General features: G+C 39.4%; 5 protein-coding genes across 8 annotated transcripts in view; 3 read left to right on the forward strand and 2 right to left on the reverse strand.

The window, feature by feature from the left end:
• Positions 1–17194: 17194 nt before the first annotated feature.
• terb2 (telomere repeat binding bouquet formation protein 2) lies at positions 17195–19221 on the forward strand. The gene is made up of 7 exons (XM_068589634.1): positions 17195–17378; positions 17692–17773; positions 17922–18061; positions 18390–18451; positions 18530–18591; positions 18688–18767; positions 18912–19221. Exons 1-7 carry the CDS (start codon positions 17315–17317, stop codon positions 19046–19048), a joined length of 627 nt encoding a protein of 208 aa, XP_068445735.1. The 5' UTR covers positions 17195–17314; the 3' UTR covers positions 19049–19221.
• Positions 19222–20000: 779 nt separating this feature from the next.
• On the forward strand, positions 20001–24680 carry sord (sorbitol dehydrogenase). Its single transcript, XM_068588447.1, has 9 exons — positions 20001–20624; positions 20742–20775; positions 21340–21504; positions 21785–21944; positions 22104–22222; positions 22720–22785; positions 22895–23073; positions 23692–23813; positions 24208–24680. The coding sequence occupies exons 1-9, from the start codon at positions 20571–20573 to the stop codon at positions 24371–24373; spliced, it is 1065 nt and encodes a 354-aa protein (XP_068444548.1). The 5' UTR covers positions 20001–20570; the 3' UTR covers positions 24374–24680.
• A 413-nt stretch (positions 24681–25093) lies between these two features.
• On the reverse strand, positions 25094–85344 carry apba2b (amyloid beta (A4) precursor protein-binding, family A, member 2b). The gene is made up of 14 exons (XM_068587197.1): positions 85178–85344; positions 67370–67420; positions 48946–49440; positions 45796–46979; positions 43382–43462; positions 41744–41783; positions 41072–41217; positions 34923–35009; positions 32678–32863; positions 30754–30933; positions 29096–29308; positions 28862–28981; positions 28241–28381; positions 25094–27360 (listed from the first exon to the last, which is right to left on the reverse strand). Exons 3-14 carry the CDS (start codon positions 49418–49420, stop codon positions 27289–27291), a joined length of 2925 nt encoding a protein of 974 aa, XP_068443298.1. The 5' UTR covers positions 49421–49440; positions 67370–67420; positions 85178–85344; the 3' UTR covers positions 25094–27288.
• A 1695-nt stretch (positions 85345–87039) lies between these two features.
• On the reverse strand, positions 87040–88403 carry saa (serum amyloid A). The gene is made up of 3 exons (XM_068575093.1): positions 88316–88403; positions 88072–88210; positions 87040–87178 (listed from the first exon to the last, which is right to left on the reverse strand). Exons 1-3 carry the CDS (start codon positions 88401–88403, stop codon positions 87040–87042), a joined length of 366 nt encoding a protein of 121 aa, XP_068431194.1.
• Positions 88404–93969: 5566 nt separating this feature from the next.
• The window catches only part of syt7b (synaptotagmin VIIb), an 85462-nt gene continuing 35252 nt past the window's right edge, over positions 93970–144179 (forward strand). The window contains exons 1-4 of one of the 4 annotated variants that reach the window (XM_068595369.1): positions 93970–94319; positions 135328–135431; positions 141280–141359; positions 142491–142631. In XM_068595369.1, the coding sequence (XP_068451470.1) occupies positions 94271–94319; positions 135328–135431; positions 141280–141359; positions 142491–142631 (374 nt within the window). In that variant the 5' untranslated portion in view covers positions 93970–94270. The remainder of the gene's footprint in view (positions 94320–135327; positions 135432–141279; positions 141360–142490; positions 142632–144179) is intronic. The other 3 variants (XM_068594044.1, XM_068593314.1, XM_068594867.1) reach the window with 3 other exon arrangements.

Below are 144179 nucleotides of genomic sequence, written 5' to 3' on the forward strand. Positions count from 1 at the left end.
GGGTTGGATTTGTGGAGGTAAGTGATGAACAAAGGCACAAAGAGCCCGAGGGTGGGAGCGGCTCTCTCTCCAGTTAAAAAGCTCTGTTAACAGGAAACACAGAGCAGCAACATAGACTGTTTACCACGCAGCAATACTAAGTGCCTAAGAGTCAGATAGTCTGCTCTGTTGCTGACATCTCTAACTATGACGATAAAACATGGCGGCCTTTTAGTCTACAGTTCAAATATTAGACTTGTTTTTCAAGAAATTTTCGGACATGAATGCACACATTGTGGCTACACGTACATTTGCTAAGTATGAAAGTATAAGCTTAACACTTCTTTATTCTTTTGCATGAATACATATTATTACACATATACTGTATTATGTAAACACACTTGATGTGACAACTATTCGTTGCATGGTGTCACCAAATCCACCAGAAATTTCCACTTTAAAGGCACAATAAGTAGGATTTGTTGGTTGCAGTTTGTAAGTTGGCCCCTCCTTCCCGGTTTTACCAGGTTGTGATGCTCGTCAGCAGGTTAAAGTCAACCCTCAGATTCACTCTTGTTGTTATTAAGCTTTGTTTGCTTGGTGTTTTGTCTCGCTTTGTTTGTGTTTGGACACTGTAGCTGCCATTTTTGGATCTCCTTTTTGGATGCGTGCTTACAATCCAACACCTGGTCCCTTAATTGTTGAAGATTGACACCCTGAAACGTCCCCAACAGAGCAGTCAGAGCGCAGAGTCTCTGCAGATACAGACACCGCACACCTTCTTCTAATGGGCAAGAAGCGATGATGAGAAGGGATTCTTTTTTAATCTCTAATTTTTTGCACAGATAATAAAAACGAGATGTAACATGTTCATTAGTGAGCTTTGAGTGTGTCGGTTTCTTCCCATTTCCAGTCTCATGCAAAGCTAAAGTGATGAACAATTGGCTGTAGCTTCAGTGAAGAATATTACTAACCTTCTCGACCTCACACATTGCATGGAATATCAAATATCTTTAAGGTTTGTACACCCTGCTGTACATTATGCCCAAAAAATATTTTCAAGAGCACAAGAAGCGGTTTAAATTCTACATAGCGATAGTGTCCCGCAGAGGAAACATGAGGCTTGTTGAAGCTTAACAAAAGAGAACTAGCTGCACAGTAAGTTCAGCTACTGCCATTCAACAATTTATGTTAGGCTTTTAAACATAATGCACATTAAAAGTCACATCATGAAGTCATGAGAGCTCCTTTTAAAAAAAATGAATATGCTGCTCTTGGGATGAACAGAAGATCCCGACAGCATGAGAAATAGACAAGTAATATGGAATAAGTAATAGACACGTTATAGGATAAGCTCCCCGGTGTTTAGTCAAAACCCCTTGGATTAACCTTCAAGTCACACTCCTGGGGAATTAAACATCTTCTATATGACTTGGCAAAAATCAATGCAGCGCAATCCATGGGTTTATGTTACTTACTGAAGGTTGACAGAGCATACTTGCTGTTTTAAAGCGATGCCCTTCTTGACATTCCCACAGTTATATACACCAGGGAGCCGCTAAGTACAACCAGTCTAAAGACAGTGTAGTTAAATAATAATAAAAAATAAATGATGAAGACAATATGAGAGAAACTGTTTTCATTCCATTATCATTGTTTGATGAACTTGGTCTCTTTTTTCGTGCAGTTATAATTGAATGGATTTTAAATCCTCAACATGATACGTGACATTTCTCTCTCTGCTAATCTTTCATCCAGACTGTGTTTGTATACAGCACAGAGCTGCAGGTGATGCCATGCAGCCTTACATGTGTGGGCTATGTGTGCTGTCGCTGTGCATCTTGTCACAACAATTGCAGCAAAAAGTGAAAATAGAATATTACACCATCTGTGCATGCCTACATTTGTGTAAGCAAGACGTATTAAGTGCTAATATGCTGCAGTAAATGTGCTGTATCATGCTGTTTGTTGTATTTCAGTATATTATCATGTTGATTTTCAATAAAATATATGATTTATCAAGATACCTGCTCACCAAATTGTAAAAAAATGGTGAATAAACTATAACGTTTAACAAATATTAAAAAAGCCTAATCATTATTAATTGGCTCAGATTTGTGCAGTAATCATTCATTAAGAGAAGACCAGATACTTTAAAGGCTTAAAAATGGTCTGTGACTAAAACCTTACTTTGGATGTGAAAAATACAAAATTAAGATGGGAAAAAAGATAGAAGATAACGTCCCAATACTTTTAGGTTGCTCGTCAAATACATTCCTGTAAGTGAAAGTACAAATATGATCATGTCCTAAACACAATGAGTAGGAAAAGACTAGTATTTTAAAGAAATGTGGCTTATCTTACTAACTAACTTACTAACACTGATATTATGAGTGCCTATGTCCCTAAAGCTAGAAAACAACACAGTTTTACTGTAAAATCACTGTGCGTCTGTGCCACAGGACGCTTTCTACTGTCAAAACATTCAAATCTGAGTTTGTATGCACACTAATTACTATCTATTAAAGATTGCTCATAGTCAAAGCCAACTGCATTATTCATACCACAAAGCAACTATAAAGTGGAGGTATTAGCCCCAGAGGGATGTTGGCTTTGAAATGGAGTTATGGCATAAATAATAATGTGACATTTCGAACTCTGCAGGCCTCTGCTACTGTTTCTCTCTTCTGGTTAATAATTAGCTCTATCATATACAAAATAAACAATACAAATGGTTAACTACCCTGTACTCTCTTATATCAACCACTGCTGTAACAGTTCCTTAATACTGACGCGTAGAGCAAAAATAACTGGAAATGCAGATTAAAAACCCAGCAGTAAGCATTTGTTTTTTTCTTCAGTATAAAAACAAGGTCGGCACAACATATCCTCAAGTAATACTAGTCTGTGGTTCGGCAGCCAATTAACCGTGACCCGGCAAGCCAAACCACAGGGAGGCCAGTCAGTTTGCATGTCACCAATGAAACGAGAGAGGGGAGAGATCAGACAGTCCTTTGAAAGTCCACTTGACAGGAGTGTGCAAGCCTGTGTGTCTTCACTGTATGTGCGTGCATCATGGAGTCCTTTGCCTGTTATTGCTATGGCTGAACTGTGCGATGCATTTCTTATGTAACAACACATACACTTTAAAACCCCACTCCTCAACACGCGCAGCTGAAGGAGCAGTCTTTTTTAGCCATGATATGCAACAAGGCAACACATATGTTGTATATGTGTTGCCTTGTTCACTAGTGTGAACAAGTGTTACACTGACATCCTGGCACTGGGATGTCTGAAGGTGAATAATGAGAGATATGAGAGAGTATTTGTTTGTCAAGTGTCATCTCTCTGGCCTTTTGTAGCTGTTGCCCACAGTTAATTTGTCTTTGAGACTCAATGTGAGACACATTGAGCTATGCCCACCTACGTCTATGACACTTTGCCTGTTCAAACTGATTTGTTTTTGGCTCAAAGGCACACCAAATCACACATATATGATTAAATCCTGAGATCGTCATTAGGCCAGTCTGTAATCAATAAGGATCAATGGATGTGTGCACTTTAGTGTGCACAACTGGACATTAAAGTCCAACCATCTCTGTGTTTAAGGTCTGTAAAAAGTTATACTTTCTACTTTAGAATTGAGGTTGATATTAAGGTATCAATAGTTCGCTATTTGTATCAGTTTCTTATAATTTCTCTTCACTATTCACGCTTGCATTTTTCGATAAATACTGAATTTGATTCCAACATGTTGAAACAAATTTTTCATTTTCCAATTTTCAGTTTGGCTGTGTGTTAACAATGCATCGCTTTGAGTTCTGCTCTTAAATTAACAGTAGCATACACACATGTGCAGGAGGTTAAAAGATAGATAGAGAGTGACAGAGAAAGAGAGAGAGAGCAAGAAAGAGAGAGAGAGAGAGAGATAGAGATAGAGAGAAAATGATGGAGAGAAAATGATGGAGATTCTGCTGAACTGAGCAGATCTGCAGGGCCAAGGTCAAGGTCACAGCAGGCTTACTTCCTGCCGGAGGCAGAGGTAACCTGAACCAACAACTGCAACATAAGAGAGCCCTCACAATTTACAGCCTGGGTGTGAAATAAAAAAAGTGCTTGTCCTTGTGTGTATGTGAATGGAGATCTGTGAAAACATATGCACGTTTGATTCAGACAAGATATATTTGAAGTTGTCTTCAACGTGGTCACAGATTGTATGTTACTGTAGGTAGATATTATGCTTTTTCCAGGTGAAGATGACTCTCCTGTAGATTTTCAATCTTTCCACATTGCGATATGATCAGTAGTTGACACTGTGCCTAGTGATCTGTGTTGATTGATTGATTATTTATTTATTCACCAGCTGTAGTTGTGCTAAGCCGGCTTCAGAGACTTGCTTCCTGCTTTTGGGTTGAAAACAACTTTCTAAGTATTTTAGAAAGGGGCTATACGAACAGGAAATGCAACACTGGGGCACCCTGTAGCTCACCAGGTAGAGCAAGGCCTATGTAGTGAGTCTGGGTGCTCACCGCAGTGGCCCGGGTTGGGGTCCTACTCGCGACCCTTTGCAGCATGTCTGCTTTGTTCCTGTCTGTCGTTTTACTAAAATAATGGTCTTTAAAAAAGAATTCTGAAACATATTTAAGAAGTATAAATATCAGTCAGCTTTCATTTGGTGAATAGGAGGTCAAAAGACATCAAAACCTGGCTAGATGTGGTTGTAAAGTCAGAGTGTATCAGATGTCTATACATAAAACCATTGTTTCAACAGTATTCTGATACGTTAAAATATATTCCTTTCATAACCCTGCTTCTGTAGGCGCTTTTAAACGATTTTATTGACATGCAATACTATCTGATTATTAATCTAACCAACGTTCATGTTGAAACCAGACGACCATGGTATGATTAAACATACCTGAATTTATAATATAACACTACAGTACATTATATTAATCTTTTCCCAGATCCTGAACGGATTCTGGCTGACATGAAGCAAGTAATGTTGGTTCGGCTTTCATGCTCATGTGTGTTATTACGTCAGACATATCAGGGCTTTCAGAAAAGTGTATCCTCATCGTAATTATGTCGTGGATATTGCCAAAAAGAGAAAACTAAAGTATTTAAATGGCAGAAGGAAGAAAGACTGTGAATAACTAAGGCGTCTGCCACAACAGGTGGCAGCTATCTCTGTGATGGACTTCCTGAAAAGCTCAAATAGTACATACCGGCCTGTCGCAACTCTTTCTCACTTATGCATAAGCCCCTTAGATACTTGAAAGTCTCTTCTCAGGAATAGCTGTTGGATAAAAAGACTAGTCAAATTCCCAATGCCTCAGACTTAGAGGTGCCATTTCTCCTCCAGACAGCGTCACACTCAGCTGCATATTGGAGATTACATTAAAACCAGAACATCATCATCCACAAATAGAAGAGATGTCACTTGGCTCCAGACGTCAATTGAGCCCCCTTGTCAAGACGCCCCTGCCTATCTTAGATGTGTTTGACTTCATGCTAAGTAAGCAAACCTGGCTGTCATTCTTTGGGATATGGCACGACTTGAATATAAAAACAGCTAACACATTTTTGAACACATCACTGATCCACTCTCCCAACACCAGCAAAGAAGACAACATTAGATTTAAATACTACCCGACCTGAAGTCGTACTGAGATGATTAGTTGATTAATAATTAGTCAATATATAGAAAAGTAATTGCCAACGATCATGATTATTGATGAATTATGAGGGTAATTTATCACACAAAACATTCACGGGTTCAAGTTTCACAAGGAGAATGATTTGGTTTTGTTCTCTGTTGTAGCACATGAAATGTAATATTCTGGGGTTTCACACTGTTGATTGAACCAAAAAAACTAAATAATTTGAGACATCACCTTCTCGAAGAAATTGTGATCAACATGTTTCACCGTATTAAATACCAAAGAATACATTGATTTAAAGAATGGTGAGACATTTTTGGATATATGATCATTAGCTTTCTTGCACAGAGTAAGATGAAAAGATCAATACCACTCTCATGTCTGTCTGGTGAATACGTAGCTATAGCAGCTATTTAAACTAACATTGCTAGAGATTGGTAAGGGACATCTTTAAGTTCAAATGAAAAACAAACCTCGGTGAATATGTAGGAACACTGTTTACCCTCCAGTAAAGAGCTTTTGCAATAAGGTACTTTGAAGATTATCTTCTCTTCACCAATGTTGAAATATACAAAATATACAGTCAAAGCCTATCATTCTCACTGCATGATTGCATTAGCTTTTATGTTAGTTAAATGGGTTATTATGATGAATTGGAAATTACATAAACCAAATTGCTTATGTATTGACAATTGGTTGAAAGACTTCATGAATGCATTGTCAATGTAACAGGCAGCATCGGCCCTGAATATGGCCATGGAGACAACAAGCCCTGGACATTTATGAGATCATATCTTGGAAATAGGCTATAAGATTTAATTGCATTTTAATGAATCTGCACCCACATCCATAAGCGAGGTGGGGGATTTTTACAGTTGACCTGGAGAGACATACAGAGTGAGAACATACAATTCTTTAGAAAGCGTCAATGCAAATATGTACTGTTAATTGGACCCCGGGAACATAGACATGCTTTAAGTTAGCATAAGATGGTTAGCTTCATATTCATCATGAGAGTAGTATTGATTTCAGCACCTAACTCTTGCCAAAAAAGAGAATAATCCATAATCCAATACATAACTCAACCTGTACCTCAGTTATTGTTAAAACGGTGAAATGCCAACAAAGAGTTGCTTCTTACTCATCGGTGAGGTCATCAGCATAAGGTTTTGGAGTGCCAGGTTTCTGCTGAAATCATAATCAGGCCTTTTCAGTCATGGGTTTGGACTGCGAAGTGACTCACGTTGTATGTTCCTGCCCTACGGAGGCACGCACAGCATCAGTCAGAAACGCTTTAACCAAATGGCGCACTTCTGCGTAAAACTCCAGTCAGCTTGTCCCCTAGTCTCGTTGCCTCTAAACCGAGATCTACAACAGTAACACAAGCTGGCAGATTAGTCTCAACAGTTTAGAATTTGCCACAATAATGATAGCCTCAGCCTTTATGCTATTTGGCCTTGGCAAGCGAGAGGATATTCATAAAACAAGCAACCAGAGACAAACCAAAGCATGTTGTCTAACTATTCATATTAACTATATTTAAATGTAAACTTTGGGCATTCCCAATTCATACCAATACCAGCAGTTAAATGTTGCGACTGTATTTTATTATTGCCTGCTAAATGATTGCCATAGTTTCCCTCTAACGGTCCGAGGAGGACAACTTCAAAAGGACATGATGGAAGCTATCACTGAAGACATACAGTTTAGATCTGTCCCATTGTAGGTCTTTTGCTATTTAGCATGTATATCAACGACCTACCTGAGAGTTGTCCAGGGGTTGGCTGCCAAATGTATGCCGATGATACAGTTATTTATACATCAGCCAAAACATCTAGCAAGGCCGCTGATCAGCTAACTGACACCTTACACTCTGTATCGCAATGGCTTAAGTCCTCTCACTTAACACTGAATTTAAAAAAAAAATGTCTCAATTTGCTTTTCAATACAGAACCGAAATTAAAATGCTAGATTTATGGTCAAAATAAAGAATGAGGTTATCAGTGAGGTTGAAAATATTAAGTACTTAGGAATTATCTTAGACTAACATCTAAGATTTGATAAATAATATCAGTGCGTAATATCAGTAAAAAAGTTCAATCGAACCTCAACTGCTTCAGATTCATTCGACAGTATCTGCCTTTCAATACAGCCCAGCTTCATATGCATGCCATGATATTCTCACACCTATTGCACTGCATCATTACCTAGTCAGAAGCTTCTCAAACAACCATACAACCCATCATATCGCTGTTTAATCAGACGCTACAAGTAATGGACAAAAAACCAATGAGGTAGCACCACTGTCCAATCTTGAAAAAACACAACATGTTTAGCTTTGAAAGCTTCATAAGCTACTCAAGACTACAACTTATTTTCAAATGCCTACATAGTAATGCTCCTTCCCTCCTGAATGATTGTATTAAAAGACACCCGCACACCACTACAGCTAACACACAAGTCTCAGTGAACGAGACTTGCCGGGCTGCAATGCAAAGAACCAGTCAGCCTTTTCTGTTTGAGGAGCAGAGCAATGTAATTGTTTCCCAACAGAACCGACAGTACAACACGATTTTAAGGTTTTTCCTAAAGGTCTTAAATTATGTTAAGAGAAAAACAACATTGTTCACACATATAACACCCTCACATTTTGTGTATGTATCTATGTCTGTATATGTGGATGTATTCTCTTTTTATTTTTTTTATTTTTTAAAAAGCCTTCTGTGGACAGGTGTTGGAAATTAGCATTCGCCATATACACTCAACACAGTGCATCTGGTTTTCTACTGTGCGTAGATATGTCCTCGGAATTGTAATGCCATTGTGACGTCCACATCAAATACATGAAGCCAAGTCAAGTCAAGTTGTTCCTCACAGCAGGTTACAGAAAACAGAGATTTAAGATTTAGAGATACTGTCAAAACACAAGTTGTGTGTGTGAGTTGCATAAGAAGAGGACGAGGCCTGTGTTTAGAGAGGGACATCCTGTGCTGGTAATACAAGATGGAACAGGTCTGCAGATCACAGCGCCTCTGAAATTAGGAAATAAACCAGGCGTCCAATAATATTCGTTAAGTTGTTTTCTATGTTTACATTGTTTCATGTTATATGGAAAAAACTGACACTCCAGTTACTTTGGGTTTCAGTGATGTTGTTTGTAATTTTGTTAACATAAGAACCCTTTTCAAACATGTAAGTGGATATTAATCATTAGCACTGTAAGGTCTGAGGCTAATATCCCAACAGCTAAAATAATGGGTTATGTAAAAGTCCATCAGAGAAACCAGTGTGACTGATTATCAAATTTGGATGTAAAAGATTGCTGATTTGGACACGGCCACACTTCTCTGTTTCTTTGGGCAAAGGTAGAAAATAATTAATTACTTTATTGATTTATTGAATCAAATATTGTACCTTTTATTTTTTAATTATTTTTTACTGTCGTTTTAAATCAAACAACCGCAGTATATAATAAAATAGTCACCAAATGGAACCAGCAACATTAAAGGTTTACATATTATATGTCGGTATAAGATATTTTTGGTTAATTTTCAGTAATGACCAGAAAAGTCTAATAATTGTTTAGACAGCTTTGATCTCCGTACACTGCAAGAAGACTTTCATTTTTAGTGAAAGCAATAACATAAAAGGGATAACATAAAGCAAGCTGATCATTATTACAAAATGAAGCACCATCTGCAATGTAAAACTGCCAAGGGCCATTGAACTACCCTTTATAGGGCACTTAATCAAATAGTTTGTGAGTAAATCTGGTTACTTGCACGATAAAGGGCTACACTGACATTTGACTGATAATGCTTTTTGAAGCAGCACGGCAGATATATCTGTCCCAATGGGTCAAGATCCAAACACTGTGTGATACGCCTAATGAGGTGAATAAAGATCTGTTGGTGTAACATCGGAGGTTTAAGTGTTTGGATTCGACTTTTAATGAAGTATCTTTTAATTGTGGTCTCTCTACTTTTACTTAAAAGGCACCCTGTGGAGATAGTGGCACTTTGAAACAGATATGTGTGGGTCACTGTTTGTCATGTACGTGCACACAGGCGACCAATGGTTTCACACTATTACATTGACCTACACTGGTATAATTAAGATATGCAATGTACAGCAACAAAAGCAAGGATTCAGAAGACTTGTAGCTGGTAAACATGTATACATACAAATAATGCAGGTTTTAAAAATGTATGGAGGGTAACAGGACAAATACTCGCTATGCACTTTACTGAAAAACACTAACTGTAAAACATAACTATTGTTTGTTGACAAGAAAACTCCACAAGGCACCTTTAAGTAAAGGATATACATGTTGTTGTTTTTTTTTTACTGTTGTCCACTGGGGAAAACCATAGAAAGCTATATGAAATGTAGTTTCATGAATTTAACTGGCAAAGTTAGGGAAGATGATGGAAGGAAAGGGAAAAAATAAAAAGGAAGTCAGATCATTAATCTTGATGTCTGGTGCTCAGTAGGGTGTTAACCCCAGGGAGTGACTATTTCTTAGTGTTGCCGTCTTCCAAACTTCAAAAGATGACTCATTGTGGACCTGAGCAACCAAGAGGGCAAATAACATTCACACATGGTCTGGCATAGCAGCACGACAGTCCTTGGCGAGACATAAACTTATCTACAGTCAGTCAAAACTTTGATTCTGTTGGCAGTTTCTGTCTCGCAGGTGTCCTCTGTTCAAATACATCCTTCAGTCTGTGTGTTGCCTAACCAATACCTCTGTGCAGCCGTGCGAATTTATAAACAAGTGCATGCACGTGCACGTGAATGTGATGCATGTATGAGTCTGGAGTATGTGCTTGTCTAAGAGTGAGTCTGTTCCCTAAAGGTTAGCCTGTGGAGCCTGCGACTTTTCCTCTCACTCTACTGTTAGGCGCTGCTCAGCTGTTTTCCTACATAGCTTCTTAACGGTCTGGGGAACAATGTACCCTCCTGTCCTTCCTCAGCACACCAACACACCCCAGTGACCCAACCAGGGTTAAAGGTCAGTGAAGAGCCTACAGCTAGTACCAGAGCGGTCACTCTGAAAAACTTTGCTTGTCTCCTCTGCTTCACTTTCACTGAGCTACAAGCTTGAATTTACAAAGCTGTGAGAGAATATCTGCTTGTAATATTGTTTTACATATTTTAGATTTTCTGATTTAACAAGGTTTTGGCTCTTTATGTCATTAAATAGGATGGATGGATAGTTTTGCCAAAATATCATGTCGAAATTATTTTATGGCGATCTCTCCAATGAGATGCATCAGTGCATGGAGGATAACATACACTGTGTTAGGTCACTGTGTATTATTTAAATACCACAGTGTGCAAGGTGACTCTTAAACTGAAATTATTTTAATGCAACATTTTTGGGCTTAAAGTGATAAAGCCCAAAAATACTATACTATGAGTTGGAGTGCTTCTTTTTTAACGGTGTTCTGTAAAGTTAAACTTTGTTTGAATTTATAAGCAGCTTCAAATACTAGTGTATTCACCTTGAATATATTGTTTGACAGATAATTAATTAATTGTCCCATTATTATTATTATCATAATCATCATCATCGTTATTAATATAACCGGCTAATTTGGCCAGCTCAAACCTGGCTGTAAACCACAAAAGAAAAAAGAGAAAAAAAAAGAAAAAAGATGACTGTCATCAGTAAAATACTGAAGTTATCTATAATGGGAAACAGATATCATGGGTAGCATGAAAGTAAAACACATGAATGTATGTTACAGGTCCCAACTATGGATGGGGACATATGGATGAACTCATGTAACTGTATTAGTGATTTTATATTCATCTAGTTTCTGTAAACGCTTATCCTATCTGGCTGACATTGGACCAAGGCAAAGTTGACCTTGGACAAGTCGCCAGTGTCACAGTCACAGAGCTGACACATGGAGACAGACAGCCATGCACGCTCACATACACACCGATTTACAGTCCTCAATAAACCAAAGCTTTACAGGTGGCCTTACAGACGAACTAAAGTTATTACCAAAGTCAGAGAAATTAATCATCTGAGCACCATGAATGTTCCTATAGAATTTGATGGACACAGTTATTGAGATATTTATTTATGGACCAACCAACCTAATTCAATACAACAACTAGCTAAAAATCAATATTAGCCACAATGACCCAATTCACCCAGAGACGTGAAAGGAATAATTACCACAGTCGGGGCCATAAATATTTGATATGTAATACAATGTTATCTTATTTTCTTCTTTACACAACTTCACACAGATCTGAAATGACGCAGTCAATATGTGGTTGAAGTGTAGACTTTCAGCTTTAATTCAATGGATGTAACAAAACTATCGCATGAACGATTTAGGAATGACAACCATTTTCACAATGCAAGTGAAGGAGGCCATCAAAAGGCTGACAAACTACAAAGACCTACGAGGCAGATAGCAGAAACATTAGGATTGACCAAATCAACAGTTTGGTACATTCCTGAAAATAAGAAATGTACTGACAAGCTCACCAACATCAAAAGACCCGGAAGACCCTGAAATGCTTTCCATGGTGAAGAAAAACCTTCATAACATGAACACTGAGGACAGGAATACTCTGGAAAGGTCAGCGTGTCAATGTCAAAGTCTACAGTCAAAAGACACCTTCATGAAACTCAATACAGAAGGTTTCCAACAAGGTGAAAACCACTGGGAACACTGGAGAACAGGAAGGCCCAATTACACTTTGCCAGAAAACATATGAATAGGCCTGATCCGTTTTAGAGGAAACCATTATTAACTTGCACCAGAATGGTTGTAAGAGAAAAGTGTGAGAAGGAAACAAACAGCCCTGATCCAAAGCAAAGAACATCACCTGGTTAACATGGTGGAGGCAGTGCTATGGCATGGGCTGGTAAGGCTGCCAAGGAAACTGGGTCACTGGTGTTCATTGAGGATGTCACAGCTGATAGAAGAAGCAGGAATTGTTTAGGGCTATATTATCTGCTCAGATTCAGCCAAATGCGGCAAAACTGATTGAACGGCGCTTCTCAGTATTGATGGATAAAGACCGAAAACATACTGTGAAAACAGCCCAAGTCACCTGATCTCAACCCAAGTGAGCGTGCTTTTCATTTACTTCAGATGAAACTGAATACAGAATGACCCACAAGCGAGCAGCAACTGAAGGAGGCTGCAGTATAGGCCTGGCAAAGCATCTCAAGGGAGGAAACTCAGCGTTTCAGACACACACACATATATATATATATATATATATATATATATATATATATATATATATATATAAATATATAGGTGGAAGACTTGAGGCAATCATTGACTGCAAAGGATTTTTTTCCACCAAGTATTAAAAGATTATCATTATGTTCACTATTTTGTGTTTTTATTTTTTTATAGCCATTAAAATAAAACTGAAAGTCTACACTTCAACCACATATTGACAGCGTCATTTCAAGTCTGTGTGAAGTCGAGTTAAGAGGAAAATAAGAAAAATTGTGTCACAGTCCAAATACTTATGGCCCTGACTGTAAGTAACTGTATGGCAAAACTATCTTGCAATAGCCATAGATAGTGCCCCCCAGTCCCAACCTCCTACAGTAAGATGATATCTTCATTTATGCAACTTCTGGCAATAAGAATAATAATATTCCAATTCCTGAGTGCAGTCTCTTACTTTTTGACGCTGTGTGAGAATAAAGACACTCCATATTTTCAGTTTAGCAATAAACACTCCAGTCTACCAATCCATGTTACCGGTTAGAGACACAAGTGAGTGAAAGAGACACTACATCAAAGATGAGGCTGAGAATAAAACCCCATCCTGCGGTGGCCTTAATCCTTCAACACCTGTGATTTGAAGCCCACTCCTTTGATGTTGTTGGTTCAGCTGGAGAGAAAGAGACTTGATGGTGTGATAGAAAGAGAAAAAGAGAGATAATAGATTGCCCATTTAACACTGAACTAAAGGTAATGCAAGTTAAAGTGGCAGTTTGGTGCGGATAGCAAATCAGCTCTGCTACAACACTTTAATAATATAACTCCAGGAAGGTTTACTACTCCACCTCACTGACAAAAGTACTGTATGAGAATGCTGACTGGCTATCTGAAGTCTGGAAGCAGTAAATACATTATAACATGTGAAGCCAGCTGCAATTCATGAAGACACAAGTTGTCATTGAGCTTGTCAGAGCGTGCTGGACATTATTTAATACACATTCCTCTATGATGCAGATCTCCATGATCATCCCCTACATCACATAAACTTCTCCACAGTCCTCACATAGCTGAGAAATGATTAAAATGGCGTTTCTGCTTTTGTTTCTGTGTAATGTTTTATCATGCTGCTCATTATTTAGGCTTTCTGGTGAACGGGTTCCATTAAAGATTAGATATGTGAAGATGATTCAGCTTGAATTCCCCTGTGAATGTAGCCATTGCTTCATGAAAACCATCCAATTAAAACATATGGAGCCCAGTTCCTCTTACTACATCACTCCCTCTGAAACACAGCCACAGCATGGGGGCAGAAAAAACTGAAGGAGCCCAAGACAAACCAAAACCAGGCCAAACTGAGCCTCCAGGAAGACCCGAACAGCTTTGTACTGACATTCTGGTTGTCATATTGTAAAGTATAACAACAGCAACATACCAGACCTGAAAGAATTTGTTGATTATTCAATTATTAGAATGAATAAAAATGTACCTGAAACTAACCTGCAATTTTATTGTTTTTTTGGTTTCACCTCTCAAAAGTGAATATGTTTTTGTTTTCATAGACTGTGGTACTAAATTGAATACATTTGGTTTATTGTTGTTTGGAAAAACTAATGATATGAACTAATGATCCCGGGCCACTTTGTGCCCGGGGAAAATGTGACGGGTTTGCTGTTTTATGAAATTACAATGATAGACAAACCCTTAAATTTGGTAATCAAAATAAGAATCATCAAATGAATTAACAAAAACAAATTGCCGCACTAACACGTAGCCACTGATAGTAATATGATAACAACAACAGCAATACAACAATCTAGGCTACCACACAATGGAACAATATCATAAGGGACAGAGGGGAGATGGATCAGCCCCGGGCAGCCGGCTCTGCCACCGCGGGCCATTTACATTGTCCAGCAGAAGGGAAGCTGAAAGGACAAAATCAGCACAACAGAAAACAAAGAGGAAGAGGAGAACAGATCCTGTCATTTTAACATAACTCATATAATGTGAATTATTTCTGGACATCAGAGGACACCCAAAACCCACAACAGGCCTGAGTCGGGAAAAAAGAGCGAGAGGCATGTAAAATGTAACAGTTGGAACATAAATGCACTTTTGTACGTCCCCAGTTGCAACATGAATAAGGGTTGCAGATGAAAGGCTTGTTCTTTTCTAAAACTGATAAATAATTGTTTCGCTTAAAAATGTGGAGAAAAAAGTAACAAAGTTTCACAGATCCAAAAGGTGACAACCAACAATCAAACTAATTATTCATAACTTTTTTATAAGACAAGGACGTCATTGTTTTTTTTAATGAATTGATCAGTTTGCTGTTTTAACGCTCAACTTAGTTAGGACGGCAGCAGACTTTTTTAAAAATTATACATAAATATGAAAAAAAATGTAATTTTTGGGAAAAGATACATTTGGATGTTTTGATAAATAGAATGATTTCGACGGACAGTAACATTTAATATCTCGTGATATTGTAGTTTTTTTTTGTACAATAAAAACAAAAGGTAACCAATAACTAGTGTCATATTATATTATACAGGTGTTTTGAATGCTTCGGTTAATCCACAACAGAACGATGATGCACATTTTCTCCTACCGCTCATGTTAACCCTCAGTGCATGTACCACCAACCAGCCGCTCTCTCTCCAGCGCTTTGTTCTGAGCTGAGCATGTTGGGGGGTTGGGTATAAGAAACAGGGTGTGGCCTCGCTGTTGTCATGGCAACAGAGTGAACCCCCCTCAACCAGTCGGTATGGAGTGCAGGAACTCAGTCTCTATCCAATGACAGTATGTGCCGGCGAGCTGACCAAAATATTACACACATGCGAGCAGTAACCTACATGGCATCTGTGCCTTTGTGCATGCATTTCACAGGCAGTCGGTAAGCTCAGTGGTTTTCAAAACAATGCCTGAGACCTGTCGTAGCCTGAGATGCATCCTATACCGCTCCCTTTGGTGACAGAGTAACAGGCTCTCTGGTTTCACAGCGTTCAAATAAGCATAGCACGGCAGTTATATATGCAATCTTGCTGGACAGCAATATCTTCCTTTATAGGCTGCCACTGTTATAAAACACAAGGTTACATGACATTATTGGGTGTCCGTGTGATAGCAATGAGTATCTGACCTGCAGACAACCCCATTGAGGACGTCATAGATATTCTTAAAGCAGAGGTGCTGTCAAAAACTGCTGTCCAATATGTGAGTGAATTGACAAGACAGTACACAAAGAGCTAAGATCTATCTGTGAACAAATGAAATTTGACAACACAACAGCTGAAATTAAGTGTTTTTTTCAAGTATTTTATCTGTTAGAGACTTAATGGAGCTCCAAAAAGCATGTCTGCAACATCACCAGATTGGAATATTGCTTATTACTAACATTGAAAAACAATTCAGTTCTCCTCACCAGGTGTGGCTAAATAAAAAACTGGGGCACATCACCAACCTTGTTACTACCAACTGAAAGCTGCACCATTATTCAGTACCCGGCTCAATATCATAATTACATTTAAAAGATAAGGTATACACTTCCTATAGCAACTCAAAGTTATTAAATGGCAGCTGCATTATTGAAATGAAAAAAAAGATCAATAAAGAATTTTACTGTGAATATATAATGAGACCGGACTGTTACAAGCCACATAAAATGGACCATGACTTGATGATCAACTTTATATGTTACAAAGTATTACCATCTGGTGGTGAAACGTAGTCCTGCATCCCACTGCTGCTGTGAAAAAAAAATCATCAACAGATATTTCCATTTCCATTTCAGCACTAGGGCTGCTCACGATCCTCTGCTGTTAGCTCAGGTGGATCCACCGTCAGGTGGATCCTCCATCCATTGCCATATTTAAGAAACCTGAAAGACATTAAAGAAACCCTTAATACTTTTCACTTTTGTGAGGTGATAATGTAATAAGATAGTTAAGCAGGATGCATACTCACTTTGACTTTAAACAACATCCAAATGCATCGCCCTGCCTCCCTCAAACGTTAACTTAGATAACTTTGGCTAACTAACAACTAGCGTTATGGCTAGCTTTAAATACACAGACCATTAGCGAAACAAATGCAGGACATTTTTACTCTGGCTGTGGTTTTAAGTTACTTTACTTTATGAGTTTGGTATTTAAAAAATATGACAAACTAAACATTATACAGTACAAACACAGTCCAGCTACTACACTTCATTTCATCAAATATCACAGATAACGAGGCCTTGTTGTTAAGTTAGTCAGACGTCTGTTCCTCTGAATACCAACATTTCCGATTGTTATCGAAACACTTGAATGCAGCAGAGCCGTTGCGCGCCAAACTACCACTCAGCACTTCTTATTTTCAGTCTTCAGCCCTTCATCCAAAAAACTAGAGAGCCAAGCAAGCTGGAGAGGTAAAAGTGTCAATGAAAACTTTTAGAAGCAGAAGGCTGTTGCTATGTTTAAGAATAAGTCTGCCTGGTTTTCGAGCAGTGTGCCACAGCCATGTCAAACCTTTTGGAGTAAGTAACGCAAATCTATTTCTACTAGTATCAGGTCAATGCTAAAAGCTATACTGTAGCTATATTTATACACTTACCTAGTTGTTAGCTAGCTCGTGAGTAACATGCTGCCACTTCATGATTTTTATATTTTAACAAAACATGACATGTATTATCTTTTAAAGGAGAATAAGGCAAATAATTTTACTCTCACAAATCTAGTGTAGGGATCTGTAACTTGTAACCTCACCTTATATTGGCACTTAAAAACACAACCATGGTTTTGGTAGTTTGATCATGGTTTTTGGTCATAACATAAGGTTATGTCTTGTAGTGTCAGAGGGTGGGACCGCTGCTGATTGCAGAACAGCAGCTTTCCTTTTCAGTGATGATGCTACATGTGCTGATACCCTAAGGTGAGTGTGAGGAACTAGAAAGCTGCACATTTATCATCGAGCAGATAATTTGGAAGTCATTACCAAGTCAAATGTTTTGTCTGCGTACATACTCGACAATGAACTGCTTCTGATTCTTCTGAAGCAATGCTTTGACATCTGTTTTCAGGATATTTGAAAGCAAAGATTATCTTAGGAACAAGGTTGCAGTTTTTCACAGCTTGTTTCTGTCCGCCTGTGAGAAGCGCCAGAGTGTGAGGTCGGTGTGCATTGGTCATTTTGTGCTGCCTCCGGCCTCAGTACAGGAGGGTGAGAACTAACATGTTTATTGATTTCTCACAATCAGTGGTTCCCAATGTTGGGGTCAAGACCAGAAATGAGGTCTGAAGAATAGTCTGAGGGGTAGTCAAATGAATAACAAAATTGTTTTTTAATGAAAAAAAATATTTTAGGCACACAAACTATGTTTATATTTTTGGTGATTTTACTTAACTGTTTTAACGTTGAATACTGGATCTTTTTTAACTAGGCAGGTGTCTAAAAACTATTCATAGGGACTAGTCAATCTTGGTTTGAACTTCTCAATTTATTCATTTCAATCTTGTAACAATAACTATGTTCGGTATCATAATTCTAGAGGTGAGACACGTAGTTGGGAGGTTGATTTGGGAGTATGAAGATAAGCCGTCGGTGGAAAAGGTAAATGCACACGGCAAAATGACACCAGTCAGATCATGTACGGCTAATAACGTAATCACTGAGTTGGACTTCTTACAGGGTTTCCATAAGAGTTTGAGTTGCCAGTCAGAAGATGAATACAGTGAAGTGAGCAGAAACAAGTATGTTGTGTTTCCACTATAAATATTTAATATTGGTTCTAAATCAATGGCGAACTGTTCAGTCAATGAATTAAGTCCCAATTACTCTTTTGGCAGTTATGAACCATCTGACACAGATTTATCTGAAAGTGAAGCCCCTCTCCATGCTCAGTCTCAAGGTGTTAACACGCTCTCAGGTGAAACATGTATTATCATTTACTGTATTGTAGAAAAAATAATAGATAGTTCACCTGTAATGAAGGTCTGGTGCAATCAATGTTTAGTTTAATGTTGAGTATGTTAACATAAGACCCCTTGTTCTGTTCACCTTGTCTGTTCAGGATATGTCAACATTGACAACCTGCAGAAATATTCAGGTGATGTGAGTGATATCCACCCCGGATGTTTCAGATGCTCCAACTGTAAAGCATGCTGCTGCCCACTGCGCGCAGAAGCAAAGCAGAGAAAAACGCGTTAAAGAAGAACAAGTAGCGGCTGTGCCATCCACACTTTCTACAGTTTTAAGATGTGGATAATGTACTGTCAGTTGAGTTATTTTGTTTGTTTATTATGTTTGCATTGCATACTTGTACTTGTATTTACAGTGTAGATGTATACACTGACATAAAATAAATCCTTGTCTCGGTCTAAGATCTCTATTTTTTCCTTTCAGTGTCTGGTATGAAAACAGCTGGATGCTTGACTTGCCCCCGTTTTGTCATAGCTTGAGTAGGAAAAGTGGAGTCCTACTGACCAGCAATGACTGCATTGCAGTGTTCCTTATTATTGGCCATTAGAGGCTTATGTAGTTTTTAATTAACCAGTTGTCCGTCTCAAAATGCTGGAAAACATCAAACTACTAAATAAGCACTAAGGCTATTGTTTATTTTTTTAGTTATCTATTAAATACAACAAAACATGGATTCTGTACAAACAAATATCACATAATGGGAATGCTTTACAGATATTTACTATGTCTTTATAGAAATACTTTCTTAATCCGTTTGTCACCAAGATGTAAGACATTTGAAGTTTTCTCTGCAATGTCGATGTCATTAAAAGAGGGAAACTGAGGATTACAGAAATATATTGTTGCCATATTTTAAGATTAAAAAAAATTGAACCTCATTACTACTCATTGCATTCATGTCATACAATAGTATAGACAGTAAAACCAGCCAATTGTGTTTGACTGAGACGATGTGGAGGGTGTCATGCTAATTACATCACGGCATATGGACAATGAGGGCTCAATGGCAACCTCTAATCAATAGCAACGTTGTGTACAAACATATCAAAGAGTCACGAGTAATTTAATGAGGGCATTTAAATTCCTCTGCGCGGCCACCCCTACAAAGTGGACTCTTCCACTGGGCTTTGGCCAATCACATGCTTTTTTTGGTATCAGCCCTTTATTAGGAAGATGGAAGGCTGCGTGTAGTTTTTTTGCACTATGGCACATCTATCAGCACGGACTATCGCTAACTGCGTGAGGGTTAAGGGCTGTCGCACTGTCACATCGTCAAGTGTAGCATTAGATGCCGACTTTGCCTAAGGGAATTACCCACAGTTCATAGCAATGTGACTTTAAACACGCAGTTACCAATAGAAGTATGGAGACGTAAAAAGAAAAAGGTAAACAAAGAGGCACATGTGTGTTCAGCCCAGTGAATTACGTTTACTTTCCATTGCATTTCCATTTTTTACGTTGCAAGGAATTGTGGGTAATTCCCTCGGGCAAAGTCCGCTTCTGAAGCTGACTCACGGGAAGGATTCATAAGACATTTCAGCCAGAGAGCCCTCAAACAGTCGATGACAGTGGGACGGCCCTCAGCCCTCACGCAGTCAGCGGGAGCGCGCCTCAAAGTCCGGGAGTCCGTGAAGTAGAGATCGGGACTGCGCCTCTGACAAGAAGAGAGATCTCTCTCTCTCTCTGGACTCGGGCCACCTCTCTGCTCCTTCTTCACCCTGTTGTGTTTTAAAGACGTGTTGCATCTGTCATGGCGCAGGAGAATCTGTCCGTGGTGTTGCACGCAAAGGAAGACCTCCGGGTGGTAGGCGACCGATCTTCAGCTTTCATCGTTTGCAGTAACGTTGCTACAAGTCTGTGTGACTTGAACTGATCGCAAACCTTTTTTTCTTTTTTCTTTTTCTTTTTTTTTTTTTTTCAGGAAAAGCGCCCCATTCCGGAGCCGGCACCTAATGGTATGACATATGAAATTGTGGTTGAGCTACCATTTACACTTTATAGATCACCCACAAGCATATCGAAATATGTGAATATGATGCACATGCTTTGCAAGACTATAATAAGTTAAATTGATTACATGTAATGCAATTCAACTTAACTAGGTACAGTACTTTCTTTAAGCTTGATTTATTTTCTTGTAGGAAAACAACTTATCATAGTTTTCATGGCTTTGGCATATATTTTAGAGTCAGAAGTAGTGTAGTAGTTTTTTAAATATTCATTCTTAAAATATTCGTGACTTGCAAGTCAACAATGCACTTGTGTCAAAAATAGATATTTCTACAATATTTATTTTTCAAAAGTCTTATCTTTAGCCAAAAGCAGGCCAAACAAAAAGGCAAAAATTGGCATTTTGCTTCACTACATTCAGTCATAGCATTGAAATGCTTAACAAATCAAGCTGATGTAGGACATGACAGCGAGGCCTGGATCCATGCTGGTCTGTAGGGTCTCTCTGTGACAAGGTGACAACATCTGCATACTGATACTGTGTCTTGTGTGTCATGTTTTGCACCCAGAGGTTTTGCTCCAGATGCACTCTGTAGGAATCTGTGGATCAGATGTTCACTATTGGCAGCACGGACGGATTGGGGACTTTGTGGTCACAAAACCGATGGTGTTGGGACACGAGGCATCGGGGCGGGTGGTGAAGGTCGGATCAGCAGTCAGGCACCTCGAAGTGGGTAAGTGGGTGAGCCCTGCAGAAACATGTCATTCTGTTAAAATGGCAGTCTTGCTTCCACGAATCAAAAGATCTTCATAGATCACAAAAATGATTGCATCTGCCAATACGGGTCCCTTTTGTCAAACTGTACCTGCAGTGCCGCGAATGCATTAAAGCATGCATTTGTGGCATTGTGACGTCATCTCACTAAGTCCTTACATTTGTATGATATTTAAATCAAGTTCACTCTCAGCAACAAAGTTATCTGGATAAGGCCAACTTCAGTGTATTTCCTGTAGGTGACAGAGTGGCCATTGAGCCGGGCGCACCTCGCGAGATGGATGAGTTCTTCAAAAATGGACGCTATAACTTGTCTCCTACAATCTTCTTCTGTGCCACTCCCCCCGACGATGGCAATCTGTGCCAATACTACACACACAGTGCCAACTTCTGTTACAAGTAATCGATTATTCAACATCGTAAAGGCTTTGCACCAGAGATTACCTCACAACTTTTCGATCTCTTGACCGGCAACAGTCTCTTTTGCCTAACTTTGCATGTTTCTCTTGCTCTTCTTGTCCTTCTTGTTCTTCTTCTGTGTCTTTTTCAACTGTCCAGGTTGCCTGATAATGTGACATTTGAGGAAGGAGCTCTAATCGAACCTCTGTCTGTGGGGATCCACGCCTGTCGCAGAGCCGGTGTAACACTCGGCAGCACCGTGCTCATCTGTGGCGCAGGTACAAATGAGCACAAAGTATGACAACACAATTAAACAAGTAGGACAATTCCATCAGCAAGATACTGCCGGCTGCCTCTCAGGACATGCTGCCAACTAATATAAAAAGAGGGTGATTGTGTTGTGTTTGTCGAACATGCCTTTGCAAACAGCACCATATAGTTGGACAGACATCGATGGGTGTAGGCACTAAACTGAGAATCATTGTGGCACAACTTGAGTGTGTGGGGGAAAAAACTACTGAAGTTTCACACTCCTTGTGAAACACTTAATATTTTACAAATTCCATATGCTGCAAAAACAAGCTCATGCACATTTGAGACGCCTGCATAACCAGGGAAAATTGTGTCTTATTGCTAAAAAAACATCACAACGTTGACTCTTTTTAATTGTATTTGAACAGTGACATTTTGAACTCGATAAATTTGAATAAATCTGAATAAATTTACACTTAACACCTTATATTTAGCATCCTGCATCTTTCTTTTCTTCCTACAGGACCTATTGGGTTGGTCTGCTTGCTTGTTGCTAAAGCAATGGGGGCCTCACGGGTCGTCATCACCGGTAACACACATGCACACACACCTCAACCAACGCGACATAACACGCAGATTCTGGGCGCATCTTATTTTCAGGGTTTTTTGTGTGTCTCTAATCCACCTCTGCTGTTCAGATATGTTACCTGAGCGCCTGACGATGGCCAAAGAGTTGGGTGCAGACTTCCAGCTGAAGGTGAAGCGAGGAGACGAACCTCAGCATCTGGCCAAGAGCGTCGAGGAGCAGCTGGGCGCTCAGCCTCACGTTGCTATCGAATGCTCTGGTGTGGAGAGCAGCGTTCAAACTGCCATCTACGTATGTGACTATTCAGTGAAGACCATTTAATGTTGTATTAGAGATATGAAGCAGCTCTGCACATAGTATAGATATTATTACATTTACTCGGGTACTGTACTACTGACAATTTCATTTTAAAATACTTGTAATTTAGTTGACTGTTTCCATTTTATGCAACATTATACTTAAACTCACTTGTTTGACTTTATTTGCTATAGCGACTTGGTACTTTATAAATCTTGCACCAAATAAAAAATGTGTGCGTAGCTGTACTAAGTTAATTTAGCCATTAATCCTTCCATACATTTTGGATGCCGCTCCTGAACTTTTAATGGAGTATTTTTACATTGTGGCTTTGCTGTTTTTACTTAAGTAAAGAGTCTGAATACTTTCTAATTATAGTACAATGTACTTGGTCTATAGCGAAGCATGTAGAGTTTCAGTATTTGAATACCTATGGTATAATCTAAGTTATTTAGCATATCTATCTCTCTATCTATCTCTCTATCTATATCTCTCTCTATCTCTCTCTCTCTATCTCTATATCTCTATCTATCTCTCTCTATCTCTATATCTATATCTCTATCTATCTCTCTCTATCTCTATCTCTATATCTCTATCCTTTTTTCCTGCCAGGCAACACGTTCAGGAGGCGTGGTGGCGTTGGTCGGTATCAGTCCTCCGATGGTCACTGTTCCTCTGACCCATGCTGCCTTAAGAGAAGTGGACATCAGAGGAGTTTTCCGCTACTGCAACACGTAAGAAAAAAAATCCCTTTTTGTTCGATAAGCAGACGTTTAAAAGAAAAGCTGAAAGCAGTTCTACTGTAGAGTAAAATGAAATGTCAAAATGAATTGCTCTAATCATTTGTTTGTGTTTTATTCATATCACAATACAATTCTATATAATATACAAAAATGGAGACTGAACAGGTATAACTAGAAGCCAAAAAATGCTTACATTCCCATCCTTAATTATTATCAATTAAATCAGAAGATTAATTTGAAATAAAGAAAGAAATAATACATGCATGCATGTATGCTGCACACTTGTAACCCTCAAATATTGTTTGAGGGTTTGGGCGAAGCTCAACTCGACCAATTATTAGGTGATTGAACTCTTGCGTAAAATGTTTGTCAATCTGTGTTGCAGCTGGCCGATGGCCATCGCCATGTTGGCGTCAGGGAAGGTGAACGTGAAGCCCCTTGTGACCCACCGCTTTCCCCTGGAGCAGGCAGCCCAGGCCTTTGAGACAGCGCGGCAAGGTCTCGGGATCAAGGTCATGTTAAAGTGTGACAAGAAGGACCAGAAGCCTTGATCCGACCCGAGTGACTCAGCAGGACTAGTAGACATAATCACAAACAAACATTAACCCGAAGGAAGATAACAGAGCGGTTCAGAGAGAACCGATAGCAGCACTATGTTCTGACTGCAGGTCAGAGATCTAACACGCATCACATGGTACGAGTGATTCTGTCATCATGCTCAACTTTGTTTTTAATTTAAGGGTTATATAATTTGTTTGTTTTATAAAATGTATATTGGTTTGTTATATGGCTACTCCAGTCAAAGGAAAATCATTAAAATAAAACAATGTTGAGTGACTCTTTTCTTTTCACACAACCAGCACTACCTCACAGCGGACATTAGGGGGAACTGGAGGCTCAAAGAGGAAATAGAAATATCTTTGACCCAATTCTCTGCTCTATATTAATAGTACACATTATTCATATATTTATTAGTCTTTTGTCAGGATACAAGAAACATCATTTACCATGATAAACCAACACAAGTATCACATCGAACTTTAAAAATATGCGAGGTTGGCTTTAAAAGGCCTCTGAGGTCTTCTAAGACAGTCCTTACCTACACGCTCAAATCAAGTGAAGTGACATAACTGAGCATACTTAGCTTAAGTATGCTCAGATATGTCACTTCACTTGATTTACTCTTCCAGTGGGAACACAACACATTCAAAACATGCTCAGGATTATGTGTTACGAAATCAACGCTTAGAAAAAAAAAATCCGCATACAATATGTACTATACACGAGTCACGGGGTACCAGACATCAAACTACAACTTTGGAAACAAAAGAAAGAGACTTAATACTTTTAGGTTTTAAAGATTTTAAAGAAGTCATCTTACTGTCTGCATTGTAACTTTATACACACGTCTGTGGATTGCTTCTCCAATTCCAAATATTCCAAATAAATGCTTATGTCATAATTAGTATGTAGTGTGACATTGAGACATCAAGTAGGTTCTATAATGATAATCACACTTCATCATTTTTCTGAAAGTAAAACTAAAATTGCGAAAAATATACTCATGAGTTTTTATTTTTTTCTCATGTGAAACTTTTTTTTAAATGTATTTATTTTTATTATTCTACTGGTAGCAATGGGCTACCATACAAAACAGGCTCATCGTGAAAATGCATTTTCCGAGTTGGTACCCAGACTCCACTTTAAGACAGCAAATTCCACCTTTTTTTTAGAACAAGTTTGTTTGGGGCTGCACGGTGGCGTAGTGGCTAACACTGACGCCTCACAGCAAGAGAGGCCGCGATCGGATACCGGTCTGCAGCTCCTTCTGTGTGGAGTTTGTGTGGGTTCTCTCCGGGTTCTCCGGCTTCCTCCCACAGTCCAAACACATGCAGCTTAGGTTCATTAGACTCAAATTTGCCCGTAGGTGTGAATGTGAGCGTTAATGGTTGTCTGTCTCTATGTCTGCTCTGCGATGGACTGACGACTTGTCCAGGGTGAACCCTGCCTTTGCCCCTTAACAGCTGGGATCGGCTCCAGCGCCCCGCGACCCTACACAGGATAAGGGGTTCGGATAATGGAAGGATGGATAGAAGTTTGATCCAGTTCAACAAAAACAGCCGGGTTTAGCTCAGATTTTATTTTCTTGCCACAATGACATGAAACTACTTTACGAGGCATGCACACAGATAATGCTCATGTGTTTCAAATGTACTACAATGCATTGTAAAACCTTTACCCAGCGGTTAGGCTCGTTTCTGTCACAGTGTGTGTGATTCACAGTTCTCTCTTTCCCTCTCCAGACTAAAGCCAACATACAGGTGGGACATGTTTGCAGAGACGAAACCTATGTTTCTTGTTGTTTTTTTTTAACATGAGCACAATACGAGACATTTCTTTATGTACAGACATTCTAATACTGCTTATGGCAATGGGACAGCTCACACAACACAGTTACATTCACAATCCACTCATAGTATGCATGAGTTTCAGTCAGGAACACTAAAGATGAACACACAGTAAAGTAGCACACAAAATAAACTTCATTTTCATACATGTGACTTTGATATCAAAAGCATAGTTGATGCATGTTAATAGTTTTACTCAGTTGCTTGTTATTTAAATGTGTGTGAGTGTTTGTACATGATTTATAAAAGACTTAAGAGATTGAACTCCTGTATTGCCGTAAAATGAAGAAAATGAAAAGGATATGGCGTTTCTCCCATAAGCCCCTGTTGCGAGCATTGGTTTGATTCACATGTACATCATATCAACTTAGCATATTTAAACCCAACATTTCAGACACTTAACTCATTCACTTGTTTTACTGGCAACTATGATATCAGGCATTTAATTGTGTCTTTGCCATCATCACAAACCATTTCAATTCAATAAATATTTACAATGCAGCTGTGGCTCCTCCCCACCCCTCCACCGCCTTCACTTGCAATATTAGCAACACATGTATTTACATGAGAAATAAATAAACAGAAAAGAAAATGAAACTATATCAGAAGTATAGCAGAAGTATTGCATTACATGAGTATAAAAAATAAATTGTGACGCATTCGCTTGATAAGTCCGTCCACACGATCTCACGGAAGTAACACGGAAAAGCACTGACAGGACAAATAAATACACACACACACACACACACACACACACACACACACACACACACACACACACACACACACACACACACACACACAAACAGAGTCTCTTCAGCTGTTCAGATGGAAAAAAGCATCTCATGTCAATAAAATGGCTGTTGCATGTCAAGCACAGACAAGGGAGAGATGATGAAGAGTTGAAGTGATCATCTCAAACACAAAGAAACCAAAGAGAAATTAATTGACAGGGAAAATCAATTCTCCCCCAAGTCACTGGCCAGCTTGGTTTGCCCCGTAAGATAAGCGACCAATCAGAGGACAGCCTGCCCTGCGGCTCGGTCCCTAGATATCGTTTATATGTACATAGGTGTCTCCTGTCCTGTAAGAAGTCTGAACATGGCTGCCGGCATGGTCTTCATGTGGATCTGTCAACAACAACAACAAAAAAATCTCAATTAAAAATGACCAAACATACAGCGTATATTTTCATATTTAAGCTGTAGACGATGATGTTTGTATTTTTTATATGTAAGGTGACTTTATAATAAAGGTTGACCAATGGTGAATTTTTAAAGGTCAATATAACAAAGATAGTTTGGAGGAAAAATAAAAATACATTTGCTCAAATACCATACTTAACTGGTTTCTAAAGAGCAGAGTTAAGTTATTCCGCTATGCAACATAATTCCTTTCATAACATTTTAAAGATATACTGACCAACATGTAGTGGGCCGAGAGCTGTGACAGCTGGGTGAGAGGAACAACCTCAGTGGGGATTTAGATTGTGCCATTTTATAACCTACTATACAGTCCCTCACAACTGACAGTGAGAGGTGAAATTACTTTAAAAAAAACAGCCTCAGACTCTCTCGTTCCCACTTTAAACTTAACACATCCTTTCCATTTAGAAGCTTCAACTGGCTGAAGGCTGCAAAGATGAACACAACTTTTGTCTATATTTATTTATATCCTGTCTTTTTGTGTCCCATCACGCTGGACCCCACAATTCACACAATTCAACACAACATTTTCAACTTTTGTTAGACTTCCCCTGCCTGGTAAATGTCGTGATTTTTCAAACTCAGTTTTTGTTCAAACTCTATTTGTGAAGCTCAGTCTGTGATGACACATTATTTTCCTGCTTGACTTGAGGAAGTTTATTCTTTTTTTTTAAAATCACACTACAGATTTAACAACTGTTAGTACATAGTTCAAGTAAAAAGTAATAGATGTGTGCTTCATTTTTGCAAATGTGTATATTCGTATGCTATTGTGTGTATGAATATTTGTGTGCATCAGTTTCACCTCGCCAACAGAATTTGACAGCGCCTGGACAATCTTCTCATGTGCTGTGGCCACAACACTCTGCCCATTGATCTCTATGATCCTGTGACCCACACGGACCCCACCTCGCTCAGCAATGCCTCCTCGCATCAGACTGCATATCTGACAAAACAGGCAAAAGGAAACATTACTCCGAATTCAAAAATGCAAAAACAAACATGCTTATAGTACAAGTCTATGCAAAGTGTATGCCACAAGAAGGACAAAATGGCTGCAATTATACAGTAATGACATCGGAAACTGAGTTTATATTTGAAAAACTACACATTAAATCTGACTTGAAATAATGGAATTATTTATTTTTTTATTTTTAGCAGCTAATGTATTTGATGTAAAAAAATATTGTTCAAGGCACAACTTGAAATGGCACATTGTTCATTCAGTTTGTCTAATAAAGTAAAAATAAAACAATGAGCAGATTAATGTAAACAGACAAAGGCAAAATATACCATGCTCAACATCAAATGTAACGATACATCGATGTGAGAAACAAAATCACTCCGTATATTTCAATTTTGTCTGGAAAAATGACATTTAGTTGTTATTACAAAAATAAACCTCCAAGCCTAGAATCATACTCACAATGCCGTTCTGGACACTGAAGCCCAGCTGATACTTCAGATCTGGTCTCTTGATGAGGACGGTGGTAACCGGAGGACAACTGACGATGTTCATTTTCACCTGAACCTGGTTCTTCAAGCCCTTCAACACAGAGAAACACTCAAACTCAATAAAGCTTGTTCATTTTCACGGAAGCAATGTGGTTTAGATCGATGTTTGAATATTATCTCAGTTACAGCTTCAGTGTCTCTGTACCTTAATGATTCCCTGACAGGTGGCGAGTGGCAGCCCCACTAGGCTGGTGTTGTTGATGGACATGATCTGGTCTCCGATGCTCAGCTTGCCAGAGCGAGCTGCTGGCCCGCCGTTCATCATGTTGGCTAAGATGACTGTGGGGAGAATGGAGCCCCAGCCAGACTCCACAATCACCACACCCAGGATCTCCCCTTTACTCTTCTCCAGCTGCAGCTGTGGAGACGAGACAGATCGTTGGTCACTTTCATGATTCATCATGTGCAGAAACTGACCATAATTTAAACGATACCGACTGATTTGAGCCTATCTAACAGTCTAACAGTGCTACAAGACGAACATTTTTATCAGTTTTGTTTCTTTTTTATTCTGAAAGAAACGCAGGTGTCAAAAATGTTTGTTTGCATCAGCATGCCTGAAACTTTCTTCCCCTCAACAATTTGCTACAGTGTAGCGGATCAGACAAGCACCGGATTCAGCTACATTCAACTCACTTTCACTTAAAACAAAATGATTTCTTTGTGATACCTGTCAGACAATTCACATTTTTCTCGCTTCCTTTCATGAATCAGAGCAGACGTCTGTGGTATAACAGCTACCCTGGAGCCCAGAGTATACAGCTGGGGGTATCACAATATCTACGTTAATACGAGACCATAGAAAGCTGAATTATTCATTTTCTGGTACTTCATGTCATTTCCTCTTTCAATCCAAATCATCAAAGCTGAATGTCACAATTCCCCTGAGTTGATTGGAGAGTTGGAGCGCCAACTATATCAGACATTAATGTCTCAGTGAACAGTTTTCAACATGGAAATAGAATAAGAGTAGAGCGGACATTTAAGTGTTTAACGTGGTTATTTGACTCGAACAAAAGAAAATGGCGACCGTTAAGGCCAATCCATACATCTTTCTGTTGTAATGGCAACAATACACATAACTATCTCAACATCCTGCTTTGTTGCTTTAAATGGTATTTACGATGATTTAAATCTGCACCTTAACCGTCCACCAGTATCTCAGTGTGACAGTGATATTTCTGCATCACAACCAAGTTCCATTTAGGTTGAATATATTTTGTATATTCGGCATACACACTAAAAGATTAACCAGGGATGTATTTATTACCTCAGAATTATAATTCTTTTGTGTCCAACGTCACACAGACTTAGTGTAAAAAACAAATAAACATTTCCCTGCTCGAATTCAACACAATTGGTCAGGATGCTTCAAGAAAGCCAAGTTTCCACATCACTACAAATGACTCAAGTGCCTCCAAAACAGCAACTGCGTGGTCACGCCCATGCTGCCTCTCTGCTCACGCAGCAGAAACAGTTTCATGGCTTACAATTCTTTAAAGCCTCCAGTAATGCTTTAAGGGCATAATGTTAGCAAAAGAGGCAACGCTGAAGCAAAAAAAGAGGAAACAGCTTGCGTTGACATGCTCTGAGTAGATATCACGGTACCACCTCTTAATCTTTCTATTTAGTGAACAGCTACTGTATTCTTGTGTGTTTCTCTAATGGTCACACAGCACACATGTAAAGTCTTACAGTGTTTATGTTCTTGGTTTTTTCCTGCACCGACACAAACCAGCAAACTTCTACAGAAGAAGTTGTAAGAAAACACACACGTTTCATGCACGTTGAATATAGACCAACCTCTTTGCAGTTTTCAGAGTTGGAGAAGTGAATGAGATCGTCATTGTACATCTCCTGGGTGTTGATGATATCGCTGTACTCCTTCTGACTCAGGTCCTCGGGGTTGATGCCATTGGCTCTCAGGAACTCCTGGTAAGCTACGCTGAATGCCTGACCGATGGACTGAGCGATAAGCTGGGCCTGCAAACAGAAACAGCAGGAATCATGACAGAAACATTTGTTAAAGATCCTGTTTTCTCAGAACCACTGACGCTTATCTTCACTGAGTTGTATATAAATAACAATACAGTGGGGAGCATCCCGGGGCATCAAATAAAGTGTCAATGAGGGTGCCAAGAATATGTTAAGACATTTATTTTTGCTGTCTTAAGCTATTTCCCATTGAGAGAGGAGAGCAGACAAAAAAACGTAAGTACACTTTTCTGCTCCAGGACAATTGCAGAAAAACTAAATAGAGTTTATTGTTTGTCAACCACAAGTATTCCACACAGTCGCTGGCACTTCTGCAATTGGTAGGAAGTAGAAATTGTTTAAAAATAAATTGGAAATTGGTAAATAGAAGAATCTGCGTGTGTGTTTAAGGGAAAAATAAACCCACAAATAAGGTTAAAAGTCAGTTTCAGGTTGATGTTTCGTATATCTGTTGTCCCAATAACCAATAAAGTAGCAGCTCCAGCAGGCTGCCCACACAGGACACACCTCACAACATCACGGGTCAGCTGTGACATCTTAACACCATATGCTGTGATTGTGCAAAAACTAGTCAATAAGAATTAAATCGCCAAAAGTAATAGATAAATGGTTGAAAACCTGATCAAATAAAAGAGAGAGAGATCTTAATATTAACACTTCCATGATCAATGTGTCATAAATGAAAACAACAACATGACAGGTGGTATTGATGACGAGGATTTGATCCATTAGGGCTGTGGGGGCCGAGTAGAAAAATAATAGGAAACCGCTGCTTTAAAGCCCATTCCGTTCAAAAACACTAATATTTTGTACCAAGATAAGAAGTTGTAAAAAAAAAAGCCCTGTAACCTCATCTTGGCTGTGATAGATAAGAAAGATCATGAGAACAAAGGATCATCTTTTTGCAAACTCTCCCTATTTGTTGTTGTTGAATTGAATCCTACAATTCCATATATATCTTTTGCAGAATTTGCAGATGTTTATGGCCCAAACTTTCAAAATCAATAAACAGTAAATTAGTTTTGCAGAACACTAAAAGTAAAAAAATAAATAAAGAAAAGAGGCAAACGCTGCTTTCAGTCAGCAGAGCTACAATAACAGAAACAGTTTATAAGTTGATGGATGAGCGGCTGAATGGTTCTATTATAACTCTGGCCGCCCTTTAAAACCTGGCAGCAGAAATTAGACGAAGAGAGGACAGATTGGAGTCCAGCCTTTATACTGACTGGCACAGACACTCAGTTGTTGGCTCCTCTGTGCGACATTGTTAACGTTGCCAAGTCTTACTGAATCTGGTTCAACAAGACAAGCAGCAGCTCTGTGTTTGAACAAAATTAAAAAAATTAAAAATGCCCAGCCAATTTACATCATCTCATTGCTCTATTTGGTTATTAAAAGTTGCAAAAAAAAATATTTTTGTGGCAACATTTATGACAATGTGGCGCAAACTTGAAAATATCAACATTCAGGATAACAAACAAAAGGATTGAAAAACATTCATATTGATGATAAGAAGCTGAAATATCTTTTTTTAATGAAATAACACTTACAAAGCAGTAAGTGGCCTTGCTTTTCTCATCTTTAGACGTTGGAGGACTCATCTACTGTGCGATTGCATATTGAAAGAACAATAACAGTATGACCTTAAGTCACTGACATTGTGACCTCTCACAGACATAAACACACTAACACACAGCAGGTTTGTGATCTGGAAAACACACAAAGGACTTACATCTTCTGACTCAAAGACATGGCATATCATCTTGTACTGCTTCTTTGCCTCGGGTGCCCCGGGCGTAGTTTCAATACAGTCCTGCGAGGCCGTGCGTGGCATCCGGCGTCTCGCCATCAGGACCACAATGTTCCCAATGTCAGCAATGTAGGATATAGTGCGGAGAGCGTTGTCCATCATCGTTTCCTGTTGACATAGCAACCAAAGTCACGTTTACGTTAAATGCATCCTTTTAAACGTCAACCCTGTTGTGTTTTCTAAACCCTACAGCCACGTACAGTTTTCAACTCTCATAGTTGTGTGGCAGCACCTCCTGGATGCAAATTTGCATATGATGTAATTTAATCATTTTAGATAATGATATTTTGGATTCACAGCTGTGAGCCCTGAAATCAAATTAAAAAAAAAAAAATACAATCTAATACATGCAAGACACAATGTGATGAATAATATATTGCGCAAAACCAATTTAGTGTCTCCAAACTAACTCCAAAAAGTTGGATTCACCCATTTCCAGTTAATTGAGACAGTTAATTATTTTCACACTCCATCAAACAACTAAAGCAAACCACTAAACTACAAAATGTAATCTATGAGTGGACCGTAATATACATAGGGTAGTGAAACAATATTTGCTGCAAATATGTCAAAGAAAGTCAAAAGCTGGAGACAATAAATAGACAAATACAATTTCCCATTTCAACTGAGAGAATGATGTGAGGTTTATGTTCCTGTTTTTTAAGACCACCAAACTGTAGCTTTAAGAAATATGTTGTAATTGTAATTGGTAATCATCCTTTTTCTGGCAACAGTTAGTTTCCCTTGATCAGTAATATTAGATAATTAAAGCACTAGTGGCAGCAGATTTGTTTCTTTTCTTTGTCAAAGCTGCACGATCCTTTTTCGGGAGTGGGATGAAAGCAAACATGCAGGCCATCTTTTGATTGAATTCAAATCTACTGTATGATCTAAATATAGCCGAATGACGCCACAATGAATTAGATCTCCAGTATATTCATCTGAAAATAATGAACGAGTGCACAAAAAAACTCAAACGGGTTTTGGATATCAGAGTGTTTGTGTTGATAAAACAAAGTGATTTGAATCATGCAATCACGTTTGTTCACTCAGTTAAAATCTACGTCATGACACACAACAATTATTTGTCTATGGAACAGCAGTTTTAAGACGATATGGAATTTTAAGGTGAATCGATATGTTTACAGAGATAAACTCATATTTGTTCATGTTTTAAGACAATATATTAACTTAAATGTCCTATTTAGTTAACTTCACTTCAATAATTATGGTTTTACTACAGTAGCCTAATCTGTGGTGAAGCTCTCGCCCACCTTTGGAGTTAATTTTATTTCTATACTTGGACTTAATATGAAGAAATGTCAGAAACCCCATGCAAGCAGCATGGAGACTTTTAATTGTAGAATGTTGTTTTACTCAAAATTGCTCTCAAGAGTGTCAGGATCCAGATGGAAAAAGGAGGAAGTTATTAACTGCATTGCAGCACGCTGTTTGCCAGGCGGCTGACAAGACACACACACACACACACACACACACACACACACACACACACACACACACACACACACACACACACACACACACACACACACACATTCTGAAACTTAGACGCCAGACAGCCGCTCAGACATACTGCAAATGAGTCCTCTATTACAAATAGATTTAACTGCTACTGCAAGCACAAAGCTCTTTTTTGGATCCCAAGAACTGCAAAGCTCTCAGAAGTGTTTTTTACTTCTATCAAAGACTCTACTTCGTGTGAAGACGTGTACTGCTGCTTCACACAGCTGCTTGTTGTGAAGCTAGAAGTCAAGAGATTTTTTAAATAACTTAATTTAAAAAGAAATCTGTTGAATGAATGTCCTTTTTCATGCATAACAACATTTATAAAGTCAAACTACAATCCGATTTTTGACTTTTTGACTGTCTAAAGCACAGTTGAAAAATGCCTTTTAAAAAATGTTTTCGCTTTGGCAGAGTCTATTCTTATGATGAGATTAAACAAATAACAATCAGTTATGGGGTTTCATAAGCAGCAGTTTGTGTCACTGGTTAAGCTGCTGTTATGACAGCTATGACACAGCAGCTCTCCCCTGATGTGTGGCTCTGTAAAGCTCAGTGTGTGGCAGAGGTGAAGTCAGGGTAAACAGCTTCTACTCTCACGGGTGAGAAAAATACTCAGAAACGTGTGCTTGCTGGTACTCACCTGTGAGTCTGCGTTGAGGACTTTAATCCTCTGGGTGGAGATGAACAGATCAACCTCAGTGAGTGTTTGAGCATCTCCCTCTGCACCCTGTGGCAAGATACAAGAAAAACAAACAAGCAGAAGAGTGAGTCACATCATCTTCTTTGGCTGAGAATGTGTAAGATCTTTGTACCAAACTTTATTGTTCATGGTAATGTAGAACCACCTGAATGATGTCTGCGTTAAATGCTATTTTCCTCTAATTACTGTCTACTGCAGACTAATAAAATTGTATTTGACTCTTCTGTTTACTTCTCATTATTTCTTTATTACCTTAAATAAATTGTTTGTTTTTGTTTGCTCTCGTCTTTATGTTCGTGTTCTGTTGCGTCTGTGTTGTTATCTAATGGGTAAAGCGTCTTTGTGTACTATTCAAAGTGCTATATAAGTTGAAACTGTTATTATTATTATTATTATTATTATTATTATTATTATTATTATTATTATTATTATTATTATTATTATTATTATTATTATTATTATCATTATTATTATTATTATTATCTGTCCTAACTGGTGAATACTGTGTTAATCACACAAAAAATAGTCATGCACTGAATTTTCATCTCCCAAATACATAATTTAACTTACTTTTGGCTAACAGCAATTTAAGTACAAAATATGAAAAAAAGTACTTGCAGACTAACTAGAGTTGTAGTTTCTTTTGCTCTTCTCTTACCTAAAATAAGTTGCATGTCCTTGACTCTGAGGTAAAAGGTTATTGTATTTAGTAAGTTGCGTTTTTCTTTTGTAGGGTAAAACTTAAACTGTGTCCAGTACACATGAATTTGGTATATTTGAGACATCTGGTTGTTAGATTTTTACTGTCTCAAAATCCACCCTCATTAACTCTCCAAATCCTCCAAAGCCCCAGATTTATAAGTTTAAGATAACATTAATTTGACTGTTATTAATAGCACATTATTACTTGAATTACTGAAGAATTTTTCTTGCACTCAGAATGAAAAAAGCAGGAATCGGTCATACACCAGACACAACTAGAGCATGGGGAAGAGGTTCATTTAGTACAATATCTCAATAAAAAAATGGTGTGCTTATAATATGTCATTACACTCTTAAACATGCATGACTTCCTGAAACAATAACACTGTGTTCTTGTGTACTTAAGACTCTTACCTAAAGATATGCACAGCATAATACTCAGTTATAATGACATCGTATGAAGGGAAACACACGCTATAATACAGAGCTTCTCCCACAGTATTCAACCCGGCTGACATGTCTTCTGTTACCTTGCGGTCACAATGTTTGAATATAAATTCATGTTTTAAATTTGGATCCAGCAGTTCTTGTGCCTTACAACACACCTTCGGGCTTATAAAAGACTCACTGCCAAAATGTACGGCTGTTCACATAATAGAAAACACGTTTGTCTGAGTTTTGGAAAACCTGACGAAGACGTGTTTAACCAAATTAATGAAGACGACAAATGTAAAAAAGACGCAGATGGGGGACGGTACACAGAAACAGACAGGCACGAATAAAATGAGAAAGAAAAGCGGAGAGTGGAGGGAAAGTGGCCAAAGGGTCTTCATTTTGCTCTGTTTATACCGAACGGCTCTTTTCTTGATTTTGGCAGCCTTCTGTACTCTCTGGCAGGCAGGTGATGGGACAGGACAAGGTCAGCGGATACAGGAGCACAAAAACAGGAGGAAGAAGAGGAAATAAAGAAGGTAAATGAAAGACGCTAAGACAGTAAAGCCTCAAACCCAACAGCAGGTGCGCTATAGCTGCACTCAGAAACAGAGAGAGAGAGACACAGGGATGATGATGATGTGTGTGTGTGTGTGTGTGTGTGCGCGCGTGCGTGTGTGTAGCTTTCACACAGCTGTCTTGGTTATCTGATACAAATCAAAACAGCAATTACAGAGGGTTTTAATGACCTTTTCTCTTTTGAAACTGAGAAAATCCAAAGCGTGCAAATTTAAATTGACATTGAAATCTTGGCATCGATATAAAGCTTTTCTCAGAGGCTCTTGAGGGTTTTGGTTGATGTTTAGTTTTCAGTTGTAACGTTGCAAGTTTCGATTTTGTGGTCAGAACATTTACCAAAAGGAAGGTGGATGGTTAGGCCCCCATTTCTAACAGCTAAGAAAGACAACAAAGTCTGTAATTCAGGTTATGTTCTCGTCACAGTCTAAACACTATTACCGCGAAAGACAATTAGCACTCACAAAGGCAGGGGAGGGGATAAAGCCTTAAACTAAGCACTTGGGGTTTGTTCTTTGGGCTGTAGTAAAAAAAACAAGGCTGAGTCACTATGTTTGGAATCACAGAGCTTAGATCAACATGGAGGCTCATGTGTTTGATTAGTCCATCAGTATTTTTGGTCTTGGCATGGGCCCGAATTTACACAGATCATCATTTTCTCATCGTTACTCTTAGCACTTTGTACTCTTTCAAAAATCAACCCCTCTGTAGTACAAGGTTCAAGCTGAGCAAAAGTCTCTCTCCATCTGCCATCGACCAGAGGAAATTATCTTGACCCCCATTACATTTCAGAGAGTGAGACTGGATGTTTGCCCAAGCTACTGTGCAGAGCTGTAAGCATCTAAGACAGTATTAGTTAAAAAAAACAACAACAAAAAAAACAGGAAAAGAGCAGAGAAAACGACCCGAAGGGATTAGTCTTTTTGGGGTTTTCGTTTAGTCAAAAGTTTCCTCCTCAGCGATCAGCTATAATGCAAGACATATATCTGCGGCTTTCAGCAGCATCTTCTGCTCTGCTGAGGAAGAGCTGAGCAGGCAGGGAGAGACATCAGGAACGGGAGAGTGAGGGGGGGCTGCATGAATATTACATCAAACAGAGTGAACATCATGTTAAAAAGAAAAGCAGAAAAAAAACGGTGAATTTATTTTTCGCTCAGTTCAGCAAGTGCATGTATGCGCTTGTTTGAGTTCATACGGAGAGGATGTACAAACATGATGGTACCCCGACGACATGTGAGGACTGATGTGTGCGGATGGCTGTGTCAAAGAATAAATGTTGTTTGCTGGACAGCTTTTTATTCGTTAACGAGGGACAAATCATGGAGATAATGGACGACCTCTTGTTCAATGGATGCTTTCCAAGCAGTAAAATGTGATGGCTTACTGTTGCCATGGTTTTATCCTGGCAATACTTTTCGCGGGGAAGGCAATTGTGCACGGTGGTGAGTGGGTGAATCTAATCTGAAACACAGGTTTGGTTGGTGTGGACTGATGCCAGATGACATCATTATTGTAGTGAAGAGAGCTCTTTTTGAAAACAGCCCAAATACTTTCCTCTTCCCCCATCATATTTCTTTGGTGGCGCAGAATAATCTTTATTTGTGCTGTGACCCTTCACAGAGAAGTTGTTAGAGATTTGGGTTTAAAACTTTGACGACAAAACTTTCATTGCTTGTCATTCGTGTCACATTCAAGGTCATCATGTGGACATTGTGCCTAATAATTATGGCTCAATATCAAAACTGAAGCCATTTTTTAAAAATGGATTGAAAGGTGTCTATACTTCCAGGAAACAGTATCTATTTATATCTCTCTTCAGCTACAATTTGATACATATTCAAACTAATTTTGTGCCTCCACAAGGAGCCCTCACACTAAGTAGAGGTGGAACAATTTACACTACACTGAAGCATGTAACATTAAAGGACAGGGCTGAGTGGTAGGACTTTTGAAGAATCAGAACAGAGCCTTAATCTTCCAAGTCTGTCCCTAGATTAAACGGACCAAACTAAGTTACCAACTCTCACAAAATATAAGGAACCTGATCATTTTACAAAAATAGAGACAGCATGACCAATTTTAAAGAAGAAAACCGATATCTTCCCTGGCATCGGGAAAGCCCCCAAAACCTGGCTCCAAGCCGGAATCGGTTCTGTCCATTCGTAACTATCACAGACTGGAGTTCATGGTGATGGGCTGCTATTTGCTCTTTCATGCCCTTCTGATGTCTGCTTATGTAATTTACCTGGAACCTGATCAGGAAACCTGACCTAATATTTCAAACGTAAGACACATAAATAGAGGAACTTCTCTTCACGTATTCCCTCTGGGAAAACTCTCATTATGTCGTGTAACTTTCTTACAGTAGACTACTACACGGGAGATCATTTAATATTTAGAAATACCGTCAAGCTTGTGTTCCCACGAGAGGGACATAAAAGAGATTGCTGTCTGGGGAGCAACCGTGCATCAAAACATCAATATTGCAGAATGTCATCCCGTCATGAAGTGATGTCCTTTGATCACACAAGTCACGACCAAGAAATATGAGGAATTCTGAAAGTCTCACATTTTGAGTAGCGGCTTCCATTAAGTCAGACAGCAGCACTTTGGGCAGAGTAACAGTGGTGAACGCAGCAATTAACCTCATCAAAATAATAGGAGTCAAGCTCCTCTATGCTGCACTGGAACCATCCACAGTATTTCTCTCAAAGTGCACTGGAATATCATCATCACAACAACATTAGTGAACAGCAGGGAGCAAGTGTTAACGAGGGAAATATTAAGTTCACATGCCAGCAGTCCCATTATCCAGCCAGCTGCATGAAGCAACGAGCCCTGCAGCCAAATCTGCCCAAGTTCTTCAGCTACCCTAAAAGACCACTCCAGCTGTATTTATAACTACAATGTTTTGCTCCAATCTGAAACTGCAATGTACATTTTAAACAAAATGATGAAATAACAGAGGTTTACTTGTTTGTTTGAGTTCATGGATCGATTTTTCCTTCCCGATAGGTAAAGTAATTAATTCAGAAACTGTATTAATTATAATCAAACATGCATCATTTGCTATGTAAAGCCACTGGATATAGATTTCCTGCAGTGTGTTTGTAAATTTCGAGTGTTACCAATCCAGCCTGAACTAGACTGAACAGCAAGATGACTGTAACATTATACTGGACCCTCTGGGGAGGAGACGGCGAACTGCTGTCAATGCTCTTTCAGATCGGGGCCGCAAACCAACAGCATTGTTCAGATGCTGTGTTCTAGTGTGCAAACAAGCACGTCTTAACAGGTTCTCAAATAGGCGTTTTCCACTGCATGAAGTTTTTTAGGATACAGGGAACAATCTAAATGTCCTTTCTGGTACCTAAAAAAGCCACAACTCTCTAACATCAATGTTTATTGTTGTGAAACTGAAAATTACAAATCTGCACAAAGTAACTAACAGCACCAAATAGTTGGACCAGCGGAAAAACAATCATCAACTAAAAGTCCCTTTTGCACATTCCTGTTTGCATTTTCCATCTCTTCTGAAGAATCGCAGGGAGGCAATTTAGACCAAATGACAAATTAAAAAACTATAAACTATGTCGCGTGTTAGAAAGGGAATTTTCACATATAAGGATAAAACAACACCGTCATTCTGTTGTGCTTTGATATTTGAATATGGTGAAGTAAATTGATAAAGAAGGATGCTGGAAGCTGAGTGTTTTATGGTTATTTTGTTCTGCTGACGAAGAGGACCGCCATGAAACCATTTGCAAAGATTGTTTTTTCTATGCTCTTGTTCAGTCATCAGCACTCCCTCTCTGTCATTCACACTCTCTCTCTCTGGGTTGCTTGCTGCTTTCTTTGCTAAACTAGTGGGAACATATGGGTCTTTTAATATTAACAAACAACAAGCACCGCCCATCCTACTTTTAATACCAGTGGTGCCCAATTCTTGCTTAGTTTATGAATACAGCTGTACACAGGTTGAAGCTGCTACAGTGCCTGTGTTTAGACATTTAGCCCTGTGACCCCCCCCCCCCCCTCTTCCTCCTCCCCCTTAACAGTTCAAATACCATCTGAAAGTACTTTCTGTAACTATTGTACAGGAACTGAATTAAGTCCCTGGTTCATGCAGGTAAAATTCTTCAGTTCCTAAAAAGTGAAAGAAAGAAAAGTTCCTGTGGTAAAAACTACCTATTAGTTATCTGGGGTTAGTTTTTGGGACTTTTGAATCGAAAAGAGCGAATTATCCTTATTTAACTATGGGCAACTCCTCCAGAAGGGACGTCCGATTTAAAAAAAATGAGGCCTGCTGATTGGGCAGAAGTACAGGTATGGATAACTTCGGTGTGTTTGCATTTTTGAGTCAGTGTGTTTTGGAGTACCTTGACCCTGCTGACAGCTTCCTGGGCCTGCATCATGCGTATGTTCTTGGACGGGTTCCTCTCAGACAGCAGCTGTGTGGAGCCCAGGTAGTTAGCTGCAAAGATAATTCCATCAATCAGGTCTTCTGGTTCGCAGGGTCCTGGTACTGGGTCAGAGAGAAGCAGTGGTTAACAGGGAGACACGGGGAAGGACAGAGTGCAGTTAGACTGAAAGGATCGGGTGTGTGGCGAGGAGTGAATCGTAATCATTGCAGTCAACGTGCTGTGGAGAGAAATTGAGCCAAACGCTGCTGCTCTGGGGATGGAGATATGGCGATAACAGGCTGGATGGAAATCAGCAGAGAGATGGCTTCTGGCTGTGAGCTGATGGAGGTGCGGTGCTGGTGGGAGGCTGGGCTGAGATTAATCTGTGTCTCTGATATGTAGATGTGGACTCTCAGACACCCACTCAGGGACACAATGTGCTGTCATGATCTTAAGGTGCAGACAGGCAACTAAGCCCCTCATACATTATTAGGCCTAGATTATGCCCAGACACAGAGAAAGGACTAGAAGAGTTATAGCAGGCCTGCAAAATGACAGACTGAAGACAAAGTCAAGCTTGGAATGGTTTCATGCAATTAAAATATTTAGATTTCATCATAAAACAGGTGTTCAGACAGATTAACTTACCATCTACAAAGCTGGGGAACGATGTAACCTTCTTTGTTGGCTAGAAGAAATAAAAACAGGATATTACAGATAAAAACTTGTGAACATGTTTACAGTAACGTAAGATAGAAACAAACCAGTCAAGTTTCATTCCGTTTCCGAATAGTGTTAGGTGTTGCATTTGGCTAACGTCTCCTTTTATTAATGCATGATACTTTATTCAAACAACATGTGTTACTGCATGAAATCAAGGCCTTTATGTTTAATTCTATAGAGCACCAGCTAAAACATTTGGCATGACGAGCAGGGAAGCGTGCTGATATTCTTCAAGTTAATAATTAGAAAACACAAATGAAAAGAGAAACTACAAGGGGCATCCCATTCTGTAAAATCATGTGTTTGTTTATGAGAACTGCTTTTTACTTCTGTGATTGCGATTCAACTCTTATCGTCCTTGATGTCCTTTTTGACAAATGTTAAGACAACAGATACTGTGAGTGAGTGAGAGAGAGATGAAATGCTCAATGCAAACCTGCTTACTACACATTCAGAAAGTGTACTTTATGTAGGGACGTGTGTTGTGGGTGGAGCCTGTACAGGAAGCAGTGAGTGCAGACATCCCAGTGAAAAATGGCGCTCATAATAACGCAAACAGACACGGCGGCGCCTGTCGCCCGTGACAGAAAGTAACATGCAGGCTGGAAGCAAAACTAATTTTACCGTAATTCCGCGAATATTTGCTCAATAGTTCCAACGTAATGCCAACGGATTCTGAAAGCTAAAAAGCGTAGCTTTCCAATGCCGTGCAGCACTTTGCGGTCCGTTACGGTAAAGGTAATGAAAAAACAGCGCTGAGCTTGTCTGTGGGGGAGGGATGCAGAGCAGACGCTGCAGCGAGCAGGGGAGAGACTTGACTGGCTTTCACTGCATTTCAGTGGCGTTTTGAGCAGTGTTTTCTTGAGAAATAATATGTCGGGGTTGTAAATAATAGTTTTAGTTTAGTTTCTGAGAGTTCAGCCACTTGCTGGACCACCTAAACCCCCACTAAAGGCCACTTCCCTGTCCCCACAAACACAAAGGACAGTGGGAAAAGAACAGACAGAAGGCCATTCTGAGGAGGAAACAGAAGTTGCATGTAAAGACCTCTGTAGATGAGTGAGTACTGCAATAATGTGTTCTCTCTTTAGCTGGACAGGAACTGGTTCAGAGAGATAAACAAATCTATAAAATGCCTGGACATGGACACATATAAAAGCCTTTAACGTATACACTGAATGGTTTATGCAAACAAAACTGTTTGAGAAGATGTAATATAGTTTAAATGATGTCTGTAATCTCAAAAGCTTTGCTCAGGTTCATATTCAATTGTTAAGAAGATAAATATGATGACAATTCCAATATGTTTCTTTACTTTTCAGTTTTAAAACTTTTACATTTATTAATGAAAAATACTTGCCAGATACAAGGTGGACTGTCATCATTACAGTACTAAAAGGGTTAATTACCAGGATGCCATCGCACCGTAAGCGAAACTGAGGTTGTAAGTACTCAATTCCACATTTACTTAGACAATCGTACACACATGTACACACACACACGTACAAAGTGTAAAGGACCTTGCAGGTGTTGATGAAGGAGCACTGCAACAGAACATTTTACCTCCAGTACATTGTTGTTCTCCACGGGAACGTTGAGGTCGGAGCGCTGCTGTTTTCTGGGTTGCTCTGCACCGTTGCTCACCTGGCAGGTAAACGTAGAAGAACAGGTGCGAGCGGATACAAATTAGAAGAGGGATTTCTTCACAGGCTAAGTCAACACAATGGAAAACATTTCTTTTCTGTTTGTGTTGCTGGTTAGAGTGGGAGGCAGAGACAGAGGTGGGAGGAAATGTAATGAGACTTGTGTAGGTGGGCCTGCTGATAGTAACTCTCTGGACCTTTAATAACAAAGTGTTAACATTCAAATACAATTAAACAAAATCATCTACATGCTGAGGCAGTCGTTTGTCTTTGTTTAAACTTGCACATCTTCAAGTTCTGTCTTTCACTTGTCCTCTAGCAAGTCTCTTCTCTCCTCATATATATGGACATATTCACAACGTCCATATAATCCCACAGAGGGAGGATTGCATATATTCCCCTGGATATCCATCTTGCAGTCCACAATTGCTCATTAAGATTCAATCGTATTACTTGCTGAAATATAATCGTCCTGCCAATAAAACCTCGTCCTCCTTGGTGTGACAGTGAAAAAGAGAAATTTAGTCCACGCTGCCATGCGCTGGGAATAGAAATGCATTACCACCAACATGACACTTGTGGTCTCCTTTGCAGAGAGAGAGCGAAACATAAAGTCCTGATCAGTATTCATCAAGCTGCCCAACACAGTTGTGCAAACAAGCATTAAATTAATTAGACCCATGTTGTTGTTGTTTGGTGGGATGGATTGCTCAACTGTGTTGCTGTACAAAGCTACATTCATGTCCCGACTCCAGTCAACCCGTGTACATGCCTTTATCTGTAACAGGAAATATTAGAGAGGCTACATGTTGAACTTTATCATCAATAAATAAGCACCACATCAATTTTAAACCATGAGCATAATTAGCATTCACGAAACCGGCACCAAGAGCACTGGCACCTTTTGCCAATGTGTATTGTGCATGTGAACGCAGATTTTCTCATTGAAAGACCAAACAAAATACAGATAGTAGGAAGAATATTGGAAGTATGCTGAGTCACAACCTTAAGGCTGCAAAAGCACTTGACCCATTGCCACATTGGTGATTATACCAACATGTCACAAATAATTCAACACTGACATACTGCTGTATACATTATTGAGCACCATCGGAAATAAGACCACAGTATTGTGTCATTTACTTTGTGCCCCTCTGCTTTGTAATTATTCGTATTCATAATTTCTTGTCCAACACTGTGCAGCGAAGCTTTTATTGAAGTCATTGCTGCCCTGGTTCATTCAAAGGTCATGCTGGAGTGCTAATCACAGAACATTTCACTTGATAACATAGGGCGACACAGACAAATCATCTGAGCGAGTCTGAAAGTCATCGCAATCTGCAGTGTGCCGTACGCTTTGCCAATTTAATTTAGTTACACCCAGTTCTGTGTTAAAAAGGAGCTACATAGTGAATGCAACATGTGCACGCTGTGTTACATGCTGATACACACCTGTGTGTAGACACAGGTGTGTATCAGCATGCTGCCCACAGGACACTATCCCTGTTGTCCTTTTACCATCTGACTTTAAAAGATGGGCGAGCTCTGCATGTGTTTGAATCTATTGATGTTACATTACAGGGTGTGTGTGCCCTCACCCAGAGCTGTGAGAGGGAGAGGGCAGGAGGGAGGTAGGGGGTAGGGGGGGGGGGGGGGCAGGAGGGAGGGGCAGCTCAAGGTAATAAAGGGGGATGGGAAAGGCTCCAGCTATTATAGGTGGCAATGAGCAGCATGTCATGTAACTCATCTCTAGCTTCTCACCACAAAGCTCCCATAGAGCAATGCATCATTACGTCGATGCTGTTTTGGTGTGTTTGGTATTTCATCTGAGTGTTTTTCTTTTTCAGTCATGATTTAATTTATTTAATTAAATCAACACCTTTTAAAAGGCTTTACTGAGAACATATCCCACGTTATTAACAATGCCTTGAGATCTAGAAAACATTTTATTTGTCAACTTTCAGTGCTGTCATTATCAGACGTTGGCCATTGGTTAATGTGCTTTTACACTGTATACTTGAGAAATAAGCACCACTTTGTATCATTTCGATGTTTGGAACAATAGAGCATGGATTGTGTCTTTTAGTTCAAAACGTGTGAGAGTGATGCAGATTTTCTAAAAAAAATCGAGCAGATGTCCTTTTTTTAGAAAGTGACAGACAGCCCCACGGAAAGTAAACACCTGTATGTTGTTGCTTCAGGATTATGTATCCATTACTCATGAATAAAGACTGAGTCGGGTTGCTTGGTTTTAAATTCATGTTCTGACAAAAACAAACTCATAGCGATGGTGATACTATAAGTGGAAAAATAACAATGGAAAAAAAAGCTCACCTGCTCTGGTGTCCATCGCTGCCTGTCGTCAGGTGATCGTGCATGTGCCTTGATGCCTCTCTGGAGCTCGGGGTTGTTGTGGTGCATGGAGGGAAGGTTCAAAGACTTGGGCCTGCTGTCATGGCGGTGGTGAGCTTGTGGGTAGGGGGCTGCGTCAGGCTTCGGGTGAGGGTAGTCACTTGGTGCAGGGTCCTGCAACAACTCCTCGGGGCTTTGGTCAGTGCCACTGCTTAGACTCCCCATACTCATACTCATCTTGATCTCCGCAACAATTTGATCAATGTCCTCCTCCGCCTCCTCCCCCGTCTCCCCTTCTACCACCACCACTTTGCGGCTACAGTACGGAGAGACTCGCACCGAGTTCCCATTGTCCTCTGGGACAAAGTAGTCTCCAGTGTAGGCCCTTCCATGTCTGTCCACCTCGTCACAGTCCTCATCTTCTTCCTCATTCGGGCAGTACTCCTCGCTCTCTGCCTCCCCCTCTTCCTCTCGGTTGTGCGGCGTGTCTTGCATGGAGGGTTGGTGGTGGAGATGCTGATGATGGTCGAGGATGGGTTCTGGTCTTCCATTGTATATCTGTTCATCTGGATCTTGCTCCACCACCTCACAGCGAACCTCGCCCTCGCCTTCTTCCCACTCCTCCATCCTGTGCCTCTCTCGTCCCTCCCACTGCTCCTGCCCAACCTGGTCCTCCTCTCTCCACTCCTCCCTCGCCTCCTCATCTCCTTCTTGCCACTCTTCCCTCACCTCTACCTCCTCTTCTCTCCACTCTTCCCTCACCTCTCCCTCCTCTTCTCTCCACTCTTCCCTCACCTCACCCTCCTCTTCTGTCCACTCTTCCCTCGCCTCCTCATCTCCTTCTCGCCACTCTTCCCTCACCTCTCCCTCTTCTTCTGTCCACTCTGCCCTCCCTGCCGCCTCTCCATCATCCTCCACCCATTCTTCATCTTTCGCCTCTCTCTTGCCTTCTCCCTCTCCCTCCTCGGCCAACCCTTCCACAGCCTCCAGACATTCATCAGTGAGGGCTCCGCCCGGCTGAACGCTGGTGACACAGTCCCCCTGGCTGTGGCTTTGGCTGTGTTTACATTCTCCCTGGTTGCTGCAATCCATACCTTCCAGGTAGCTGTCATCTTCTGGGCAGTAGCGGATGTAGTAAGTCACACCTTCATCCTCCTCTGCCAGCCCTGCAGAGTTTTATGATCACAAACACATGTTTTTTATTATCTTATTTTTTTAAATCCCAAAAGGCAATGAGGTACTAAACATTAAAATGTATATCTATTAGGAATGGGAACCAATAAACGGTTCCAAATGTAAAAAGAACCTTGTGATTCATTTACATCATATTTGTCACCATGAATGACTCTTAATATGAATCTTAACACTAAGCGCTGGCTGCCAGCCAAACAGCTGACTACTCATTTAAGTCCAGCCGGGAACTTTACTATATTCATTTTGTATTCTTAGAAAGTTTTGATTTACAATTCATTCTGCATGTAGATGGATTCAGATGTTTTGAGCTTCTGCCTCAAAACAATGTGAAGAGGATGATGTATCGTCTGCATCAGTCCCGCCCCCACATGCTCTATATGAATGTGTGTGTGTTGAAGAATAATGCCTGCCATTATATGGCTTGGCCCTGCCGTATGAGAGGTGGTGCTAACAAGGGTTCTGTAATTTACTGATACGATGGTCCATTGGCGAGCCGTGGATTTTCTACCTGCCGATTCAATGGATCAGCTGTTCGCCCGCCCTCCCCTGCGAGCTAACAGTGAGTGCTAGTTTGCTAGTTAGCTTGCGAGCTAATGCTTCTTTCCATTGTATTGTGGACAAGCAGGGTGAGATGCGCCGCGGGGCTGGTCCAAGTGTTACACATCTTCCACAGGGAAAGTCTGCTTCTTCTTCAGTTTAAATAGCGGATCGCAACCAACTTGACTAGGTGCATATTGTCAAGTGCTGTACTAGAGTGTGTGAGCAGATTCAGTGCGCTATCGCTGTCCCTCTGAAGAGTCACACCTACAGAGCCCCCGAGCTGCCCATCACCATGTGTTTAACCAGCGAAGAGAGAGAAGAGAGAGAAACCCAGAGAGAAACAGAGGTGAAATCTGGTTGGACAAGAAGCGTTAAGCAGAGTGCTTAAGCAGCTGCCTGCGAGCTGCCAGAAACAAACAGACAAGACAGTAGCTGAGCGATAAAAAAAATAAGATAATAGGGAAAAAGTAAATATAATACATGTAGTGTATTTGTGAAAAACAATTCAATTTTAAACTAGATATGACTTTGTGATTCTGTTTAGGCCTGCAGACAAGGCTTTGCAGGTCCTGGCGCCGCTGCTAAGTTCACATTCTGCAAAAGAAGTGCAACAATTTACCAACAAAAGCGAATCATCTGTGCGTGATGGAAAACACTGTTAAAATCATGTTAATTACACTGAGTACCAAATATCAGATAAACGGTCGCTAAAGTACGATGCCTGTATCATACATTTTCTATTTCAGTGAAACTGTAACATGTGAGTGTAGGCTGCACACAATTAAATGTTCAGATGAAGGCTGTGTTATGTTTAAATACTAAAACAATTATTTAAGCATAGCAAGTTTTGTCTTTTGGGTTTTATCTAGAGTAATAATAATGGTCCAAAATGCATACTTTTGAGTAAAAATGTTCAAAATGTCTGTCTGACTTATCCTTGTTAGAGTCACTGCCTCAGTTGCAAACAGCTACGTAACACTGGGACAAGGTTTCCAAGTTTATTTTCATGTGGAAATGTTCATCCTGCAAAATAAAAGATGTTTAAACTTGTGGGAATATTTTAACAAATCACACCCCAGCTTGAATTGACAAGAATAGCAACAGTAGCAATGCTGTGAAGTATGAATACCTGAATGAAAAATTATTACTTTTGATATGCTGCAGCCAATGCCGGTTACTTTTTTTAGTTTGGGTTATTCATCTTTTTCTTTTTTGTGTCTTCTTTCAAATATATATTTATTTATTATTATTTATTTATGGCTCAGAGATTTGTTTTGTTCCCCCTAATATTTAGTAGTACAGAAAAGTGTTGCTGAAAAATCAATAATGGAAGATTTAATAATGGAGGATTAACAATGATCAAACATTAATTTTCCACATGATCAACATCGTTCTCACCGTCATTATAGTCTTCCTCTTCGTCTGAGGTGTTGTTAATGTAGTCAGAGCTGGAGTCGTCATCCAGGCTGTCAGCTCCACCGTGAAAGTCTGCCCGGCCATGGTAATCTTTGCCATGTCCATGTTCTGGCGTGGAGGGTGTTGCTGGCCGCTGGGCCACGAGTTCTGCATCTGCTTGGTTGCTGTACCGCTTCACTTCAACATCTGCTTCTACATCCACTTCTGGATGCTTGCGACTCAGGTCTTGAGACTTGGGAGAAGAATATTGCGCCTTACAGGAACGGGGGAGAGGCTTCGATTCATGTGACACTTTTGGGTAGCGAACTGGGCGTTGCCGACTTGGGAGGGCTTTCAAATCACATGACTCTGTAGGATGAGGGGTGGAACAGGAGGCGGGGCCTGGAGCAGCCATACCGTTTCCTCCGCTGGTCCCCGGCCTCTTCCTATGAGCCATGACAGGCTGCTTACAGGCCATGCATCGTTATTGGTTTGATCCTAGGAGACAGATACAGACACAGTGTTAGCACAACTTCAAATCGAACTGTTAATCCACTTATTAAAGTGCGTGCACAAGAGTGGAATATACTACAATAGAAAGAGATCAAATATAATGTTTGAGGTGATAGGCGGTAAGCTTGGGAGATGTGAAGACGAGGGAAACTGTGTTTCAGCAGACCATGAGAGTGTATTCAACCCCACATCAAAATGGCAAATCTGTTCAGAGCTGATGCTCTTTAAAAACACACAACATAGTCCTCCATTTTTCTTTTTCTGCACTTTCCATACAGCTACAACACATTTTCAGTGGTCGAGAAACCAATTCATTCCTGTAATTGAACACGGCAGTCTTCGTTTCACATTCAGAGCAACTGTTTTGTGTTTATTTAGCGCTTAACAGCACTTCAGGGCTTCAAATGCAGTGGGCTGAATACATCACTCAGACCCAGCTTTAGAACAAAAGACACAAAGACCATTGTGTTGCGCATATACTGGCTTCACATAAACCTAACGGGACACTTTCAGAGAAGCAATCAATAGTTTAATCAAGGTCGCCTTCCCATCGATGCTGCACATGTGCCCCGATTACATTCGGCTTGGTGGCAGAAGTCAAGACTTTCTGGTCCTTTCGTAGCTTGCTGGCTGAGAATGGTCAACCATGGAGACAAAACCTGGTCAAGAAGTGCAGGGGAGAACACAAGCAAGTGGCCTGATATCTTGCATCGGCCAAAAGGTTGAATCTTTACACACGAGTGTGTGGTGTGGTTGCTGTGATAAAACAAATGCGTAATTCTAACTAAACTAACAAAATCATGACCAGCCTTTTAAAGGTTTCATGATCCGACGAGATAAACCAGAAGGTTTTCTGGCATTGTTGTATTAACATTCAGAGCTACAAATCAAAGGCAACTGCAACAGAGAACAGGTAGACAGGTAAAGTATTAAAGCCTTACCTTCCCCAAAACAAAAATGCAATGGATGTTATGAAAAAAGCGACCCGTAAATCATGACTAGAGAACACAAATTAAGCACACAAGCCAGCATCGACACATAAACCTACAGATTCCAGGTTGAGTGCCAGAAGTGCATTTTGCTATTAATTGCACTGCATTTCATCACCCAACCAAGTTATGAGTATTTTTCTTTGTGTCGAGCATGCCCTGCCATCCATTTGTTGCCATTCCCACTCGAGCGCGCCATCCAGTTGCCATGAACAACTGACCTCACGAGGGCTGTTGTTGCTTCTTTTCAAACTTTTTCCTTCCTCTTCACCATACTTACATTTTCTATCCCCAGAGATTATACCGATTAATTAGCTCCACACAACCAGACACAAACAACACTTGTCGAAAATACAACCGTGGAAATACAAAAAGGAGTACAAACACAGACACATATGCTCACTGCTGGTTATTCCACAGGTAGATTACATGTGCACAGAAAGCACTTGCTGCTGGCACATGCACGTTATAAATAAATATGAACACTTCCTTAGATGTTACTGATCACACAGTATTTGTAAATGCACACACATACTCATGGATTTACATGTTCTGATCAAACGCAGCAACGTGTACATCTAACATTTAAAACAGCACATTACTCGTTGTTCACGTAATGACTGAAAAGCGAGCTCATTGTCAACAGCTAGGAAACCGCTCTCTAACTATATCTCTTACCTGAGGTCCTGAGCTTGGATGTGGGATACAATAGCACAAGGATCTGCTGGAACAACGGCCCAACGCCCCAAACCTCCCTCTCTCCTTCCCATCTCTGCTTGCTCCTCCCTTCCCCCACCAGCTGCTCCACAGCATGCACCTCCCTGACTCCACCCTCCCTCCTCCGCTACTATATATCCCAGCATCCTCCTGCAAAGACCCAGCCCCACCTCGCCCAATTCTCCAGGGCTGGGAGTAATGATTGGTAACTATTGGTAACGGCATCCCTGAGGGACTGATACCCCCTGACCTCCTCTTTGTTTGCGTCCTAGATTCAAAAGCCTTGTTGGTTGGGCTAATATTGTTGCCGTATTTGTGTTTCATTATCATGTTTTTGATAAAAGTAATATTTTTCCAGCGTGCCATAACAACTGCTGTCTAAATATAGAAATCCTACAACACCCACGCCATGTGGCTTTTTTTCCCCCAAATCTGCTTTGGCTGGCATGTATTTCAGATGTGACTGTGTTCATTGAATTTGCATACATTTGTACATCATAAGACACACAGGGGATTAATCCCACCTGTTCAGTACCATAAGGACAGATTTAGAATCAACAGTACAAGAGTGCGTATACACACACAGTGTGTACATGTCATGAGGTTACTTTATACTGATACAATTATGATTCTCCGTTCTGTTTGTCCGTTTACCAACTGATCCATCACCCCCATTTTAACTGTAACACAATCACCGATCCCAAATAATGAATACATTTCTTTTTGCATTTTAGATCACAAAGATCCCAGGACAAATGTTGCATCTTGATGCATTCGTTATGACAATTATTAAACGGTGCCTGCTTCTCAACAAAATACCATTAATTGTACTTTGCAATTAGATTCGGAAAGGTTTGGTTTTAAAGTAGCTATTGAAGTTGCAGAAGCGGTTTACACACTACTAACTGACTGTTATGTCACTGTCTTGCTCATCAGCACGTTCTCGTTTCCTTTTTTGTTTTATTGCCAACAAAAGTGAAGGGACATGATGATATATAGTTTGTTTAATTCAATTCATTTCCGTGTAATGTTTTGACCCACTCATCAACTCAAACTCAATAAATTAAGTGTAAATGTCTTCTGGAGCTGATGCTCTAAGCAAACAGTTGGCAGTCAGGCTCTCTTAGGCCACAGGTGACCACACAGGTGGCTCTCGCTATGAACAGGAACTATTGATGCTGAGAAGTGCGATGGGGGGCAGTCGGTGAGGAGGATCTGCCTCACTGAGTCACTGATGTGACTCAGTGAGGCAGATCCTTATTGCAGTGCAGTTTCTCTGCATTTTTTTATCTCAGTATTTCCTATTCTTTGTTGAAAAACAAAATATCACACAGCAATTAAGGGAGTAAAAGCGAAAAGCTTTACAGTGCTATTTGCAATTATTTCTTTGGCCATGTCCTCCATTTTACTCAAAGCACAGATCAAACAAAAACCTGTTTGCGTCTATTCAGGTTTTTATTTCTTCTATTCTTCCCTCTTCACTGTCCACCCTGTGCTATTGGCAAACCAAATATATCTGTGTGGTTTTGTCCTACAAATCTTTGCTTTTCAAGATTTGAAAAGACATTTTTTTTTTTTTAACATGGTCAGATTTTTAAACCCGTCCAGCAGGAGGCCCCTTCTTTCACAACTCTAATTTGACAAAGAAGACCTTGGGAGGTGGGTATGTTCATATATTCTTATGGCCTCTCCCTCCAGAAATTTGAATTTGCTTAGGTGCATTTAAAACACTTTGTAAACCAGTTAGTCTCCTTAGGACAGGTTGCTTCTCTGCTCAAATATGGAGGAACATGTCCCAGCCCTATGGGACCCTGAATAGCAGCAGTGGCTAATGAACACACACAACATATCTGTCTCCGCACTGAAAACATGCACTGAAATATAGGCACTGATTCAAGCTGTTACCTTCATCACTAAACAAGGTTTGACCACACGCACGCACGCACACTTGCACGCACACACACACACACGCACACACCCCGACATTACTAACAGCAGCCTCCAGTAACCCAATTGTCTGTCGGTTACAGACAGCTTGGCACCACTTGTTTAAGGCATGTTGCAGATGCATGTCTGTTAGAAAAATTCACTCGACCCTTCGTAGTAAAATCATTAAAACAGGAACATTTAGAAGGAGCAGAGTCAGAAGTACAACGTGATAGACAAATTGCATATCCAAGACTGCTCAAAGATCTCTCAAAGAACCACCTCTTAAATATTCATCATGACCCAGTAACAGAAACCATCATGACATCTTGGCACCGTGAACCTTTCCCCTCGTCCCATAGAGGAAGGAAACGGAAAGTTTGAAGGAAAGGGTCATATGATAACAAAGGAACTGCACGTTCTTTCAGACAGAAACCTACAGATTCCCCAGTCTCACTGCTGTCAGGAGACATGCTGAGTTTGCGTGTAAGATTAAACAGAGACAGTAAGAGGAGAAGTCTGAATATAACAGTGAAACAGTAAATGATTAAGCATAAATATTTTTTTCTTCCAACAATGTCTTAATCATGTGTGTTTGCGTAAATGTGTGTAGTATAAAGAGGTAAAGAATGGTGAGAGAAGCATTCAGAAGGCAGCAGATGGCTGAGTCAGAGTGAGGGTTTTGGGAATACGACTGTCTCTCTGTCTTGAATTGTAAGATATGACATCTGTTCACACCAGAGAATGAAACAGTCGGGCTCCAACAGGAAAGAGCAAGACAGGTCAGAAGAGTGTGAAAGAACCATGAAGAGAGAAGATCATCAGCCAAACGATAACAGGATTGTCCAAGTTTCCTGTAAATTGAGTAGGACAGAAATAAGTATTTCTATCGATTCCATTAGTGTATGAATGAACAAATCCTCTTAGGGCGTGGGAAAGTAGGACCAAAACCACTGCTCAAGTTGAGATGAACTTAAAATGCCTTTTTTAATCTTTTGTTCAAATTGGATGTAGGAAGAGTTTAGTCAGATGCATTGCAGTTCTTTGCATGAACATCAAATTATGAATCAATTATTAGAGTGCATACATTGGCATGATGATCAATATCAGAACATCTACTTCATAGTTCAATTAAATTTAGCTCTATACCCAAGCGTCACCACTGCTTTACAAAACCTAAAATATATGTGTAAAAACAAGCTGTGATCGTTTTAGTCACTGGAAGAATTAATTTAAAGAGTAAGTAAGTTAAAAGAGTAACTTTCACTTTTTTTTTTTACACTTTTTTGCATCTTTTTTTCTGAGATAAAACAAGATTCAAGATTCCCAAATTTGACATCCTATTCTTGACATATATAATTGACAAAAGGTTGCCTAAAATACATCCAACGTGAGTTTAGTTTGGTTTAGCAGGTAAAAATTGTGTTCAAAATATAACAAGAGAATTTTAAATGATTATTTCACAAAGTCTTATCATTTTGCAGGAAAGATAAGAAACACTGTTCTTGAACCACCGACGCCTTGGTTTACATAGCTAACTGCAGTATTACGGTATGTTTTGTATCCGTTTCGACTGACTGAAGGTAAACTGCTTCTGCTTCTTTGACAGACTCGGCCAACACTCATGGCCAAACCATATTTCGCATGCTTGATCACAATGACAAATCTGGTTATCAGAAACAAGTAATGCATTTGCCAATGTAACCAGACATTTAAAACCAGCTAAGATTAGTTGGCTCTGCTCTAAAGGTCGTGAGCATTCAAGCCAGTTAGTGATATTAAAATGTTTTTCTTATTTTTTGTTTAAAACCTAATAAAATTGGTCTAAGAAGCATAAAAACAAGTGCCAAGTCAGTTTAAAATGATGGCTTGACAAGACAATGCTACTGTGATTGTAAACAAATCTGGTAACTGTTAACATGTGTGTGGGTGCCTGCGTGTGCCAATACTGTGAAAGGAAAAAGAAATGAGACCTGTCTGGTGAATTCAAAGTTAAAAGCAGACAAACAGGGATGGAATACGGATGAGTTCACCGAGTTTCCAGAGAGGAAGTGAGAATGGAGAGAAATAATCTTAAAATGGAGACCTGGCAACCTGCCGCTACTCAGCAAAGAGGAAATTGCTGTTTCAATTGAAGAGTGATTTCTGCTTGGTGCTCTCTCCCTCTTTTGCACAAATGGACAAAAACATTTGCAGAGAAAAATATGTAACATAATGTGCAGTTTAATGTCTTAAAAAGACTAATATCCCACACGAAATATAGATGGTCTAATTGGATGTATTGGAGGATAATTAAATCCAAACCACATTTAATTAGGGGAAAAATGATTGCTTTATTGTTGATAGAAATTCATAAGATACATCATATTAGCATTGAAAGGTGCAAACACTAAATAAGGTCTTCAAAGGCAAGTGTTACTGAAATCAGTATCGTTCTGCTGAGTGAAGCCAATGTGTCTTAAAACTTGCATCCTCTTTGTTCTTTCGGTGCATTGATCAATGTGATCAGTGCAATGATCGTCCCTTTTTGAGTAAAATAGACCATAAAGCGGAATATGCTTTCTTTGTGAGTTTACTGCGATCCGACAGTTGGCTGCTGCTATCAGAGACGTATACGGTGTCTGAAGATTGCCTCGGCAAAATCACTAAACTCAAGGCCTCAAAACACGAGTGGACGTAGAAGTGGTCTACAAACCAATGAGTGACACCGAGATGACTTATGTCCACTTCTTAGATACAGTTTAGCTTCCAACCCGAATGCTGAGTGCTGGGATAGGCTCCAAACATTTGCAACTATAACACAAAATATGAATTTGTCAGCATCCAAGTACCTCTTATTACTTAAAATGTAGTTTTCATGCCAAAAAGATGGAATACAGAGGTTGGTGGCTTGATGATTGAATTTATCTCCTACAGGGCATATTGTGTACAGTGGGGGGAAAAAGGACGTACTGACCACTGCAGCCACCTTCTCTTATGAAAGAGGCAGCATAACTGCAATACACCCACTTTCTAATGTATGATCTTGATACTATTTCTCCAAAGACCATCTGCTTTAAGTTTTGACAGACTGTCCAAAGGAGTATATTCAAGCATTATGGGGAGAACTTTCTGAGACACTAAGTAATCCATGAAATAATCTCTGCTGCCCTTCGTGAAGCAGGCATCTGTCGTCTTTATTGGGGTCAGCTAACTGAACAACATTTTACTGAACAACTTTTAACTCCCCTTACAGCATTTCCACGTTGTTAAACATATGTTGATGAATCGTGTAATACCCCGATCATGCTGAGCTCTGCTGCTTGTAAATAAAGAAAAAAGGCTCCATCAGAAAGAGACAGAGCGAGAAAACGAGTTTCCTCTCAGCTGTCTCATTGAGATTCAGCGTTTGTTCTCCTCACAGCCGCCCACTCGCTTCAGGACGACGACGAGAGAGCAAAGTGGGAAACAGGAAGAGAAGCAAAGCAAAGACTTTGTGAGCAGCGGGAACGGCAAAGGACCACAGTAGGCATCACTTGCTCCCGCGTCTTTCCGCCTGCCAATGTCCAACCCGCCACTTGGAGCACAACACCACAGACACACCCTCCTCCTTCACCCTTGACTGTTACCATAGCAACTCTTTGTTTTGCGGCGCAGTCTCTCAGAGGAGGACCGTCTCCACCAATCATCAAGTAATCCCTTCTACAGAACAAACACATGCACATTATTCAAGCCAATATAGCCTTTTGTACGGTCAGTTTTTTTTTATTTTCCCCCAATTGAGAAACAAAAGAGCACACACGAATACAGTGCATTTTTATTTTTGCGTGGCCCTGCGTCATTGGACCACGTTGTCTCGGTTCAAGAGGACATTCAACAAGCCTGGACACAGATCCACAGTGTTGTAAAACAGTATCAAAGACAAGACGACAGGAGAGACCATCCCCAGAACATAGGGAACATGTGTAACTGTCACTGCAGACAAAAAAGGGCACAATCTAATCTGCACACACTAAAAGACAATGTCAACATTAAGGGAGAGAAGAAAGTAAAGAATTGCTTTGCTGATGTTTGCTTGTTGTCAAGCGAGCGGCATTGTTCTAGGGATGGGCATGTAAGTCCATCCACTGGTTTGATTGAGAGGATTGTATTTTAGGGACATTTATGGTACCCAGAAGACGAATGAGAGCTGAATGAATTTGATGATCTACCATGAGATTGATTTGTGGTTGAGTGAAATATCTTGAGAACTAATGGATGGATTGGCATGAAAGACATTTAACGATCCCTTCACTTTTCCTCTTGCACCATCACAGATTTTTGTATTTGTCCAACACTCTGGTCTCTGGCTGTCGTCTTTGTTCAAGTGAAAACCAGATGCGAGGCAATGTTTTGGACAAGTTGGTCTTTGAGGAAAAAAAGTTATCAAACTTATCATTTAAATACATTTTAGTAATTCTCACAAAATGTACCACAGCAGGAGAAGGATCATTGTTGGCAACCACTTAATGCACCTGAGCAAACTAACAAGCAGGTTAACTCACAGTATGAACTCATCCTTCAGTTTGTGGGCTCTGAAGCTGGCCAGGTGGCACTTGGGGGCTAGGTTGGCCTACATTTTAAGCAGGAACATGAAACACTCTCTAAAGTTTGCCTGGCAACAAGCCCAGTTCGCAGAGAGCTAAATACAGCTAAATGGTCCCGGTGGGAGACAGATACTGGGGCAATTTCACAGGGTTTAATTGAAGCTGTCAACGGGGTTTGGTTACTGATGAGAGGTAAAGTAAGAGAGAACGAGACAGATGAAAAAACATTAAGTCATTTTAATATGTAAAAATTGTGAACTTGGTGGGGGAAAAAAGTACAAGCAGCCTTGATGTCTCCTATTGTCGTGAATGCCACCACTGCAAAACGCCAACAGCAGGGAAAACATTTTTGTTTTGTATCTCAGAAGAAATCCTCCCACACAACTCCCCAACCATGCAGAAATCTGACGACAGAATTAATGGTATTAATCGTATAGCCAAATAAAAAATTAGGGAGAAAATGAAGATTGAGATGCTGCTAATTAAAAAGTATGTCTATTTGTTCTTTCTACTCATACAACATGGAAGGAAAGCATGCAAGGCAGAAAAATATACGCTATTTACTTTTGTTTGATAGGGGATTAGTCGTGTTTTGTGTGGATCCTGACAGAAACCAGAGAGTGCATACATCTCAGGAAATGAGAAGTGAGATTAAAAATGTATCTGAAAACTAAGCAAAACAGGGCATTTTTGAAAAACTTTTTTTTTTCCCATTGCTCATTTAAATAATCTGATTAAATGAAGAAGTTATGATCCAAGTTTTAGGAAAAAATGCATTTGTTAAAGTCTTTAGTTTTTATACTTTGTACATTGTCGGTTGACTTTCCTCAAGCGTGAGGTTTTACTTACTGCACCTCCAAAAAGCCACAATGCAAGTCAACGGGCAAGTCACAGGGTGCGGGTCGGGTTTCAGCAGAGGACAGAATTGATGTTTTCTGCAATAACATGTTCAACCAAATCAATATAATCAACAAGCCAACTTTTTTTTACTACTTCAGCAAATAATGATAATGCAGAGTTTGACAAAATTTGACATTTAAGATCTCTGGCTTCTTTTGATGAAAAATGTTTCTTAGAAACCTAATTAGTGATACATATCAGTGTTGGTATGATGTGGCACCTGTAGACTGCTCAGTCCATTTCAACCCAGACCTTCTTGTTCTTTAGATCAGTCAAAAAAATACAAATCCAGTAAGGGATTGTTCCATCATATGAAAAATGCATGAACAAATTAACTTCATAATCACCCTGGGAGCTAACTATACGAATTGTGAAACGATGAAAATACTCCAGATTATTATCAGTACTGCTGTGATGTTGACTCTTCTGCACTATACTGTATTCAGGTTTTCGTAGTACAGTACTGAAAATACTTAGCATTAGCACCCGCCCTTGAATGAGTAGAACCACACAAAGAAAGATGTACACCTCTGCAAACAGCCGTGGAGCAGAAAGGACAATACCACGAAAGCATACTGGTCTGCTACACTGAGCCGTCATTCCTCCTGAATGGTCACTCAAGGTCTGGAAAGATGAAGCGGAGAATTGCTCCCTGAATGACACAATGGTCTATCTGGTCCCTTAGTTGGAGGTCTTTTACAGTTCTGCCGTTATCGATCTCTATCCACAAACAGCTCCCTCCTCACGCCTCTAAACCTCATTCTTTGTCAACTTTCAATCAGCAACAGTTATATCACTCTTTTTTTCACTCTTTTCCTCCATGAGGTTCTTTCAAACCAGAACAACGGTAACAGCTTGGAACTGCTACATCAGGGGACTTCTTGTTACTGATATACATAAATGGACGTTCGACAGATGCCTCATATTACATTCACAGACTGGACAATACACCGCAGGATCAACTCCATTCTCCAAGAGGCAGCTCGGATATTAGACCACGGCAAAAACAGTGTGTACTTCTACCACAAAGCTGTCTTTCACATTGACAGAATCCTGAGAAAAATGCTAATAATATTCATTGAATGTGGTGATGGTCATTGTATTCAGTGACAGCACAGAACAGCGCAAGCAATATTGGGTCGGGAAATATCCGCTTATCTCATTGAGAGACAGACGGGCTGAGCAGCAAACCGTTAATGCAGTTTGGTAGCACCATGCATATGAAATAACTTCTGGGTTCGGTCAATCACACAGCCCCTTAGGGAACACAGGAGAAGAATATTCATCAGCTATCACAACACCCACACACACATACACACGCACATGCACACACACACACACACACACACACACACACACACACACACACATACATACATACACACACACAGACACACACACAAATACACTTACACACACACACACACCCGTTGACCTTTCTGAAATCTGGGTTTTCGGAGTTATTTTCACAAGTCTTTTTTGGAGCCATCAAAGAGACACAGTGTTGCACTGAATGACCTGTTCCTCCATTTTTCATTTTCCCACCTCTGACCCGAGTTCTTCTCAAAGAAAAAGCAGGAGTAGTAGCCTCTCAGCGTTTGCGTAAATACATACACATTATACTGTATATAATATAAATACTGACCCTAATACTATACTGTTATATATACTAACCCTATACTGTTTCAGTATTATTGGGGTATTATAGACCACTATGGAATATTTCAATACAGTATTATTATTATAATAAATCATGACTGACAGAAGACTTTTACATGCTTAAATATATGATAATGCATATAATTAAATATATATTGTACAGCCCCAAATCACAAATTCAAAATAAAGCAGTGCAACAAAACAAGACCTTATTGATCTGATTTGATTGTATTAATTAATGTGCATTACTGACACTGAAATCAAATATTGACTTGTATTTGTATTATTGTTATTAATGTCAATAATTATATACTTAATAATAACACTTTATTGAAATGTTAAAATTAATAGCAACTATATCAATATAAATAATCATACAAAGTATTTATTTGTGTATGTATTTAATGTCACAAAAGTAGCGATTTATTAATGCCTATTTTTGGTTTTAAAAAAAGTACTCAAAGTTTAAAATGTATTCCCAAACTTATATACTACTTAGGACCAATCGTAAAAGTGTGAACAAACAGAACCGATCAGAACAACTGGCCTCATTAAAGGCCTGCAGTACTCTGTGTAAACTCTGGGGGCGCAGTCATACACAGTCACAGAGTTTTGTCTTGAAATGCTTTTTTCAAGGGGAATTCCTAGAAAAGTGCATGGGGCGTTCCTAGACACTGTTCTGCAGCTTGTGGAACATCATTTGTTCCCCACAGAGACACCAGTCCCCATGGATCAGTGTGCACTCATGTGAAAGTCCTTCAGACTTCTTTTTCCTCACCAACACATGTGTAAACTACATGAGATTAAAATGTTTTGGAAACACCACAACAAAGTGTTGATTGTAATCAACTGTTAATTGAAAATGGAGGTAGGGCCAACATTTTCCCATTTGTCAACGTTGGCCTCTTCTTTGCTTTGCAGTTGGTGCCTTCACATCCTGAAACGGACCATGCGAGAGTGCAAGCCGCGAGGCTTTGTATGTGTTTTTGTTTGGTTTCAGTATCACTGCTGGCCAGCTGAGGACTAATCACACGCAGCGCCTGCACGGACACACAGAGGAACAGCACCACTCCTGACAAGAACAAAAGACAGACACACACAACAAGGCTTGCTGTTGATTGTTCATCCAGTTCCCATGTTGTAAAGGACAGCCGTGTGTGCGTATTTAGACCTGTATGACAACGCGTGTGAACAGGTGACACAGTTCGCTCTAGTATGTTGCATCTGCCTTCCTGTGGTGTGTGCATGTGTGAAATTGTCAAGTTAATCCTCCTGAAGCAGTGGCAGGTCGAGCAGGGGGTGTCACACCTCCCAGCATCCTTTATGCTTTACTGAACCCAGGGGAAACACGGCGAGTCAGGCTGGCACCCATTGTACTCACACATAAACACATAACACATGCCCTCATTTACCAAAAGCAGCTCTGTAGGTTTCTGTATTCCCCAGAAACTGCTCTTTTATACATTCAAATGTCAAAACAATATCCATTCATGTGTGTATTGCATCATCTACAAAAGGCTATTTTCCTTTTTAAGTGCATTTACTTTTGAGAGACCGAAAAGTCATCTGGGAGTTTCTTGATGTCAACTAAAAAGCCATGCTAATGATGTTCGGGAATCTTTTCAGATGTGAAAGCTTAAAGAAAAAAAGAAGACAATCACCGCAGCAAGGGCTGTTTGACAGAGGAGGTAGGCCTGCTTTGTAATAATGTATGATTGAAAGCTATTTTAAGATTGCATATTTCTAAACCTAGATTTCTTTGGGGAAATCTTGCTCATATTGCTCAGTGGAAACTGTGCTAAGCAGAGCTACAGTCGGTGCCTCTGTTTGGTAAAGAAGCTGGCTCTGGCTCAGTGGTATACATCGACACGGAGGCATCACACTGCGTCTGTGCCGTTTGGCCTGGTTTACCTGGAACACTAACGTCGACTGATTGTGGTTACGTTATTTTCATTGGTTCTTTTATTTGAGTTGCGTGTGTCTTTGTGTAGCTTCATGCTGCTCACTGACGTTATTAACGTTGTTTTGCCTATGTTTTTCAACAGGCACGTGTTTGGGTGACTTTCACCCAGCATTAGTGATGGGTGAAACAATTTTGGATGGGTTTTAACATCATTGAAGGGAGTCTCAGAGCAGTACTGATCACAATCTTCTTGACCGAGATGCATCTCTGCTTGGTCTTGGTTTAAAAGGGCTCACAATTGTTTTTATTATTAATTAGTCTGTTGACTATAAATAAATCAGTCTATAAAATGAGTGAAAAATTGTCAAAGCTGATGTCCTCAAATGTATTTGTTTTCAGTTTATTTTACGTTAAACAAAAAAGTAGCAAATCCTTAAAAAAAAAAAAAAAAAGAGAAAATGGAACAAAAAATTGTCATTTATTTGGCTTGAAAATGACTTAGATGATTATTTGATTATCAAAATAGTGGCTGATTATTTTCTGTTGATCAATTTATTGAATATTAATTGTTGCAATTGTTGTTCTCTGTATACACGCGTAGGCAGGAATGCAGAGTATTATAGGAGAGAAGAAGAGACCAATGCTGCAGAGAGAGCTGCCGCCGAAAAGCAAGGCAGGAAAAACAGATTAATGTGGAGCAATGCCACCCAATTAAAAATAAATCACACATGTCACTGGTCTCCAGTAATAATTGTATTCCTGAAAGTTCTATTTATAGTTTTTGCAGTCATGAAAACATAAAATCCACAAAGGCATGCAAGAAAAGTGGAATATAATACATAGGAAAATAAATATAAGCAGGATGGTAAAAAAAAATATTAAATAACGTAAAAGTTGACTGCTGGACAGATTTCAAAGGCATAGATCCCAGAAAACTATGAAAATACAAAAAAACGTGATGAGGCTTCATCAGATGATGCTTGGTCTCACAGTTATTAAGCCAAAAACACTCAAACATTGCCCATTTGGCAGCAGATTTTGATGACTTCTTGGCTGTAGCAAAAAGACATTAATGCTTTCATGCTCCCAACTTTCTTAAATGGATTCAACAATATGCAGCAAAAAGGTCATGAGAAAATAAAGTGAAACCAACACTGTTGGCACTTTGCACAGCCAGAGAAACATTCCTTTATCTTCACATCCGTCATTAGAACAAAACATATTTGCTTTGCAGTTCAAACAACAGAGAACATTTACATTTAATGTACTTAACATTATAGCCCTATTTTTTCTGCTGTATTTCTACTACTGCTGGATCTGACAACTCTTTACAAACAACACCTTTTTTAGGATCCCTTCTTTGTCACTCTTCCTTGGGTTTCTACCATTTGTGTGTGCACAAAAGACCTTTCACTGAAGTTGACATGTCTGCAGTAAAGGCATATTATCTCAAAGGTCTCCAAAAAAATACCAGCTTTCAATTTAAATGGATGATAATGCTTTCACTGATGATGTTTATGTTCCATCAGTGTGGCTCATTGAGAGAACTGTCATGCTTGTATTTATTTTATGAAAGGTCAGATCAGAGGAGACATAAATCAATGTCAAAGATGGCAGCTCATAAATATATTGCCTCAGTCATTTTACTGTGATGTGCTGAGTACTAATTTCACTCTCCCTTGGGATGCAGCCAGAGAACATAAGAGATAGCAAGGACAGAGAAGGTTTGATGGGGCTCAACAGGACTGGCTGACCAAACACAGCAGCACTCATCCCATGACGACAGAAATCTGGATTAATGCAGCTCTCATTTGAATCCCCTTACATCACATCACTCTGTATCTGGTCTCTCCATTCTGCAATAAAAACATGGACCTTTCCCTCATTTAGTCCCTATGAAGGGGCAGTATATAGGCATTGTGGGTAAAAAAAAAAAAAAAGGTTGTCCTTCAGCTGTATGTTCACTTGCTAAAAAACACTGCACATGGCTCTGAATCACGACAGGTCCCAGAGGGCTGTAATGCCAACGGCATGCATGTGAACTGCAGATTAATTACACAGTCTTACCATCACAGTATGGAATAACGTTTTACTGCCAATTGTTATTGGCTGGTATTGTGTCAAAATAGTATTGCTTTTTAGTCACCGATTCCCAATAATGCTCCTCTGTGAATAACAAATTTGTGTCTAAATCAGGAGCAGGAGATCCGGTAACGATGGCCGCACCGCTAACAGCTGACATAAGGAAGTTCCATTCAGTGACCATACGATGCATTCAAGCTTTATTCAGTAAAAAAAATTGTATTGGGCAAAGTTAATTTATAACATTTTTCATGATATGTTCAAATGTAATCTAATAATATCACATTTTGGTTTTGTTGAGAAATAAGAATAGCCACTGTTGTCTGAAGATGCTTTTAGAGCAAAATACAATAGAAATTAGGGAGGCAAAATGTTTTGATTATGAATCATTTGAATTGTGCGTGTGTATGTAAATAACCACTATAGATGACCAGAACGAAATAAAAGGATACATTAATTGAAAAACAAACAAAAACAGTCTGAAGACTTATATATAAGTTGCTCTGACGAAATAAAACAACAGATCTGATGATCTGGAACCGGGTCTCAAAACCGTGATGTGAGTGTGATTCAGTGACATTCAATCTTTGTTGTTTGACATCCTCCATCAACAGGAGTTACACAACAACTTCGAGCCGGTTGTCTGTATTTGTCGGTTTCTGTATCTGGAGTTTCCGAGCCTGTGTTTTATGACCCCTTACTGCCCATTAGTGTCTAAACGGGGGTTAGCCAACTGTGAGTTGTATTTATTCAATCACACGTTACAGCAGTGGAAATGCAGTCGTAAAAAAATTACGATCGGAAACCATGCAGTTTATTGTTGTTGTTTTTTTGCATATTTGGGAATAATTTGTTTTCTGGTCACGTGTGATGTTTCAGGATATTGGAATTACAGAGAAGAGCTACTTCAAATGTATTCATTCAGAGTATATCAGTATACTGTAAATCACTGCATTTTAGCTGAGCTACACTGCTATCTGAGCAGGGGATGAGAGGCAACTTGCCTCGTGGAAAATGTTTTTTCACATCTTTCTCAGAAGACCTCATATCTTGATGGGCACCTCATATATGTTGTGCTGGAGGGCTGGCAAATTTGACTAAACGGCAATAAGCAGAAGAATTTCCATGCTATATAATGAAGCAGACACGTGCACACGTTCATACAGATCATCCACACAAACTACAATGGATTCTTTTATGTTCTCAGATAATTGCAACTCCTAGGAACAGAAGAAAGGAGAAGAGATGATTCCTCACAAAGACAACAGCATATGTGGTGACAGATGTGACCGACTTCATAGCATGGTATCAAATTTCACCATGATTTTAGGGTTAGTTATCAGTACATTCACAGAGTGGTATCACAGAACTAGTGAACACATTAATGGGTCCTCTGGCTTTTTTGAAAATGACGGGTCTGCCAGATTTTTTGTTCTTCTCTTCATCTTCAAAGGATTTAATCAGAATAAGTGAAGCATAGCAGCTGGCAGACTGAGCACACATCACTGCTCTGCACTGCACTGGCTGACTCCAATTCCAAATGCAGCCATCCAAAAACCTAGACTACCGCTAAAGTTCCCCATCTGAAACCAAACATCCTTGGATTTACCATATCAGTGACATGCAGATGGACGGAGACCTATTCCGAGGCTGTTTACGGACTTACTCAAGAGTGACTGTGGCTGCGAAGCTTATGCCAGAGAGCTGGTTCTGGAGCCACAGCTCCTTAAAGACCACATTGTGGTTCAAAGTCTGAAACCCAAAACAAACAGCCCAGCTCCGTCTTTCTTTAATCCCTTCATAGAAAAGGATGTTGTCAAAACCAACATCAAACATGACATAGGCAGACAACTGGAATGAATTTTGGTGGATGACGGACGACATCCAGGTGACGACACTAACAAAGGCTGTGATACACTGTTGAGTGTCAGGTTGATGCAGAGCTCTATTCATTTCTCTCTCTCGGAGGATGGCGCTGTACCAGGGTGGATGAATATTCTAGCAGAATATGAATAAATGATGATAAAGGCAGTGTTGAGAGGCTCACACTGTGGCTTGCTCAACTGTTGTTTTTGCATCCTGTTCCTCCACCCTTGTTCAGTACAGTATGTCCTCAGTCTGGTTCTCACATGATGCTCTCCCTCCTCCTCCATCAGCACACAAGATGCCCACTTTCTTAAATATTCTACTTTAAAATGAATGTTCTTAATTTTTTTTTTGTTTTCTTCTGCATTGTGTTTTGATGTTTTTATTGGTTTTATGTGAAGCACTTCAAAATTGCCTTGTTGTTGAAATGTGCTATGCAAATAAACTTGCCTTGCCTTACTCGAGCCGAGTGACGTGGACCCACATCCATAACGATATTCCAAAAATGTGACAGAAGTTTTTTTTCCTAATATATTCACAAATGAGATCACTTTAACTGCCATTAGTGATGTGGCATAACAACATAGAAGGTTCCTTCCACTCAGCTAGTTCAGCCACTGAATTCAATAACTCAGTGGGTGGTAAATGAACAAATACTGTAGTTGTGTTACGATGGTTTGTTTTCTTAAGCAGCCATTGTGACCCATCCTAATGTGCCAGTTAGAAAAGTGTGATATAAATGAATAACTTAACTCGTGGAAAGTGTGTGATTTACTTCGTCTAACACAGAGGATCTCTGTTTTTGCAATGCTCCACCATAGAAATGGATATAGTAAGTAAATAATTACTGACACAAGCTATATGGCGCCTTAAACACCAAGAAAAATAACCCTAAAAAAATCCCCACACTACAAAATACCTTGACCATTCCCTTTCCAATTTCTTACACTCTTTTAGACCTTATTCTGTCGGCTCATCTCCTCCCTTCTCTGTTTCTACGCTCCAACGGCATGAGTCAGTGGACAGCCAGGCGAGTTAAGGAGCTCCTTAGGGCCCAGAGGCGACCGTGTCTGTCTGTTCAGGGCCCAACGACAGGTCTGATTGTGCAAACACAAAGAAACACACAACATTGGACAGTGGTGATCCTGTCATTATTGTTATTATTATTGCTGTGTAGATTCAACAAGTCTAAACTCTCGCTAGGATTTTGGAGACCTTGACTCCCTTTCATGTGGCACTAAAACAATTCCTCCAACACTCTTCAGAATAGTGCAAAAACCTGCCAAGGCACATTAAAGCCAACTCACTGATATCTGTAGGTAGGCAGAGCAGCTCTACTGTTTGCTTCAGGCGATGACCTAAAACACAAAAGGAAAAAGAGCATCAAACTGAGCATCAAAATGACAACACACATGAAAGACACACAGTTCAGTTCGAAGATTGAGCTTTGATCTCTTACTAGTGCCTGGATGTGAGGGGCGTCGATGAGAATAGGATTGTCGGGTCACGAAACAGAGTGACGCTGTGCTCAGTTGCTATTCGACTGAAAAAAAGACCCAAATTCATAATAGATGTTTTTGCAATTGCATAATACTCGGGAGATCAAATCCTGTCCTCCTGTACAAAACTTTCCTTGTCCAGATCCACACCCACACCCTCCAATAAACAAAATAGTAAGGGGATATTATTTTTAATGAGTGAATAATAAAGGCTCAGAAAGAAAATATAAACTTTAAACCGATACTTACAATACACATATATAAACGGCATGGTAAATGGTAAACAGACCTGTACTTGGATAGCGCTTTTCTAGTCTTCCGACCTGTCAAAGCCCTTTAACACTGCATGTAATCATTCACCCATTCACACACTGATGGGAGGGGATGTCGTGCAAGGCGACACTTGACCATCTTGACTATCTAATCATTCATACACTGTAGGCACAGCTGCGGGAGCAATTTGGGCTTAAGTGTCTTGCCCAAGGACACATCAACAAGTACTAGTTGTTATGACTCAAGGAGTCAAAGGAACAAGCCTTACCATAATGTTGTTCACCTGCCTGCCTGAGCGGGGTGCTGTAATACGTTTTGCCTTGCCCTGTGCCTTTCTTTCGTGCAGGTAGTTTGACAACGATACTTAGGAGGGAGCCTGTGGGGGCCGGCTCCTTTCTCTCCAGCTTCCAACCGGGCCAAGACATATGGACTTTCTCTTGTTTCTTTTGTGGCCTAGGGAAGGTAGATGACTTGCACTGATGGTTTTGTTTGTTACTTTGGGCCAGGCTCACCCTTAATAATGTATGACAGAGTGAAAAATAAACTACCATTGTTTACTTTAAACTGCAGCATTTGACCTTAATTGGAAGGTAGGGAGGCCCGTCCATATGTTACGCTCAGGCTCCCCCAGGCCGGGCATAACATTAGTGGATCGTCGATCCTCTGATTGAAGGACAACCCTGCTTGCACTGTGGTGACTGTGGCTCAGTAAATGCTGTACTTGTGCAGACAACAGTGAATTTGAAATTAAATCTGCTCTAATCAGCATCTAGATCTAGTGTATTGCGCTTGAGCTCTGGCAGAATTGTGAAATGTGCTACAGATCTTACTTCAAACCAAAATCCAACACCATTCTTCTATTGTTTGAAATGGAGGTGTGGTTATATGAGCATGACTGGCCAATAACAAAATGAACTTCCAACATTAGCTATATTTTCATAAGCTTTGACAGCAGGACAGCAACATCTGCCACTAAGCCAAGGCCAAATGTCACATCTCATCCTCACGGCCTGAGTCCTCTAGTGACAGCCACAAGTTACTGTCCCCACTCAGCAGTTGGATTAGATTAACTAGAAAACACGCCAGTAACATGCACACTGTTGGTGTCAGCTTGATCGCGGTTTCACATCAACCAGTGGGGGTTATGTGAAGTGAAGGGAAAGGGCCAAGAACTAGGCAGGTGCAGGGCTTTCCCTGCCATTGTACTGTTTAGGCGCAGTGCCTAAGCGTTTTTGCGCCAAGCCTAAATCTAAGCCTAAACCGAAGTCCTATGAACAAAAAAACAATGTGGAGAACATTTGAACGTGCCGACAGATGGGACAGAGGAGAGGGGTAAAAATTAAAGTGCTGTCATTTAGCAATATAGTTTAAGTCCTGCAAAAGCAGTACAGTACATGATATTGTCGATGAATACGAATCTACCAGTCATTCCATTTTGAATGCAGGTCTCAACTTGTTGTCGCTAATAGGCAATGTAGGGCAATGATGAGCACTAATGAAATGATGTTCAGCACACTAATTGAGAGCCCAATAGCTATGTAGTTGGCCAAACGGTACAAGTAAACAATGTCACTTAAGTATCCTGTTAAATTACTATACTCTGTGAATCCATAACATGCGAGTGTTTTCGCGGTCGCCCTTCTTCTGTAAGTTGCCATTGGTTTATTGGTCACGAGCAGTGGAAAATATAAAAATCCATGACACATAAGGATGCTTATGATTAACCGTAAGAATTTCAACGCTTAAATGCTATCAGGTAAATGGTTACACAAGGCCCTCTCAAAGCAGATGCTCTACTTTCTGCCAACTGCTAATGCGTGACGTATATTTTGGCATCTGTGGACGCGTGGTCACATCCATCTGTTGTGATTGTACTAACTGCATGGCGATTACGCTGCAAGTGGTAGTGAAGAGATCTACTGCGCATGTATTGAATGCGTCCTCCAAGCGGACAGTATGAATTACTACGCCGTGGTGTCTACAGCTGTCTATGTACACATCTGTTTGAGAGTACAAACAAGGCTAAAACCCCTGAAGGTGTGAGATGTGATGAAGACAGTAGCAGCAATGTGCAAAATCACACAAACTCTTATCAAGAGATTTTCATCTGGCTTTGTGATCACGACAGATCAAAAATGGACTTCAAAAACAGCTGGGTTTAAAGAAGAACTCAAAAGAACTCATGACTTCTTCTCAGCAGAGACGTATAGTTTTATCTGGCAAAATGTCAAAAAGAGGGGATGACGATGGCAACACACACAATAGTTTATACTTTAAGGACATGGCACGATAACTTAGTGCTCTAATAGTGTTCCCCAACTCACTCCAACACGTATCTTTACCTTATTCTGAGCATAACCATAACTGAAAAAAATAAGTGTAAACCATTCGATTAACACAGTCATTCTTGCGTGGACAATATTTTAGGTGCATCCTGACAAAGTGATGCTGTTTAGTCACAGAATAGTTACAATAAGAGTGTCTCTCTCACCACTGCTCTAGTTCAGCATGGCTCCCTTCCTCCTACTTGCATACAGGCCTGAGGCTGGTATTGGTCCCACAGGTCCAACTCACTCTGCAGCACACTGCAGCTATACAGCTATGTTGTAAAAAAAAACACTCAGCAGATCACTTTTATGGCTATCTAAAAAAAAAGATTTTGAAAGAGGAGAGGAGATATTGAATCATGCAATCTAGGAATCTTGAGATATGATATAACCTAATTCCCAGCACCATATCATCTTAGATACTGTGAAGCAAACACAAGGAACCACATATATTTAACAGTTTCTGTATTTTATTCATACATGTCTTTAATTTTACCAATGACTGCTACCTTTGCATCTGTTTTACTGAAGTCCCTTTCCAATGTCATTCCTCATAGATCATTCCTGACGAGTCTCAGTATTCAAGAGTCGTTATGATGTGCTGTAAAGAATCACGCTTTTAACACATAAACCAGACAGCAAACTAAATCTATACGAGATCTAGCTCTAGGTGTTATCTGACAAGAACTGGGAAAAACAAGACTGGACTAAATAAAAGAACAAAAATAAAGGACACAGACCTTGTCTGTAGTGGATAACGATCATTCAAACTGCGTTGGATAAATTCTGAATACGTTGCGTTCTGTGCTGTTTTACAAATTTATAAGTATGCTGTAAAAACTGTAAGCCTCCAGGTCACAAACTCTGATAATGGTCTTTTCAGTGAAGTAGGAGAGTGAATGAATGAGTAAATAACGGAAAGATCATTTGTATTACGTTATAAAGTTTCAAATGAGCACATAGCCTCAGGGGGAAAATATATAGCGATATGATGACTCTCCTTGTTTAAAAATGGCATGTTAATGGAAATAGTCGGCAGACCTCAATGCTAAACATGCATTGAGCAAATAAACAAGCTCACAGATGAACACACTTGTATGCACACCTACGTCTCAACTCATCAGAGGCCATCTCCAGCAGGAAATCTATCTAAATTGATCTCCATCCGCCCACCCTCTTATATCATGGCAGGCACAAGCTTACAGTACCCTAATCACTCTGAAACCTTGCAGAAGCTGTTCGCTGGCATTTTACACCCCGTCGACATTTTACAAGGATGCTCACTGCCATGCTGCCTTGACCTCCTGTCCCACAGCAATAACTGAGCTCTCTTTCCTGAATTACAGACCTGAGGCACGTAAAAATGGAACCGAGGATGAAATGAGTGGACTCTCAAGCAAAGCAGATAAACAAACCGCTGGCTGCTCACAGTCCAGTTAGGGTGTTCTGACCTTCAGCTTTACTCTAAGTGCCATTGAGCAGTAGGTGTTAAGAGAAAACATGTTCAATGCAACATTATTCCTGTGATCCTCTTCAAATCAAGTGAATTGTGCACAATATTGTTTACATCATGGCAGGCAGCGGTGGAATGTAACAAAGTATTTTTACTTTACATACATTTTTACGTATCTGTACTTTACTTTAGTAAAAATAATATTGCATACTTTTACTCTGTTACATTTTGCAGCTATTATCTGTACTTTTACTCCACTACATTTCTACAATATGTGTCGTTATTCGTTACATTTTATGAACACAGTTTCGCCAAAATATTGCCGACACAAAAATATGGATTGCCTTCAGCACCGTAACGGAAACACATGAGCCCACACACATGAAAGCACACACACCACAGGAGGGGCGGGTCTCTCCCAGATTACACCGCGGCCCAATAATAACACCGGTCTGCGTATCAGGATCCAAGCTACGCTACAGTTAGCTAAGTTACCCATTTGCTGCGGGCTCGCCGGTCTGTGTGACCATCTGACCTTTTTCAACCCTGTCTCCTACAAATTACGTTCCCCCAGAACTAAAACGCATCTTCAATTACGTTGACTAGAAAAGTATTTTCTCCCTGATTACGTCGGTATTACAAATACGTTGATTATACGTCTGTGTTATACTGCAGTGAGTTCACTGCACTAGGAGTTTATCACTCACTTTGGGCTGCATTCCCAAACAAAACGACTTAAGACCGGACCCGGCGCAACGCAGGCTGTTACCAGCCTGGACCCGGCGTGACGCGGGCCATTACCAGCACCTCCGGCCAAGCTGCCTTCAGACCGGCCCCGTTACCGGCCTCACACCCCCCCTTTTCTTTCCTCTGCAGAGTTTAGAAATTTAAATATGCTTAAATTCAGCGAGAAAGCGAGAAAACAATAACACAAACACACAATTATTACCGTATTTGTAATAAACAATAAAACTAAACTAACTATGTGTATAAGCAACACATACGCGTATAATCAACATAGTTGTGATACGTCAATCACAGACGTAATCAGGGATTCGACATTTGACAGACACCATGGATCCAGAGTCAGCCTCATCTGAGTCCTCGGATTTGAGCCACCTTTGGCCCCAATTTAAAAAACATGTTCGATTTCAAAGGCTCCAAGAATGACTCATGGAAGTTTCAAAGCCTTTCATGTCTGTGTTAATGTCCCTGACTTTTTGAAAATTTATATATATATATATATATATATATATATATATATATATATATATATATATATATATATATATATATATATATATATATATTTAATTTGGTTGCTTATAATCATTACTAGTAGTGACTTCTGTAGAGGCATAAGTATTACGAGGACATACATCTGCATTCTTTATCAAAATGGTACAGCCCTGAACATTGAGACACAACCAATGAGTACTTTTACTTTTAATACTTTAAGTAAATTTAAAAGAAAGTACTTTTTACTTTTACTTAAGTAGGATTGTTGATGTAGTACTTTTACTTTCATTTTTCTGGGTACTTGTACTTTTACTTAAGTACTAAACTTCAGTACTTCCTCCACCACTGATGCCAGGTAAGTATTTAAGTAGAACCAAGAACACAAGAACTCATTCTTTTCATTTCAAACCCAACAGTATTATTTCTCTCATCAGTATTCCTTGATGAAATACCTGGGATTTGCTGACTTGAGGTTACGGCAGGAAACATTTGAGTTTGATTTGTTATTTGCTACTGAAGAGTTTACCTTAACTGTTGTGTTTATTTCTCTCCACTAAGGCTGTGCGGTATAGCCCAAAATTCATATCACGGCATTTTGTAAGGTTCTGATAGTTACACGGTTTCACACTTATCTGTCAGGGTACTAATTCCAGTCATGGTACAAACTTGAGTTGTGTATTTAACTTTATAGCAACGATTGATAACCCACAACTAACGCTCTTTAACAGGGTTAAACACCACAATGCAACACTTTGTGACACAAACAGTTTGTAACACTAATAACTGTACATTTATAAAATTACAAAGTCGAATTGTATGCTGGTTATAGCTTGCATACATAAAAACAGGAAGAGTAAATATTAATGTATTAGTAATGAGTAAACGGCCCGTGGCTTTAAAAGTTAAATTAAAATCTTAAGTTATAAATCTTAACATTTCCATCTGTCAAACTGATGTAAAGTTACTGTGAATAAATAATAAACTAATAAAGATTGCTCATTAGATTGTCATAACCTCTTTGAAGAAATCGGAGCCAGCGAATCATTTAAAAAAATCCTGCCGAGTTCAAGTCTCTTTTAGCGGGCTGCAGAGTGCGGTAACGTGCCCGAGCTCATCGGTCCCGCGAGCAGGACTTCAAACTGTCGGTAACTCTTTAAGTTGGCTCAGTCTTGAAAAACCGACCACAGATTTGAAACAACAACTAACTTCTCGCCAGAAAACATCCTAAAATTACATTTTGTGACTTAACAACAGTAGTATTCAGAGACTGTCGACTTTCAGTTTTGATTTCTCATCTGCCATTTTTAGCCGTTTGCCGGTGCCAAAATGCATTGTGGGTTATTGAGAAATGCGGAAGACACGCTACACAAACAACTGTCCGCCGCCCGGCAACTTGCGGCAACTTGTCTTTTCCAGCATGCAACTTGGCTGTGTAATTTTGCACCATGACGGAACTTAGAACCCTGACAATTCAGTAGAAAACATTAAAAAAACAAATTATTACATATCCTTACTAGCACAGAGCAACAACAGATGTTGGGCCTATGCACCTGTATGACAGTGTGTGTGAAATTCATACTGTGTACAGAATACTGATATCGGTTTAACGCCAAATACAATCATCTATGCTAATTTAGAAATATTACAACCGAAGCTGCCCTGGAAATATCCTGATGTATTGTTACATCATCCATGTTTGACCTCATATCCATACGGTAGACAAGAAAACAGCAGAATAGAATGCATGTCCTGAGTATCGGACATTTAAAGGTGTTATAGGATTATTCCTGCTGCAGTACTGTAACCCAAACGGTGAGTAATAGAAAAAGAAAGCCGGCCTATATAACAACACTGCAGAACAAAGAAGAAGGCTTCGGCTAGCAATAAAAAAGGCACCTGCTGAGTCTGGTCTTTGATGTGCTACTGAGCTTCTGGGATTTCACGGTTTTTTCTCAACATTCACCACACAACAACATGGCAGCATAGATGGCAGGATAGTCTCCTCGGACAACCTCACCTACCTACATTCCTCCAGTCAGACGGTTAATGCTAATGTACCAAGTCTAAAATCTTCTAAAAGAAACTAAGTTTGACTTGAAATCAATCAAAATCAACATACGAATGAAGTACTATCTAATCTTATATTGCAACACAAAAGTAAATTGCTTCTTGTTCAATTGCTTAATCTGAAACAAATCTCCAATGATCCTTGAAGGGAACCAGACACATATCTAAATAGGTTCAAGGTACCATTGAACAGCTTCAAGCATTAACCAAATGTTGATATTAACATTTAAGCAACTTCTAGTAAAGTGAAAGGTTTGCTTGCTTGTATTGCCGATCTCACTGAAAAGCAACATCTCTGAGGAGGAAGTATACTCAAAAGTAATCATAATATATTTACCCCTATTGCTTAAGAATAAGTTATAAATTTAAATGTTTTTGTGTCCTCTTTCTTGCCCTTTTATTTGTTCTATCTGCACCCTCTTTCATCGCTTCGACATGATCATTTCTCACACTGTAGATAAAACAATCATCTGTTGCTCTCCAGCAGTTTCACGACACAAACCATAAACAATCATCTGTGTTGTCAATCAACAAACATGTTTGGCTTTACAAATAATGGCTCGGTGGCTGGTAAGCCAAAGCAAATCAAAATGTACATTCGCCATGTCTGAATAACAACAGCATGCCGCCTTGTATATGGAAATACATTTACCCATCTATAGACGGCGTTGCTTCTTCGAAGAGCAGCAATTTCATTAAGAGAAGAAATTCACCAGATGTGAATTTGTCTGTGCATCCTAACAATATCCGCAGCAGGTGAGGCTCTCTGCACATCTGAATGCTAATGTCATGCTGCCCCTCACACAAATGTGGCAGCTGGCATGGCCGATGCATTTTAAGCGTAAGTAATGTCATAAATGACAGCTTACTGAGGTAGAGAAGGCCCTGTTATGACTCACAGCGCAGCAGGAGGGTTGGCAAAATGGGTATATTAAGATCATGAAAAAACACACGCACTAACCCACACACATATCATAAGACACTAGCAATGGCAACTGTTTGTCAAGTTTGGGTCTTTTGAAACTCCACGTTTTCAAAGTAGATCCAATGCAGTTTGAATACCTGTATTTTCTTTTGTTGCTAAACTTTTACAAGAGTATTTTTCTACTATAAAGTAAATCATTTAATCATAAACATCGCTTGTTAAAATATGAATGTTAATGACACAGCAAGGGGTGCAACAACAAATCGATAAAATCAATAAAAAGTGATCATTAAAAAAGTTGACAACGAATTTCATTATCGATTTGTTGTGTCACGCGATTATTATGTCACTCAATAAGTCGCAGACATATTTGAGTATTGAACAAAAAAGTTGAGCGCAGACGCAGCAGACAGACGGTCCAGGAGGTTCTGGTGCAGCCCGTTGTATCCTCTCGTATGCCACCGCATAGTAGCGTGGCTTGCTAGCTAGGCTAACCGTTGTCGTTAGCTCGCTAGCTAGTCGTTCATTCCCCCGCTGTTGGGTTAGATGACGTCTTTGTTTTAAAATACCGCGAATGTGGCTTCATGCAGAGGAAGTGCTGCTGGGATTTGTAGTTTGATATCTAATCAATCACCTTTGTTTAGGTAGAGTGCAGTCCATACATTGAGTGGTTATAGAGTTCTGGAATTATCCTCTCTTGTTCACTGAGTTCTGAATGTGTGTGGGTGTGTGTGTGTGTGTGTGTGTGTGTGTGTTAGAGAGGACTAGAACAATACCTGCAGCCTTATAACGAAACATTTTCCCCACAAACCTGTCTGTTTGAGTGTATAGAGAAAGATTAGAGGTAGATTTAGATTTACTATCAAGCCCAACCTTTCATCATTAAAAAAACTATAATGCTCTATCATATTTTCTGAAACTATGCAACCAATCTACTTCCCGTTTACACTAGCACCCGCATGCCCAGTGTTCGTGTATACGTAGTCATAGAAATCCGTTTGCAGGCGTGTTAATATGGAACATAACAGTGTGTGGATGTAGATTTAGTTAATGACCCCTGGAAGCTGGGAATTCCGTACAAGGGCTGTAAAGCTGACATGGCGGGGTCCACGAGCCACTATTCAATAGAATTTATAACTTTTGTTACATACAAATTGTGTTCACAAAGCTAGAGTCATATGATTAACTTATACTTGTCTAAATTACAGAGGACCCCTCTCTTTTGCGCTCGCTCTTTCTCTCGCTCCGATTCTTTCGTGCCACCCATGATTAATGCAGCAATGAATGGATTTCTCTTTCACCAAGCACTGTGGGAGAAGGCTTTCTTTTTACTCTCTCTCTTTCTTTGCCATTTTTCTTTCCTACCAATGTGACCTGATTTAGTCACAGTGTGAAACTGATTTAGACTCATTAACATGCTAATGCCACAAAGAGAGGTGAAATGATGTGCATGCGTCATCTCATTGATTCTAGAGGGAACCACCATTATTCTTGAAATTAAGTAAGGAACGGCATAAAGAACACTTCATATGGTACCATTTAGTTGTCGATACCCGATACTGCTCTGAAGAACAAATCTGTGGTGAAATTAACAGAAGGTAATACAGTTGGCAGCACCAGCTCTATTCAGAAAAAAACAAGTTTTGGGCAAAATAAATAATAATGTAATCATGATGTGGTCAATTTATCTTGTAAAATGTGTTTTTTGTTGAGACACTTGAATACAGTTGTTTTCAGAATCAGAACCATTTATTTGCCAGTTATGTTACCATACAAGGAGTTTGTCTTGGCGGGTGGTGCATACATTAGACAACAATAACAACAAACAATCAACACAGTGCAAGAGAAACATATAACATTTACAATAGAAAATCAAATATAAAATGAAGTGCTCAGACAAACAGATATCAGTACTATGAACAAGTGTAGTGTAGGTGTATGTGAAAGTGTAATGTTAAAGTGTCATGTGTATTTTAATATGAGGTATGAATGGCTGTGCAGGAGAGTGACCGGTAGGAAATTGTCCTGGGAGTGTCAGAGTCAGTCCGTAGGAGACACTAGTTCTAATATGCGTCTAATACATTAAAATGGCTAATGCCATGATTTAGTTTCACAATTATATTTGAATTGCGTGTTTTAGTGTAAAAGACCACTCAAGATGACTACAACAATTTGAAAGGATAACATTTAGAACTATAATGACACACTGACTTGAGTGCAGTTGAAATTATTTTTGAGACGGTGGTCTGTATCAGTCAATAGGGTCAAACATCAAATGGTATCGGTTGCAAACAACATGATCAGGGCATCTGTACAAGTTATATTTGCTCCTTACTATTCATTTGTGCTGATCCTAAATAGCATATTGTTTTATTGTGTGTCAGCAGGTCTGTTAAGACCATGCTCTTTGATCAAAAGGTTTTTTTGTTCAAGTTGCTGTATAACTGAGGTCACAAAATAAAAGCAGAAACATACCAGGCCACTGCTCAGCACAGCAGATTTTCAAATTTGTAAAAAGAAGATTCGTGAGAAAACAAAGGTGAGATATTTCTGCGCTCCATTCCTGTCAGCAGCAGCAGTCACAAAACAGAAGGCCTATGAAGAACAGTGGAGAGAAAAGAGATTGAGAACACTTCCTGTTTTTATAAAAGGACCTCGGTCTGGAGACAATGTCGCCATCGCGTTAACACTAAACTCAGTGTGAAGTCATTTTAAACAAAAAAAGTGTGAACGACACATCCTGCCAGCCTGCAACATTGCTCACAAATCTTTTCATGTCCCAACTAGTCACTGCTTCGTTATTAGTTACTTGAAGTGCAGGTCAATATTTTGTTGGAACAGGTGTAAAGACACGTATGAGACGGACTTCTCAAACCGAGGCCTTATTGACAAATTAACTTTACACACTACACATCAGCTGAACCAAGACTGGCTCACAGTTTGAGAACTGTCACAACCAATGAAACACATGTCGAAACAGTTCCTCCTTTACCATACCTGACACAGAATACGACATGGATTTCTGCAAGTTTCCCCTTTTATTAAAGATTAATAGTAGCACATTAAACCCCGGGCCAAAAGTCAACACTTCAGCAATAATAAGGCTTGGCCTCTCAAAGACCAATCAATTAATTGATTAACCAGTGGATGAAAACTATAGGCAACAGCTTTGTCTCCAAATCAAAGCAGTCTTGTGAGGGTTTAGAAAAAAAAAGCATAACAGAGCCAGAAACAGAGATCACACTTTCAAGGAAAAACTGAAATTGAATAAGACAGCGCTGTCAAAACAACTTGAGTAACAGCGATCTGGCTGTGATATTCATGTGCGTGAGATACTACAACAATGTCGAGAGCTAGACAACAAGGACTTAACCAACTCCTTCACGAGATTAATGCTTTATTTAGAGACAACCGATTGTAAGTGTTTGGCCTTTTGTATAGTTAGGCAAATGATATCCTTAATCAGGCATTGCAAAGAGACACAACCTAAAAAATAAATATATGTGTTAGACTGCTTTATTTGCATAAAAATGCACAAATGAGATTAGTAGGAAATTAATGAATAAAAAAAATACTTAGCATTAGTAGTGTATTTTAATCATGTATTATAGCTATTAAAGCTGCTGCTTAGAACCAACGTAAGTGTTAGGATTGTTACAGGTCATAATTCCATCTCTAACACCTATTCTATATTACTGTGAAAACATATCGCCTCTCTGCTGTTAGCGGATGATGTGGTCCTGTTGCCCCCTCGGACCGTGTTCTCCAGCATTCACCGGGACGTTTTGGAGGCATGTGTGAAGCGACGGGGATGAGAGTTAGCACCTCCAAATCTGAGGCCAAGGATTTCAAGTATCTCGGGTTCTTAAGGTGGAGATCGACAGGTGGAACGGTGCGGCTGCAGCAGTAAAACAGGCGCTGGAAAGACTGATCTGAGTCGGAAGGCAAAGCTCTCCATTTACAGGGCGGTCTACGTTTCAACTCTCACCTCTGGTCACAAACTCTGGCTCGGGACCTAAAGAACGAGGTTACGGATACAAGAGGCCGAAATGAGTTTCCTCCGTAGGGTGGCCGGGCTCAGCCTTAGAGATATTGTAAGGAGCTCGGACATCAGGAGGGAGCTTGGAGTTGAGCCGCTATTCCTTCGTGTCGAAAGGAGTCAGCTGAGGAGGTTGGGCCATTTAATTCGGATGTCTCCTGGACGCCTCCCATTAGAGGTTTTCCAGGCACGTCCAACTGGTAGGAGGCCCCGGGAAAGACCCAGGACACGCTGAAGGGATTATATCTCCCGGCTGGCCTGGGAACGCCTCGGGGTCTCCAAGAACGAGCTGGAAAATGTTGCGGGTGAGAGGGAAGCCTGGGTCGGTCTGCTGGGTGTGCTGCCACCGCGACCCGACCGTGGATAAGCAGCTGAAAATGGATGGATGGATGGATGAATGGATGATAGCGTTATAAGTCACCTTTGCTTAATACTTATTTTTACTGAATAGAATGTATCGTAATAAGCAGGACGGTGCGAAGTAGAGACCCCATGCTGTCTGCACAGGAGCCAGTCTCTGTGATTACTGTGAGCAGCAGGTACGGGAACTAATTCTGTTTCATCTGTGACAAATTTTGAATTGACTTATTTAACATATCAAAAAAATATAAATATATATACCAGACCACAGAGAAATACATATTCATTAAAAAATGTTGATTTTCATAGAAAAAATACCTTCTTTACATTGTGGCAGGCAAAGACATCAAAACAAGTCTCAGAGAACTAAGGTACTCTGAGCCATCAAAGGCTACATTAAATAACATAATATATCCTTTCATGCAAAGCTATGAGCAGGGACAAGAAAACATATATGTATACATCTTCTTTATTTATACTCCAGCACACGTACTTATAAGCTACTTTCATACCTACATACTTTTATAATATTATGCCAGCAGCCTCACCTGGCGCCCTCGCACACAATAAACTGGCTACTCCCATCTTAGAGTACACGCGCACACACGCGCACACACACACACACACACACACACACACACACACACACACATAGACATAAACATGTCTCCCATTAATTATATGACAGGACTGAGTTGATTGTATTTCTACTTGAAGTCTTTTCCTCTCATTTATGATTAAGTCTCAATTTCAGCTGCTTACAACCTTTTTTCTACAGTCAACTATTTCAATTCCTTGAATTGGGAAGTAAGAAATGGGGTTAAGTTTCAATATCAACCTAACTAGTTTATTTTGAGCGGTTTGAAATGTAATCCCTCTGGGGATGCTACTGTACCATGTAATACAGGCATAATCAAAGTGAGGCTTTTACTGAGGCTAACGTTTTTTAGGGCTTTCTCATCCAAAAATAAGGCAAGAACTCTGATTTTCTCGCTAACTTTGATAATAACTCTTTGTCCCAATCTCTTCACCCAAGTATTCACTACATCTTCTCCACTCACAAACTTCCACACCGACAACATGGTTGGTGTGTATGTGTTGCTGTGACATTACTGTCTGTTTGTGTCACTGGTCATGGCCGAGTGATTGATTGGAGCCTAACAATGGTCAACTTTAAAGGTAAATGTTAAATTAAACTTGTTTTATGAAAACATCTTCAACATCCTTATCGGATGTGTGATGGTGAGTTACTTTCAACTCTGATTAACCGTTGATGCTGTAATCAAGCCAATGAGTAAACCTGAAAATGACATTTTCTTTTAATGAAAAGGGAACTATGATTAGTCTATAAACTCCGAGGAAAAAGTTAAATCAATATAAGATGGCAAGCTGAAACCCAGAAGACTAAAGTCCTTACAGTGCAAACTGAACCAGCAGCAAAGCTGTGGAGTTTAATATGATAAAGACCAACTCCGTAGATATATTAGGTTATAGTAGGGCGAGTTTATCTAACCTTATGAAACACAATCAAGAACGGCATATTTTAAATTGGTACAAGTAGAGGTGAAATGCATCGGTCAGCTTTACCTTCTTTCTGGCTATTGACCACTCCAGCTGACCATAACAGAGTTTTTTCTTCGGTTTTATTCTGAATTAGCTTCATATTGCGGACAGCAACATAAAGCCGCATAATACTCAAAAAACAAATATATCTGGCAAGGCTGCACAATCTTTCAAATATGATATTTTAATAGTAGAAAATGTTCAGACGTTTTCTGTCTGTGCCTTAACCCAGATCTGTCAACAGAGACGCGGTGATCAACAAATGGGTGGATTTCTGAAAGAATCCTGTACAAGAATATTAGAGCTTTGTACAAGAATTGTCGAAAAATTAAGTAAATGAAACGCATGACCTCTCAGCTACAATAAATAAATAAATATATATTCATATTATGTGATTCATATGCATCAGATTTCCTATAATATTGTACAGTTCAGTGTTGGTCTGTGAAGCTGAGCTGCAGAGATACTGACTGTAGTGATGATGTCATCTGGAGATGAATCCTCCACAGACGGTGAATAATGGAACAACTCAGTGGACAATATGACAGCAGCCATGGTGAGCTTACTGGAATAGAGGAGCGTTTCATAGCAATGGACATATACATGCCAATCCTTCGCCGTTTCAGCACCCGAAATCATTGTAATTAAACAAAGGCTTTTGGTAGTTTACGTTATCAAACAAGCACTTAAACAAAAACTCCTTGGTCTCAGGGTTATGGCAATAGGCTTCTTTGAAAATGTACAGATATGTGATGAATTAAAGGATTAAACTAACAAATCTTAAAAACAATCAACATTTTAATGAATAAGAACAATATGAATCAGATGCATCCGTACAGTAGACCATTATCAAAACAACATGGTTTCCTTTGTTTTGATTAAAAATTACTTTAAAACTAAACTTGTACCAATGTTTTTATTGTGAACACAAATGAATTTCTGGCAGATTAGCCCACGAGCTAAGAGGTGTAATGTATAGCTGTCCGCCTGTAATCGCCAGCAAGTCTAGTCTGTTTGCTAGTTAACACACATCAACAGTGTGGTGCACAGGCCATCCTCTTTATGCTAAGCCCTGTGTTGAACAGCAATTTGCTTCCTCTAATTGCTCACACAAAGCTTTTCTACAGCGATACCATTGTCTGTAACAACGCAGCAGTACCACTTATCTCACAAAAGACTCATCATAAATCATTGTTTCAATTGCCATTTTGAATGTATAACAGTTGACGCAACATGAAAATCAACACCCACCTTGTAGCTATCTATGGGTCTTTTGTTTTTGCCGAAGGGCAAAATAGTATATTATAGTACCTCCACCCACACCGATGTTATAAAGAGAGTAGAGAACGTAAATGTTTAGTTTGTAAGCTCCATAGCTTAGAGAGCAAAGCTTTTAGAAGATATTAAACATATAGTAATATCTCAAACCTCGTAACAAGTGTGTTTAGATCAATTGTCTTGATAGACTAATTATTTAATCACACTTTTCCAAACAGTTATTATCTTTCATAATTCGTGCAGCAGGGATGGAGGTTGTTGTCCTATTCAGTTTAATCCCCCGGGGTCCAATTTAATATCCTACAGCTGCAGCATGAATGAGATCACGGCAGGCTGCAGCGAGGGCATTCGTCCTTCAGTGTAGGTGCAATACATAAAAATATAGTATCCTAGACTACGTAGATGCTGAGACAAAACAGTGGAGTGAAAGAGAAGACGGTGCAGAGAAAGTGAGCACAGACCGAGAGGAAAGGTATGAAATGAAAACTTAGGATCCCCACTTTCAACATCACAAACATGGGTGCATGCCCCAAGGCCTCATGAGGTTTATGTCATGGCTCTCCAGGGACTTCTCACTTTCTCTAATGGCCATGCATTACTCTCTTTTATATTTCTGGGCATCACCCTCTTCCTCACCTTTGACAAAGCCATTGTTCTCCCTCTTTCTGTCTCTACTCTGTATGGGACAAGTCCTTTCTTCCTTCTTTATTCTGTCTCACTGTCAACTACTTTGTTTGCATCAGAGTTATACAGAAATGTTCCCTGGTCTACTCACTAGTGGCAATACACACATTCAGATTAGAAGATAAATTATAACAGCTAAAATGTTTTTTTTGCAATGTGTTTTTTTTAAATGTTCTTATTTACAGAAGTGCAATAAATATTGAGCAATGGATCTTTATATTCTCAGCTACCTATAATCCAAATGTTTACGTTTTACTTTAAATCCAACTATTAATAATCAATAATATTACTGAGCAAAACCTGAACCACTGTTATAAACCTAATGCAGCTTAACATGTACCATATATTTCCCACTGTGGCGTTAACTACTAGGGCAACATTGCTATTGTGAGAGAAACCAACAAAACATGTACTATAAACATCAAGCAGCCCAAAGATATCATACAAGTGGATGATGGCTACTGAAACTCATTCTGCATGACTGGAAGCGAATAAAAGCTCAAGACATACAATTGCAGAGCAGACCTTGTGTGCCGGTCCCCTGCTCTTCCTGAACAATGAACAGCCGGACACAACGCCTGCCTCCCAACTGCCCTCCCCTGTGGCCTGGACTGGCACAGATTGGTACACAGCAGGCACAACAGTCCATCACCAAATATAGACTTCAGATACCAACAAGCATTACATAATGGTTATCTCTCAAACAGCTAACTTGAATTTTCTGCAAAGGCGGATGTGTTGGACTTGTGCAATAGTTAAATGTATAACTCACACAGTTCTCAACTTCAGTCGTGTGTCTGGCAGCACCATGGATGACAAGAACTGAATGTGTCATCAAATGTGAGAAAAGTATGAGGTAACAGGGTGTGTACATAAGCAAATAAGTAGATATCAGGGTTAAATTTGCCATTTTCCTCAAAGATAACTCTGTGGAGCATCCACATGCCCGAGGTGCCGTTTAATAAAAATGATGCAGGGAAATAATTGGACCATTAATAAGTAAAGCTAAAAATGTATGACCTTCCACATCTCATGACACACTAAAGGCCTATAGCTATATAACTACACACGATAATGTTAGGCGTAGACTAAGCTGCGCATGGATGAATCACCGATAATTGTGGCAATATGCGTGTACAACCGTCCAAATAACCACACTCCTTTCATTTGAGTTGCCCGTGAAAACATATTCCCTCAATTATATGCTCGACTTCTCAAAAACAAGAAACGTTTTCGGTCAAAGCTCACCGCCCTGTTGTTAACGCTGATGCTGAGGACAAATCCACACACAGGCTGAACAAATCAGCATCCAGCCACCGCTGCTCCGGATGCCTCGGAGGACGACTATTACTACAGCCTCGCTGGCTTATCGATGCTTCCCGATGATCGATAAAGAACAACGCCTTACCTGGATAATGTCATATACTGATCAAGTCACCTCCTTTTGGGATGTGTGAGGGATGCTGCTGGCAAGTCTAGCATCACTCAGTGCGCGTTTCACCGACAAAAAGCGTAAGGAGCCTGACAGCGTCGCCCCGGAACGAGTATAACATAAACCGAACCCACTGCAGTTGTCTGGTCTGTGAACGCACGAGAGCCACCCCACCCGAGCAGCTCGTCCGTGAACGTTGCGTGGACACCAGAGTAAACCGTCCACTCACCGACAACACGGCCACTATTCCGGCTGTCTAACAACCTTGAACACGCAGTTATCCTTTTGGTTTCTGCCACACGTACCAGACCGTGTAAATTAAACACCTACATTGAGTTGGGGTACTCGCCGCGCTGATTGGACGTTACGTTAGCATCAGCTGGATTATTAGCTCACTAGCTTAAATTACATGCTAACATTGATTTAACTGAATAACAGCTCGTGCGTCTCACATATGTGCGAACTACGAGCCAAACTTAAAAAAAAAATTAAAAAAAAACTTTGTTAAATACATTTTTACTAGATTCCTCGTTTAAATAATTAAAGAAAATATCACATCGTATGGAACACACACTATATATATTTTTAAAACAATATCGCCACTTAAACTACACTAACAAATATAGCAGCCGGAAGTGACTCATTTCTAAACTACTGAGCAAGAAAACATTCATGCTGCATTATCACATATACAAAAATACTAAATCATGGTGTACAGAGAACAAACACCGTATATTCACATGGCGCATCCTTGTACCATCTTGGCCAAAATCTTAAATTGGCTGTAAAAGTGGGATTTTTTTTATTACCTGTTGACTCAGCCATTGTCCATCCCACACAAGTGATTTTCTCTGATGAAATTGATTAGAACAAATCCCAAGACTTGATGTAAATATATATTGTTGTTGTTCATGTAGCCTGTTCTTGTAGCCTAAACTTATACATGAAATCTCAAAGAAGTTCCCTCTGAAGCGCCTCAGCCGCTGAAGTCATAGACAGCAGGACAGCACTGCCCCCAAGTGGCCATGTCTGAACATTACAGCTGAATTTAGCTCCTCCAGTAGCACATCATAGATGTCTGACACATCCCTGTCCATTTAATGCATTATATTTACAACGCATATCAAATCTTAGACTTAAAATTTGATATACTTAATTTTTTTTTTGAAAGGCAAGATTATTTTATCACCAAACACCAACAAACATCCATCTGACAACATAAAATGTATGTCTGAACAGAGGTTTAGGATCGAAAGTTAATATAATGTCCGTGTTTGTTTTTGAATTATGTTGTGTATCCAATTCAATGTCAATGCTGCATTATGTTTGTTCGATCATCTTTTCACTTACTTTACTTAAATAAACAAACAAAATTAAAATATTGAACAATGAAGAACTAATATTGGAGATATTATATTTATGTAATATATGAATATGCTAATCTTGGACGTACTATTACAAAATTAACATATACAGCATTTTACAGAACAACCCTCTGTAAAATGCCTTTATTATCTTGTCTTCTTGCAAGTTTGGGCTGAGTCAAAAACAGTTTCTGATGTGGGCAAATTCAAATTTAATTGAACAAGTATTTAATCATTTAACCCATTTCTTGCAGTAATGATGACTCGTGGGTAGGAGGCATGAGATCAAAGGTGTATGGTAACAACAAACATATCAGAAAAGTAAACAGGGTTAAATCCCATGACAAAAGATTTCAACTGCAAATGTTAGTTGTGTGAAACACTCTTTATTGTGTCTGCACGTCAATTACTACAACACCAGACATTTCCTCTGTTTGTTTTATTATTGATTGATGTCTTTGACTGGCTTTCATACTAATATTGTTCAGGAAGTCCTCGTGGCCTGTAATCGTTGGGATCTCCTCCATTGCGCCCATGAGCATTTGCCCTTTGATCAGCAGCAGTGTCCTCTGCACCTTGCCCTGTTCTTTCCTGAATCCACTCTCTGGCATTACTGAAATGAAAAAATAGACATATCAGCATGAATATGAAAAGAACAAGTACTTTTAAAAACCTCCTTAAAAGTTGTGTGAAAGGCCAATGATCAGAAACCCTTTAGATTAGAGCGGCATAATATAGATACAATAAATTATGAATTAAACAACTTTGGTAAAAGCAAGGCTGTGGTTTTCTGAGCAGGGTCTAAACAGGTTAAATTGTCTTAGGCAGGAATGCAGGTCATTGCACTCACACTGTAGTGAACAAAGATTTGCTTGTGGAAGTCTGATTCTGCACAGTAAATGTGTCAACGGAAATTATACTCAAATTGAAAAAAGTACACTAAAAAGCTAATAATTTAGAGCATTTTTTACTCTTACTTAACTCTAAATATCTAAATATATTTGCTAGAATTATTATATATTTAGAATTAATTCTAAATATAATTCAATATAGAATTAGATTCAATTCTAAATAGAATTCTATTTAGAATTAGATTCAACTCCCTTCAGCTCTCTTCCATCCCATAAACCGTCAGCTTGTTCCAGTGTAGTGAGAGGTTTTATGGCTGCGGAAAAAACGAAACTTAAGGAACTGCAGTGGGCGTGGACTGTTTTACTCCAATAGATTGTATTCTGAATATTTGCTCCTACTCTACTATCTATGGCTAGTAATTATGCTTCAAAAGGATGAAATATTACTCCTTTAGAACAAAATATTAGTAACTCCCCAGTCTTACCTGTATATAACGATCAGCAAATGTATCTATTGTTTGAGTTGGAGCCTCATTAAGGTAACCTTGCAGGTTGCTTAACCAGGTGATATTATTATAATTAATACAGTGTTTGATACAAAGATGTGTTTTCCTTCTGCATAGAAGTAAAAAGCATCATGTGTATTCTCACTCACCTGATAACCTCAGCTGCCCATCTGCCCCCTTCTCCTCTCTTGGCAGCATCAGAGTTTCCTCTGGCATGAAAGTAATGGTCCGATTGTTTCCAGTTGGCATCCTTCATGTCAGTGTATGCTCGATACATATCATGAGTTCCTGATCAGGAGAGCAGACAGTTAATAAAACATGTAATCCTGGATATATGGAATACAACCAAAGACATCGTCCTTGTGGTGATATGAAAGGGGTTATATTTCTAACCTTGAGCAGCTTCAACAGGAAACTTGTACCACTGGGCATTGGCTTCCACACTTAAAATCAGAACAATCCCCGCCAGAAACAACTTCATGGTTATAGATGTCTGAAATGAAAACAAAGACAAATTACATATAGCTCATTTAAACACAAAATAACATACATACATTTATATTTTTCAGGTCTTTCTAACTAACTTTGCTGTTCCTGCAGAGTTAAGAGTAGGTCTGAGAAGATTCAAGAGTACCGTATCAGTGAGGACTCTAGTGATCTGACTGACTTATATATTCTATTCTGAAACAAGCTGGTTGAAGCATTTCACAATGGTAAAGATTCCCATCCATTTGAGGACAAGTTACACATGAAGGATATTCCAGTGTTGTGCAACTACACGAAGAAGCAAAAGCAAGCTTTATGTAAATAAAAAAGAAGAGATTTTTTTCTGCATGTCATAAAAAATCATTAAATGAATATGGTACAATTTGTCTAATATGTTTGATTGTTTTAGATTTTATGTTCATGTTATCATCTTCATTTAAACATTTGCAACTTTTCAAAAGAATTGCAACAAAAATATAATTTGTGTCACTCCTGCAATGTTGCTGTTGTGCATGTATGCACACACACAACATCGATCACTCTCAATAAATGACGTTCGATAATTTGTCATGTTTCATTGGCCTTGTGAGATCTTCATTATTCTGTCACAGTGTTTCAAACCATATTACAATAATGAAAGTAGGACAGGATATGTTCAATTCAATTTATTTAGTTTAGCCCAAAATCACAAATTGGCCTCAGAGGGCTTTACAATCTGCACACAACATCCTCTGTCCAAGGAACTCACATCAGTTCAGGATAAACTTACCCCGAGAAAAATGTTGTTAAAAAAAGGGTTTTAAAACTCAAAAAACTCGAAATATCATGGTAAAATGGAATTTTCTTTTGCTGTGTACTGATAATCTGTGTTGAACCTCCAAAGCAGTAGATGGCAAGAGGAAGCTAGTGCAAAATACAACAGCTCCTAAGAAGGGCTGGAGCAACTGCAGCTGTGCACAAAAGGAGAAGAAAAACACGGAATATATAGAAATACTAAATCAATCAGCCGTAAAACCTTAGAAACTTTAAAAACTGCACACATTTTTACCTCAGATGATGATTTAGCGATGCATATTAATATGAGCATGGAAGGACCTGATGTTTTTAAGTAGGAAAGAATCAGACACGAGACTTTCAACATCTTTAACCATCAACATTTTTGCAGTTTAAACATAGAAATAATTAATTTGTGTTTGTGAATGTATTTCCAGGAGCTTGCAGGAAGACTTAAAGCAAATATATTGTACATGAATAATGTGCTTGCCACATATCATGAGCTCCTGATCAAAAAGGGATATATGTTTACTAAAAAATAAATTAACGAATACTGAATTGATTTGTGATTGACTAAGATTAAATATAAAATCAGTTTGTAGAAATGTATTATGTTCATTGGTTACATTGTATTAATGGATTTCTAGTCAACCCATTCTTACAGCTTTTACATTTCAGATGTATTTTCAGATTGTATTCAGTATTTTCCCATTATCAACGCTTTGTTATTGCCAGTGCTGTTGAAATCTTAACGAAACTGTTCCAAAATAGTGTGACGTTTCGTAAGTTGAACAACAGAACACACTGTGCTATTAGAGCCTGTTTGCTTTAGTTGTCCTTGCTTTATAAAGGTTAACTTGTACTGTGGAAAACCCGCTCGTGTGCCATTACACAGAGTAGTTCCACTTAAAGCCTTACCTTAGTTGTGAGTATTGACTTCTTTCAAACAGGAGATGTCAGACTGTAATTGAGTCATTTGACTTCATTTAAAAAAACTAAAAAAAAAAAACATTACTCATTCTACATATTTTAATGAAGGTATGGCACGTTGGGAAAATGACTTCAATCTTTTGAACAGTGAACATACATAAATGTCTTTTATCATCTTTTTTCATATATATATATATATATATATATATATATATATATATATATATATATATATATATATATATATATATATATATATAATTTCACATATTAGTGAGCGTCAAAGTAGAGCATCCTTGATATATTTTACGTATGTTTGTCTGTCTTCTACTAACTTATTCCTTCATTTGATTATCACTGACTCTGCTTGTGTTTTTAATGTGATGATGAAGCTGTAGCTCTTAGAAATCTCTTCATTGTTTTAAAACATTAAATTAAATTAATAATTATTGTTATAATTAGAAGCAATTAACACTTAAACCCAAGGACTTTGTATAAGAAGAAACAAGACAAATGTATACAAGATATCATCTTGTCTAAATATATCAATGTTGATAACATTATATGAATTGTTGAATTTGTTATTGTATAAAAGAATCAGTGGCATGTTTCATTTAGCAACTCTGAATAAATAAGTCTGAATAATCAAGGTAGTGTCATGGCGTTATGGTGATGTCCAACCATTATGATCCTTTACTAGTTCACTGAAACTGTGGCTTGATTGACAGCTCTGACCTGTCTGTACTGTCTAAGCCTCTTATCACACCCTCTCTGAAACTGCTCTTTGTGCAGCTGTGAAGTTAAACCCGCTCCCTGAGCTTTTAAACTGTGATTTTCCTTTCTGTCGAGAACAAGCTCTTGTCTGACAGTTTTGGCTCGATAGTTGAAATACTTCTGCATTTGACTGTTTTTTCTTTCCCACAGTTTCCCCAGCTAAAACACATTGTGGTGACCTAGATTACATTTAATGTTACAGGGGATTTTAAACTTTGGTTTATTTATATTTAGAATTATATAAACAGATCGTAGCATATTGAAATGAGTATTATAAAGCACAGCTCTGTGGTGGAACAATGCTTCACCATGTAAATTTCCTCTGCAGTCAAACATATTTCAGATCCTATATGTTGCATATCAACCACACATACACATTTGGTTTGTGACGCATGCCATTATGTCATATGTTAAATACTTTTGATCCAATAGTCTATGGCTAACGGCACAACACAACATCAAACACTTCACTGACAGGGAGTATTTGATGTTTTTTCTTATTTCACTGCACCAGAATAATCATTTAATTCACATTCTTTAATTATACAGTAATGGAAATATTCTTATTGTGCTGATTGTTGATTGAACATCATGCTCATATTCTTTATCACCGCATATCCATTGTGATGTAATTGCACCAATATGTCAACTGTCAAATCCTTTTTTTTGTTCAATAGAACATTTTTCTTTTTTGAATACAATGCAAAACTCTAAAATTACTTTAAAATTAAATTTAAAAAAAGCTAGCGATCCTAAAACGAATATGCTTTTTTATCCGGAGAGGAGGAGACTTCACAGGCCTTTAGAGCCACTCACAACATAATTTAAACCTCCAAAGAATACAACAGAAGTGGCTTTCTGGGTGAGACATGCAAAAGATAGCTTCCTGCGGATAATCTGTCAGAGTTTGGAGGAAGATGTAATGACACTCAAAATTGAAAATTGTGTGTGCACTGGGAATGTCTCGCTTCATCCGGGCTGAAGATGAAAAAACATGACTAGATTGTGCATCCAAGCTTAACAATAATATATAAAATCAGATATGCTCTTAAATTTGTTGCCCACCTGTTTGTTGCACAGTTCAAACTTTGACTTGTTCATGTCTGAGGCACAGATGCTGTGAAAATACAGCTCATTATTCTCAAGGCAGTTGTGCACTTGCTCAGCTGGAGTGCTTTAATGCCTCATACAATAATGAAGTTGATTGTGATATAATGGCTTTTAGAGTACCTGGAATATGTGAGTGCTCATGAACCTCTCTATTATAGTTTGAAATAAAACAACATCTCTCACACTGAGCAAATCTTTGTGAAGAAATTATGCAATCACGTCATTGAAAACCCCTGGAGGATTAAAGCATGGCTCAAGTGGTGTTGATGAATGCATTGTTTTGAGCGCAGAGAAGGCACTGTGACAGGCTAATAAATATTCATCATAAAGATTGTGTGAGGAAAAAGTGAGGGCGAGGAAGAGAGCTGATGCAATGAGAAGCCTGGAACAGGAAAAGCCAAGTCTGTCTTATGTCTGATACACAAAGAGAGCATCAGTTTTCAGGAATGAAGGCTTTATATGCAATAGATTGCAGATTCCACACTTGCCATGAAATAGAACCAGTGAGGCTATGCTGGAAGACAATCTGCTTTACACAGATACAAAAAAAAAGCACAAGATGTCAGAGGTGATAGATATCACAAGAGAGGCGGCAGACAGAAATCTGAGGTAGAGCAAAGAAAAAAAGACTAAACCCAGCAGCGCACTGAACTGGTACTGAGCTATCAAGTAAAAATACATCCAAAATAGGGGTGTTTTCTCTCCCTGGAATCAATTGCTCGTGAGTCAGCTAAAGTCGCTTAGTGATAAGAGACATACTAAGCAGCATGTTGCTATGGGCTTTTCCTATGATAGGTAGTGCCTAAAAGATTAAAATATATTGTATAATACATGCTTTTAACGGTATTTGTATTAAGAATAAGGTTGTTCCAATCACAATTAGGCTTGGTGTCATATTCCAGAGTTTATTTAGCCTTTATTTCCAATGCAAAAATAAATCAAGTCAAATTACAACAATTTTATTTACGTACAAATTTTCCTCAAAGTTATTTCTAATTTGAATCACGTGACGCCCTCTATTCTACTTGATTTGGACTGCTAAAAGCTCCCTATGAATGCTGAAACCACAGAAGATGAACATAACTTAAAGACAAACTTTGAACTGGTCTATCTTAACATATTTACCAGCCTATACGATAACGGATGGGAGGGATGATCTCCTCCATCAGCAGAACTGTCGCTGATTGATGTGTAACACTAGAGACCGCCAGTGAGCCATGTTACGCGCGTGGCTCTGGGCGAACGTGCACAGCGAGTCAATGTGCCTTATCGACGGTATGGGCCTGTTGGCTGTAATGGCATAATGGTCATAATGACAGCAGACAGACTGCTCGTGACACTGACACTAAATAAAAGCGTGATAGAGGCACAGCACGTGAGCGAGATATGAAACGTGGGGGATAACTTCGTCAGATTGTGCGTAAAAAGGTATATGCAGAGATGTGAATCGCTGAGATTGTTGATTCCACAGTGTAAGAACCGGTGTAAGGATGATTGATGATCAGTACTGATGGTTAAAAAAAGGTGACATTCATGTCATTTCTGCTCACATTACGAGCGATTTCTCAATATTTGCTTTCACCTGTGCTCTTTTAATACTTTAATAGAATCGTCTGTCTGTCATAATTACCATATGGCCTTAATAGGAAAAAAAACCAACTAATTATGCATACGGTCGTCCCTATTTACGTTCATGTGTCATCGTCAATGTTAAGTTTCGGGGTAAAAGTGTGAGCAAAATGTCTTTGATGAATCTCTGATGAAACGGTCTCCAACACCGAGTGCGGACGGATTCCTCGCCTCAGCTGAGTAGACGACCTCCTACCGACTTACTTCACGTCACCCCGCCCGTCTGCCCGCCGTCTCCTCCCTAGAACATTTGCCGTGACCATCCCTTTGAGCGACCCTAGGCAGGGAGAAAAAAAAAAAGAGACTGACAGACAGAGGGAGAAAGTGAGAGAGAGAGAGAGAGAGAGAGAGAGAGAGAGAGAGAGAGAGAGAGAGAGAGAGAGAGAGAGAGAGAGAGAGAGAGAGAGAGAGAGAGAGAGCACAACATACACGCAGACCAACATCACCTAGACTACCTGCTCCATCCAGCACAACACGGGGTGGAGGACGCACAAGTGCAAGCGCGTCCGTGCGTGCCAGCCGAACAAGACAATACACGAGTGTGCGAAGACCGCAAATCCAAAATTGGAATAAGAGTTTATCTTGAGAACTCTTTGGAAAAGAGCACAGCTTTGCTACAAGAACAAAGCCAGCCTGTCTGAGCACATGGTAAGAAGAGCCATGCATCTCAACAGAGAAGAAGATAACAGCAAAGGTGAGCGACATATTTCAGCGGCCATCGGTGGATGGTTTTAATGGTTTAGTTCAAAGCTCTCGCGGTGGCTGCCCGATGCCCTTGAGTGTGCCACATTCATGTCAAGTAATGCTGCTGGGGGTCATTCCAACAAGCTGATGGTCACTGCTGGTTCTGTTATTGCCTGTCTGCTTTTCCCCAACAAGCCTTGCATGGCAGCGAGCAGGGCTGTTGCATCCACCCAAGGTGGCAATGTGTTGGCTGTCCGTGAGACACAGCCACTTGAGCACTTGTTGTGCCCGCGATTCGCTCGTTTTCGCACGAGGTGACCTGAGCGTAAATGCACAAGGTCATCCATTCCCGGCCATATGTCATATCATAGATGAGCAGCGTGCCGTGTGGTGGAGCGACGAGGTGCGTGTGGTTGGAGGCTATACCGTGGTCCATAATTGAGTCGCCGCTGATGCGTGTCCTCCGACGTGGTCGGAGGGGAGAATTAGAGAGCAGACGGTGTGTAATGACACGAGCCCCCTCCATCAGTATAGTAATGGTGGAGTAAATAGCTTATGATGCCTCTGCCAGAGACATGCCGAGTATTTTTTTTTACTCCCAATCTTTGAACCGAAGTCGAGGTCACTGACTAACACCTGATGCTGAAGGAGATTCGACCCTGAATGCCTGTCGACATGGCGCAGCATGTGTCTTATTATGCATCGTGAACTAAACAGCAATAGAACTTATCCTGTGTCCACCACACCCACATGGAGTGAGTTGAGCATAATTATATGTCCAGCATGGCCGTCACCTGCACTGCTCAACCTAAAGACTTGTTCAGCAATTTGTTGCATGTGATGTTCCAAAACTCTCCAAATGTAAATGTGAACCTAAAATAAGCAGCATACCAATAGTTCAGTTCTGGACAGAATCCCAGTTTCTTATAGTCAAAACAGTTAGAAGATTGATCCACTCTATGTTTCTAAACTCTCATTTCTTTTATCTGAGAAGCATGCTGATAATGATTTAATATTGCTGGCAAGGGATTATAACATTTCAGTTGTTATGTGCAGCTGTTAGACTTTATGGTTGGCTAATATCTTAGATTTTTCCAGCTGCAAAGCATGCTGTTCAGGGAGGAGTTCCCCATGTAGTAATTGGTGCCCTGCACCGGGGCACTCTGCATCATCCCTCATCCAAAGTGTCTTACGAACTCGTTGCCATATATGGTTTCACCAGGGACAAAAGATGAGTCACCATCTGCAACTAAAAGTGACTTCATGACGTTATTTGGATTTTATATTTTATATTTTATATCATCATATATCTAAATAGTAGATGTTGACAGATTGAAAGAGATTCTTGCTACTTCCATTTTAATTTATTGTAGATGCAATTGAAACAATTTGGTTTCTAAACACTAAACTCAACCTAATAATACAGAACAGAACATTGCCGTTATAACTATTTATACTTTTCGCCGGTATACTGTGTGTGTGAGTGTGTGTGTGTGTGTGTGTGTGTGTGTGTGTGTGTGTGTGTGTGTATGCACGCGTGTGTGTGTGTGTGTGTGTGTGTGTGTGTGTGTGTGTGTGTGTGTGTGTGTGAGCTTTTCAGAGAGGGAAAGACCTGTAGAGAGAGAGTGAGCATCTGAAAGTGAGAGTTAATGTGTGAGACAAGTGTACAAGTCAGAAAGCATAGATTAAAAAGTAAAATATAACTGCCAAACTGCAGGATTTTATATTTGTGAAATACTGATGTAAACGTTTTCAGTAAATGCAGTTGAAGCAATTTTAATGTTAATAAACTAATATAATTGACAACATTGATGCTACTACTGATAACAATAACAAGTTTTTAAAAGATGCATAGACTACGTTATTAACAGAAATTCAACAGAAATTGCAGCATTAAAGCAGCCAATAGTACAAATTCCAAGACACACCTTATTACGTTGATTTAATTAAATAACAGTATTCATCCCCAGTGAGTTAAAAACTAGAGCAACAACAAAATTCAATATGAACAATTATATAGTAAATCATTAAAATGCCCCGAAAATATGAAGTTCTGATATTGATATTTTTGGGATTTACAAACGCTCACATTAACATCCTCTGGTGAATGCTCATTACAAATTAGATAGATTTATTCCAGTAAATATCTTCCATCAAATTGTAAAGATGGTGAAACAATTGAAAAAGCTCAGAGCCGTGAGGAGGTGTTTTCCTTCTTTTACCTGTAAATCTGTAACTCTGACAAACAGATGTTCAAACAGTGTAACTGTGTGTGACATATTACATATGTCTGATTATCTTTAATTTCCTGCAAGGCTACAACCTGTTTTACCACTTACACAAAACCCTTAACTGAAACAGAAAGAGTTTTATGCTTTAAGACCGTCTGCTGTGTCAAAATGAATCACATCCACAGTTCAGTTCGGATTCATCACAAATAAATTATTTGACCCAGCCTCTAGCTTGAATTGTCATGCTGCATTAGATTAGGATGGACTAATGCAGAAATATGTTTAAGCAATATACCTCCAGAGACAATTTCACCAATAAGTTTAGATTTTAGTGTCACAAAAAAGTTGTTTGACTAACAATGAAACTATGAATCTGCAGATTCATTCGGACACCAGCTCTCCTGTGAGATTGATTTATGACGTGAGTTAAACAGGAATTATTCAAACTTCCATTCCTATGACTATCTTTTGATCAGCCAGATAAGTGTATTTTGGTAGGTTTATATTCACATTGTGTTTCTTTTATCACCAGTTGGTTAAAAAAAATAGAAATGAGCTGTAGTTTCAAGTCAACATTGAGACAATTCTGTATTGGATGACACATGTTGCAGTAAGAACAAGGATGCACAGAGTGCATTTTTTTCACTCCCCATATTGATTCTGAGACCTCAACTCAGAGTGTTTGCGGATACAGAGTAGCAATTAAGGACCAGTGCTTTTTTATTTATTTTTATTTAGAGTCGGCAATACTGCACGGTGAGGAGCTCATTGGGGTAATGTTTATGTATAGTGTAACATGAAGCTAAGGATTGCTGTTTCTCTTGGAACCCACTCGCTACGCTGTACGGAAATAACAGGTTCGAAGTTGGAGGCGAGATCTTTTAAGCCTGTTGGAAATGAGTTTTTCTGTTTTTGTGGCTTTGACATGAATACTCACCTTTACGTCACCAGGATATCATGTCTGAAGTTGCCACATGTTTATTCATAAAGATTCTCGAGGCATAATAATGTATGTTCTAGTGTTATGGGCTTAATTTGTGTTGATGTCAGTGAATGGGTTTAACTTTAATGTCATAACTTAGTGGTTTCTGATGACCTAATTCAAGTCAATCCAAGTCCGTGATGCAAGAACAGAATACATCACTTGCAGTCAACAGGGTGTTCGTATGTATTTCTTTAGAAGAGTACAAATGTTTCTGCCTGAAAAATGTGGAATGAATGAGAGAAATGACTGCATTGTGGAGCACAAGCAGAGATGCGTTTCGTAGAATTGAAGTATTCTGAGGTTGGTGTGTGAAAGTCCTCCTGCAGTGTTGTTGTAATCTCTTCAGAGCAGCCCAGGTGTAAATGTCAGGCGTCAAGTAGGCCTCAATGCAAGGTGCAATAGAGAATCATTATTAATCCGGCACGAGAACAGTCAGAGATAATTGCTTAATATTAGTAACATTCAGTTTCAGAGGGAAATGTTTAATATTAATATGATTCAAAACTAATGGGCTGAAATCATATAAGTGGCTTGAGACAAGCTGCAAGAAAGAAGGGAGGGACAGAGCAGTCATTAATAAATCTCAAACAAAGGTATTCATATTCCCTGTTTAACTCTGAGCCACAATGTTGAAAAGTAAGCCACTCAGATTTACAGACTCAAGGGACGGGACGGGGCGCTGAGGCCATGAAAAGGAAAATATTGCTCAGTTCTCGCTTAGCTGAACACATATTTACAACCAAAGACAGATATGATAGACGATCACATCAAAATGATGGCTGAATAGAAAAGTCAGACTCGGGTGCAGGCACAGTGTTGAGAGGGAGGGAGCCGGGCTTGTGTGTGGTGAGAAGACTGCATTACTGCATTCTTCAGTTACAATTAACTGTCCAAACAATTTTGCTCATAGTGTCCAATTCAAAATGAAAGAATCAACAAAAATGTATTTCTTTATCTGATGAAGGCATCATGTTGAAACACATCATCAGATTTGTCTGTCCATTAGCTGGAAATATAACCATCAATATGTGAGATGTTGGGTGATGCTTGTTTTTGTTTGAAAATCTCTTTAAAATCCTCTAAAATCTTGACTTTGTAGCGCAATGTCTCAACTCGTTGCAGTAATGTCCAATCCCCCTGTGACATCACTGCTTGGTTTGTTTTCCAGCTGCAACAGAGCCGAGCTTCAGACCACACCCAACCACCTGCCTGTGATCTGAGGCTGGATAACAGGCTTGATACAACAAAGACACAAACAAAAAAACACACATTTTTGGCCCGGTTTTAAATGACTCTTTATTAGTATTTGGTCAACTTGCGTAATTTCACAAAGGAGGTTGTAAATCCAATGTGAGGAAGTCCACAAAGAAATACAGATATTGTGAAGTGATTGGCGAAAAGAAGCGAAAGCTGTTAACAAAAGTCTAAAAAAGAGTGCTCTTTTGAAATGGTCCTCAACTTCAGTTTTTACATATTAAAAACGCATAATGTGTTCCTCGTCAAATATCGTATTTATATTACTATTTTGGCCCGGACCAAGCGTTCCAAGATAAAGTGTATATTTGTGTATTGTGCGTGGTGTGTGGTTAGACATGCCTGTGCTTTTACATAACTCTTTTGCATCAGCATGTCCATGCTAAACACAGCATCCTCATTGTTCTCCACATCAGTCTGGCTTCTGTCTCTCCTCCCGCTTCAACCCATTTACCATCTTGTCTTGGTAATATTTTGTGGCTCGCAATTATTGATGCGAAGTAAGCGGCAGGGAAAACAGACGGACAGAGATGGCGGAGAAGAGATTTGGGAATGTGAATGCATCAAGAAAGTAGCCTTGCACTGTAAAAACAGTGTGGGTTGAAAAAGTTACTGGCAAATATATGGGGCTGGTGGAAAAAGACTAAAATAGATAATTGAAGACAGAGGCAGAGAGAAAGTCTAGATCTTGAGAGAATATCTATGTTATGCCTTTCAGTAATAAGTACTTTTGAAGAGGAAGCAAAAGAAAAAAGAAGACAAACACTATTCCTTTAAATCAGTGAACATATTTAAGCAACACGGATGGATTACACAAAAGCAGTAAAGAGGAGACACAGAAAGAAGATATACGAATCCTTATTCACATTTTATAATACTGATTTACGGATCGGGAGGAAGATTCTCTTCAAGCGCTTCTGTTTGGTAAAATGCTGACAGCGATAACAATACATTTGAGTTTTGTTTAAAAATAGTGTGTTTAGCTAAGTATAATCAGTCTCTATTGTCATCCACACATATTTGTTGTTTCTTCACTAAAATAGGGCACATTGTCAAAATGCACAAATACAATGTGCATGTGATTGTTACCGTTATCATATATCGAATGTCGGGGGATTTCTAAATGCAAAGTTGTCGGTGGCCAGAGTGGCCACTAAGTCTAGATTCTGGAGAAATAAAACCTACGACCACGAGTCATACTCTGATTCCAACCAACGTCAGCACAGGTAGACCAACCAAACAGTAGGAGTCACACACAAAGACGCAGTCCAGTATCCAATGCTGATTTACGTCCATATTGATCGATTCCACACAATTTAAGTCCAATGCCAAACACTGAAGGCCAACGATGGAAGTAGTCTGCCCTTAATGTAGCATGGTTTGAAAAAAGGGTGTGGTGGTGTCTGACTTTCATACAGAAGACTGGAGTGCAAGCGCCAGTAAAGGTGTGCCATCAGTGTTCTCCTCTGTATTAACTGTAACCAAGATGTGTTTTAACTTTACCCAGATGTTTTAGTTGTCCAACCCAAACCAAGCCTCAACCATACGGTGCTGTGCACAGACATTGTGGAAAGTGACCAAACAAACAAAAAACATGATTAAATATGATTTGTGATTTGTTTTATGTCATGTGTAGGGTTGCAAAAATGTGATCGACAAACACCGCCAGTTGATCTTTAAAGTGATTTTTGGCCTCTTGTGCACAAAAGCCTCACTGTTCATTCAGCTGTTAGAACAGCTGAATGAACAGTGAGGCTTCTTGGATAAGGTCATGATTCTCACAGTCCCTTTGATTCAATGGCCGTTGATCTCTGAGCCACTGATGGAACAAAACCTGCCTGGAAACCCATCGTCTGCAGCAACAGACTTAAAGTGGTGATTACTTTATTTTGGGTGATACGTAGGCTAGGAGAGGCAGATCTGTTTTGGGACTCCCGTCTCAACCCACAGTGGCCTTGTGTGACTCTGAAAGGCTCTCAGGATGAGTAAGGCAGAGAGCTATTTGTGGTTTGTACTCCTGCCCAGAATGAAGGCTTGTGAGAGGGGAGCACTCTGTTGCATCAAGAGAAAGAGTGTAACTTGGCTCTTCCCGTTGAAAAGATGTGCAGCCGAGCTGTGTAACCGATACCCCCTCCCAGTGTGGGTTATGCACAAGAAGACAAGTGACCTCTGACCCAGGTAACAAAAGTTCAATTCAGTTTATTTTGTATAGTCGAAAATCACAAACACAAGATTTGCCTCGAAGGGCTTTACAATCTGTACACATAATATCCCTGTCCAAGGACCTAGCATCGGATGAGGAAAACTCCCCAAATAAAGATAGTAAAACCCCTTTTTCAGGGAGAAAGGGAAGAAACCTGAGGGAGAACAAAAGAGGAGGATCCCTCCCCGAATAGACAGAAGCAATGGATGTCATGTGACCAGGGTGAATAATGTAACAGAGTTACAGCACATTACGTGAATATGACAGAAATGATTCATCCTAAGATGTGTGTGTGTGTGTGTGTGTGTGTGTGTGTGTGTGTGTGTGTGTGTGTGTGTGTGTGTGTGTGTGTGTGTGTGTGTGTGTGTGTCATAGGTTAAAGAGGACTGTAAGTATTCCAGGATGGATCAAAAGGACCAACACTGGAGGAGGAACCCCATGTGTTTGGGAACATTGCTTGGCTATGAAAGGCAGCTTAAGGACTCTGGCCCTCACAGTTTAGATGCCACTCTGACCCAAAAGCCTGCACAAAGATCTTGTGTTGCATCAACCTATTTATACCTTATTGCTTCCAGCATCTTTAACTTACAGGTCCATATAAGGTTGACAACTTAATATTGCCAAATCGTTGGCTGAAGCTGCTTACATAGTCTTTCAATTTATAACAGACTTCTTTATGTTAACACTAATTCCTGTGTTAAGAGTGAAAAGTAAAATCATGCTAATTTTAAATTACACTTAGCTCAGTTAGAGGTAAGGAATCAATGATGGCTCATTGAGCGGAATACAATTTAAATGTGTTAAAATACAACTCTCAAAACAACCCTATTAGATATTGCTAACGAAGATCTTTGGTTTAAAGTTGTATGAGTCAAACTGCATAAAAGTTTGCTAGGTATAAAAACCACAACATGCCAAGAAGTTTCCACTGTGTAAGTGTCAGTCAGGTGCCCGAACGGTTTAATGCCTCTCGCTCTGCAGAAAGTAGAGGTGTTAGTACCACAGTTTCACTATGTTCCAAGTATTTGCTTTTGTTTGTTTTTGTTTTATTTGTTTGGGTAACGTTTGTCTTGGACATTTTTGGTGGATAACTCAACACTGTATTATCAAGCAGGACACAAATCAATTTTTTAAGAGGATGATTAATGGCTGGCTATATCAATGGATGGATGACAAAGAATAGGACACAACCTAGATACAGGACATGTGTGCACCCTACCTAGACTAAAAGAAGAAAACAGGATATTATAAGAACAGATATCAGCAGTCCAGCCAGGAACAGATGGTGAGACAGAGCTACACACAGACAGGATCTTCCTGCCAATACAGAGAACAGCGTCAGGATGTAAATGCACCGACACAATAAACACAGTCCTGGACTTGAAAAAGTCTTGATGGGAGAGCGACTATGATCTCAAGAACTGCATTGTTGTTACTGTCACACCCCCAAAGCTTCATTTGCTCTCTCCTCTTTTGTTCCGGTTCCTATCCTTTTCAATTCTGTTACTGTACCAATCTGTTTTCTTCCATTAACCCTCTCCATCCACCTGCCAGCTTTTCTCCATTGTGTCACTTTTAAATGTTATGATAATACATTTGAATATGAACAAACACTGATGCCTGAGTGATCCAATGCGCTTTCATTTGATCCGGTTTTGGATTCCTGTTCCTGGCAACAACATTTATGTCCGACTGGTAAATTATTCATTACTGGTATTAGAGAGGCAATATAATTAAATAAGCAAATGCAAAGAAGCTCTCAGGGACTATTAAACGTAGCACAAATGTTTAGTCCACAGTTAATTAGGTTTATACGTTGTCTGATGCACATCAAATCTCCTAACCACAGCATCACCCGGGGGTAGAGCAGGCGCCGGCTTGTGTCCAGGTAACATCTGTAGTCCTGGACATCTGTCATACTGTGGACCCTTTAGGGAGAGCTGTTTGTAAACCTGGTGCAGTCCACTTTCACACGTCACCATTCTGCTGGCTCAGGCACAAATCCTCTATGTTTCACTTTTCTTGCAAACTTTCACTCAAGTTCTCAAGAGACTCAGTCAGTATTTTCTTTTAAAAAGTTGTACAATACATGATTGACAAGTATCCTGCTCAAATAAAACCTCAAGATGAACCTCTCCAGCACCTGGATGAGTGAATGTACCACTCGTTGATGTCGATGGTCTTTGCTTCTTCAGGGCAGCTGTCTGCGGAGTGATGTCTTACATTATTTACTAAGGTTGGTTTCTGTTAAATTCAGGTTGAGATACAGGTCATGCAGTTGCAGAAGCATTAACAGCTGCAGTATGAAGTTAGTGAGTCAGACCAGGTCTCGTCATCACTTCCCATAGTTAACGGTTTGATCTAGCCTTCAGTTACAAGTGTAAATTACGACTGTTTTTCAGAGAAAAGTGACAAATGCTCATCACGGATGTTCAGCTTTCAATATTATACAAATAATAACTCTTTCTTAATTTGAAGAGAATCTGAAATCGGAGAGTATTTGATATTTTTTTTTGCCATGTTTGGCTCAAAGGACGTCAATGTTGCTCTATTGGCAGCGTTGACGAATTAATTAGTTTGTCTACTTATAATGACAGAACAGACGACCCGAGGCGATTGGACTTTTCATATTGGTCGTTTAACTTTTTTTAATAAATAAAATATCTCTCAGCGGCACCTTTCTAAGATGCTAAACTAAGAGCATAATTATGGTATACAGTATACCTGTTTAACATGTGCCTGTTAGCGTTGGCAATGTGAGCATGTTTAGCATTTACCTCAAAGCATTCCTGTGCCTAAGAACCATCACACTTTTAGTCTTTTTGCTTGACGAACGACTTAGGTCAAATTTAACTTGTGTGAATACCTTGAAAGATGCTGTGATTGAAAAAGGTCCAACAATGGCTTACTAAATACAATAAAGCACATTTTATGAAACAATCAGCTGATGCAGCTGAAGAATGCAAATGCCTTCCTGGCTGCCTGATGTCTGACCTGACGGTTCACACTTTGTAGTGTCTGAAAATTTGAGTTATTTCCCCACGTCAACCTTCAGCTTCCGGTTTCACTCTGAGGCCTTGCGATTCCGATTACATTTTTGGACCCAATGATGAAAGCAGTGGTTTGCGTTGCTGGATGAGGTGACGTGCCTTGGACATAGCCCCGAAGGATGATGTCTGCTGCAGCCTTCAGCACCTGGTCGCTGGCTGTGCGGCCACTTTGTCCGTCTCAGGGCCGCTGAGCAGCAGTTGAAGATTTGCAGCGGTGTCCTTCTCCTGAGGCATTGAGTGGCATGGAGCCTCACTCCTGAATAACACACTGGGTTGACTGTTGCACAGACAGTTCATTCATTTGAGAAAATTCTTAGCAGGTTGCATTGACATGTACTTCTTTCACTGATTTCAATCTGTCTACTTCAGTTTCATTTTCCTATCTGATTGTGCAGCACATTACCATTTGCTTTAAATATACTGCACGCAGATAATGGAAGTGTCTGAGTCCATGTTTAAGCTTGATTGACACGTGAGGTCATATTTAATGGGGAACAATTTTGGACGAAATAAACAGTCTTGTTGTGCGAAAGCCTAAATTACTATTGACTACAAATATGTATTCTCCCCTCCCTTCACTCATCAGTAGTCTGCTCACTCTTGGTGCATGGCTCTTATTGACTGCTGTTTGAATGGCCAGCACTATGAGATAGTGTTTTGTATCTATTGTATGGATATTGAGGATCAATAGAAAAGCCAGAAAAGTTTTATATATATATATCTATATCCATAGATCTAGATATATATAGTGCGGCCCAGTCAACAGTGCCGGGAGCAGGGGGCCGCGTCCCTCCCCGGCGGGGAGAGAAGTCACAGCAAGCACATAATCCGCGGACCCGGGAAGCGGCGAGGTCCGGGCATGGGCTCTCTAAAGCAAGCCGACCTAGAGCCGGCCGCGGCACACCACAGTGGAGGAAATGCGCCCTGATATATATATATATATCAATTCTTCTCATATTTGTTGAGGTATTTCTCTTGAGATTAGGTGTGGACCAACAGACACAAACAGACCTACATATTGCCAAGCCACAAGCATACCATAAAAATGTAGGAGAGAATTATTGGGAAAGGAAGGGGAGAGAGGCGAAGGGAGTCAGATTTAAGAAGAAGTACAATGAGCAGGACATACTAAACAAGGAGTTTTGGGCCTGTTTGGTGGGCTTTCTGGTTGTTTATTTGGTTGGATTGATTGGTTGATGGAAGTTACAGGAGAGAGAACAATACAGCTGGTTATAGGCTCAGTCTGAGTTTATTTATAAAAAATGTGTTTAATAATTTAGAAGAACCATCAACAGACCATGTGGGATATTGCCAAGTTGGATTTGAAGAGGATACAAAACCAAATACTACATTTTTCAGCTTACTCTCAGGTTTGTCATGCTCTCCACAAAGCTTACCTGAGGAAGAAAAGCTATGGGTCTCATCGGGAAAAAGACTCAATCACAAGATTTACTCAGACAACATCAAACGGTCTGTCCCATAATTTCTTAAAACTGTGCCAGCAAAAATACAAAAAATATCATGTTGTTATCTCTATTCATCAAAGTTGTGCCTCTCTCTCTCTATCTCTCTCTCTCTCTCTCTCTCTCTCTCTCTCTCTCTCTCTCTCTCTCTCTCTCTCTCTCTCTCTGTCTGTCCGTAACATCTCTCTATTATATATATGCCACAATATTTGCAGTGACTGCTGCTTGTGATGTTGTCATAGAGTGCTCTGGCTCAGAATCATAAAACAATGGTGAGCTGCATGGATCACAGGAGCACACAAATCAGACATGCAGAGGCAGAGGAGGAGTGAGCAACTGTTTGACAGGGAAACTGTGTGGGTCCATATGCTTGTAAGAGGAACACAGGTGCGTGTGTGTGTGTGTGTCTGTGTGCATGTGACTGCATGCGTGTGTGTGTGTGTGTGTACTGAATAATATAGAAAGAGAGTTTGTCTGTGTGTGTGTGTTTGTGTGTGTGTGTGTGTGTGTGTGTGTGTGTGTGTGTGTGTGCGTGTGTTTGTGTGAGTGCGTGTGCATGCATGTGTGTGTGTACTGAATAATGTAGAAAGAGAGTAGAGGGGTTATAGAGACACTATAGAGGAGACAATGATATATACTGTACGTATAGTTCAGCAGCTGGCAGTATGAATATAGAATACGGTCCTATTTGACCATTTAGATGTAGGATCGGTGTTTCGGTGTAAGATACTCTCACAGGCTTCAGTCATTATTTGCCTTCCGTCCTCTATGCCCAAAAACAAGTTTCAACATGTTACATCATCCTTCCAGATTTGCTTGATGAAAGCTTTGATCCACTCGTGTTTAATGTCCATGTGCATTTATCATATAGTTCGGTTTCAACACCCACAGACACTTGAGATGTTGCCTATGTTGGCTCACATGAAGCTGTCCATTAGTAAAAGGGGGGAAAGTACACAGTAGAGGCTCATAAATAACTGCCCTCCCTGCTGTGGATCGAAAGGGTATGCAAGTACAGTCTATCCATATTTAGTGGTTTGTTGTTTAGCAGTAAGACTAGATGGACAGCACTCAGTGGACACATAATGTTCCCACAGTCAATATCCATGATTTGTGTGTTTTTTTTTTAATTGTTATTGCTATTAAAAGTTATGGTGTAATCAGTATTTAATCTCTTCAAACAGAACAACAAGACAAAACCTACTGGGTTTCATGTGTGTGAGTATGAATCTAAAAAATATTATACGACTGTATGATTGTTATAGCTAAATGTATCAATAAAAGCAGGGAGTAGAAGTACATATATGTATTGTAATTGTACTCATCTAAGAGTAGTATTGCAATACACCTACTCTCAGGAATAAAATGTATTTAAAAAATACGTGAATAAATGCAATGTGATACTACTCAGCACAACTGCATGCTTGTGTACGTGCATAAGAATAAACAAAAAGGGGACAAATTATAAAAATAATGCTCTATAAAGATTAAAAATGATTATAGACTCCACAGGGAACAAAACAGGCAGAAATATGGACATGGCCCGCTTTACTTTTATTTGCATTATTCACAGTACTAAGTACAAACAGTTTTGCAGTATAAGTTTTTAACGCTTAAGGTATTTTTTAACGGTACCTGAAGTAGTTTTATTATAACTAACAACAGTAATATGTTGAATTAACATTAGCATTTTTTAACTGCTGTTTGCTCAGTGGTTCATCTGTCAGTGTTGTAATTGATTGCTGCATTTCTAAAAGTAGAGGAATAATGGTCATAATACAGCGTTAATGGCTTCAATCTCCCCAGAAAGCAGTTAGATTTGTGAGACATTTCAAATGAAATATTGTACATCCACGCTCTCATTTTGAAACTACTGCTATGTCATCATTTATATTCCCTTCTCTCAAATGTCTCACGCCTGTCTCGCTGTCTTATCGCTTTACTAGTTGTCTCTTTATCTATCCCTATCTCTCCCAGCTTTTTGGTGAGTAACCGTGCATGAGTAATTATACGCACACACAGGCGCACAAATGCACAACATACATAGAGACAGACATAAACAATCTTAGTATACAAGTTATGTTTATTATTAGTGATATAACAAGTTTTTTAATGAATGTTAGATGACTAGAATTGAGAAACCACCATTAAAATTGTTCTTTGAACAAGAAAAAGACACAGCCCACTCCTGCTTTTTTCAATCATCAAACTGATGCTGTATCTCCTTTGACATTACCACCTTTCTTCAAGCATACATAGCAGTACAGAGAACATTAAAAACGTGGAATCGTTCAGCCAAATATTTAATCGTCAGTACCAAAACAGATGACGTGAAATTGGGTTGCGGCAAACATTTTGCTAGATCTTGGGGGTTTGTAGGGTCTTTTATCTCTTATGGTGCTAGGGCTGTAGTTTCATCATCGAAAAGACAAATTAATGTATGATTATCCTCCGAAATGTCAACAAGAAACCATTGTGTATCTGGATATGGATGATCTTGTGCTTGAGTCCACACAGGCACACCCACAGCTTAACAGAACACAGATAATCAGGGCTAATATCCAGCAGCTTCATGCACTTAATAGCAAAGTGCATTAGGTTACCGTTGTTATGCCCCCCTGGGCGTTGCAAAGTACAGCTCAGTGAGGAGAGCTTGACTTCTCTTATGAATTAGATATGACATATTAGAGCGTTCATTAAATTAATGATGACAAAGGATTCAAGCTTGATTTCAATATTAAAACGGTCTACCTTTAATAATGACAAATTATTCCCAGGGTGCTACAGAGCCAGAATGGTACAAAACATAACCTTACCTGCCTTGTGCCGTCTCATTACCATACTTCATATTACTGCATTTTGTACAGGGCTTGATATTTTCCAGCAACATATACACACACATATATATATATATATATATATATATATATATATATATATATATATATATATATATATATATATATATATATATATATATATATATATATGGGGGAGAAATTACATTGTTATTTATAGTAAATAAATTACCTAACATCAAAGAAAACCATTTACAATCACTTACTATTTGACTATTTCAAAGTGCCTTTGAATAGCTTTTAAAGTGGTACAATTATTACATTATTATTATTATTATTATTATTATTATTATTATTATTATTATTATTATTATTACTATTATTATTATATTGATGTCCTCTATCAATGTTACCCAAAACATTTCCTCCCGGTTATAAAAAAAAAGATTAACGATTGCAAACCAAATCACAAAAGGCCTAATCTATAAATCGTGAGAAACACTCCTCACAATTTTTACTGCCATTTCCGCATCACCTTAATTTATCTTGAATAAGTAATGTAAAAAATAAAATCAGTCTTTGATGAGCAGGCTGCTCGCATCTGATGGACACCAGTAATTCTGATTCTTATCCAGAATACCTACAACAATATGTTCACTTTTTACCATAATGATTGTCTGTAAAATGTATTCACCACCAAGTTCCCAAAAGTGATTGAAAATTGTACTCCACTAAAGTGTAATGACTGAAGGAGCAATTTTAGATACTACCACACTGAGGGAAAGAGCAAAAGTCTATTTAAACTAAAACACTTGGAACCACAGCTTTAGGTAAATGCATTTTCCAATGCACCAATGCTTTGCCGATATACAGTATTCAGTGTGAAAATGCTTCCATCCCTTTTCATTACTTGGTAATTGTAATCCATGCTGGAGTCTATCCCACCATGCATTTGGTGAAAAAGCATTAAAGCACCTTGAACAGGCTGCCCGTATAATCACAGGGCTCACACTAACAGTCACACTCACATTCACAGCTACTGTTTTTGCAACCTGTGTAGCCTCCCAGTCTCCAGGGGACATTTTGGTAGGTCAGCAGACAGGTCAAAGATAAGTAAGTAAGACTAAATTGGCTACTTAAAAAAAAAAAAAAAAAGGTCACTTTCATTTGCTTCTGCTCTGCTTCAGTATAACTTATTAGGATTGTGCCAAGTGCGGAGTTTCTTCATATACAAATAAAAGATAATGTAAGGCAATATGTAACCGTCTGAATTATGAGCAGTAGTTTTATGCAGACACAGGTGGGTGAAATTTACAAATGGAATAGCATCAGTGGCATTGGCATTTGGCAGATGGTTAGTTGACAAAGACCTGCTGAGGTTGCAGATTTGGCAATATAATTTTGTAGAGGATACAAAGCACTCACAGGAAACACACACAAACAAAGGAAGAACGTGACAACTGGGGCTGTTCTGATCTAAAGAAATTCTTAGTTTGCTAACAAGATTTTGTGGACAAATCGATTCGTTGATTCAAGCCACAGTTCTGTAGAACTGAGTTTCTTTACAAATAATCTAGAAAGAAAAGCCCCACTTTAAATCTAGTGTTTGATAAGAAATGTGTTTATACATTTTTTGGAAATATCCATTTAGCTTGAAAAAATACAAAGAAATGACCAAGTCAACGGATAAATTAACTAATCAACTAAGAGGCACCCCTAATTAAAACCAAAAGACCAAAGGCCCTCATGCTTTGAGGTGACAGTACCAACTGATTCACTGTTCAGCTCATAATAGGCCACCTGAATAATCATGAAATTGAACGGCAATCACACTGTATTGTTTGGTAAGAATATCTGATCAGCTGTATTATGCCTACGATCTGAGTGGGCAGCTCATTAAGCTCTATCAATGAGAAGGCTGGGATGAATGAGGTGTGTGTGTGCGTGCATTGGAGTGTATTCCTCACAGAATATAATATTTATCAACAGGGCAGGAAGTTAATCATGTAAATGTAATTGCTGGCTGGAAAGATATCGGTTAATTCCACAGAAAAAAGCAGGATATGTTACTGATGATTGGTTGGACAAATTACAGGCTGTCGACCTGATTAGTGGTAACCACCCAGGTGACCGATTTTAGTGCAGTATTCAATTAATTAGAAACTGTTCCAGCATCTGGAGATTGAATGAATGTGCTTCAGTGCACACGGTTAATAAATAAAATGCAGGTCTACCAATGTAGAAGGGCCAAAGGTTAAATGTATAAATAGTCATGTATCCACTCTAAAGTAAGCTACATTCGTTAGCATTTATGTCTTCTTAGCTCTCGATTTGATGTAGTAACTGAGAATCTTAATAAGCTGGGTTGTATTAGTTTGTTGGACTACAGGTTACGTTGACTACCACATTCACTGTGCATTGTTTCCTCACTGTGTGAAAGCGATCAGGGTTTAGGGTAAAGTTTGCGGTCTAAGGCATCCTTTTTTTTGGCCTAAAACATGGAGTCTCAGCCTTGGTCTTTTAGCACTTAGTCAAGTTCATATTTGATGCCACTGTTACTAGATTTCTGTTTTAAAACAATTTCACCAAGGAACATTAAAAAGACAAAAAAAAAAAAAGACTTTTCAAACAATTTACAGAGCTAACACGTTAGCTGAAGTAATGTGTTAGCTACAGCTGATAAAATGAGGTTATTCTGCCATCATTATCACTGTAAACTACATATTTTCCATGCAAAAAATAATCTTGACAGACGTTGTTTCAAACGGCCAACAATCTATTTATAAGTAGGCTAATGTGTGAGGAGAGGAATAAGAGTGTAGCGGTATAGTTTAAGATTATACAACAGACTGGCGTAGACACAGTATGACTGTGTTGGTGGTGTTGTCGTAATCCAGCACTGATGGATTATACATTAGAGTATCACCCTCCATTTTAGGATCAATCAAAGACGATGTGATGAATTTCATCCTGATTTTAGAGCAAAAAAAGAAAACAGCAAGAAGTCACACTTTTGTTGCTTAAACTGTTCAAGCCTCTTTATGGATTAGACAAGATTAAATAACTCAATGCGGCTCACACATTGAGAGGGCATGTCTCAGGCAACAAGGATCCAACACACAACTTAGAGGAACGGAAGAAAGCTGACTGGCTGGGAGGAAGGAAGGAAAGTGGGCAAGGAAAGGCAAGACGGGTGGACTGAGGGCATACAAAATCTTCACAGATATTAGATTTACAAACATGAAGTCAGTGCACTCAATCTAATGTCTTTTAGTCTGTGAAGACTCCAAGACTGTTAACAGTTACAGTGCACCGTCCTGGACTGGAAACACCTACTGAATTCTAAAAATAAATTCGCTTGGCTGTATTGCTGAGGCATATCTTACCCTGAACCATTTAGATCTTGACAGGGATGTTTTTTAAACATGGCACAGTATTCATAAGTGTTGGTTAACTTTCTGAACACGCTGATGAACCAATGTACTGTACCTGGCTCGGATTTCAGACAAAAAATGAGCTGAAGGTGAGTGCTGATATTTCATTGGTTATTTATTGCAGTTGTGAGCGGTACACCTTCCATCGTTTTAGCGACTCAGGTCTTTCTTACAACAACTACGACAGCTTTCCTCAGAACTGATAAGGGGAAATTGCTTTCACTGGATTGCACCTATACTTTTGCAATTCAGTCGCAACACCAAAACCAACCATCTTTAAAGTCAACAACATTGTTCTCTCTATGAACTCTGCTGATGCTAACAGCATGTTTAATACTTTGTTTGCTGTATGTTGTCTGCAAAATATACAATTATTATTAATGGAAACTTATGGAAAAAAATAATAATGAAGAGTGACCAAGTTGGCTGGGCTGTCGGTCCCACAAATGCTTCATGTTTAGCTTCTGTGAAATGATTTTGGTGATTCCCTAAATTTCCATCTAGTGATGACATCATCAGGTCAAATTCAAAAGTCAGACTTTTGCTCTACGCTTTGAGAGGCTATGTCAAAGTGTTGCTGTGTCTGACAACAGATGACATTTGGGGTCTTTATTGATCGTTGTTGAGGCTCGCCAATGAGGCAACATTGATTAGTTATTCCATTCTTCATATTTCACAGTTTTCTTAGGCTTTCTGATGTCTACAGTGTCCTATTGCTCCATTTATTATCTATGCAAAGTTTGATAAACTATTTTTGAAAACCAATCTCTGCGGCTCACCTGTCCTGCATGACACACAGCCTTTGCTTTGTCGAGACATTTAACACTGAAACGATGAACACGCCTTTCTTTGTAAATGTGGTTTAAATCTTTCTTCATGAAAGGGCACAATAAAAGTATGCTACATTGTCATGGATAAAATTAGAAATACTGTTCTAGTAATAGTAGTTTGGATTTTAGTGTCCAGCTGAGCTCATTGGTTTAGTTGTGGAATAAATTGGTAATTGGTTCTTGCGAGGAGGAAATAAATGAACCATTAATAGTTCCTTATTGGACAAAACACCAATTAATAACAACAATATTTAATTGTTACATATACTTGCAGACATGCAGTGAAAATATGTGCTTCACAAAACCCACAATATCACCGCATTTCCTGAAAATGACAAACTACTAGGCTGGCATAAGGATTCATCCACTCCATCCTTGTGTTGATTGTAAATCAAGTTCATTCATAAGAGACTTTTCCTGAATTCAACAATACATTTATAGCATTGTATAACATTGAATAGTGCAAAGTCTTTGGCGATCGGACTCAATCCTGAAACAGGATAAACACGGGGCAGTGACTTCAAGTTCTGATTCGGCAGAATCCCTCCTGGAGTCCGGACACTGGTGGTGTTGGTGGTAAAGAAGATAGTTGCTGTCATCCAGTGAAGAATGAGGAGTATGACTGGCTACTGCTTGGAGGTGAAGGAGGGTCGCCTTTGTTTGAGCTGAAAATGACAACTGACAGCAGCAGAGCAGAGAACTCCTTTAACAGTTTGACAGCAACGATATGATTGGCTTAGAGACACAGTGCCACATCCGGTTGGTCGCTTACAAGTGAACGTCTCCCAAATCAGCTGCTACCGTAATGAATCACTAGGAAAAAAAGACTGAGATATATGAATGACCCGTAGTGGAGGGTCGTCCTTCCTTAACTACCATTTAAACTCCATTTATATTCACCTGCATTCGTCTGCTAAAAGAAATATAATGAATGCCCTCAACACCAATTTGCATGAAATGCTTGAATGCAACTATTCTTGATTCTTCAAGGTGCACCGTTACTTTCTACAAAGCAGAATGAAACGTTTTGGAGATTGACCCATGCTAGGGACTGAAAGTCAGGAGATCTTATATGTCTCTTGTGATATGTGTCTCTTGCAAGTCCCCTATCTTTATATTTTTAAAGCTATTTTTGGCATTGTATACGTTTATTAGACCATCAACTCTCGAGATGACGAGGTGAGGAATGACATGCATGGTTATGCACGCTCGCCTCCCATTATGGACATTGCAGTTTATGATCAGTACCTTAAGCCATTTTAATATTCCTTTAAGTAGATACAATAATTGTTGACGCTGCATTTCACAAACAAAAGGCAGACACAGTGAGCAACCAGGATTTGTTTCTGTAATTTATCTCAAGTGATAACCTTATTCAAGTCATACACATTTTACTGTTGTTACCAAATGTCTTCGAGTTCTGAAGCCGAGCAGCAGTGTTTCATTTTGTCTTTGTTCAATAGATTTATCTTTATCTTTTGTATTCATTACCATTTATGTAGTTTACATTTTTCAGTGTGTGGCGAAAAATGTAATCCCTCTTGCATTGAATCGCCATGAATCTTGTAGAATCTCTGTTAATCTCATGGTTAACTCCTCCTGACATAACCTTTTGTTGGATTAATTTAGTTTTGGAGCTGCAGAGGGGATTGTCCTTTGTTCAGCTCCAGTGTTGTTGATCAGACAAATGACACGGTCTTTAATTATCAAGAGTTCATTGGTGAGCTACAGTAAGTAACAGCATCAATACAAGATACAGCAAAGTGTGAACATTCAGGGATCATTTTTACCATTTACCATTTTTAATGAGTAATGAGTTTTAGTCCTCATTTAACAAAGCACTTGTAATGGAAGTTGCCCACTTGATATCTGCCTTCATCAGGTTCCTTCTTTCTTTTGTTTCCTTTTTTAACACTGCCAAAGCTGGCGTTTCACTCACTTCCATCTCAACATGACAAAGACACTTCCTCTCATGACTTCTACAAACTGTTTGGTTAAAACCATATCTCAGAGGCTAACCATCTCATTAAGAAGTTTTCATGACATTGCCGTTGTCTGATAGGTATATTCTATGACAGCAGTATTGACACAGGGTCATTCGAAAACCATGATGTGGTCCAGTTCCCATCTCTGATTCTGACCTTGAAGCTGTACCGTCTCTTATCATTTGCATCCTTCAAAGTGCCCCTGATGTGATGGGTGATGAGGGCGTCCTGGGTGCTTGTTAGCGGGTGCAAACTAGAGCGTAGGATGACAGTACAGCTCCTCCATGATCAAGATCTTCCCTTGTCAAACAGATGGGACACAGTCTGACTGATGACCTGGCTGGTCCTGAGGCTGTTTGGAGTCCAGCATACTCACAAGTGCATCCACAAACACACACATCCATATATATCCCCAAACACACACACACACACACACACACACACACACACACACACACACACACACACACACACACACACACACACACACACACACACACACATTCCTGATGTCTCTGTCTTCTGCACAGCTGTCTCTTGCTCCACTGGTCCATTTACATCACAACCTGTCTTTTGTCTTGCATCTGTCTATTTTCATGCACAAGTGACTTTGTAAATACTTCTGTTTAGCTATGCAGTCTGCAGTCGTCACCTAAAAAACATCCTTGCCAACAGTAGACTTAAAGCCACAGAGGTGGAGATAAGAAGAGCTGACTGTCCACCCGGAGATGGTCAGAGGGGCTAAAGGATGTGCGTCCATATGGACTTCCCTGTCAAAGCCACTCAGCTGGGCAGTCCATCATGACACTGTACGGCAGAGTTAACACTGTTCTCAGGTCTAAGTGTCGGTAATAAAGTCATAAAACACTCCACAAAGGGGACCCCGAAGTGATGACACTGCCAGAAACATCGACTGCCACCACCAATTTCTGTTTATTGTACAACTGAGCTGATAAGGCCTCTGCTGCATGTTGATAACTTATTGAATGAATTCTTTATTCATGACTTGATTTTTCTGCTGGCATTTCATTGGGGAAACTTTTGAACTTTTTTTATCGACATAACTAATACTCACTAGCTAAATATTTTTTATTTTTCTAAGCTAGCAGCCCAAAAGTTATTCTTCCTAATGACTTAACCAATAACCTAAAGCATTTGTAAAATATGTATCAACTATTAAGTAGGCAATAAGTTGTACTTATAAACCCTTTTAAGTGTGGCTTATGATGTCAGGTACAGTACCTTTTTTAATCTCTCAAATATCAATATTGGTATGAATGTCATTAGTTAAGCTTTACTGTATGAATACATGTTTCCAACACTGTGGAGATCCTGAGCTCTTGCACACCAGCTTGCCTGTTCTGTCTGATATTAATCCTCACTCAGCTTTACATTCTTCAGTGTGACAAAGTAAAGAACACGTGTATAATAGACCACATACCAGTAAGCTTGGGCTGGTTTAGGCTGTATGATGACAGGATGTAATTACACTTGCTTCTTGTAGGTTGTATGTGCTCTGCTCAAGTCTGTTCCAACCTTCCTCTCTTGTTGGTCTGATTAAGGTGACAGTCAGAAAGCACAGTTTAAAATGCCAGTCACACTGCTCCAGGGAATATGCTCGTAAGTATGCTACTGAGCAGTTGTTGCTACGTTACAGCTGAAGAAGACAATAGGTGGGGGACAAGAAGTTGACAGAGTTAAACTTGAGGAGGTTTTCTTCGTTTTTATGCATTCAGCCAGACAGACCAAGATCATTTTGGAAGATCAGGTTGATTCATTGTATAATACCATTTATATTATACAATAAGGCAATAGCTCTAGCAAGGTTGGTCGGTCTTTGGTCCAGATTGAAATAACTCAACAGCTTTTGGAATAATTGCCATCAAGATTTTTCATCAACTTGGGTTATTAACAAATGTTAGCATGTCATTGCAAAACAGCATTGTTATTGTGAACATGTTAGCATTGGGATGGTAGCGTTTAGCTAAAAGCACCTCTGTGCTAAAGTCCCACGGACATGCTGGCATGGCTGTGGACACAGAATCTCATGTTTTGTTCTTGGGGAAAATACTAAATATATTTTGGGTCTCAAAGCCTTGTCGCATAATTGACGAATCAAAAAACTTGGCAGAGGGTTATTGTTCTTTGGTTGAACTTTTGGCAGCATGCTTCATTATGAGCCCATTTCAAGGGCTCATAATGAACGAGAACGCTCGTCTCTGTGCTGCTGCTTGGCAATAAGAGAGGGTGTGGGATGAGGTGTTTCTTAGTAACCTAATAAAAAAGTCCCCCTCCAAATATGAAACATTTACAGTAAATTATTCAGTTAGCTGATGATACGGATGTCTGAGGATGTCGCCTGATTTCTAAAGCCATCAACTGTTAATATCCTTTTAAAATCTGACATGAGGTTCTTAATGGAGGCTGTCTGGTGTCACATCTTCAATATACACTACATTGTGTAACAGGGAAACAGTGTGTGCAGGCTTATGTGTGTGTCTTTGTGTCTTCCGCTGTCTTTGTATGAGGAAAAAAGGAAAAGAAGGTAAGATACAGAGAAAGACAGATCAGATAGGAAGTGGACAGACAGCGGAAGAGCTGAGATGGAAGACTGATCTTATCGCGGCAGTGATGTTATACTGAGAAGATTATAATTTGAATCCTGGCAGAAATCCACAGCGCTGAAATTAAGGGCACAGACACTATTATGGTGAAGCTAAATTATGCAATATTTTGATGGGAAAGAAGCGAGAGGGGATTTTTTTTATCTCAGACATTTTAAATAGGTCTTTTATTGAGGTTAATGATGCTGCACATTGTTCACCGTAATGTATGGGGAGGTTGTTGATCATAAGTGGCTTTGTTTAAATATAAAAACTCCTATGCAGGCCCGAGCTGTATTACAGCAGACTGGATGCTTTAATGTGAAGATCACTAGTGGCCTGGCTGCTCCATCTGCTCTTAGAGATGATTGACAGCACACATATATGGGACCATAAAACAAATAAACTCCAAAAAGGAAATGACAGAATTTTTTGATTCAGAATGTGTGAGCAGGCAGACTAGCTGGCTGAACCCAATGCACACTCTCCATCTGTTTCAATTCCTTGCCTCATCTTTTCCCACATTAAACTTTTGTCACCTCAGTCCATTTTCAGTCTCTGAAACGTGATATTGGAATAATTTGGAACATTTTAACCCACGAACATAAAAGTTTGACACACTAGTTAATCAGCAGGTCTTAAACTCAATTTCAAAGTATATTTCAAAGAATTAAGTCTAAGGTCGGGCATTTATTTACAGTTTATTATCTGTTAATACAAGTAATAATGTTTCACCATTTCAAAAGGCCTTTTAAGATTCACTCCACTTGATGTGAACCATAAATTATCATTTCATTGTGCAGCTTTGATGTAATTAAATCTTAATTAACATTTTAAATACACAAGTAGATATTGTGCAGGTAGCAAGAATAATTCAGGAGTATCTGTGGGTATGAGTGGTATTTCATTGCTTTTACTTTGCTTTTACTTTGAAGGCTTCCGTAGCCTCGCCGACTGACGTGAAAGCACGTATTGTTCTGTATCCTCTGTTCTCAATGAGCAGCGGTGCTGTAAAGAGCAGCTTCACAGCAGTAAAAGCAGCAGTCTAATCCACTATGTCAGAGCACTTTGAAGCAGCATTACTTCTGGATCTTTACTTTTCTCTCCAAGAGGAGAACTTTCCACACATCACAGGATGTTGAGTGCATTTGTTCAAGCCAACACAGACTGGACTTTTCTCACTGAGGAAGAACAACTGATATGAAAAATATAAAAAGCACTTATTGTTTTTGTATAAAGTGAATCAGTTGCTGGTCTTTAACATACATCTTTAAGGTAAGCAACAGACTGAACATGGACAAAAGAAGGAGTGGTTTGTCCCTTATAGGGACCCTTACTACTGAACTGTACATGTTCAGAAAAAAAAAAGATTTATAAAGTTTATATGTATGTATGTTAACTTGCTGTTTCACCAGAGTGCCTGGTATATTATTCTAATAACATTACTTTAAAATAAAAGCCTGCAATATACTAGTTTTTACTTAATATAAGGATAATGCGATTAATCACAATTAATCGCAGATAATCAAGCGATTAATCAGTTGTTGTTTTTTTCAACTTTGCCCAGCCCTAGTAAATAACTGTAAAGACATATAGCAGTGCAAAGACATGAGGGAGTATATGAATGCCTTACATACTTGCAGTAAAAAAATCTTTTCTCAGTCCTGCAGTGAAAGTGTGGTCCTCAGCTGGGATCACCTCCTGAATAGAGACAAGCTTGTTGGGGGGACCATGTGAAATGAAAGGAGGATCCTCATCACAGAGGATATTTGTTCACATAATAACAACAACAGTAGGCACTCCCAGATAAAGTGTGCCGGTGGCCCGAAGGCAGAGCATAGCCTTCCTGAGGCAAATTCTCTCTTCCCTTCAGAGATTCAAACTTGGCTCTCTGCTGTTGCCGCTGCAGTGAAATGTATTCATCTGCCAGTCTCCTGGCACTTTCTGCACGTCGGCTGCAAATGGATTTGTATAGTATAAGAAAGTATTTCAGGATCACTTTGTATATTTGGTTTTTGTGTAATTTAGCATGGATTTGGAAAGTACAGGTGGTGCACATATTTGCCACTGCTTGGCATGCGAGATGATACAAGTGTTTGTTTATTATATTTGTTTGTCCATCCTTTCTGTTCTGTTTGGATGGTTTTCCCTATTTGCATAACCGCAGTTTCATTGTCAAGTGCTGGGATGCTCTGTTATTGCATCATGTTATTTTTATTCAAAAGCTTGCTAATGGATTTCTACATCACACATCTGGAAATGTCCTCACCCATCTCATCAACCCCTTTCACATGGAAAAAACACTGCATTATCATGTCGATGTTTACAGCCTGAGTGGTTCATCTAAACATGACATCAAGATCCTAGAACGCTGCGTGTGTAATGAACAACAATGGACTGGGAGACACTACAGGCTGCAACGTATAACCTGGTTGTATGAATTAGCTGCATGTGTTGGCTGCATTTGGAGGAGTATTTTAAATGGGCCATGTCGGCGCTACATATTTCGTCTACGAGCATGGACTTCAGAGGATTGAACTCCTGAACTGCGACACAGCAAGAGACTAATAAGTGTGTGGTTTGGAGGAAGGAGAAAAAGAAGGAACAGGAGATGCTGTGTCATTAACCCTGTAAGACCCGTTGTTGAAATATTACAACGTCACTTTTATCTCTCCAAAAAATACATTTGCAAAAACGTTTTTTGAGGAAAGACCACATTTACATAGTCAATGGGTCCTATTGTCTTGCCTTGCAATGCCATTGAATTGTAAATGTGTATGTAGGTCCGGCCAGAAGGCCTTGAACTCACACTACCTGCAATTTGGCAATCTTTTAACGGCGTTAACTATTTGGTCATGCGTTAACTGCATGTTTGGGGTTTTTTGCACGTTTTTTTTTTTCTTGCATTGGGAGGGGCTTATTGCTTTAAATCTCTCCAAAACAGCGTAGTTTAAACCTCGGCGTCTTACGGCTCTCCCAGTCCGGCCTGCGTGAGATATATATATATATATATATATATATATATATATATATATATATATATATATATATTTATGTAGGTGCACGCGCTTCCGTAGCCCCGTAGCCCCACCGACAGGCAGTGTTGACCAATTGAGCCTGACGTGAAAGCACGTATTGTTCTGTAGCTTCTGTTCTCAACGAGCAGCCAGTGCTGCAACAAGCAGCTTCGCTTCACAAAGCTCTCACAGGCGGTCAGTGTACTAGCAGCCAGCCTCGGCGTCCAGATTGAAAGTTAATCGCACATGCGGAGCACTTTAAATCAGGATAATTTCTGGATCTTTACCATTCTCTCAAAGAGAAGAACTTTCCACACATCACAAGATGTTGAGTGCGCTTGTTTAAGCCAACACAGACTTGACTTTTCTCACTGAGGAAGAAAAACTGAACTGGAAAATATGAAAAGCATTTATTGCTTTTATATAAAGTTCATCAGTTGCTGGTCTTTAACATACATCTTTAAGGTAAGCAACAGACTGAAAATGGACCAAAGAAGGAGCGTTTGTCCCTCACAGGGACCCTTACTACTGAACAGTACCTGTTTTAAAAAAAGAAAACAGATTTATAAACTATATATGTATGTATGTTAACTTGCTGTTGCTCCAGAGTGCTGTTATATTGTTCTGATAACATTACTTTAAAATAAAAGCGCACAATACACTAGTTTTTACTTCATTATTGAATTTGGCGTATAATGTAATTAATCGCATTAATCACTCAGTTGTTCTTTAAGTAGTTTTTATACTAACCATGTATTACATTACAGGGACCATGTCGATGTTAAATAAGTAGCTTGTGATAATGAAAAAGTTGTATAGTGAGCTCCGTTTGCCAACAAGTTCACAGATAAACTTGAAACATAAATGTTGTCACAACTTGTTTCCACTACCCCTAAGCAAACAACAGAAATAAAATTAAAATAAATTATAACAGGTTAAAATGAGCCAGTTAATAAGCAACCCCAGGCCTTCAGCGAGGAGACTGCTGGATCGTTTGTCTTTAACTCTCTAAAAACGTTGTTTAAGATTTCAGAGAGATTTCAGAAGCTCAGGCTTGCCAAGAAGGTTGCAACATGCCAGCTTACACGTCTGCATTTTCAGCACTGGAGGAGCTGAAGGCAGCATGTCTTTCAGGCACTAGTGCAGCAAAGAATTATACTCACACAAAGCACAGCTGCAACAGCGATGACCACGATGAACAACACAGATTCATGAACCGCAACAGAAACATTTATTTTGGGCTCGATGCCACCAGTGTTCAACAAGTTCAAACCTGCCAAACGCAAGCATGATTTTGTGGAAATTATGTGTGAAAACGCAGAATTTATCATTGTACTCATGAAAAAGCAGGGGTGTAAATAGGTTCTACTGCTTTTAAGGTGATAGAAATTATGTGACAAAAAAAGCAAAACCAGGCTTTTTGACATATGCTGTTTGTTGGTGTCACACTGCATAAAGAATACATTTTACAATGAAAGAAGATGCCATCCAGGATTATTTTTAGGGGATCAGGATACATTTTATAACAACTGTGGAGATAATGTGGTTAGTCAGTCAATGTTATTCATTGTAAATGCAGCAGATTCCAGCTCCACATTTGCATTCAACAGATTAGAGGCTTTGTTATGTACATTGTTTTAGACTTTAAAGGAAACCTATTCATGTCCAAAATACTGACTGTTCTACACCTCAAAGAAAAAGTTTTGTCACTTCAAATTCACATTTTTACCTTAAAATGTTTTATTTATATTTCCTAGCATATTTATGCCAAGGGACATCATTTATGAATGTAAATGTGTATACACATTGTTTGTATTCTTTTATCTCTTATATACTTTCAACCATTCTGTGTGACTTTAGCAGCAGTTTGATTGTTCATGTGCTCTCTTTATTAAGGTGAAACACCATGTCACACGTCAATTTGTGATACAAACAATTTGTAAAACTAATGAGTGTACATTTACAAATGTATACGTTAAGCCGACAAGAGAGACACTTCTGAAATGTGCTGCAGGTGTTTGATGGTTACACTGCGATACTGAGTTCACTTGTTGTCCATGCTTTGACTGTTTATGTTTTCACTCTGAAAAACAAATGAAACCACTTACCTAAACCCCCCCCCCCCCCCCCCCGCCCTCCTCCCAACCATAGAAGAGTTATTAACTTCTCCCTAAGAACCCAATCTTTCTCTCCTACTCTTCAGCATCCCTGTGCGAGTCATAAGGACTCTTCAACAGTGTCCACTCACCCACAGTCGGCCTCGGCGCACACAGCAAACCTCTGGATCCTCTTCATTACGGACAACAGATCACAGATCCTACAGAAACACACTTTGATGGCTCTGCCTGCAGACAATTAAAATGCTTTGCCTGGATGAACACACCTGCCAGTAAAGAGTATTAGGCCATGAGTCATGGGTGTCTGATGTTACGGTCCTCTGAGACAGCAAACAGCCTGTTTTGCTAAACTTCACGTGTTGACACAAAACACGCTGCTCTGTGTTTAGTCACTCTAGCGATCGACAGGGAAACACACAAGTGTTTGTTTTGCCCAAGGTTTCCCTCTTTTAAACCCATCAGTAGTCACACATTTCTCTTGATAGACTTTCCTTTTTTTATTGAAAAGAAAAAATACTGTTTAAACTGGAACGTAAACAGTGACGTGAATAAATGCCCGTCCCCTGTGGGGCTTGGCATGGTTAAAAAGCACGTTTCAGTTGAATGAGTTACAGGGTTACAGTCACAGTGAGACACTAGCGGGAGTGCAATGAAGTCAGCTGGCATGTGTTAGGGGATGATGTGAAAAGGGGGCGAATAGTTTACTGAGAGTGAGGGAAAAAATAGCAGTTGGGATCAGTGGTGTAGAGTTTAACAGCTGAGTCGTGTTACAAGTCACTATTGAAAGATACATTTGTTTTATGATGTGACAACTCTACAGTTCAGGTTTTGTTACGTTTAGGCACAAAGATTGACTTGGTCAAAGGAAGTGTGTGCTTTGGGTTAGATTTACTAAAAGGTAATCATCATTAGTAGTTGTTCAGGTCAGGGACCTTAGTTGTCATCGGGATAATAATGAACAACTGTTTGTGGTTGTGGATCAATTGTTGCAGACACCAATATGCGATTTGTACGTTGCAACAGTTTTGTTAGCTGTAATCGTCCCTCCTGCTCAAACTGGACATGAAAAGATCTCATTCTAAAGCACTTGAACTTTAACGAATGAGAGACCAAATTAACATGGCTTACTTTCTGAAGAATCACACTCTGAAGTTAATCTAAAGTTAACGACTCCAGCAGTCTGAGATACACACGAGTACTTTTTAGTACAACTTTACTTCTTTTAGTGCCATCCTTCTACTTCATCTTAACAGGGAAACACAAAGAAGAAACTAAAAGCTTCACCAAAAATTTGAAAAACATGTTTGCACTAAATGAAGGCTGCGTATTTTGTCCCCTCATTACTTACAAGTGCATTAAGAATCTGCATTTTAATTGCCAAGATGAGCGGGAGCATGATTAGAGCCAGGACGAGAGCTTAAGAATCTCCTGTTGTTCCTGGGCTGAACACACATAGGATCAGGGTGGATTAAACCTAATTTGGGGATAAATTTAGGATGGGAGTTGAAAGAGCGCTTTTAGAGGCCCGATGCAAGATCTAGTTTTTTTGTAAATTGATATGCACGCAGCTGTCGAGTGTTTAACCACCAAGGGGTGTAGTAATGTTACTTGGTCACGGGATAAAACAAAGGGCAGGGCGTATTTACCTTGTAGAGTGCAGAATGATCGTCACGTCAAAAAGACAAACGTTAGGAATGTGTTGTTTATAGTGTCAGACTCTCCTCAACCCCTGAGGTTTGGGGCGAGGAGCAGCCATGTGATCTCCGTGCTGTAGATGGTAGTGTATAAGGTGCACCCTTTTACAAGCCACAGCTACTAAATAAAAAAAAGGTGTATTTAATCATAAATAAGCTGCAGCAGTTTATAAGTCGCTGTTACCTCCACTAGCTAGTGGAGGTCGTGGAAGAGGCAGGGGTTCACTCGCCATCAGACAGGTTTCCCATCGGGGTTAGAGGCGCCGCAGGGCGGGAAGAACAGCATGGAGTTTGGCTGCTGCTGCTGAGAGGACCCTGTTTTAAAGTGAGATCACTCGTAAAGGAGATTTGGGAATATTTCAGGTAAATTTTGTACCATATGTCTCTGCAACTGCTGCTAAATTTAGAATCGGACTGATATTCAACCAGCACGGGTCGAAGTTGAGGGAAATAACCTAAATGTTACCATAGTTTCTTTTCAGCCAGCCTTACCACAGCTGTTTATGGCACCTGCAAGCTTAGCCCTTTGAAGTATTGAAATACTTTGTGGGGAATATTACCATACATGGTTACTTGCACGATAAAGGGTTAAACACAAATATTGATATTTTTCACCGGTGTACTGATAACGTGTCTCAATATATTCTCATATTGATATTTAATTCCACTCTTATTTTTAAAATGTCTCGACCCGATCAAGTTTACTCTTTCCCATCAGCTTAAATATAGCAAACAGGCAGGTGGACCTATCAAGCTAGGTGTGCAAGCAACCTTAGTAATGTTGTTGTACCTGTATAACCTAGGAGTCTTTGTTGTTTCAAAAAATCTGTATAATTTATTCAGTATATTCTGTTTCGGGGTTTTGGAATGAATCAGAAACCCTGTCTGACATTAACAACAGGAGGGAAAAATATTAATTTTGGAGTTCAGTTTTTGTTTATAAGCCCAAATCACGAAAAATTATGAAGCGGCGCAAACTCTGTTTGGGCAAAGAGGGGATGACTACTTGTTTCAGTCATCAAACGTAATCAGGGAGCGGATGTTCTTGTTGTACAGGAACACCATCGGCACTCCATAGTTGGCCATAGTAGAGCCAGTATCGACAATGTTGTTTTAAGGTTTCCATTCATTTGCTCTGTGAGCTACACTGAACATTTCTCAATATCTAAAATGAACCAGCATATAAAACGAAGAGGGGGCCTCAAAATTCATTTCAGTTATCTCCCCCACGCCCCACCATGGATCATGGCTGTGTGGAGCTGGTCCTGCATGCTACGATGGACTGTGGCTGGATCGTGGTCCATGCCTACTACTCATTATATGAATATTTTTTGTCATAATCATGTAATGTGCTGCAACTCTGTTACGTTGCTCATTCTGGTCACATGACATCTATTGCTTCTGTCCATCCTGGGAGAGGGATCCTCCTCTGTTGCTCTCCCTCAGGTTTCTTCCCTTTTTTTTCCCCTGTGAAAGGGTTTTTACTATCTTTATTTGGGAGAGTTTTTCCTGATCCAATGTGAGGTCCTGGGACAGGGATGTCATGTGTACAGATTGTAAAGCCCTCCGAGGCAAATCTTGTATTTGTGATTTTGGGTTATACAAAATAAACTGAATTGAATTGAATTATCCTGACTCAAACAATTATTGTGATTATCTAAGGACTAATAGATTTTCTCTGTCAGTTGTTAAATGTCATGCTTCAGGCTGTACTTTGGGCAAAAGCAGTGGAAAGAATGAAAGCGCCCCAGGCAACCTACATTTTGGACAAAGATTCAGAACCAACGGTGCTGAAAACAAGAAGTCCTGAGGGAGTTCAGGGATGTATGAGTGGAACCAAAGAATAGATCTGTGCAATCAAAAACATCTAGTTAGACAAAGAAAAAGGAACCAAATAAAGGTAAATATTTCTGTTTCATTTAGAGAACAAATACATGCTTACTGACTATTCAACCCTACTTGAAACAGCAAGATTCAGCAAAACTGAACTCCAGCCAAAGAGGCAGTCAGGTATGTGAGACAAACACATACCTGCTGGGATTCAAGACGGAGCCGGCTGTCTTTTCTACCTGCCAAACCTTTCTGGCAGCAGCTTATTCCTTCTCCTTCGCTCCTGCCATTGATACTTTAATAAGAGGAATACATAATGTAATGATATTAGATGATGAACAATTTAAATGTCTCCCAGTCAGCCTCTACAGAGATGCCGTTAGTAGCGTGCAACAGTGCACTTTCTATCAGTTGCCATGGCTTCATTGCTTCCCTGCATTTAGCTATTTAAAAATAACCTCAATACAATGAACGCAATAAACTCGCTATCTCAACTTTGAGCGGCCAGAGTCAGGGAGGAGCGAGGATTATAGATCAAACACCCCCAGACATTGCCACAGCAATCTGTTATTGGTTGTTTGAAAGCATGTGTTTCACTCTGTGAGCTATCCACAACAACTGAAAGTGGAGCACAAGAGAGACAGGTGAGGTGAAGATAACGAAAAGCTTGTTTGTGAACGAGAGGTTAATGTGCTGATGATTTTGAATGTTTTTTGTGTTATTAGCTAAGCTCTACTGGAGACCATGCGGTCAAAGCAGATTGTGATTCTGCTTTGCTTTCATTGTTTGGTCGAAGTGGTAAAGCCCTCGTGGAATTTATTTGGAGTGCCCAAAAAAAAAGCCTTTTAATTACATTATTTGTCAGCAACCAGTCATATGGTAATAAGGCAATCTGGTGCTTGTGGGTTCTGAGAGGTTTGCGTGCAGTTAACACAGCAATCCTAATTTAGTTTCAGTGAAACTTAACTCACTCCTGTTCTGGAAGAAGGAAATAGTGACAGGCAAACCAACTTAAAAAGTGATGTATTTTATTTTCAAATAAATATTGTGAGGTGGATCTAATTCAAGCCAAGTTGTTCATGCGGATTTTGACTCATTTTGACTGATAAGTGTTCAAAATTGTAGCTCAGTTTAGTTTTAGTTTGTGCTATTAGTTTGGTTGTACTGTTTAATAATATGCAAAATAGTCATAATAACTAATGCGAAAAATAGTTGCGATAAGATCCTGGAGCATAAAAAAAAAAAAGTTACGTCCTCGAATCATATTCCTGCCATATTGCCCAACGATAACGAGTGTTTTAATCCGTGCGACGCAAAGTAAGAAACAGACACTTGAAGTAAGTAGCTTTGATGCAGCCGTAGTCTTCTCAACAGAGACATGCTCTCCTCTTTCATTCCCCTTTGGTTTCCTGTATAATTGGAAGTCCATGTTCCTCCCACTGGCGCCTCCCTGCTGGCAGTGCGTCTGTTGTGCGAGTCAAGGGTCACCTCCCGTAGTGGCGGCCCTCTCCATGTTGTTCTGACCTACGGCAAGAGATGCTCCTCCGGAGGTCTCCGGTGACTAATAGTGCTTATTCTCTGTGTCGTGCCAGTCGCTAACACCAGGGGCTGAGTGAACAGAGCACAAACAGATAAGCACAGCAGGTGGAAGAGGGGAGACAGCGAGAGTAAGGGGCATGTTTAACAAAGTGAGACACTGCCCACAAGAGAAGAGAGCAGGGATTGAATTAGGAAGGACAGAGGGGGATTGTTTGAGAGGGCAGGGGAGCCTGCTGGAACATAACATAAAGGATGATTGTAGTTTATTACATGGGTCTTATTTTCATTTGGCCAACCTTTCTATTTGTAATACTGAAAGTGTACACAGCAAGATAACTTCTGGGTTCTGCGAAGAAGGCAAATCTAAAAGGCATCAGACGGCTTTGAAAGGAAGACACCTTTACTTAACTTAACTATGCCTGTTTTCTTTTTCTGCAATGCTTGGTATTTTTACTCAAGAAGAAGGAATCTGATCCAGTAGTATCGGAGAGTAAAGTTACATAAACATGTTGTCTCCACAATTCTGCATAACTTCCGCCTCCCGTCGATTTGTTGTGGAGGTCATTTAGCACGGCAACCACTCTCTCCATCTGTTGGGATTAGATCACATGGTTATGGTGCATTCATGCTCCAAACCATAAAAATGTGTACTATTGAAACTAAGAAAATTACAACATGATCATGATGTGTTTAAGTGTAATCTTGAAAAAATAATTTTGGAAAGAAAATTGAATAAATGCAGTTATTTGAAAGAGATGTTTTCACTGAAATATATAATAAATATACAGTAAGTGAGGGATTCATGACCTGTTCAACTTTCTTACACTAGCTCAAAGCAGCTTTTAGTATCTTTTTTCATTTTTTTTAATCAAAGCAAATTTTGAATTTAATGTATTTAATTATTTGAATTGTAATGTTTGAAACCCCTATCTTTTTTTACCAGTATAGAGGACAACAGCAAAATAAACGATAACATTTAGAGTTGCATTGTGTCATATTGTCTAATCCCTTTTCATTTTTACATTTTTCAAAAGGCCTAGATTCTTTATTTTAAAGTAAGTAAGTAAGTCTGTTATTTGGGCAAAATAACAACTCACATCTCATCTTTACTCTTGCTAAACAAGCTTTATGTGAAGCCCTGCAGGGTTGATAGAACGTTACTAGTGAAACCTTGTGTCTGCCTAAAAATGACTTGATTTCCCTCCTAAAGATTATATTTTAATGATCAGCCTATAGCCCTCCCTTTGTACCTGGGGAAATACCTTTAAATTGGCAATACAACCAATAAAATATACTTTGCTATTGTCAAAAAAATACATTTGAAATGTTGAAACGTAAACAAAGACTATTCCAGTCTGCGTGCTGTGAACCGTTTCATCTGATATTGCGAGCAATCAGAACTGGGGAAAAGCATTTAGGATAACTGTATAGAAATTGCCGATCTTCTCGCTGATGGTCTTGAGGTCTCATAGTGGCCTCAGTATTAAATTTAGACTGTTTCATAACCAGTTAAAATCTCCTGGTAGCAACTTTTTCGAGTACAAAACCTTACTATATACGTTCCTAATAGTACTTGAGAGGAAGTGACGGAGGGGGATGCATGTGGGAAGAAAAGGGAGCAAGACGAAAGCAGTTTTATGAAGGTTACTTTTCAGAGGAAAAGTGAATTGTGTTATAAATTATATAATTACTACAAGTGAAAATAACGGCATGTTGGCAGAGACACTGCAACTAGGAAGATTGTAGACAAGCCTAATAATTAATATGATAAAATGGAGAACGGCACTACAATTCTGACTGTAATTGAATATGAAATAGTGCCTTATGCATTATCTTAAGTGATTAATAAATAAATAATCTTAAACTGTATATGCAAATGTTCCAAAAATATATATGATAAGATAAGATATACCTTTATAAATGTCAAAGGGAATTATTGTGCCAGAGTTTAATTAAAGATTACAACAAGAATATAGCACCAAAAAACAATCAAAATGTTAATCTATTGAGTGAAGGAATAATACTGACACCATTGCAAAATATGATAGAATATAACATTGAAAAGTACAATTGAAAAGTAAAGCTTGATTTAAAAAGTATTAATGCATTGATTGTTCCACACATTCTAAAGCACGAATAAACACAACCCACATCTCTGCATAACCCTGCAAGAAGGTGCGCCTTTGCCAGATTTTGAATGAAGGCAGCTGAAGTGAGCACAATCCTGTCGGCTCGAGCTCGCGTCTGCTCCGCCTGCATGCGCGTGTGCGCGTGTCTCAACCCTGCTCAGGGTCAAACTGACACACAGACCTGCAGCTCTTTAAACATCCATGACACAGACAGAGAGCAGAAGAGAGAGACAGAGACAGCAACGTGACCTGGTTGCTACGTTTGATGAAGCCCTGACCTCACCTGCGCACTCTTCTTGGCTGGGGGCTTCACACCCACTGCCCCAAAAAGCTGACACCCAGAGGCAAACACTGCAAAACAAGACAGACAGAGACAATCCAGGCAGGGGTTAGGGTCTCTGCTGATAAAGACACTGCCACACACTTGTAGTGGGTCATAATGATGGTTGATAGGGGTTTATTACTGTATGTCTCTTAATAATATATCATAGTTTATTAGTTAATTTATAGTTATCTTATTTTTTATTTATGTTGTCAAATAAATGGACTGAAGTTAAAAAAATATACATTTCTGAGATGAAGTGGACTATAAAGTTTCATAAATTAGAAATACTTAATTACAAGAAACTGAAACACAGTGCACAGCCAAAATGTACTTAGTTATGTTCTACTACTGCTCAGAAAAGAGCACAACATTGTTAACGCGAGCACAATGTTCTTTATAGATGTTCTTCATTTTGCTCTCGAGGTGCATAAGATTTGATGCCTTTATATATATATATATATATATATATATATATATATATATATATATATGTATATATATATATGTATATATATATATGTATATATATATATATATATATATATATATATATATATATATATATATATATATATATATATATATATATATATATATATATATATCTTTTTTTTCCTTACTGTTTTTAATTAAATGTTTTCCATCATAAGTACATTTAAAACAAGTTATAAATATAAATAAATATATAAATATAAAATGATACACTCAATAAGGAGTTTGTAGTTTTTGTTTAAAAATGTCTATATTTTCAGTGACTTTTAGATTCTCTGGAAGGCTGTTTCAAGGAGCAAAGGAGCAAAATGACTAAAAGCAGAATCACCAAATGTTTATGTTCTGCTCTTTGAAACAGCTAAGAGAGAAGAACCAGATGATCTGAGGGGTCTTACTGGTTCATAAACTAAAAGCATTTCTGACCCATAAAATAAAATAAATATGAAAGCTGACAGGAACCTTGCGCAAAGGTTTTACTGCTCTCTTTTTGATCCCGGTTTATACTCGAGCAGCAGAGTCTTTAAAAATGTGTTGCTGGTAGACAATCATTGTATTCTTTGCTAGACCAGAAAGGAGAGCGTTGCAATAGTTCAGCTCGCTAGTTACAGGAGCGTGCATCACTCTCTCTGCGTTGCTCAGGCAGAAACATGGCGGTTCATCGTGCACATGTTCTTCAAATGATAAAATGCTGTTTTTTTATATGTGAGTTGCTTGCCTTGAAGTTAACATCAGTCAAAATCCACTCTAGATTTCTCGCTTCTCTTCTTGGGTTGGGTCTAGTTTCTGTCTGAACCGATTTTTAGTGCTTCTGTTTAGTCCTGGTGGAGCAGTAAAAGAATGATCTAAAATACTGATAAAAAGTTTAAAAAAAAGGGATGTCTTTCCTGTGTAAATTACCTGCATGGCATGCCCAACTGTCGAAGCCTCATAAGAAAGATCACAAAGACCTGTTGGATGTCTTGCTATGATGAAAGGTGTGCTGTGGTTGCTGAGTCCAATTACGTTTTTAACTATGTTTTAGATTAAGTATAAACGTAAATTGTTCCCGCTGTAACAACAATTCTCCTGGTCTTCAATAGTGTTTATTTTAATACTGTATTCAACTTTCTATACCTTGTTCATGCCCTGCTTTATATTGATCTTAATCTCAGTTAACCTTTTTTTCTTTCTTACTTAAATTACATGAACATGATTGTAATTGCCTTACTGAATCATTTCCATCCAGCTTTATTAGGAACATACTTACTCTTTAACTGGGACTACACCAGTTTCATTAGCAGGTGGCGGTTGCTCAACTATACTAAAACAGTCAATGAGCTTCATATCAACAGATGCCATGGATCCAGGGCATCCACTGATGAAGAACGCTTATAGGTGGACTGTGAGTTGGGGTTGATGCCTTGTGTGTATCTGCTGTAAGAACACAATAAATAATGTGTTGCTGGTCAAAAAAGTAAACACAAAACACCAGATTGTAATTTATGATCAGCGCTTGAAACCAAAAGCCCAAATAAAAGCCACAGCAACTCAACTGAAGTAACATGTTCAGGTCCAAATAAACTGGGCTGGCTTGAGGAGTAATATCACACATTCAGATGGGAGATGTTAAGGCCACGACTACTCTATGAGAGGTATTCTTCCCAGGTGGCTGAACAACCAAAGCTGACTCTACTCAAAGTGGACGAGCAGTTGCTCAACAAAGAGGTCCTTTTGGTTCACTGAGCTCCTCGCCCTGTCATGAATTGTTAACGCCAACATGTCCGTTTGCAGTTCCCTTTGAAGTGGACCATCTATCTCTGTGGGATTGTTAATCATTTTTTTTTGTATATTTATAAGTTCACTGGAAATATAGTCATGACTTTGAGATGATCAGAGTTATCAGTTAGACACATGGAAAACAACAGCCAACAGCCTTACAAAAAACAAACAGTAATGGCATATATATATATATATATATATATATATATATATATATATATATATATATATATATATATATATATATATATATATATATATTCTAATTATGTTAAAAGTACTTTAGAAGCTCAGATTTTGGGTCCATGATCATTAGTACATTTTAATGGCGCCAGTTACTTCAACAGATGCCCAGTCGGTCATTTTGTGAGGGAGGTCACAGTGGGTAGTGGATTTTAAAGTGCACTCCCTCACTGCTTGGCAAGGATCGTGTTCTCAAGTGAGGGTAAACGAGATCATACAGATTGCCACTGGGGCACAGCAGCTGAGATATAAAGAGTGTTGTATCCGACCCTCGTAGTAAAGTGAGCGCTGAACCATAAAGTAAGACAACAGATGAGATTTTAAATAAGGTTTCTCTCTATGTTAGGCATAAGGGTGGTAAAGTTGCAATAGTATTTGCAAATGTATGTGGAAAGCTGTAAAAATGTATCTCAACCTGTCTGTGCAATTTGTGAATGTACAATGGAATCTACAAATGTGAAGTGAGATTCCCAGTTGTACTGAGATTACACCCGTATGAAGGGTTGACTCTTTGTGACAGCAAACATGCCTCTGAAAACACACATGCAGTCATCTTTGAGTTTGGGCTTTCCCGGGTTGTATAGATTCAGGAACCAGACATTGCTGATGGCTTGATATTTGTTTCATATAGGTAACATAAAACTTTAATGATGAAACTGGGGACCAAACTTTCTCCTCAGCTCTATTAAGCTCTGCCCAGTTTACAGATTTCACTTTAGCCTACGGGTTTGAAGGCCAGTGGGGATGGACACTGTCCATGGTGCTGAACTTTGGTTGTATTGAATTGTGAATTTTTGTCAGATAAGTTGTGTGTTGTTTAAAGTGCACCAAAACAAGATGTGGACTGAGAGGACACCCGTTAATCTGCATGCATGCACCAGCTATGAAGTCTTGGATCGCTCTATTATGCATCTTTTGAGTCCCTTAAACTTTAGCACATTATTTTAAGCCTGTGCAGGAAAGTTGCATTCCTCCAGCTGCAAGAATGCAAACTATTGTATGGAGAGAGAACTTCAAAATGCAGATTACAAAAGTTGCAAAATCACTTGAATTCATCATTATCAATCATAATGTATTATACTAAATCAATCATCATAAATAAGACTTGTTAAACTTTGTTATTCCCTGTATGTTATCATGTGTTGCCTGGAGAACAGAAATCCTTTTTCTAGCGGGTTAGTGGTTGAAATCATAAAGTCGATTTTGCAGATAAAAACCCAGCAAGTGAAAAACAAGGAAGTCTTATTCTTCTTTCTTATGCTTTTGTTCCCTCTAGCTAAAGAGTATTTTATCTTCTTTTGCCCTTTCAACAGAGGAAGCTTTGTGTTTTTCAAGCAATGAAGCTATGTGATTCTCTAAATTGGCAAGGAAACACTGCTAGGATTGAGACCACTTATTTGTTAAGTACTGAAACACTTTTGAAAGCAATGTTACCACAATACATTCTCTGCAGCCAGCCTGAAAGGCTGAAAGCAAGATCAAATTCAACCCTGGGATCCTAATTGCCCGCATATTCTGCCATGTTTAATATTTCAGCAAAAAAAATACGATACCTTATCAAACAGGCCAATCTAATTTAGTTTGGGTAAGGCTGGTGGGCAGAAAGGAGCTGACACTTTAAAAAGGGGAGGCATTCAAATGGCTTAATGCCTGTTGGAGACATACAAGGATATATTCAATGTAATGAATCAGCCATCGTTGCAGTTAATTATTTTTGGGAAGAATGTCCTTTCTTAACCTTTCGGATCACTTATATTTATTCAATGTCACATGCCTCAAGCCGTGTATTAGAATATCTTCTTCATGTAATCTTGTTGTCAGATTTTAGAGTTTTCTGTTTTAGCATTGTTGGGCATTATCTGCCTTTAGGTAGCAGCAGCAGCAGCAGCAGCAGCAGCAGCAACAGCAGCAGTAGCAGCAGCAGCAGTAGCAGCAGCAGCAGTAGAGATAAAAGTGAAGGGAGCAAGAGGGATTGGGAATGGCATGCAACAAACATTGCCTTAACCAAAAAAATAATATAATAAAACCCATACTTGAAATGTTTGTTAGCTTTTTCATATTTTTATTTATCTTTTGCGCCACTGAAGACATGCACAGACCCGCAATGTGACCAGAGAATAACAGTGTTAAGAACTTTGCTTCAAAAGTGCATAATACACCTGGAGAAGACAGAGAGAGGAAGTTAATAAAATGTGAAGGCAGAAGATGGATAGGGATGATTAAGTCGGCTTTGCTAATCCACTTCCTCTGTTTCTTGGCCCGAAAAAAAAAAGTTTAAGTGTAGAACATGCTCAGGCAGGGATGAAACGTGAATAATTAAGGGATAAAGGGAAGAAATAACCATCAAATACATTTTTCAGGTTGAATAAGAGACTCTTCTGTATTGCTAATAAAAAGGATGTAGCACAATTATGAGCTCCATGTTTGCAGACATTGTTTTGCCAACGTGCCATTGCATTATGTATCACTTGGCAGATAAGTTGGCAGGCATCTCTATGAGTGGCATCGCTGAGAAGCAGTAATTCAAAGACGTAGAGATGAGGAATAGAAGGCGGTGGAAGAAGTTTTCATCTGTCAGGAGCAAGACGGGTACAAAGTTGTTGAAGGATTTACCAGATAGAAGAGAGAAAACGGAAGCTGGTAATTGCATGGCTTCTGGCACCACGATATTATCTCTCTCTGACATGTGCACATCTCCTATTGATACATGAAGCAACATGAGCATAAAGCCGTTTCAGTGGCTCTATGTCATTTCCATCGCACGCCTGTTGCATTTCGCTTTGTATCTTACTGATGACAGATGCTAGATGACAAGGATGAATGGGAAAAGGAAGGAAGGCGCATTACAAGGCTTTGCTCCTCATTATACCTACATGTTCCCCCGAAATGGGGTGTTTTGTCACAATTCGTACTTTAACTCCAACATAGACTCGTGGTGGGATTTCAACAATGGACAACAACTTAAAACCTCAGGCGCAAGTGTCCTAATAAATGCATTAATACCCTCTTCTCTACGTGTCTTTGTCTCTCTCCTTCAGGCTCGGTGTCTCTCAGTGTATTCCTGGTGTCTGTGGCGTCCGTAGTATGTGCCGTTTGGCTGGTAGCTCTATGTGGCGTCTGCACCTGGTGTCAACGTAAACTGGTAAGTTACAGTGCATATTAGTCACATTTCAATGTTGACATTTATTTCAAATGATTTGGAGAAAGTTATTTTGGACAGGGACAGAAACATGTCACATTACACAGCTGCACTGAATAAAGAGGGAAATATTTTACAAATGACCATGATGCAGTGGATCATTTATTGTTCATTGTTTTCTGCATTGGCTGAATTCTTCTTGTAGCATGAAGTTACATCACTCACTGACCAGTTATTAAATAATATCACTGTCAAATGTGTATCTTTGGGATTTGAACTGCTTTTCTATAAATAACTAGAGGTTTAAAGAAATCACACTGATTATTTGAAGATTAATAAATGAATGATCATTGATAATTAAAATGAAAAATTCCATAACAATACTTTGTGACACCTACAGGTTTTTTTTTATTCAACAAACAAATCCAAACTCATAAAGATGTCTGGACTAAACATAAACACTTTTCCCAAATAAAAAATGTAGACAAATTGTAATTCAAATCGGGACCTGTTTGATCAAAATATAATTAAACATTCACTGTTTGCTTTTGTTATTTTAAAGGTTTTAATGCTCATTGCGACAGACACGTTGCAGTTGGTACTAAAACAGTATTGGGATTTGATACCTGGCCTCTTGACTGAGACAACTCTCTGAACAACTCTGAGCTTTTACAGAAGAACTGCAGTTGTGTGGGCAGTCAGGTTTTCTTTTGATGACCTTGAACTGGATGTATCTACCGATTGCCTGATGTGTTGTTGTTGTTTTTGCATAGAATTTTGCTTCCTGTGCTCTGTGGCATAGAAACCAGACAGAGGCTGTATGTTTGGCCATGACAGCAAACAAAATACAAAACCTTGTGCTCTTTGTACACATGGCTCTGTGCATCATGGCTGCTTGCCTCCAGCCTCCAGCGCCACGCTAATGATTCATATGCTAATGAGCATCACTCCAAGCTATTGGCTGCTGCTCGAGCAAGTGTAATTCCTCCTATACATTTTGATCCGCTGGCATTTTCTACACTCTGTCACGCGTTTCTCCCCCCACTGCCTCCCTTTTGTCCCGCTCTCTCATTTCTGTCTGTCTCTCGGTATGAGGAGTGACTGCAGCCCAGCAGTTCATCAAACATACACTGGCTGAGAGTTATTCAGAAGAAAAACAGCCAAACTGGATGACATAATTCTCCAGAATAATATCTATGTTCCTTTACTCGAGTTACAAAGTATGTTAAGTGCTTCTTAAAATCTAAATTGCTATCATTGCTTTGGAGAAACAGAACTAAATTGAACCTGACAAACACACCCATTTCTTATCATTGTTTACCCTTATGTTATCTATGTCTCTGTCTTTGTTTTTGTGTCACCCTCCTTCTCCTTTTTACCAAATAGTCTGGTTTGTATTTGTCCTTTTGTCATTTTATCTACATGTCCTTGTCAGAATGTCACTGATTTAGTTTTCCAGATTTGTTCTGCTCTTGTCTCTGCAGCCTCCGTGGTTCCTCTAGTCCGTCTCTCCTTCTTTTATATTATTCTTCCGTTGTTTTTTGTTTTGTGGCTTAGACTTCTAAAGGTTAAATAAATAAACGGCAACAGGTGAAACTGACCCAATGTGCGAGAAGTTAGAAACATGTCACAATTTCCCTGAGCTTTATTGCTTTTGTTTGTTTAGCATTGTTGCTCAAAAAACGACAAAAACCATTACAACTAACAAAATAGTAGCAATAGTTGATACATTTTCTGTACCAGTTTATAAAAAGTCACCTTCAAGCCTGTCATCCCGGAAAACTCTCAATCAGACTTATTTATCAACAACAGCAGTCACATTTAGACTTTTTAGTCTTTCATTTGTGCTTTTGTTGCCGACATGTTTCCAGTGAACATAATCCAACTGGCAGCAACTGTATTTCATGCAAAAAGCAATTTGGAAAACAAATTAGAAGCCTATAAACATCCAATATCCATATGAAAACATTTGCTCCAGGAGAGATGAACCTGTTGGAACTGGTCTCGTGCCATCGGTTGCTTTGTGAGAGTTGAAATGGGAGGAGGAGGGAGGGCAGAGGCAGAAACATCCCAGTGGCATTCAAACAGGCAAGAGAAGGTGATGCTGGTCAGTGCTGAACATCTCGGTGTGTCCTCTGCACAGCTGGGCATCTTCATTAATCTGGAGTCTGCTTCAAACCTCTTCTGTGCTGTCCTTTTGTGTTTCTCACTTGCTCCTCTACTCTGTCGGCGTTTCTCTTCTCCAACTTGCCTTCGGTTTCTCACATCCACCCACACGCTCTTAAGATTGTACCTTCTCCACCCTCTCCTCTCTACAGCCTCCTTCAGATTTTATGATTCTGTTAAATGATTGATGAGCTGCACTTGATAGCATATTCTTGACTTCTAGAAATATATCCTCTGAGTCCCCAAATCTAATATTATGCTGTGCTCTGTGTGTTTACAGTGTAGTGGCTGAATGTGGGTCCAGATTAGGTCAGGCCCCAAAGCTTAACTCATATTGAAAAATGTTTCTGCCAAACTGGACGCATGAGATGTGACATGATAAATAATAGAGTGTATTGTGGACGCATCAGAGGGAGATACAGTAGAATACATAAAGAGGCCACCTGTCTGCGGGACCCCTAAAGCTGTATTCAGATAAACATGCAGCACTCTGCTGTGTCTGAAAGCCTGCAGGCTGCTAAAAATCTTTCATTGAGATCAAGTACTTCATTGAGTTTAAAATTGTGCAACAAAGCTCTCAACCAAAAAGAGCCAAGAAATCCTCCATCAATGTCTGATTAGAAAGTCAAAGAACTAAAACATAAACAGCAGCAATACACATTTGTTTTCCCTTTTCAAGACACACATGTCAGAAGCAGAATTGCACTAAATAAAATTGATAGAAGGAGCAGCTAGAGGAACTGTCAATGCAGTTTGCATTGATAGTTTGTCAAAACGCTTAAAACTGTGTTTTTATGTTTTCCAGACAAGCAGCATGTTGCTGCTGGTGACAGTGAATATCATCCTCTAGCAAACGCATACATTTCAATCATATCAATGACACATGTGACACTTTTAGTTTAAACTGGACCAAAACGTAACGACAGAAGTAATAGATCAAAAAACGTGACAGTGACAACAGCGTTTGTCTATCCTGATACGAGAAAACTAGAAACTCAAATGTTCTTTGTCTGCATCTGGAGGAACCATCTGTTCTGAGATTTTTCAGACAAAATGAAATATTCATACGGTTGCTTTAAAATCCATCCATACATAACTGATTCCACCCAGAGCCTTCAAACGACGCTCCACTTTCATACACCTTTCTGTGGAGTCTATAGTCCATTTATAATAGAAAATGGTTTTCAGTCATATTACTATAAAGTGTCCTGATATCAAGATTTTGTTCATACTTGTTAATTAACAAAACTTAACACAACAACTGGTGTGATTCTGTGACTCTTCTCTGCATCATAAATAATTTAAGATACATGGAAAATACAGTCGGCTCAGCAAATCCTGATGTCAGACTGTCCTCATTTTGAGACTCTATGTTGTCTCCCACATGGCTGCATGGTTAGCACTTACAACACGAGGGGCTTTGGATTGATCCACTCAGATGGAGCTTTTAGATTAGGATACTCTCCAGTTTATTACCACAGTCCTTTAACAGCAGGTCAGAGTGAACAGAAAACTAAAAATAGCCTCTAGGTGTGAATATTAAACAGTTATAGCATGTGCCATGAAGCAGATATACTGTCGGAGATGTGACTGCACGCCCATGTCTACAGCACTTGGGGTTACTGAAGCAGGGGCTACACCCCCCACACTGCTGGAAAACCTATACACACAACATGGATTTGTGAAAAAGGATTGTAAAAAGAAACTCCAATGTCCATTGTGACTGGTTCACACCAGTATATGCTGATAGCAGACAGCGGAAGAGAAACCACTAAGAATAGAAAAACAAATAATTTTCTTCTTGTGTCATTCATTTTTTACAGTTAACATTTCATGGCAGATTGCATCACTTATTTAGTCTCAACTCCGACAAATGCTTTCTTGAAGAGCTGTTTTCATGGGGTTATTTGCAATGCCGCAGAGGGTGTTGCTGAAAAATCTCAGTTTTGAGGAAGAAGGAACGAGTTGGATTGACACTTAGAGCAAAGTCAACACATCAAAACGAGCACAGAGTGTAGGCGGGAAACAGGACACACCTTCATGACCAAGCGGGATGAGCAGGTCTCTCTTGAAAGACTTGGATTTCATATTATATAAAACTCAACCTAATGCAGTAAATAATATTCTCCTCATATTGTATTTTGTCATCCAGGCAGGTTGTGTACTGATAAAAGTCCTTGAGTTTCAATCTTTTTTTTTTTTATCTGTCTGGCACAATGTGATATTTTCTTTAAAAAACTAGTCATTTGCCAAGTTCTGCATATTTTATCAAAATATGACATATCTGATTAAAGCTCAGTCAAGTTGATGATGATAATTATCCACAGCAACAGATGGTACTATAGCAGAGATGTCCAAACAGAATTGAATCCAAAACTTCACGATGAGAAATAGAGGGATGGCTTTCCTTTTCAGTCTTCATGTCCTTGTTGTGAGGTTACCACGGAAAAAAAAAACATTATGTAAGAGCAGAGGGTCTGTGTGACTCAGCTGAAGAGCGCTCAGTGTTATAACCCTCAAGAGTTCAATAAGGAAAGAGGTCAATACAACGTAAAGCTCAATAACTGTAACTAGTGAATATTGCTCTGCTGAAAGCATGATTCATAAAGTGCTACAAATGTGCAGAGAGTAAGTAAAGTGAGCTGTATAATATATTACAATATAAATATATGCATTTTATTGACTCGATCTAGAATTTTCACAACCTCCAAGTGAACTTGTTTCTCCCTAAAATAACTCTTAATTTCTTTGAGAAGTAAACTTTTGGGTTGTAAAGTATCTGTTACTGATGCATGCTTTAATGTTAGTCCGGCTGCACGGATCCACAGCGTTGTGATATATAGTTCAGCGTTAGATTTCACCCGTTGATAACAACACCGTTAGACTAAATGCAATGATCATATATGACTAGGTTGTGATGAGCAGAAGATTTGCAATGGGGCTTCACTGAAAAGACTATTCTGACATCTTGAATTTAAAGCGACAACAATGTAATTTCAGCTTGTGTTTATTTTTGCGGTCCCTGTGGACAAAATTGGTATTGTTTTTCGAGCACCAGAGTCCCTTTAGAAAACCTCTCATTTTACTGCAGCAGGGTCTGACAGTCTGCCCCGCCCCTGGTCCTGTTTTGTCTTTTGCCTTCCTTCCCTCCAGTAAGCCCAGCTTTGTGGTGTCGTGTTGCCTCTCTGATGCTGTGAGCCATTTAACCATTACTATGAGTTTATTGGCATTACAGGTGTAATATGTCAGCTGATATTTAACCTTTGTGATATAAAGTAATCTAAATGTTTTGTCTGTTTGTTTGTTTGTGTGTTTGTTTGTGTGTGTGTGTGTGTGTGTGTGTGTGTGTGTGTGTGTGTGTGTGTGTGTGTGTGTGTGTGTGTGTGTGTGTATGTGTGTGTGTGTGTGTGTGTGTGTGTGTGTGTGTGTGTGTGTGTGTGTGTGTGTGTGTGTGTGTATGTGAAAACATGTCCGTGCATGTGAACGTTTCTTTTGGCATCTCATTGTAGTTAAGTGGTCCCTGGTCATGTTGTGATCCTTAGAAGCAGGACGAGGTCCTGACATCAAACCAATTTCTGCTCTTTCCTCATTCATCATATTCCAACATGTTTGCGACCTGATGCTGTTCCAAAGCCCAAAACACAGCTCTGAGATCTGTCTCTGTCTCCCTCTTGTCTCTTTACAGGGGAAGAGGAATAAGCCTGGAGTGGAGGCTGCCAGCTCTCCAGAATCTGTGAGAGGTCGAGGGGAAAATAAAGCCATCAAGTAGGTGTCAGGGAAGGTTTGCATATGGAAATGATCTATGATGTGCTGATAGTATCGCATTTTAACAAGCTGCCATTTCAGATTGGAAAGCTAATCTTGTAGCGCCCCCCACCCCGCCGCTCCATGGCCTAAAATGGTCCACCATGAAATGAAGCCCTGAAGCCAGTGTTATATGGGTATACTTCTCATTCATCAAAGAGGTTGAATTATACAGTTTCTTGAGAACACAGTAGAGGAAAGTTACTTGTATACTATGTTGGTATCAATCAAAGATTTACTTCCAAACGGTTTTACTTTCTTCAGTTTGGAATACAAGCTCAAGCAAACATGTAAATGCAATAGTCAGACATGATTACAGCACAACAATAAAGCATTGTTATCTATTGTTCAGTAGAAAACAGTATATTCAATAAATTACTGAATTTAGAACATTCACTCTCTGTTTTTTTTAAATGACCGTGAACTGTGTTGCCATCTTGAATAGCTGTAGTTTTATTATTTTTAGACTGTAATATTAACATTGGAACTGACCTTGAGAATGTATGTTGTTATTATAATTATTAATCAAAAAACACTTTCATTTATATCATTCTTTTGTTTTAATTTTATTTTTCTTATCCAATGTATGTTTTTTTTCAATAAGCTGTTTTGTTGTATACTGACCTTTTCACCCATTCTGTTATGTGTGTCCTTGTCTCTGATGAGTGATAACGTGTGCAAGTCACTTCTTGTTTCTCCGGGTGTTTTATGTTTGATGCGTATTATGCAATGTTTTTTTATATGCAAAGTAAAAGAGACTATTTAAATCCTGTGAAACTGTACGATGAATGTCCTTTTTGACTCACCTTGTATTTTATGAACAGTATCTCTGTTTTAAGTGTGAAAGGTCAACTGCGTCCTGTTCTAGGATGTAACTTTACAGACATTATCATGTTTTTTTTATTCATTAGCACTCTCTCCCTGACCTTTAGATGTATGAAACAGTATTCTAACTTTGTTCTTTGTTTGCCCCCCTCTCCCCCCTCCCCTCATTACTTCTGTCATCCATCATGTTTTTTCTTCATAACTGTCTTTGATTGCCTGTGGCTCTCACCTGTCTTACCTCTCTCCCTCCTCCCTCTCTCTCTCCAGCCACAGTGATCTGGACAGAGACTTTTGGAATAACAATGACAGCAGCAACGTGCAACAGAGGTGGAGCTCCTACCCGCCCAAGGAATTCCTCTTAAACATGTCTCCCTATGCCCCCTACGGAGACCCTCGCCTCACGCCCAAGTGAGTCTCAGTCATGGCTGGTAAGGGACCCTCAATCTGGGCAGGGCTGTAATGAACAGGGGCTTATGTGCACCTTGGAAAAATCCCTCAAAGCTGTTTGACATAATACAAATTGGGCAATACTAGCACTGTTTCAAACAGTATAAAAAAAAATAAAAACAAAGTATTGTGTTCAGCTATTTGTGTGCTTAAGTATCTGGCAAATAGCACAACATATACTTAGAATCAAAGGCCAAGGTTGATCAATATATCACTCTGAGTAGTGAAAAGGTCATATTTAATAGCCTGGAGGGGGTCAGAAAGCCTCATTTTGTAATGCTGCCTGGCTACATGTTTTTTAAACAGAAGTCTCCTCTCATCCCTGGTAATCCTCATGTTTTTGCTCTCAGGCATGTCGACAGCGAGGTGGTGTTTAGTATGCACTGCTGGCCATAGAGCACCTGATAGAGATGTGCAGCACCATCCCTCAATATTGCTGTGATTCCTAGGACTGCCCTAACATTGACAGAAATTATGACCATTTTCCAAATGATCACTTTTTTTGTAGAGTGACAGTGTTCCTGTCAGCCGTGCTCAATTAATGTAGTATCTTATTTGAAAACCGGCTTTGAATCCTAAATGTTTCCGATATCGAGGATTACAGAGTGGAGACCCTCCTTTTTGAGTCCCGTTTGGTCTTTACAGTCAAAACTCAAAACACAGAACATCAAATCTGTGGAACAACATTTTAGTTGGCACAGTGTACAGGGTGTACAAGTGAAAGGTTTGATAGCCCCATTCCCTACAGCCCTGCTGGCCTCATCAGACCCTTGTTACCTCTCACCTGCAGCCCATCGAGTGTTACCATGGAGACGGACATTTCTCAGAGCGATCTCACTGTTTAAATTGAACGTTTTCGTCTTTTATGCACCACACAACCTCTCTGCTGCTTAGTTTGCTGTTGCAGACTTGACTTAAGCGTGTACTTGACTAAACCATCAGGGCCCAGTTGTTGGTGTATCTTTGAGCGGGTTAGTTTGACGTTCTGGGAGTGCGATGAGAAGATAGACGCTCATACCTGTCTAATAAATGCAAAGCCAGCTGCAGGTTAGCTTAGCTTAGTTGAGCATGAATCAGAAGGATACAACGAGACAATCAACACTACTGTTTTATGCTGTCTTGTTAAGTAGCAGGTCTATAATATGGCAGCTAGCTTAGCATCAAGACTGGAGAAAGGGGAACAGCTAGCCTGGCTCATTCCAACAAAGGTAACAAAATGAACCTCCCTGCCTCTGAAAAAATGTAATTTTGTTCAGTGTCTTGCTCTTTGACAGGCCGCCCCGCGTCACCCCCTGAGCCACAGCTGCCCTGATTAAAGCCCACTGATTTACATGTCATATCTGGTTTCTTTAATTCGTACAAAAATCGTGTGAAAACCTAATTTCCTGGTTTACAAGTTTGGTTGTGTGCAGGACTATTTCTCTGCCTAGACCCATGTCCAGGCCACTTGCAGAGACTTCAGAAAGTTACTGCGCTCGACCAAGAAACAGTCCACTCAAAACCATGCCT

The sequence above is a fragment of the Clinocottus analis genome, unplaced genomic scaffold, assembly GCF_023055335.1.
Source record: "Clinocottus analis isolate CAN_PGR_092001 unplaced genomic scaffold, fCliAna1.0.p SCAF_1, whole genome shotgun sequence".
NCBI classification, from domain to species: domain Eukaryota; kingdom Metazoa; phylum Chordata; class Actinopteri; order Perciformes; family Cottidae; genus Clinocottus; species Clinocottus analis.

Excerpts from the sequence above, each read along its gene's own strand:
- terb2 (XM_068589634.1), top strand. The coding sequence starts at position 17,315 with ATGTTTAAGAATAAGTCTGCCTGGTTTTCGAGCAGTGTGCCACAGCCA. Across the intron at positions 18,592-18,687 it reads AGTGAAGTGAGCAGAAACAA|TTATGAACCATCTGACACAG; the intron begins GTATGTTGTGTT and ends CTCTTTTGGCAG. Across the intron at positions 18,768-18,911 it reads AGGTGTTAACACGCTCTCAG|GATATGTCAACATTGACAAC; the intron begins GTGAAACATGTA and ends TTGTCTGTTCAG.
- sord (XM_068588447.1), top strand. The coding sequence starts at position 20,571 with ATGGCGCAGGAGAATCTGTCCGTGGTGTTGCACGCAAAGGAAGACCTC. Across the intron at positions 20,776-21,339 it reads TCCGGAGCCGGCACCTAATG|AGGTTTTGCTCCAGATGCAC; the intron begins GTATGACATATG and ends TTTTGCACCCAG. Across the intron at positions 22,786-22,894 it reads CTCACGGGTCGTCATCACCG|ATATGTTACCTGAGCGCCTG; the intron begins GTAACACACATG and ends TCTGCTGTTCAG.
- apba2b (XM_068587197.1), bottom strand. The coding sequence starts at position 49,420 with ATGGCCTGTAAGCAGCCTGTCATGGCTCATAGGAAGAGGCCGGGGACC. Across the intron at positions 41,784-43,381 it reads AGAACAACAATGTACTGGAG|CCAACAAAGAAGGTTACATC; the intron begins GTAAAATGTTCT and ends TATTTCTTCTAG. Across the intron at positions 35,010-41,071 it reads AAGCTGTCAGCAGGGTCAAG|GGTGCAGAGGGAGATGCTCA; the intron begins GTACTCCAAAAC and ends ATCTTGCCACAG.
- saa (XM_068575093.1), bottom strand. The coding sequence starts at position 88,403 with ATGAAGTTGTTTCTGGCGGGGATTGTTCTGATTTTAAGTGTGGAAGCC. Across the intron at positions 88,211-88,315 it reads TCCTGTTGAAGCTGCTCAAG|GAACTCATGATATGTATCGA; the intron begins GTTAGAAATATA and ends TCTCCTGATCAG. Across the intron at positions 87,179-88,071 it reads TGGGCAGCTGAGGTTATCAG|TAATGCCAGAGAGTGGATTC; the intron begins GTGAGTGAGAAT and ends TTTTCATTTCAG.